Source organism: Heliconius melpomene, chromosome 6, assembly GCF_056956725.1.
Source record: "Heliconius melpomene rosina isolate 202511_hmr_F chromosome 6, ASM5695672v1, whole genome shotgun sequence".
Classification (NCBI taxonomy): Eukaryota; Metazoa; Arthropoda; class Insecta; order Lepidoptera; family Nymphalidae; genus Heliconius; species Heliconius melpomene.
This window is the reverse complement of record NC_140394.1, coordinates 9234399-9353351: the sequence shown is the minus strand read 5'-3', so window position 1 is coordinate 9353351 and position 118953 is coordinate 9234399. Positions and strand designations below refer to the sequence as shown.

Here is a 118953-nt window from a genome sequence, read left to right as displayed (position 1 = left end):
CACTCAACACGCAACGAAAGTGGGTAACAGAAGTATTTGAACACGAGGTTCCCTCTAGCTACCATGCCATGCGTGAAGGTAATAAATAAAAAATCTTGTAAAATTCGAACTCAGAGTCATCGCATTCATACACCAAATCTTAACTACTCTACTATATCATGTCGATATATATACCTTATACACCTTAATATAAGTAAATGTTAGTCTGATCCAAATAACGAATACGAATAAAAATTTATGTAAGGAAATAACATTATACTAGACGGTAAGCTATCACTGAAACTAATACCATACGATGGAAAAAAGGTTACTCCCAATAAATTTCATTCAAAACTGACAAGGGAAAATTTCAATAGAGAGATTTGTGGGTAGATAAGTAATAAGATTCCTTTTATATATGCTACATACATATTTAAAGATAATTAATTATTTAGTTTTAATTTATTTTTAGTTTTATTAATTTTATAATATTTCGGTTGGCGTAGTCCGGACAGTACAGTTGCAAGGATTACAAAATAGCTGTGAAGAATAGACGAGGTTGAAGATAAGGGCTCAGATTTTAACAAACCATATATGAGTAATTCTGCTTAGGATGAGGGAGGTGTCATACAGTTTGTTTACTGATAGACGTTGGTGTCGAATTATAGAATTTACGTATCCACAAGACTTCTAAGTATTTTTCAAGTATTTTTATTATTATAGTTATCCCAAGATTAATTTGTTATCAAAGATATTTTTTCAGACTGGTTATTTATATTTTTAGCGAATAATCACTAAAAAACAACAAATAAAGTATAAATAACAAGCAAAACACGTCTCACTATAATCTAAAGTTAGTACAAAGCGAATGTAATTACAGGTCTTGTCGTTCAAAGGGAACTTCTTACTGGAACTTAGAACTGGAGGTGACAAAAGTACTGCAAGCCCCAAGTTTTATCTACGCTGCTATAAACATTATGAACTTTTCAGTAAATTCATATACTTGGAGTTTTGTCTCGTCTGTCTGTTTTTATACTTTTTGCCACTTGACACCTTGGGAAAAATGAACGAATGGACCAGGCCTCACAGACCTAACAACGCTGACGACCGCGCCGGGTTAAAAAACCTTAGAATAGGTACGAAGTGAATGTCTTAATTATAAAGCCTAAAATACGAGAGCACAGTGCTGCTTTAATTTCCACTACTCAAAAACTACATGTAATTTTCGGAATAAATTGTATATGCGGAATAAATCAATAAATCATTAATTTGAAGAAACAAAGAAAATAGAGTACAGAGTGTCTTCGCATTGGATTTTCTCTATCAAACCTGAAAAGAAAAGTGAGTTAGTTAGAAAGTGTTAAGTTAAAGATTTTGTATCAATTCTGGGATAAAAAAAAAATACATTTTCACAAGAAAGTGTCAAGAAAACCGAAACTAATATCATTCTTTTATTAAATTAAATGGAACTAATTTGATAAGAGAGCGAAAAGCAAAGGTTGATGACACATTTCCCAAATGAAATTTTGTCCCACCGCGAAGAATTAGATTAATGTTAGATACAATATTAGTTTTTTGACTTTGTTCGCGTTATTATTTAATATAAGGTATGATAAAGCGTTGAGTTTCACTATTTAAAATACAATGCCTCAGAAATGAAGCAGAAAGTAGGAACGGAGAGTTGACACTAGGCTTCTTTTACCTTTACTGCTATATGTGGGATTCAGCGAGAAGCTAAAAACTTTTTAGATGTCATAAATTACATGAAAATACAATTAATACATTCATTATTCTTCAATTTAATATATTTTAATTGATACAATATATATGTATAATATGACGTCATCTTATCTAATCCACATCATAATTCATCCTTACAAAATTCAATATCAATTTATATTAACAGAAATATTATTCACTGACGTTAACTCAACAAACAAATATGAACAATCATTTATCAGAAGTAATTCACTTTCGCTGGTAATTTGTCCAAAATTTGTTCTAAGCGTACGCTAATGTATTAAGCTGTCTTAAGTTATTCAAAGTTTCATTCACATGATGACAAATTTCATCATATTAAAATTTGGTGAACAGGTTTAGGCTTTTTTGGGGGAATATAGTGCTAAAACACTCCGTTATTCACTTTCCACCCAAGTAATGTTCGAATACCAAAATTGAACTAAACGCCGCGCCCTGTCTACTAGAACGGAGAAATGAAAATAACTCATTCCCTAGAGTGGCTATTGACACATCTGTAACTATTGCATCTATACTCAGACAGAGGCAGAGTGTGTGAAACGAATTGCCTTAAACTTGGTTCACTCTACCCATCCCGCATAGAGGATTGTGCGGGATATAGCGTGAAGCTAAAGATACTATAAAAGTATCTATAAGTAAATATCCAAGGTTCACTCATTGGATTTATAGGCGTATGTATATTTATTTATTCCTGCGGATATCGAATTCAAACCACTGGGGCAGGGGTACGGATGTATAAATTGCCGCCAGGATGCCATAGATAACCACCTATCCGACATAAATTCCCGGCAAATAATCTTTGTTATTAGTAGTACTGAGATGTAAGACTGTGTTTTCAATTACAAGTGAAAGATTTTTGTTTTATTTCATAGTTGTTGAATAATTTTCAATATCAAATTTCTAATCTTCAGAGGCACAGGGGTGTGATTGTAAAGACAGAATTGAAGGAATTAAATATTTTATATTTTCATTTTCTTCCTTACTAGAGGGCTATCAACCAACCAAAGTAAGTGGACATTGTTGAAATCCGCCACTCCACACAGCGCCTCAAAAATTCGAAGGAGATAGGGGAACGGAGGGTCCAGTTGATACCAAGTTTTTTCTGCTTTTCCATCTACATATGGAATATCGTGTAAATTTTTAAAAAATCTAAGAATTGTAAATATTTCAGGACATGTATCATTCACTTATTTTTTAGAAACGTTTAAATGTAGACGTCGAAGTGAACCCACTAGGTTTAAATGAAATTTTGAAATTTCAATATATAAAATTTTAAATGTACTGATGATAGTTAGTAGCTAATATTTTTTAACTGGGATATTTTTAGAACTAAAAAAATCATAGCGCCTATATTTTTAAATAGTAATAGACAAGTACTATTTAAATATAAATCTAATCAAATGGCTTAAATTTGAAAAGTTATTTAGTAAATTAGTAAAAAAAAAATAATTTAAATATGTAAAAATCGAAGCTACAAATCTTTCCATATATAAACAGAGCCAATGGGTAAAACAAAGTTAATATTTTAGTATACTAAAAGGGAAACAAACCTATAAATACGAGCATTCAATCTCGTTTTATAACTGCCAGCAAATTAGCAACTCCAGTCCAATCAACAGCGAGTGTTCGGTCAGCGCCGGTAACAAGGAAAGTTGGGATGTTGCTATGACGGCATGTATTTTAGTATTTTACTATTACATAATATTTTTTATCAGCTTCACGCTGTATCCCGCACATAGCAGGGTAGGCAGAGGGAACCTAGTGTTAAAACACTCCGTTCGTGGCGAAGGGGCACAAAGTGTGACTGTAAAACCGATTGGTTGTGGTTTCGATCCCCATCCACTCGAGGAGATGAAATATTTATTTAAACTTATATTTCTATTTCTTCGCTCTGGTTACGAGCCAAAGCGCGGCGTTGAGTTCCGCCGCTCAATACGCAATACCTCCAGAATTCGGCGGAAAGTGGGAACGGAGTGTCTTAACACTAGTTTCCCTCTGCCTACCCTGCTGTCATCGGGCTGCAGCGTGAAACTGAATATTTAGTATATTTTTTCAGCTTATTCCTTTATTATTTAAAAAAATAAGTAATACTGCGAGAAAAACCTTGTTTTAAACAAATTACGTTTCATAAGCTCAAATTAAAGCTCTCTTAGACTTTTATTCATAAAGCAACGAATTATTATTCGGCAGTTTTAGCTTCATGGCAAAATTTGGACACTGCCAATGTCAATATATCGACGTATTTCACGAAACAAAGCCGTATGTATCCAGGTAAAGGAAGTATGCAAAACGGAGGCAGGTTAAATTTAAGTCAAAACTCTGTAACAATGGCCCCGGACTGTTATATCGGGGCTGTATTGATGGTGTAATATTAATGTTTATAGGATTCAACCTACGAATTTTTTTCACTTTAATTATTAAATATTATTTTCTTTCCTATAAATATAATTTATACAAGAAATAAATTACACAGACAGATAAAGTTTGTCATTAGATAATATAGTAGAAAGAGTATCACAAAATGATTTTTAATTATGAACTGAACTGATATTTTGTAGTTAGTAAAATTAAGTATGAAAACTAAAAGAATTCATTATATTAAAAATTATTTATATACAGCTTTTAGTATTGAATTCAGTTGCCTTAACCGTAGTGTAAACTTCAATTTTACAAGCACTAACGGAGACCTGAAGGCCAATTGAATAGGACTCGTGACATGACAAAAGAGACCTGACAGGAGTAGACGTAAGTGACGTAAAAACTTTTTATGTTTCCCATTTAGAAGACATTCAATAGTTTGTTTTAGCTTCACGTTCTATCTCGGACGTAGCAGGGTAGGCAGAGGGAACCTGGGAACCTAATGTTATGACCCCTGTTCCCCACTTTCCACTGAATTTTGGAGATACTGTGTTGAGTTGCGGAACTTAACGCAAACAAACTCTTTAACTTTATTTGATATAGTTTAAAATATCGAGATATAATATTTCTATTTAAGAGCAACTTTTTCATATAATCGTTATTACAGCAAAAATAATAAAAAAATCATGTCATAACAGAATAGAATGAATAAAAAATACTAAAATACATGCCATCATAGCAACATCCCAACTTTCCTTGTTACCGGCGCTGACCGAACACTCGCTGTTGATTGGACTGGAGTTGCTAATTTCGTGGCAGTTATAAAAAGAGGTTGAATGCCCCCATTTCTAGGCTTATTTCAATCTTTGTATACTAAAATATTGATTTTGTTTAAGGTTTTAATTCTGATTGCAGGAAGATTGTAGATCGATTTACTATATTACTTATTTAATTGATTAAATAAATTATATTTTAATAGCACTTATTACTGTTTAAAAAGAAAATCCTTATTTCTAAAAACTTTAGTTATAAATATTCGAAAAGCAAGTAAAGCCGGGCTAATATTACTATTAATATAAAGCATTGATTGATCAATTTAACGGAAATGTAATGTATTATAATATTAGGATTAATTACCAAAGGTATGCCATATCAATTTGCTCTTATTATAATCTTATTGAAACACCTTTGTCATTTAGGGTTCTAATAAGTATAGGCTATACTTAAGTAAAGTTATTAACAAAATAATATCTTAATTTGACGCAACGCAGTGTCTCTAGAATTCGGCGGAAAGGGAGTGTCTTACCACTACGTTCCCTTTACCTACTCTGCTGTACGGGATACAGCGTGAAGCTGATTTTATATATATTTTTTTGAAAAAAACCTTGGATTAACACCACATTCAACAGACAATTCACCATTTATTTAATACTAGTGGACCGGAACGCGGCTACGCCCGCTTGAACTATACGAATATTTATTAAATATATTTATGAAATTATTTTCAGTTTTCAATAGAGAGATGCGTTAAGCAAGCTCATTTTGGGTGACGTTTTCTAACAACAACATTCTTTGCAAATCGTTGCTTAGCAACGGTTGTTATTAACATGGCAGAATAAATTGCATGTGAAATTAATAATTATTTTAATATATTGGTATATATCGATAATATTTTAAATATGAGAAAAAAAAATTACCCTATGCTCATCCCGAGACCCTCAAGTATCTCTATATGAATATTTTATCACAATTAAATTAGCGGTTTGGCCCTGATTGCGTATAAGACAGACAGACAGACAGAGTTACTTTCGAATTTATAATATAGGTATGGATTGACTGTAATAACATAATTGTAATAAGCTGTATCAGATAACGCGATACCTAGATGAGGATTCAATTATTCAACCGTCGATATGGTACTAATTAATTTCTATTCGTGTGTATTCTATTGATACCATACATGCTAATGACATTTGAAGCCGTGTCAAAGTTCCTGTGCTGCAATTAAATTAATATTAAATCTGGGATGGCTTTGTCATAGCAGTATTGGATATTTGTAGATATAATAGCTAAATATCATTTTGTAGGGTAGTATGTAAAACTAAGTTTAGCTTGTGGCTTTGTGGCCGTGGCCAAATGAAAGAGTCTGAGGTAACTTTATTCCTTGGCACTGTGATGAAATATAACCTATAGGCTACATTAAAAAATGGGCTATTCAAAGAAACAGTCTTTATGTCGAATAAGTCGTTTCTGAGATATTAGTTTTTATTAAATGTTACCCGCTCGCGGTTTCGCCCGCTTGTACTATAAAATTATTAATTTTCCCATCTGAATTATATTTGTGTTCTAATGAAATTATTAATTAATCGTATATCATCTTCAAAGGAGAAAATTGGCTTTACCTTAACTTCAAGCATACAATTTTAAAGCAAAAATCATATCACAATTTAGACATAGTACTAGATGAAATTGACAATTTCGAGCACATCTCTCAAACACAAAATTTTGAAATCAAAAGTCAAAGGTATTCGAATTAGCTATTTATTTTACCTGAAATATGAAAGGTCCTCGTGGTACAGCGGTGCAGTATCTGCATGTAATTACTATGGTTGTGCGTTCAATCTCGTTTGAGTGAATAATTATATTTTCATTTACCCGCTTTTGCAAGACAGGTGATTCAGGAGAGAAGGGTAAATAGAATGTCTTAATAAATTGTAATATTTAGATATTCTCCATTTTCTGACCCAATTTTAGAGACAATTGTATACTGAAAATAACAAGCGGGGCTTTCGTCTTGCTATGAGAGCAAAAAAAATTCATTTTTTAGAGTGGGAATCGAACCCATAATCATCATGATACTTGTATATAAATAAGAATACATTTCATACTATAGGCCTATACGTCTAAATTATTCGTATCCCCAATGTATTGCAAAATGGCTCAATAAACAGTCGTCAGTCAAGCATGTCCTATAATCAATCAATCATTATGTCAGAACATCGTCGTCACGTAAAATATATATCCTGTTTAATATTTCAATAGATCTAACTTTTACATCTTATTTGATGAGAGTTTTTGGAAAACAGAAAAACTGTCAATTTTATAAGAGTATAGTATAAAGAACATCTTTCGAATCTCGTTTATATAATAAGTATGATTATATATTTTTATCAGAAATACAAATAAAAGTAATTAGATATCTATTTATATGTACAATTGTAGGTACACACCACTGTCTGTCAACTTTGTCATATATGTCTGTCTGTCATCTCTGCCTTCAGCGAAAATAAACAGAGTTCTCTCTCTCTCTCTTTGCCTCTCTTACCACTACGTACTAAACGTTATAAACATAAATAGGGTATTCTTTAATTATAATCAACTATTGAATATTCCAGATATGAACCCACGTCCCATGACATAGCGTCAATTACTTTCTTCAAGTAAATACGACGACGTCATAATAAAACAATTATGAAGCGTAATATAAATTCTTATAAAGTTTTTCATTGTAATAAATCAAGTTCACAAGTCAGCGAATAAAACAAATGTCAGCCAGCGAGATAATTAGACTTCTACTTGTTAAGTTCCGAGGGTAAATTATAAAACTCGAATCGTCATGAGTGTTAAGGTTCCGGTACTTCAATTTGAGTTATTAATTTTTATATAGGTGTATGTTACTCTTTTTCGTAAGGAAATAACGTAATTTATATATGTGATAATTATTTGATATATCGGCTCTGGCAAGACAATACGGCGTTAAGTTCCACCTTTCAATTACAATGTCACGAAATCAGATGGAAAGTAGAGAACGGAGTATCTTAGTATCTATTAGATTCTCTTTGCCTGCTATATGCGAGATACAGTGTATTGCTTAAAAAGGATCTGTTTAAAACCATCAAATATTATCAATGCGAACGCTAATATTTTATAGAAATATTAAAAAGCGAAGCTTGGCGGTTGTGGGTTTGATTTTTTGGTCTATTCACATTTATTATTCTTCTTTCTTGTCACTCAATACGTAAAGCCTCCAGAATTCGATGGAAAGTGGCTAACGGAAGTGTCTTAATGGGAATGGAATATTTTACCACTAGGATTCTAGGTTCCCTCTACCTCCCTGCTATGTGCGGGATACAGCGTGAAGCAAAACAATATTCTTTAGCTTTATGATATTAAGTATACGTAGATTTATACATATAATTCAGCTTAACACAAAAACTTGGAGTTTTTGTCCTCACAACACGGAATCCCAAACTTTTCCGGACTTCTTAGTTCACTTCTCAGTTATTTAGTTTTATTTCACCCTCAGAGGTGGTAGACCATTGTCTTTTTGTTGTTCCTCGAGAATTAAGATCTGATAAGTTAGTCGGTGTCTTCTATTTGTTCTTAACTTGGCTTAATGATATTGTTGAGCTAGATAGTGCTGGGATAATCTCTAAAGAGTATTTTATTTGAAAATCATTATTATTTATAACAAAGTTCAAATTTTCTTGACTGACTGTAAGCGCGACCATTATAGGTTCGATTCCCACTCGGGTAAATTAATTATTTTTATTTCTTCGCTCTGGTAACAAGACAAAGCGCGATGTTGAGTTACAGTGTTGAGTTCATCCTTTTTTGATGCTCGTGTCCCTATGTCATTACTGGCCTCTTTTAAACTCTTAAAAGTATTAATATAACATATAAGTATTGTTTCTTTTAAAACTTATTTAGTTTTTAGTTTATATTTGTTATATTTATTTAAGATTGTCTGTTAATAATAATTTCTAGAATTTTTAACTTCGTGTTTAACATTCTTAATATTACTTTTTCAATATAATAATATTATAAACATACTAAAACGTAATTTGTAAAGGGCACACTAATTGTTTCTTAAGTGTATTTATTTGGAAATAATAAAAAAAATGGACACGTGTAGCATGTATTTATTTCACTCACCAAACAAATATAAAGTGGCAATGGTATAAAGCTGGTGCTATAACTAACATAGCCTTAGATATCTTCAATATTTAGTTTTTTTTAAATAATATTCTGTATTTACTAACTATTTACATATTGGAGGTCGTCGACAAAGTGCGGCGTTGTGTTCCGCTACATAATCCACAACTTTCACGTAAGTAAGATGTCTCACTATGATTCTGCTGGCCACGACGCCAGCTTCTAATAAAAGTTACGTTTTATAACGAACGATGTTATTAATGTGCATATTTTTTCAATATTCATTAATTTAATATATCTTATGTATGTATGTATGACACAGGATATCTCCTAAAGTCTGGCTTGTAAATCCATAAACGACACCAACCTCAGCCTATGCGTGTGGCGGCCATGGTCGTTTGTCAAAGCAAGCTAATCCATCTTCTTCGCTCATTCGTCAATACGTCCGTTAGGAAAGCCTACACAAAACCCATAATGTACCCTAAACTACGCTTATTCATTGTAGATATTGCATTTTCTATTGGTGGTGCTATTTTTTTTTCATATTTGACAGTAGATTCTTTTTTCAAATTTTGGAAGCATTTTTTTTTATTGGAATTATATATTTAGGTATAAGCTATGTCGGAAAGTGGAGAGTGTCTTATCACTACGATAAGTAAGATACAGCGTAAAATTGAAAAAAAAGTTAATTTCAATTTTCCTTTTGGTAGGTCATTGTGGCATTGATTTATATCATGCAAAAAGGTAATATCTCGCACCTCTGAGTGTCTTGTTATTACTATCTCTCTGTCTATCCTGCTAAGCAACATATAGTATTGTTCGAAAACAAAATTCACTATATAAGATACTAGCGGCCCGCTCGCGGTTTCACCCGCGTGAGCTATATTATTATTAATTTCTGTCTCCATGGCTACGTCCTAGTGACGTCTATGCAAAAATTGAGACTCCTAGCATTTGTAGTAAGTAGTAACGAAGTTTCATACAAACTTTCGACTCCAAAAAGAACCCCTTAGAAGTCGAATATTGCAAATTCCCGTCTTAGCGAGCACCTACGTCCTATAAGTAACTCTTATGCAAAATTTGAGATTCCTAGCACATGTAGTTTCTGAGATTTCGTGATGAGTGAGTGACCTTTCGATTTTATATATATAATATAGATAAGGATTAATTTCCGCCGAGTGGGAATCGAACCCACCACCATCACGTTTACATTCAGGTGCTGTCCCAGTGCACCACGATGACCTCTCAGCAATATTATATAATATATACCCAGCTAGTTATATTTCAATTCAATCGTGTACTAGAAGTAAAGTTGCAGCTTAAGCCTTCCAATTCTCCGATAGTTGCGAACTCAATCCCAACACGAACATGACGCTTCACGCTCAATCTAATGGAGGAACTAATCTATCGTCCGAGTTATTAAGTTATATAAGATAATATTTATTTTTCTAAATAGAATTATATAAATTCAATCACGTTTCACGCTGTATCCCGCATACAGCAGGATAGGGAGAGAGAAATTAGTGTTAAGACAGTCCGTTCTCCATTTTCCGTCGATTTCTGGGGGCATTGTATGTTAGGTGATGGAATTCAACGCCGCTTTTTGCCTCGAGGAAATGAAAATCTAAATTTAAATAATTATTTTATTTCCTCGAGTGGAGAACGAACCCACAAACAGTCGCATATACGGTCATATCATAGAATATGACTTTGTTATAACAGATTATGCGTACTTGATGTACTAAATATAATTTGATTTCTATCAAATATGTATAAGCCGTCGTGACTCCAGGTTCCCTCTGTCTACCTTGCCATGTGCAGGATATAGCGGAATCTAAAAAAATCGAGTAGAGTCTTCAATTGTTTACCAAACATGACTCATATTGACTGAAAAATGCACCCAAAACCTCTCAGAATAGCCATTGCTACCTAATTTGAAAAATTGTAGATTCATGCACTCGATTTTTTCTCGCATAGCAGGGTTATTAGTGTTAAAAATGTTCTCTTTCCACTTGCCCCCTAACTTTTGAGACATTACGTGTAGACTGGTGAAACTCAACGCCGTGTAATCTCTACCATAATGTACCTGTACACATTAATATCTATCTTTTGTCTATCCACAAACACTGGCCAACTACAGTTAAAGCTACCTCTAATCATCTTGTACACACAAAAGGAGGCAATTCCCATTCAACAGAGTCATAGACAGTTGCGACGTCGGTTGTGGAATTCAAATTTTGTCAATGCAAAGCAACCGGACCGTAGATTCTCATTATATCCTCGAAACATTTCCAAAATTTGAATTTTGGAATGACGTTTCAAAGGTGTGTTTTTAGATTTGAATTCACTATGGCTTTTTTGTTATACTTTTAACTAATAACTATGATAAGAGGTTCAAAGCTAGGAAGAATTGAACAAAAATACATGAAATATTAAATATTTTCATTTCTTCGCTCTGGTAACTAGGCCAACGCCTCCAGAATTCGGCAGAAAGTCAGGAATGGAAGTTTTTTAATGGAAACGGAGTGTCTTAACACTGAAGCTGCTGAAGTAAAAAAAATCAAATCACAACTTCAATAACATTTAGTGTTCTGGTTCTATTAAATTTATTTTATTATTATTAAATAGTTAAATTTAATAGTAACTTAAATAAGTATTGTAGGCTTTGGCTAACACCCAATCACAATAAAAAATATAAATACTTTGTATACAAAAATCTACCTTATTGCTTAAATACCAATCTCTAGGCATAGCAAAATGAGATTGAGATAGAGTACAATAATACAAATTATTAAATGATATATACCACAACTATAGTAGGGGCACCATACTAGTATAGCTAGGCTATACTCGTATATGTAATGGAATTCGCAATCACAACGTTGATAGGCTTTACAGAACTAGAACTAGCTTTCAGATACAGTTTCAATGAACGATCCATAATTCATAAATGCATTATGCTGGCTGACCAAGGGACAAAGATATATTATATATGTATGTTTGTATGTACGCAGTTGCTAGTTTGATTGTATGTAACTATGTATGGACGAGTAAATAAGGGGAAGTTTGTAATATATTGAGATGATGTTGTTGAAATTAATTTAAAGAAAATTAAGATAATTTAAATATTTGCTCAATTCGATTGAAATTAATGTGTTCTATATATGTATATTATAATAGGGAAGAAGTGATTTAAATTTGGTATATTTAAAATGACTCTACAAATAAATTACTTTACAAATGCCTTTCAAGGTTTAATTAATGTGATTTAAAAGTACATTAAACGATCTAGTTATTACTTTTTATTTTGGCAAAAAAAGTTGGATATATCTACTACTAAATATTTTTATAAATAAAGTTTTTAATAATAAAAAAAAATAATAAACTCAATCATAAATTACCTCAAATTTTTTTCTAACGAAAATTGACAAACCCCTACAATTTCGAGAAAACAAAGCACATATTTACACATGTAAGAAATCTAAAAAGAAATATACAATATTTTATTTTCGATAAACATGAAAAGTACAGGAAGGAACAAAGAGTTGAACGGTCGTTTACGAGGCAGATTGAGTGCGCAATATTGTTAGTTGAGAAACGTTTGTTTGATCACCGTATGTTGGGTTTACGATGGCGGTGTAGATTAGCGGTTTTTAAAACGCTGGTTAATGTTAATGTAAATATAGGTAACTAGCGGCCCGCTCGCGGCTTCGCCTGCGTGAACTACGTTATTATTAATTTCTGTCTCCATGAGTGATGTCCATGCAAAATTTGAGACTCCTAGCATTTGCAGTAACGAAATTTCATACAAACTTTCAACCCCAAAAACAACCCCTTAGGAGTCGAATATTGCAAATTCCCGTCTTAGCAAGTACCTACGTCCTGTAAATAACTCCTATGCAAAATTTGAGATTCCTAGCACTTGTAGTTTCTGAGATTTCGTGATGAGTGAGTGACCTTTCGATTTTATATATATAGATAAATATTGGTCTGACCTAGCTCTACTTTCAGCGGAGAACTTTATCATATATAGTATATTTTTACAAAATTATTTATTTAGGACGAAGCTATCATAATTCAAATGGATTTTATGTGAGCATGCGACAGTTCTGGCTTCTTATTCCAACCAAATGGATGTTTAATATTTAGAGTTAAGACAAAATATCAGGCTGCTTTTTGTCTTTTAAATAGAGGAACAGAATGACTAAATTTTTAAGAGATACGGTAAGATAAATAACAAAAGAAAGTGGGGAACGAAGTGTTTTATCCTGCTGTGTGCGTGAAGCTGATTTATAACAATAAACGCTAGTCTACACCGCTCGAGTTGTGGGTTTATTTGCAACACTCCGACTAAAACAAATAGTGTACAAGATCGATGTTTATTCGGGACACTTGTACTAGACTGGTGTTACAGTACTGCTGGAGTCGGGAGTGAAGTCGGGACGGACCCAGGAGTTAGGTTGTACAAACATTAAATTGCCTCAGTGTTTGACGTGGGGGACGTTAAATAATCTTGACCTTATAGTTTGAGTAGAACTTTCATTTATTATGTCTTATATTTATGTTTTAGATTTGTTTTTAAATTTAAATTTAATGAACTGTAATGTTATTTTATATGTAAATATCATTAGGAAATATCGGTTAATCTTTTGATTGCGATGATTTAAAATTTGATTTTTTTCTGTGCTCCAAGGGATCTTAAATCTTAATACTTGATATTGATATAGAAATAGAAAATCTCTTTTTTCCCGTTTCAGTAGAAATTTCGGGAAATTCTCTCTCAGTGTTCCTCAACACTCCCTAAGTTACTAACTACCTAACTTCTAGGCACCTAACTTCTACTTCCAGTAGTTTAGGCTTTGAGTTGTGCTCTCACAAGAGATGAGATTTACACTCGTATACATTTAGATTGCACCGAGTTTTTAATAATTGACTTTTCTCTTGTCTTTTTTTGTACAAAGAAACTTTTTACGATAAAAGAATATTCTAGAAACCCTATACTAACAATTAAAATAAAATAACAATATAAAATATTTCTCCTAGCCAGTATTTTCAATATTTAAATAAAAAAAAAACCACATATAACCAATCACGAAATCTCTAATAATAAATCACGCATAATTAAGTTCAATTATAACATTAAAATAATAATTTTACATATCTACTCATTCGACCTCAAAATTTCCAAGTAAACAAACTGTAGTATAATATTATAGGAACGATAAAGAGTAATTTCGTGCTCCATAATTAAAAACAGAAGCTAATCTTTTAATCGCATCAAAGGGTGCCTACAAATCGTGCCTTACAAAATTTTCTAATAAAAAGCCTTTATTCGCCTTTTGTGAAGGTGGAACGAGGATAATATTGTTATAAGAATTTGTTTTTGTTTCACGCTGTATCCCGTATACAATAGTGAAGGCTGATGGTGAGTGTTAAGACACTACGTTTTCCTATTTAACGTCGAAACCATAACCATCATGTGCCGCTGTGAAGGAAGGCCTCTAGCATTTTTTTAATATATTTTTCAGCTTGACCCGCATAGCAGTGTAAGCAGAAAGAACTTATTGTTAGTTTTCCAGATATTGCGTGTACTGGTAGAAATCAATAACAAATATTCTAACATTATAACGGGTAAATGAGATTTATTCCTCCCAGCGGAAATCAAACTTGCTACTATCGGGTTTTCGCTGAGACATTTTCCACTGCGCCATAACGACCTAACTTTGTTTACTTATTAAACTTAGTATTATTAGATCATAAATAAAACGAGCACTTTGAACTGTCAGTGTAAAAGATTACGGGTGTTCTCAGAGATTTACAACTTGCTCAGTGGATTCCTTTCATTTGAGCGTTTTAATCGTCTAAAATATCAGATTTATCTCGTCTTAGCGTTATAACGGGGTTTAATGCGTTCAGTTAATAGCTTAACTAGATGTTGATTTGGAAATTTGATAAATTAGATGATAAATAGAGGGCAGTCGTGGAGCAGGGGCACGAAGTGTGACTGGTTCGACTGGTTCTAGGTTCGGTCCATATTTGGAGAAAAGAAATATTTATTTAAATTTATAATTTCATTTCTTAGCTCTGGTGTCGAGGCAAAGCGTAGCGTTTAGTTCCGCCACTCAACTCACAATGCCTTCAGCATTCGGTGGAAAGTGGGGAACGGTGTCTCTTAATACTAGATTTCCTCTGCCTACCTTGTTGTGTGCAGGATACATAATGAAATTGATTTTTTTTCACAATTATACAAAAAATATACATATACTCACACAAACAAATTTCAATATTTATAATATTAATAAGAATCAGTGGACAATAAAAATGGTAACAAAGGCAATAACATACATAAAAATTCAAAAAGAATTGCCTTATCAAATAGCTGTAGAAGTGCTTGGCTTCACAATACACAGTCGTATGTAGAACATATAAATAAATTTCAATACGTTTTATTGTGAAGATGCCTACAAAATTGTCAAGTGCGAATCGTGATTGTTAATGAGGGTTCTGTAGTAGTAAGCATAAATTAAGTATACATAAATATAATTAGGTATATATTATGTTATTGAACCAAAAAAATATTATACCACTATTTTATGGTACCTATGACCTATTGACAAATAGAGTTTTTGCTATTCAGCTACGGCACCCTAAAAATGAATGCTTAAATATATTTGACAGGTATTCGATAAGTCAATGTACTATATTTATTAGATGAAAGAAAATATTATAAAAGAAAATTAAACGGCTTCCAAATCGATCAGGCTATTGTTATATTTTTACAGTCCTGATACTCGATTTTTTTTTCGCTCTACGCTTTCTATAGCAAGATAGATAGAGAAAGCCTAGTGTTAGGACACTCCGCTCCCCATTTTCTGCAGAATTCTGGAGACACTAAATGGTGGAACTTAACGCGGTGCTTTGCATCAACACCAGAGCGAAGCAATGAAAATGATATATCATAATTATGAAATAACATTGATTAATATTTCAAAATTGTATATAAGAATTTTGGACACAGCAAAATAGTCCACGTCCTTTGAAGCGTTCCCAAACGTTCCCAACTAACTAAGTTATACGTTCAAACTGATCGATCAGCGTCATGACGACATTATACACTCGGTGCAATTTATAGCTCGATATGACTTATACTTTTATTAAGATGGCCTATATTCGTTTTAGCTTCGGTTAGTGTTTAGACTCTCTGTTCCCTACTTTCCGTTAAATTCTTTGAGACATTATGTTAACAGAACTCGATGGCGCATTTTATCTTACCAGAGGAAACAAATGAATATTCTCCCGAGTGAGAATAGAACCAGTAACTGTCGTATTTAAGCCCGACGCTGTGCTAATGCACTATGATTCGTGACTTTATGGGGAATGGAGTGTCTGAACACTAAGTTCTCTCTGCCTACCCTGCTACATGAGGAATACAGCATGAAACTAAAGAAAAATCGATATCAAAAATTGTTTTGAAAATGTAATTCACAACATCTGTCATCTACCATACTGTTTCAATATTTACTTCTCCATGCATGCTAAATACTAATAAAGCACAAAAGGGTGCGTAACTGCCTTTATTTATGAGTTTGCCGGAAGTCTCTTTAATAAGTTGGGACAATTTAACGTTACTCTCAGTATTTGTGTATACATTTTTAGTTGAATTCATATACATATATATATTTTAAGTAGACTTTTGAAAGACTGTATTGTCAATCCTAATATTATAAAATTGAATAGTTTGTTAGATTGAACGTGCTATATCCCCCACTTAGCAGAGTAGGCAGAGGGAACCTGGCAACTTAGTGTTAAGATACTCTTATGCTTATAGTAACTTAGCAAATAAAATATTAGACGGGTTTTCTTATTTTAACTGACTTCCAAAAAAAAGAGCAACAACGACAGCGTTTTAAGTATTATTCCAGATATCTTAGCCTGGAAATAAAAATATTTTAGAACACGTTAGTATTTTTTTTATTATAGTGGGACTCGAACTCTCTCCGTTCATTTTTATAGAACTACATAGAAATTCTTAAACGTCTGTTACAACCCATTTTTTTTATCAGAATCTCTCTTCTTTCTAAAACAAAGAAAAATAATGTTTTATATTTTTTACTATAATTTCTATCATCGTAACAGACAAGGCAACATAAGTTTGTAATAGTCGAGTCAAGGCTTCCCTTGTCTAAAAAAACCTATTCCATCTCTTAATTCACTGTAGATTGGATTAGAGTATAATGTGGCTCACCTTTGAACTAAAATCTATGGAAGAGTCTAAAAAAATTATTTTTTAATAATGTTCTTATTTAAGAGTTATTGTTCAGAAATTTGATATTATTTTCATACAATTATTCTTATAGTTAACAAATTCGATTACCGTTTGACGTAAAGGCTTGACAAATATATATTTTTTAACTTTACCCTGTTTCTCGTATATACCATGATACAATAAAGATAGAACGTAGAGTTAAGACATTACGTCTCCCACTTTCCGCTCAATTAACAAAACATTGCGTGACAACTGACGGAACTTAACGCCGCATTTACCACATTACTTAAAAATATAAAAATTAAATAAAGTTCCACAATATATCTCTCCGAACTATAAGAGTACAATACAGTCGCGTGCACCCGCTTATTGAGCACTCAAGAAACCCCGACAGAGTTGAAGTGAAAACAGAGCACGCAATAAAACTAGGGTAACACGCGATCACGCGAACACGTCACGTTATAATTATTTCACGTTAGTATTGTTAAAATGACGTATTAGCTGTGTGATGGCTTCGATGTATTGTATTGGAATTGAATTTTATATGTTGACCTTTTGAGTTGGAAAGCTTTATAGAATATAAGCTATTTTATTATAGCTATAGAGGTCAGTCGTAGTGTGAGGTACAAGCGGTATGCCACAGGTTCTGGGTTCCATTCCCATTTGAAGATATTTAAAATTTCTTTCTTTGCTTTTGAAATATCACACATTCTTCACCTAGAAGATTATTTACATTCTGCTTAAAATGCTATTTTAATGGTATTGATAACGCCACATTAATATCTAAAACAAGCCGTTTTAGCACAGCGGTACAACGTCCAATCGTAAACGCGATATATGTAGGTTTATATCCCATTTAGGGGAATGATGAAAATACCCTGGCGATGAGTAATGTCTTGAAACTTGAGGAGAAAGTTGGAACCGGAATGTCTCACCACTAGGTTCTCTTTGCCCTCATTACTAATTCACTGTGAATTTAAAAACAAAAAAAAAGCGTTTCGGAAAGCAAATTCTATTACAAATACATAGGCACTTTAAATTCGCAACGTCATAATCCTTTTTGCACCAGAAAAATATATTGCACAAATATATTTTTTACAGGAACTTCATTGGTATTCCACCTATTCGCTTATACGAGAGACACTCGTCTATTATTGAAACGTGTCAACACATGTCAATACGCCTGAAACCCGAAGCCTGGAGCCTGGAGCCTGTAACCGGAAGTACAATGCGTGGAAACGTCGGATATTACTCGGCTCAAACACTGACCACTTCCGTTTATCGACGGAACAAAAATTTCAGGTAGTTTTCGGCTTTTTGTAAAGTTATTTAGATTGACGTTTGTTGGTATAACTTTATATTTGTATTTGAAATGCAAAACAAAAAAGAGGAGTTTAGTAGAGAAATGTTTGGAAAATATCAAATTCCTTTCAATGTATGTATTGTTTTGTTTTTAGAGTGAGCGTAAAATAGTTTTTGTTTTTATTACTTTTTGATATAAATAAAAATAAAAATAAAAATATAACATACATATGTTTTAGGCTTTGGAGGATTGATTACATGTCTACCGTATTAATAGACAATTCTCGCCGTTTAGTTCCTCTACTTAAAACATAATATCTTATAAATTGGGCAGAAAATAGGAAACGGAATTCCTTAGGATCCCAGTGTAGGTTCCTTCTGCGTACGATGTTGTGAGGTGAAGTATAGTCTTTGATGCTCTTCGTGTCAATGGTACGCCAAATGGCATTATAACGAAATTAACAATTCTAATATGAAATTTAAAAGCCTAGTAACAAAAGAAAAAATATTTTATCCAAAGTAACTTAAAAAGTTTTGCATTAAAAAGTTAGAAACTATTAAAAAGAAAGCTTGTGCGTGCCTTCTGCCATTTTCAAAATGAATTTATTGAAACCATTATTTCTTAATATTCCCTTTTTTATTCGTATTAAAGAAAAAACATAAAATATTTATATAACTAATTGTGAAGGTAATAATGTAAGAATCATGCTGTTATTTAAGCAAAACCTAGTACTTTTTTTACGATCTTCAACATTTTGATTTAGTCCATTGGCTCTCATGTCTCTGCATCACCACATCCAGCCCTCGCTTTCTTGGATGTCCAGATGGCCTACCCCCGGTAAAAACAGTAACACAAAATTTTAATATTAAATTCCTAAATAACGGAAAGCAGATGGACAGAATAATCAACCACAGAATCTACATTATTTCCTAAAAATAGTGTCAAGAAAAAGAATACGAGCATACATTAACATTTCACCTTTCCATGAAGTTAGTTGAAATCGCGCGGTAATAAATGCTCGCAAAATATATGAATTTACTTTTTTTTAATGTATGTATGTGAAATTATTTACAGAATGACCCAGTTTGGGTGACAGTGAATGTTTCCGCAGTATCGTCGACAGTAGTGTCACAGAACAATCTAATTTTAGAGTCTTTGGGAATTTAATTTATGTGTCTATTTCAAATTATCATATATCTAAATATACGAGACGTCTTACTGTTCTATAAAGATGATTAAAGAGAAGATAAAACAATCATGACATCAGCTTCACGCTGCATTTCGTTGTCCATATTCTGCCGAAACCTGGAGGTGTTTCGTGTTGAGTGGCAGATACAAGAGTGTAGAAATGTAGTTATTAAATATTTCATTTCTTCGAGCCGGGAATCGAACCTACAACTTGTACCCCTGCGCCACGAATGGTCTCATAAAACAAAATAATTTTAACTATTATTTCAATTATCTATGGTTAAATAATTGGAAAATCGCTAGTCATTTTGTTAACTAGTTCAGCAATAACCAAACGAAATGTTAAAAAAAACATAGAGAAACAAAACTTATCTAATAATTATATCTTTGAAGTATTTAGGCTGAAAGCCAATTTAAGGCTTGTTACAAAGTAAAGTCATAATCGTTTATTGCTAGCAATTTTGTACTCCAGTAGTTACGATGTACATATGTAGTATAACTTTATCTAATATATTGTATTTTATAGCCCATAAAATATATTCAAATAGTTAGAGATATTATTTAGGAAAAATAAATAACCGATTAAGTACGAGTCGAAACCGCCTTTTCATTGGGTTAACTTAAAAACCTGATTTTTTCCTGTTTCAAGAGACAATGGACCTGAATATTATACTTCCTCGCTATGTCTAGATAAATGATTTTGACAGACGGACAGAGACCAAAGTGATCTTACAAGGATTCAATATTTACTTTTTGATGTACGGAACCCTGAAAATGAGGCTGCTGTGGCACAGCGACAGTGGCATACTGTAAATAGTTGTAGGTTTGATTCCCACTTAGTGAAATCTTAATGGGAGCGAAATATCTCAACACTACGTTCCTAGGTTTTCTCTGTCTACCATGCTCTGTACGGTATATAACGTGAAATTACAAAAACTCAAAAAAAGAAAAGAATACCAGACAATTAGTAAGTAGAAGTAATTCCTATTAAAACATGCTATTAACAGTGAAAGCCTTTTAAACATTTTTTTTTCGCTTTACCCTATATCTGATCTCATTAAGATGATATATTTCTGCCGGAATTACAACTTCTTTTAAATATTCTCAAACGTTACGCTTCATTAACCTTTGTATGGGTACAGTGTATTTCTTAATTCTTATAATAAAACCGGAGAGTAGAGAGATGAGTTACTGGGACAAAATGTGAATTTCTTAGTATATATTTTTACAATCGAATTAATTTGTGATAAGGCTAGGTTTAATATTCTTTGAAGAGTTTAAAAAAATATATTACCGAAAGTTAATTAATTATGTAAGTACTTTTAAATTTACTTTATCGTTCCTATTTATTTTCTTTACTCAAACGTTAATAAAAATAAACTTACTTAATTAACTTTGACTTAGATTAATTTGGACTAGAAAATTAGGAAACTACTAACAAAGTATAAGCCAAAAATTATCTTTCCACAAATACCTACAGATATATAATACAACTATGATTTTGCGTGCAACGCCGGGTGGCTCAACACTAGTCTACCTCTACCTACCCTGCTACATGGATACAGCGTGAAGCTGAAGAAAAAAAGAATCTGCCTATATATTTTAATGAAATATTACTTGAATCATACAATTCTGTGTACTTGTTACTTTCGTTATACGAGCTCCCATCATGAGATAACGTTACATAAATGATATCCGATTCGGGGGTGCTATTATCATATCAATTTGTCTTCTATACTTCTTATTTAGGAGACAGGTATTTTGTTTGGTAGTTACGTTTTATTTTATATTTTTAATGTTTCGTTAATTGATTTTTTATTGAAATTGTATTATACAATTACACATATATATAACTGTACAATAACGTAAAATATTGTAATCTTAAGTCAGAATAAGGTAGTATGGGAAAGATCAGATTAGAAAATGTCGAGAGTTGATGTTTGTTTTGTTATGACGAAGAAAAATATCTCATTCTTCGAATGTGTTTTGAACTCAAACCGAATCTGTCTCGAGCTGAAATGTAAATTATGTATACTATAAAATAATTCTTTAGCTTTACTAAAATTAAAATAAAATATTATATTTTTAAGCTTTACTAAAACCGCAGAAATGATAAGAAATTATTACCAACCAGAATTCTATTGTCTTATAAACACATTCAAATCTGATAAGCAATTTAAAATCAACCCAACATTAACATAATATGTCACAGTGTATTCGATATAGCAATAACTCTTATCGCATGACACAAGAATAGTATATCAGTAACGTAATATTCATAAAAAATAAATGTATACGAGTCAAGCAACTCTATAAAGCAACGAGACATTTTACGATCTGTTACAGGTAGAGTATTGGAATGTCATTTACTTTTTACATGTGGATATAATGAACAGAAAAATATATTTTGTTGACTATTATGTTGTTTTCTATAGTAAAAATTGTCATTATCTCTCTACATCTTATTTTCATTATCTAGTTAACTTTTTTTAGCTTTATGGGGGACCTGGTGTTAAAACACTCCGTTCCCATTAAGACACTTCCGTTTCCAACATTCGCCGAAATTAAGGGTGAGAAAATGAAAATATTAAATCTCCCAAGTGAGAATCGAACTCGCAATTGTCGCTCTTACAGTCGCATGCTTGTGAATCTGCTCCACGACTGCTTCACATATATTATACTTGTGTACACAATATTTGTTATTTTCATACGTCAAAATTTTAACATCTACATTTTTTTCAACAAGTCTTTATTTTTTCAGTTCCTAAAAGTTAAAATTTTCAGTTCAAAAATTAACTTCAATACACGCTTCAGATAAAAAGAGTCATTAACATATCAAAAAAGAAAACATAAACAAAAGCTAGAACGTACAAAGTCCGTAACTCATGGGTTTATGAGAGGCCACTTTGACACTACCGTCAGTCGTCGTTGGGTCGACTTACTTAACTGTAATAGAAAATGTATCGACGTTAACGTTGCGTTGTAAATTATCCTGGTAATTTAGTAATTTTGTTTTTCAATTAAAGGACAATTTGGAGCAGAGAAACAGTCGCTGATTGTAAACGCAACGGTTATGGGTTCAACTTCTACTGACAAGTGGAATGACTTCGTTAATTCTTCTGCTTTATGTACAATGACAATGACAAGTTCTCTCCAGAGATAAGTTGAATGGGTTTCAAGTACCCGATAAAAAAAGTATAAAACATGAATGACCATTTAGATAGAGTGGCCGAAGTCAACTTCACTTCACAACTTCATTGACTGGCTTCAATGATGATATTTCGCTTAATATTCTTTTCTAAATATTATTCATTTCTTATTCATTCTCATTTAGTAAAACGCCAACGATAGCGACAATCGAATGCCACATGTAGTAAATTCGCAACAGTAGGAAGTCAACAAATATCCATTTGTATGATAATGAAGTGAAAATATCTATGTACGTGACATACGTAATGTTTTTTGTGTATGTTGCTAAGGATAATGGCGGTAATACTGACTGATTTTAAGTAAAATATATTTAAGTTATTTGCAAAGAATGCGTACTCAGAGACGGTGATTGGTGCTTAACTAACATTAATTTATAGAAATGTGTAATTTAATAAGAAATATAATTAATATAAATTTTACATGGAAAGCTCAAAGTATAAAAAAAAAATTAAGAGTAATTATTCGTAATTTCATAAGACTGGATGACGTAGCAAACAGTATTATTTATTTTAATAATTTCGGTTTGCTTATAATTAAGTACATTCATTTCAAACTTAAATAAATCAGTATGTGTAAATAAAAAGTGTAAATAAAAATCTTTTATATAATATAAAGAAAAAGTATTTATAATATACTAATTTAGATTTCTAACAAAAACACATAAAGATATAATTTTTCAGTTCACAATCACATTTCTGGAAATAGTTTCTGAGAAACCTACACAGAAACCCAAGAAGCAAACCGAAATCAACTAAAATAAATAGAAACCATTAATCAACCACAAGGTGGCATTAAAGAGCACGCAATAAGGCCAGGGGCGTGAAATTAATAAATCCATTATAACACAATGTTCCCACACTGGCTTTTTCTGTCTGCGACAACCCTGGATTTATTGTAGGGTTGTGTGTGGCTGGAGGCGTATAGTATGTAACTGGTAGAATATTTGTTTTTTTTGTTGTTTTTTTTTTTGGGTAAATTTCTATTGAACCTAGTTTATATGCTGTGGAAACCAAGGGGGTTTCCGGAAAATTCACTAGCTAAGTCCTAGATTTATATATATATGTCCTATACGATGTTTTTACTCTCGTATGCAGAGGTGAAAGTTTTCAGACGATACGTTAAACATCAAATAACGTCAATTTATTTTTATCATTATCTTTAGATTTTAGGTTAATTTTTTACCAAATTAATTAAATATACTTTGTAGAGAGTCGTTATTATAAATCAATAAAGTGAATCATATTTTTTAATAAATTAATGACCATCTCAACTACTGCTCTAACATGTCTCAAAAACTAATATCTCAAGCCATGAAACCATAAATACAATATAAGTTTAACAAAAAGAACCAATCACTCATAGCCCCACAAGGGAATGTTTCACATATCTATTCATAAAAAAATGGCCTTCTCCCAAAAAAAATATGTATTATGAATACAAATACCCTTATGTTAAAACTGTTTAAGCAATGGCAAGTATTAGGGAAACGAGACACTTCTAAAGTGACTCCAACTTCGTATTCCTCTGGGTGATCCTCAGTTAAGATAAATTATTCTGACGTCTACATACACGTCAGCCGCCGCGAAAAGGGATAACGTATCTAAGTTGACGGGCGCGATATAGCTGTTAGGGAAGCCTTCCAGTTACAGCTAGGTAGAGTGGTTGAACTAATTTTAAATACTGGCAAATTGAAATAAAAAAATCAGTTTTAAGTTGTCTCTCGCACATAGTAGGAAGGCAGAGGGAACCTAGTGTTAAGATACTCCGTTCCTCATTAGCTATTTATCAAAATTTGTTTTTCTTTCGAATATTGTAAGAGAAAGCACAACACCTGTCGATATCCAAAATGTTTAAAGTAATCGGGTAACTAGACAGGAGCAACTTATTTGTACCCGTACATTAGACAGATCTTGTAAAAATAAAACAAAATAAAAAACGTTTTTCCAAGCTAACAAAAGTGAATTTTCCGTTAAAAAATAACTTTTGTAACATCCATTGGACAGCTAGCATTGGGGTTGAGTAGAAAATGGTTCATGTGGATGGCTTTATCAATATTAATGTTTCATTAGGGCATTATTCGTAAAGGTTTTACTTATATGAAGTTTATTTTTCAATTCAGCACTTTATCGTCACTGTGACTGCTAGAGATAAAGCTTTTATATAGTCCATAATATTTTATTTTTAACTATAATATGTTTTATTGAGCTTTTGTTAAGGGTTGTAAATATTGTCATTTTTCATAATATTCTTCCATTTTCTTTGTAATGCGAGGTAGATAGAGAGATATGTAGTGATGTATCACTTATTTTACTATTTTTGAAAACACAATCCCGCAGTGGCATTTAAATCTGACATATAAAAAATGCTTTTGTCTTTATCTCATACATAGCAGGGCATGCATCGGGAACCTAGGTTAAGGCTCCGTTGCCCACTTACCCGTTCAATTTTTGAGACATTGCATGTTGAGTGGTGTAATTCAACGCCGCACCTAGTCTTTAACATATTTTACTTAATACAAACAAAATAATTACATAAAGAAGATCAAATTATTTCAATCAATAAGAAATGTATAGATACATTCAAGCCAGGCTGGCTTCAGTTTCCAGCTTCTTCAGAAGACGTTCGTAGCTATTAAATCGACATTTAGATTAAATTTCCAATCCGATTCTACCGGCAATACAATATTAATATCAGAAATGTCTATTTGATAACGTGCTTAGTTGAAAGTTCTATTAGTTAATTTTCATTTGATAATTTAACCGTAACTTTGAAAGGTGATTTTATAGATAAAATGAAAATATGGTGAAAAAAAGTATATGGCGAAATATATTTTTAATAAATATCGAATTAGTGACCTCTGAACATTTTAAATATTATTACGCCGAAAGAATTGTAACCAAAATCAAAAAAGTAATTTCGAAACTCTCATTCAAATTAAAGCGAATCACCGATGTAAGAAAATTCGTACTGATATTAAAATTGCTCGCAAAATATGTATCGAAATGAAATGAAACTTTAGGTGCAGGTATATATATATGATATACATATATGCTTATGTACTACTAATATGTTTTTTAAGCTTAAGAAGCTTTAGGAGCAAGTGGAAATAAAAAATATTTTATTTCTTCGAGTGGGAATCGAACCTACAACCTGTCGTGTTTACAGGCGCACGTACATCATAAATTGTATGATTATAAGTTTAGTTCCTAAGTGCAGTTTTATACTTTTTTCCGCATGGCAGGGCACAAGGTTCAAGTTAAATTCAATTATATTTCCATATTGTCCAATAATGCTTCAAAAATTCAGCGGAAAGAAATGAGAAATGGAGTGCCTTAACACTAGGTTCGCTCTGCCTACCATTCTATAAGCGGAATACAGCGTGATGCTAAAAAAAAGTTTATAAACAAAATGAGTATAATTAATTATAGTATAGACAAAATTCGATTAGCTTTAGCCATGTCCGCGTGGGAATTAAACCCGTTTACAGAATAATGCTTTGATTTATACAACGATATTAAATCATCCGATGTACTGCTATTCAACGATCCGATGGGAATTACTAACGTTCAAAATCTAGATGTCTATTTACCTTTGTAATTTGAGTAAGCATATTTTGATTGCAATTCAAAATATTTGAGTCGAAATATTAAATCTACTGAACACGACTGGGCAATTATGCTTCGTAAATTACATAGGAAGGTATTATATGAAATTTGATTTTTTTAATTTAAATACGGCCTTTGCTTACTTGTTTTTATTTATTTCTTTTCTCTACTATTTATATATATTTTTTTTATTATTTCTATACAATAAAGTATAAACCAGCTAACTAAACTAAATAATTCTTATAAGTAATATAGTGAGGACACTATAGCAGGGTGGCGCAAGCTATAACTGTGCTCACCAACTTGTTTCTAAAATTGAGCAAAAAATGGAGAACGGAGTGTCCCATCTATAAGTAGACTTAAATAAAAAAAAAATATATTACCACTTATTTACTTACTTTATCCATATCACATACTATGTACCTTAATTTCACTAAATTTCATTTACTATTATCTTCTATTTCAACTACGACTCGATTAAATATAAGCATTATACATTTAAACTCGTCTACCCCTTTAAAGTTTCGTCATAGTGACCTTAGGTTTGGTTGTTATAGTTAACTATTACTATTTCTCTTATAGTTTTCATGCTCAATTGTCGAGCAATCGACTCATAATTACTTAAAATACTTGTATTACTTTTAGTTGCAAGATCTTCTTTAGAGGACTTTTGGTAGTTCTTGATATATATTACCTGAAATTTCTAGCACACTAAATTCTAAAAGAATTGAGTCATCTACATATTATATCAACTTTGACGACCTTATGTATTAAGCCGGAGGTTGTGTATTCGATTCCAACAACAGATTTCAGTAAATAGAAAGAGAATTTACTCTATGTCTACGCTATTACTTAATAATATATGTAAGCCACCATATTGTCTACCATAGTGTGTCTACCATATTTATATTTAGTAACTAGATCACGGGAACGAAGCCTTAGCTGGCTTCGCACCCGTTGTAAAATAATAATAAAAAAAAACAGATATGGTACATAAAATAAATTTCTTGTTTTTTTTTATGGTTGCCTGTAAGAAATTGCTTTTAGTCTTAAGGCGTCCATTGCACATCTATGTATTTAAATTAACTGTATTTTTTATTTATTTTATCTATCTGTGCAAAAAAGAATAAAAATAAATAAATAAGAATTTGATGTCGCACTCAGAATGAATTAATTGATATTATTTGAGATCAGATCAACCAAACAAATTCTTCAACTTTATGACATAAGGTAAATATATACAAAACTAGCGGCCCGCTCGCGGTTTCACCCGCGTGAACTATGTTATTATTAATTTCTGTCTCCATGACTACGTCCTAGTGACGTCTATGCAAAATTTGAGACTTCTAGCATTTGTAGTAACGAAGTTTCATATAAACTTTCGACTCCAAAAACAACCCCTTAGAAATTGAATATTGCAAATTCCCGTATTAGCGAGCACCTACGTCCTATAAATAACTCCTATGCAAAATTTCAGACTCCTAGCACATGTAGTTTCTGAGATTTCGTGATGAGTGAGTGACCTTTCGATTTTATATATATAGATAACACTACCAATATTAAATATAAATACTGCAACTGCACAAACAAATTGCATAATTATATAAATCCTCCTTTACACCATACAAGTATCAAACAACCACAATACTGTATAAGCCGTAAACGGTGAAGCATTTTCATTTAGCAACAAACGTTGCGGTCGAATGTTCCGCTCATTGGCCGTTATCTGCCTTTAATCAGGATCATTATTCAAAGTGTTCCAGCGGAGACCGAATATGGTACGATGTGGTGGATTTAAATATTTTATTTATTTTTTTGGTTATTTTTAGGGTTCCGCTAATTCATGGAGAAAATAATAATTTAAGTCAGATTCCCATCGAGGCTTTCGTACCAATTTTAGGGTTGCGCGAGAAGTACAATATATTAAGGTTAACGAAAACATATAAAGCCAGGTTGCCTCTACCTACTATACATGGAATACAGAGTAAAACTATAAAAGAAAAATTAAACCAAAAGATAAAAAATGATAATAAATTAATAAGCTATACATAAGTTACATATAAACAATATTTTATTTTTCTAATATATAATATTTTACAAAAAAAAGACTTTTTATATGATATTTGTTATAACAACGGTACTATAACAAGTAGACATTTCCGCCCTACAAGGCCGTCATGCGACACGGTCTAAGTGGCGAAGTTTTCTCATCTCGTCCCTTCGTATTATGGTTAAAACTTTTAACCGAATGGACGGACGGGACCATTATCTACCTGCATGAATACTTATATATTGCAATAAACATTTATATGAATAATACATGTGAGCTTTTTTGAAGCTTTTTGTTAATAATAAAGGAATGTTTTTAACCGACCGTAAAAGAAGGACGGTATCAATTCGACTGTTCTCTTTTGTTTGCTATTACCACATTTTTAAGCAATAGAAAATAGTAATTTATTTTAATATGAATATAATGGCATACATATACATATGTAGATATTTAATATGGACATTCACTGAAATACAATACTAATATTATAATATTAATCTGTAATTAATATTTCGATGACAACCTAAAACAATCTGTTACACTCGAAAATGACAGCGCTATGTTTAATTTATAGTTCCATAATTAAATGATATGCACAATTGTTAAATCGTCCGCGATTTGGGTCTGAGCTTTCAATAATATAACGTAAATGGATATAATACTAATGATGTTAAAATAGCTGGTTGACAGGTTGACATACGTCGTTTTGTTATAGTAAAACGCGGGAATAGCCAGTGTTTTCACTCGTGTTAGATTGTTTTTGATTAGAGCTAAAGTTAAATACAATTAATTATTTATTTTGACGTTGGTTACTAGGTTCCCTTTGCCTACCCTGCTGTGTGCGGGGTACAGCGTGATGATGGGTAAATTATTACACTTTAATTAACTTTGTAAGGAAACGCTGGCGTCAAGCTCCGCAACTACGCTGTGTGGAATTGTGCCACTCAACTTGCAATTCTTCGACAATAGGAGAAAAAGGAATATCTTAACTCTAGGTTTCCTCTGCCTACTCCACTACAGACGGAGTAAAGCGTAAAGTTTTTTTAATAGTGAACAGAATCCTACTAATAATTTATTAACCAAACCATACAAAAGCAAAAACAAAACAATGGCTGGAAATAATTTTAGAACTAAATAGTGCTAAGAGTGATCAAATTGTGGACAGGAAAAAACTTTTCTCATTTGGGATTCATTTCTCAACCAAGATGGAATAACTTCAGCGCTTTTGTTACATGTTATGCTATGATCCTTTATCAAAGGGATGTCGCGTGAAACTTTTAATATTCGCATCTAGATGAGTTTGCTGTAATGTGTGTTTTATACATTTGTGTATTTTTAAGACTTTACTAACATAAGTAACAGGTTGTGAGTTCGATTTCCACCCGAAGAAATAAAATATTTAATAAAATAAATAAATAAAATAAAAAGCCTTTTATTTCTTGCTAAAGTAAATTACAACTATTCTTAAATTACAACTTTTCTTAGGTTAGTTACATTTTTTTTTTTTTTTAATATATATGTATTTATTTTTAATATATATGTATATATTTTTTTTAAATTTATTTTATTTTAGGGTTAGTAACGTAATGTATATTTTATTATTTTAATATTATTATTTATTTTTCTTTTTATTTGTTTATTTAATTCAATATATTTCGCAAGAGCCCCTCAACAGGTGAAGGCCTCCTCCAAAGTTTGTTAATCTTCACATAATGTAATGTAGTTTATTCAGTTTGTAGTTCATTGGTATGTTCCGTATGTTTATATTTTTCTTTGGAGGGTTGTGGTCATATTCTCCCACGGTGACCAACCGGCTTGGGAGATTAGATTTATTAATATTTGTTGTTTGAATATTGTAAGTGTTTTTTCTGAAGGAGGGGGGTGGTAGTTTCTATTTGTACGTGGATTTATTTTGTTGATTATTGGCTGCGTCATTTGGCTTCTTGTTAGTTAAAAAGTTAAGCATGCTGGGCTTTAAAACACTCTCGGATAAGCTTGATGATCTTTGTATCGGTCTCTGCGTTTTATTCTTCTTACATGCTTGCAATTTTTGCTCAGCTCCATTATTCTTGATGTGCTCAGGGGAATTGGAAAGAGTTCTTTTTTTGTTTTCGTATACTGGTGTATGTATATTATTGTTTAGTATTACAATTTTATCATATTTAATTATTGCTTTGTTTCCTTTTTCTCTCTCCATCCTTACTTCCTGTTGTAGTAACTTTCTTTTTTCCAATATATTTTTCGGGTAATCCTCTTTAATATAATAATGAGTGCCTTTTAGTGCTCCTTTATTTTGAGATATATCTATTTTTATACCAAGTGTCGAGAACGTAATGATAGTAGGTCGTGGCTTTTCTCCTTTCTTACCTATTCTTTTTATTTCCTGTATGTCTCTTCGGTCCATGTGTATAGAGAAATATTGTGCAATAAAATTGACTATATTTGATTCTAAATTTGAATATGAGGTTTCAGTTTCTTCAAAACCGAATAATACAATATTTCTCTGTCTGACTTGTTTTTCGAGGAAAAAGAGACGTTTTTCTTGATTTTCTATGTTTTCGCTAATGTTTTTGAATTTTTCTTCCCAAGTTTTGAATTTTTCTTCCAATATGGTGTTAATATTCTGAGTTACTTGTTGTGTAACTATGTTCCCATTATCCAGAATCGCTGTTTTTTGCTCGTTTAGGTCATTTTGTATTTTGCGAAGCACACTCATAATTTCGTCCATGATTGAATATTATAAACGTTTCTACAAAAGTGTTTACAATCTTTTGGTATAATTAGTGCCCTCTCTAGGATTTCGCGGTATAATATTTGATTGGTTTTTGTACGGTCGATAATCAGGAAAGTGCTCGCGAACTCGCAATAGATGGCGCTTCCTTTGGGTCAAATTTTGCAAGTCACGTTTCGAACGTAGTTATTTATTTTATTTTTGAAAAATAGACTACTGAATGCGCACTGAGGGCTATCTTAGCCTTATAATTTTTGCATCACTCTAGTAAAACACAAATATACTTGTAAAATTTTTCACTAAAGCATTAATTTTGATGACGAATGAGAACAATGTCAGACACACTTTATTTTGTGATTTATTGTTTATTAAACTTGCTCACGGTCACTGTCCACAATATATGTCCTGAATCAGATGATTATTTAACCACTGAACTAGTTTTATTGATTATTTATGCACTGATTACTATTTTTTATGAATATTTCTACAGAGCGTATGTTACAAGAAGCACTGCAGCGCCCCCCCTTTAAAATATTTAATATTTTCTTTTAAATATTTAATTTCCTCGGGTATTCTACATGTGTCCGCTCTGGTGTCAAGGCAATGTTCGGCGTTGTTTCCGCCACTCAACAGGCAATCCTCCGGAGTTCGGCGGAAAGTTGAGAATGGAAGTTTATTAATGGGATTGAAGTGTTTTAAGACCTTCCTAGGTTCCCTCTGCCTATCCTGCGATGTATAGGAAACCATGTCAAGGTACAAAAACTAAAAAAAAAATGGAATTGAGATACTGTGATTCTCAATTTCCACTTAAATTTCAAGATATTGCTTATTGACAAAACTTTCAGTATCCCAGTTCCCTCTTCCTATCCTACTGAACCAAAAATATTATTTACCCTTTTAACAAGCTGCAAGATCTGCGAAAATGTACGATACAAAGAAAATATCCACAAAAGACATATGTAGCAGGAAATACATACAAACATACCAACGATTACTATACTATCCATGTCTCAGATATAACTAACAAAGCTATTCCATATCATAGCCCCTAAATATGTAATATTTATTAGCTGGGGCCATCCGTGACTGACCGCGCCGTCTATTTGTATTCACCTCGCGCTAACACGCGGCTACCTTAACTAAATCGTTTAATCTTCCAACGTGACAGTTATGAGAACTAATCTATTGTTTTTCCACATTAGTTGTAGTTGAGGGGAAGTAAAATTACGATTTACGTATGGTTTACCTTCTATTTTTAAGTATTTTTCACATAATCTATATATATAAAAGGACTTGTCCTCACTGACTGAGGTAAGACGCACGCACAGCCGTAACCGCTGTGCGTAGAAACGTGAAATTTGTACAAATGTTTACTTTCGTAATCTGGACATCCACTAAGAAGGGATTTTGAAAAATTTTAACCCTAAAGGGGTGAGATAGGGGTTGAAAGTTTGTATGGAAAAAAAATTAAATCAGCACCGATTTTTATAAAATTTGAAATTTAGATTTTTAAAAGTATTTAATTGAACACGTGTTTCATTGTTTTCTAGAATTCTCCCCCTAAGAGTGCAAATAAGGGGTTGAAAGTTTGTATGGAAAAATCTTTAAAACGCCACGGATTGTTGTAAAATTTTAAATTTAGACTCTTAAAAATATTTAATTGAACATGTGTTTCATGGTTTTCTAGAATTCACCCCCTAAGGGTGCAAATAAAGGGTTGAAAGTTTGTATGGAAAAATCTTTAAATCGCCACCGATTTTTATAAAATTTGAAATTTAGACTCTTAAAAATATTTCATTGAACACATGTTTCGTGGTTTTTTAGAATTCACCCCTAAATACTACGCAAGCGAAGCTGCGCGCGTCCGCTAGTCTAGAATAAACTTATAATTTTTTAGTTTCTCCCTGTATGTACGGTAGCAACCTGGGAACCTAATACCTCTATTTGTTGACCCCGCTTTGTGCGAGAGTAGGTAGGTTCAATTTCCATTTATAGGAACTACCTATGGAATGGAAATGGGATCGCGGTACCACTGCGCTACTGGTATCTCAATAATTATAACATGAACATAAAATATAATAACATATTTAAATTATAATTTAAAATGACTAGAAGCCCACCTCACACTGTAATAAATATATCACAATTATGCATAATGCAACATTTAATTATGAAACAATAAATTAGAGCTATCACTTACACGTCGTATATCATTGCAACTTGACGTTTAGAATAAACACGACAATTATATATGGTTAGTTACTAGTATAATTTATATGAAATTTTATTTATTTAGCTTCACTGTATATTCTGCATGTAGTGGTAGGCAGAGGGAACCTGGGAACCTTGTGTTAAGACACTCCATTTTCACTATGCAACTGCTGTTCCCCACTTTCCGCTGAAATCTGGAAGCATTGCACGTTGAATGATGTACCAGACCCAAGAATACTTGAGGGTAGCCACATGTAAAAGCTATAAAATATAAAGAAAAATTTAAATCATCTAGATACAACTTAAACAACATATAAATATAGTAAAAACGCTCGTTTAAAATAACCTTTTGCGGTAACCTTCGTCCCCTTGAAGTTTCAACTAAAATAGACGGTCACAATAGGATCGAGATGAGAAAAGTTCACCGGTCAGCCATCAAGATAATAGCCGGGTTTTTAATTGTTGTCAGTTAACTTAATACCTATAAGAGATTATGGAATATTAAAGTTTGCTAAGTGTCATTTGGGGGAGGAGGAGATTTAGAGATGGCAAATAATATTTTGATGAAGTGTTTGTGTGTTTGTGTGTTTACACTGAAAACTTAAGAACACTTGTTAAATTTAAAGGAAGCTTGTATTTAATATCGACTGGACCAATTATTTTTGGTGCAGTCGAGTTACAATTACTGTGAATGGGAGGTGCAGATAGTGATGAATAAAATCTAGAATCTAGAATAGGTATATCTAAATAATATTAAATTTAAATAGATTTAAAATAAAATATAATAAAATTCATAGTAAAATTCCAAGTAAAAGTGTACTTTAATAAAAATACTATAATAATATAACGCTGTAATCATTAAAAATTAAGTTAATTAAAATTTATTTCTGCGACGTTAAGTTCTGCCACTGAACACGCAATCCAGAATGCGGTGGAAAGTAGGTAGCAGAGGTAGAGTGTCTTAATGGAACGGACGGACTCTGCCTGCCCAGTTATGTGCAGAAGCTAAAAAAAATACTTAATCTGTATCAAAGACAGCCCTGATATTTCAAACCACACTCATCACAAAGCCCACAAAGAGAACGATAGTTCCATGTGTTATGACAAGTATGGAGTAATTTAAAGTAATCATTCATCCGATTTGCAACTTTTCTCATTTTGCTGCCATCTACTATATTATGCTGTTTGCAAAACTTGTGCAATCATGTTCTATTTGTACTTGTTGATGGAGACTTAAGTTTGATAACCTTATGACAGCCGATGTGCTGTCTTAGGAAACTTTAAGGTATGGATGGACTTGTATTTAATGAGAAAACTCGAAATGACAATGGTTAGATGTTGCTTAAAATTAGGTCAATAATAGCAGGAGGATTTTTATTATGATCGAATTTAAGGTACCTGGTGATTTATGTAGACAGAAACCGACCTTAGGGATCTTTGCGACCTTACATAGCATTTTAGCAAGTTGATATAAAATAATATTGTAATGTAGTGATTCACAATTAAAAGGTTTTACATTACTAATAAATATTTACAAAGGCACCCTAACTGACTTTAATAGTCGCTTGTATTATGAGTCAATTTAATTATAAAATAATAAGAAAATATTTATAATGAAATTATAACCTATATAAAACTTAAACCATTCTAGGGCTTATAACTTATGTCAAACGGTACAAAACTGATAGGCATTCATATTTCATAAGACAAAGCAAATACGATCGATATACGGTAAATGGGCTAATAGACGTGTGTGACCACAGATTCAAATATTAAAGAAGAAAGACCATCGAGAACAGGGTTGATTTTAAGCGTTAAGATTAGAAAAAAACTGGGAATGCGAAGATCATGAAAGCGAGGAAGGAAGCTGCCGCGGGAAGTTAAACTACAGTGTCTCCAGAATTTGGCGAAGAGTAGGAAATGGAAGTGTATCAATGGGATACGAAGTGTCTTAGCACTAGGTTATATTCCCTCATTCTAAAATACATACGGGATAAATCGTGAAAATAAAAAAAAATGTAGCTAAGCCCTAGTTGTATTTACTTTGCATATAAAAATATATATATAAATCAGTTATCTAGTACTTAGATATAGTATTGAATTATGTAATATTTATACACTTGCATAATTAAACTTACACCGCTATGACATCCATTACGAAACAAAACAAAAGCTCTAATTCAATTAGCTCATACATTTTAGCGCATACGAAAACATACTCGAGCTTTTCCAGCATTTGATTTAATTAAATAGCTGTTTTGCTGGCCGTACCTCGTCTGATTGCTGACATTTACCAAGTCCCAGCCAGACTCATCCTGATTCGAATATTAATAATCTTCGCCTCAGACAAACGTAGGATCAAGTTCGGTTTTCAATGAATTCTATAGGAAGTACTCGTGCTTTCTCATAATTAACTGTTAGTTGTTTGGAAATTTTAAATAAAGTCTGTACTGTAATATATTTTGGCTATAAAAGTAATGATATTTAGTATATAAGGAAAACTTGATGTTTATTTTTATTTTGTAGGAAATCTTATATACGAGTATATTATATTTTGTAGGAAAAGCAGAAAGACTGATTTATGACTTTGTTCTCAAATCCAATAAAGAGATAACGTGTACTCAACGGTAAAACTAGGTAACCACTTTCCGGCAGGATATGATACATAGCATGTTGAGTGCCAATAGCCAGAGCCGGGCAGTAAAAATAGTTCTTTTCTAGGTGCTGATGTAACCTACAGCACCAAGATGTCTTCGCCAAATTGATAATCTACGAAAATAACTCAAAAAACTTTTACTTATTTCCATTTAAAATTATCGAGACCTGTAAATTGATTCATCTCATTCACAAACAGACAAGATAAACGTAAATGCTATTTAAAAAACCTTTTTGTATTTACATTTTAAAAGCCCATCAAAAAATTTTACACAAAAAAAAAGATTTTAAATGAACCAAAACGTAATCAATTTCGTTAGGTATTAAAATCTCAAAGCGACTGATTTAATGCGATTATGAGGGGTTGGCACGATCTATGTTTAAGGGATGTTATACGTTAAAATTATATAATATTCATTTAGTAATCCTGTAATAGAAATATTAAATTTGTAATATTCATTCAAGGATTTAGTAAATTAATTTTTTGGTGGTCCAGTCTGTCTGTGTGACTGTCCAGTCATGGCGCCAACCCAGGCACACGCGTGTGAATGCAACGCACGAGGTTGTGAGGTCGATTCCAACTCAAATCCATGATTTTTTCTCATTCTAGATGTTTCTCGGCGCAAAGATACATGAAAATAATTTATCTCATGAATAAACCTTTCTGTAATTATAAGCTTTGCTGGTAAGCATATTATCGAACTCAAAAAGATAGATAATATTTTTTTTTATTTTCAGCATCACGCTATATCCCGCAAGTAGCAGGGCAGGCAGGTAGCCTAGTGTTAAGAATCTCCGTTAATCACTTTTTGCTAAATCCTTGTTGAGTGGTGGAACTCAACGCTGTGCTTCATACCTCGATAAGAGCGAAGAAATATGTAGATACTAGCGACCCACTCGCGGTTTCACCCGCGTGAACTATGTTATTATTAATTTCTGTCTCCATGACTACGTCCTAGTGATGTCTATGCAAAATTTGAGACTCCTAGCATTTGTAGTAACGAAGTTTCATACAAACTTTCGACCCCAAAAACAACCCCTTAGAAATCGAATATTGCAAATTCCCGTCTTAGCGAGCACCTACGTCCTATAAGTAACTCCTATGCAAAATTTGAGATTCCTAGCTCTTGTAGTTTCTGAGATTTCGTGATGAGTGAGTGACCTTTCGATTTTATATATATATAGATAATATAACAATCAATTTCATATAAAACTTATACCAAATACATAGCGTGTGCGGCGACCGAGTAGGAATGATGGTGGCATTTTGCTATTTCAGCCATTTTTTTCATTCGCTCGCTCTAAACGCCTGAATGGCAGTCGTTCATATAGCGGACTGGTAAACTAGTTTTAATTTGGAGAAGGTTTTTTAAATATTTTAAAAAATATTTATATATGTTCAAAAATAAAAATATTTAGATGATGTCAAATTAGAAAAGTTTTTGTAGATATTACGGAACTTAACACTTAAAAATAAAGTGCGGCGTTAAGTTCCGTTACTCTACGTTATCATTGCCTACCCTGTTTTGTGATTTTTGGGATTGTTTTGGTGAAAGTAAAATAAAAGTTATGGATACGGCCATAAAACAACATTTTGCATTTTAACATTTTTTAATTAATTCCACCATGAGGGAATCGAATCTACAACCATCGCACGATTCTGCCACTGTGCCATAATTGTCTTAATAATTATTATTATTTTGAATTATATAGTCTAACGAAATATATGCTTAGCATAATTCCATACGTGAGTTAATCTAAGTTGCAGGAGAGACGTTCAGTAAGCTCTAAGCCCTTAAGAGCATAATATGCATTTATTATTAGACAGTACACCCGCAAGGAATTAATGCTCTCCTTACTCATATAAATTTGTTTCTATCGTAGTTTGTCTTAGTATAAATAATGATTTGGTATGAATAATGTGATAGCCAATTCTTCGTTCTCCAATGGAAGAAAATGTAAATAATTCATTGTCTCGATTTGAGAATCCCATTCTTCCTATTACAGATTATACTATAAGTGTATTAATTTAAGTCAAAGAAGCCTTTTAGGTTTTTGTAGTTGACATATATTTGAGTAAATGCTATAGTTGTTAGTTCAAGAAGATTAAATTCTCGCTATATCCAACTCATAAAAGTAATAGGTAGTCTAGAGCAAACCTGAGAACCTCTCAAATTCTGATTTAAAAATTAAATATGTCAAAAATATCTTCATTAGATGAGATGTCTCTTACGACCAACGCCTTTGCATAAGATCAACGCCTTTGAATCTTCAACTCGACCTGTCCTTGCCTCGTTTGTAAAGACTTGAGTCCACTTAAGTAACAACTTAAGTTCAAAAACATGTCTAAATGAATGTTAGCAATTTAAGTCCAGAAACTAAACACGTTGAAGCTAATGACTAAGTGACGACGAAAAGTAAAATAAAATAATAATGAAAAAAAAGCAAAAGGTAGGCAGAAGGAACCTAGAGTTAAGACACTCTGTTCCTCACTTTCCTTTTTGTTACGAAACTCAACGCCGCGCTCTGTCTACCAGAGCGGGCAAATTAAAATAATTTAAATACAATCATTACTCAGGGAGGGGTTTAAGCCTATAAATATCGCGTTTACACACTATCGCCACAAACTTAAATACCACCCACACCACCTGGATACGTGGCTTTCCACTACCATGCGGTTTCATAGGAACTTCCTTCTACGCGCCACACAACTGTGGAATGGTCTACTTGCAGCACTGCTTCCAGGTCGATACAACACTGATACCTTTAAAATGGGCATATATCTCCATCTTAAAGACCGGCAACGTACTTATAGCTCCTCTGGTATTACATGGGGTCGTGGGCGGCGGTGAACTTTTATCATATCTGACCCTGGCCTTTGCATAAAAAAGCTCAATTACATATACCTACTTATGTTAAAAAAAAATACATTTTTATTTTTCAAAATATAAATATAAAAGTAAATATTTTTCGCAACTTCACATTTAATCGAACGAAGCATAACATGAACGAACGACTCTGGACTTTCATATAAAACGTAAAACAAATCGCTAATACATAGTCACGAGTGAATTTTAATGGAGCGTAATGTTAGTGTGATAAAATTCAAATTTCTATAACAATTCTAGTTAAAAAATAGGAAAAATTTAAACTGAAAATTTTGTTATAAAAGTTTGTATTCATTCATGCGTGAAAATTAATGTTTTTTTAGATTTACGCTATATTCCGCATATTACAGGGTATATTGAGGAATCCTAGTGTTAAAACACTCCGTTCTTTACTTTTCGGTTAATTTTCAAGACGTTGCGTGATGAGATGAGGATATCAATGCTGTGCTATGTCTTGTTATCAGACGAGAAGATTAGTTATAAACTGCCACCACGGACTTCAAGCTATTACTCTAAAAGTTACTTTCATTTTATATCTGTATACTTTGCCAGTACATTTGTAGGGTGGGCAAATAAAATGTAGTGATAAGACTTTCTTAGTGATGCAAACGCCAAAAATAGTTTTGTATATTATTTTGTAAGGTTGAATTTGAACCTACTATCATAGTACTGGATCACGCATTTTTTACCTGGGCCACAATACAAGTAATAAAAAAAAATATAGCGTAATATTTTATTAAAGTTTAAATAAGTAATGTTAGAGTCATAGTTATAAATAAAACAAAAGGAAAACTTTTTCTATAACGTCATGCACGTGACAAATGTTTCCCTGGGTAACTTAATAATATAAAATACTAAAAGTGTATCAAATGGAGTTTATTTTACTAGTTTTACTGTATATTTGTTTATGACAAGGCTATCTTTTATGTAAAAAATACTTTTTTTCAACTACCCTCTGTATCGCCCATATATGTATCTAGCAGGGTAGGCAGAAGAATCCTAATATTAAGGCACTCCGCTTCTGCCCAATTTCGAGATATTTCGCGTTGAGTCGCAGTACATAACGCCGCGTTTAATCTTGTTTTCAAATCGAGAAAATGCAACGGATTCATAGGCAAGTGGGAATCGAATCCACGGTGCAAACTGTGCCAGTAGTGGTCTCAGTACATATATACATATATATATATATATATATATATATATATATATATATATGTATATATTACTATATTATAAGGTAATATATTATTATGCTAAACCAATTCTATTTATAATAAAATAAGCGATGAATATAATGAATGTCGACGAGTCATAATGACCCTCAAATTAGATTTCAGGATGATGGATAACGAGGCAAATGCGGTGTGTAGCCGTAATATATGTATTTTCTTTTTCATACTATGTTTTTTTTTATAAATATTTATAATCAGCTTCACGCTGTATCCCGCACACAGCAGGGAAAAGAGAGAGGGATGATATTATAGTAAACACTACATTTCATTTTCCGCCGTTTTTTTATACATAAGTATTAGATATTAGGCGATAGATGTATAAAAAGATTATAGTGCTTGGCCCTCCGTTCTATCTGGTCATCTGGTGAAAAAGTATAATAAAATAATAATTTAAAATTATTATATTTATTACCAAAATATATATATATATGGATGCTTAATCTATATAAATAAGCTAAATCTATATAATCGATGTATAATCTATATATATAAAATCGAAAGGTCACTCACTCATCACGAAATCTCAGAAACTACAAGTGCTAGGAATCTCAAATTTTGCATAGGAGTTACTTATAGGACGTAGGTGCTCGCTAAGACGGGAATTTGTAATATTCGACTTCTAAAGGACTGTTTTTGGGGTCAAAAGTTTGTATGAAACTTCGTTACTACAAATGCTAGGAGTGTCAAATTTTGCATAGACGTCACTAGGACGTAGTCAAGGAGAAACCGCGAGCGGGCCGCTAGTTATATTATAAAGTTTAAAAGCTTATTTGGTTGATCGCGCTTTTCTCAGGAAAGTAAACTATTTATGTAACCCACTGTAGATGCGGTAAAAGCGCCATTTTTGATTTTCAACAATTTCTGATTTTCATTCCACTATGCAGGCAAAGCTGCAGTCTATAGCTAGTATACTATGTGGGAGTCATGAAGAAAACTTCTGGAAAGTAGCACATACGTATGACAAATTTAATGAATAAAGTCAAACAATTAAGACAATCTTTTGTATAATTAATTTAAATAATTACTTTTGTTAAGTAAGTAAATATATTTTGAGAGTAGTGTACCTAATAAATTATATTACTACAACAAAAACATAACTTTAAACGGTTATTGTATTTTTCAGCCTCATGTTTTATTCCACCCTGCGTTGTAGATAAAGAGAAAATAGAGTTGGGTTACTTCGTTCTTCACTTTTCACTATAATTTAAGATATTTTGTGTATGGGCGGAGCTTGACGCCGTTCTTTGTCTCACTAATTACCTCGACTGGGCATCAAATTCATAACCACAAGAGTTCTTTATAGTCAGTAAGACAGAGAAATCTGTCATAGTTAACAATATTTAACTTCTATTTATGTTAGTACCCCTATTAGTTATTTAATTTTTTTTTACCGTTAATTATTAGGCATCAATTATTATTACCTTATGACAAGAACAGAAAAGAACTATGCCAAAAATGTACTTTTACAGCATAACATTGGAAAAAAATTGAAAATTTAATGAAATTTTCAGTAAATCTGAGGCACTTATTTCAATAATATGGTCCAGTAATTCTTCAGATTGCACAATTTCTTAGACGTGCTTTCTTTGTTTGTTACTTCACATAATTGGATTACTCTTGGAACTGAGGTGGTGTTATTTTCCAGTACAAATTGTATTTTGTCTCAATGAGACGTTGAAAAATTTTAATTCTGTCGCAGCACTTGAATCTGTTTCTTTTGTGTTTCTAGCGCTCCTTGTGTTTGTATTAGCGAGATATATTTTTAAGCGAATCACAAGTTCTTTATGAGTTTCATATAATATATTTGTATTTGTTGCTTTTGTGTGGTTTAAGTGGTGTTTGGATTATTTTATTGTGACTTCAAGATCATGGGGTAATAAAGATTGAAGGGGATTTATTTGTTATATTAAAATTTAGCTTATAATTACGGGGTCTTTACAAATTAGTTCTTTAGATTCGCGTTGTATCAAGTACGCACCATAGAGTTAAGACACTCCACTTTCCCCCATTTTAGATACTGATTATTGATTATTTAGTGGTGAATCTCAAAGTTGTGCTTCGTCGTTTTAGACTTCAGTAAAAAATATGTTATTTTCTCAAATGGAAATCGAGTCCACGACCATCACGTTTATAGTCAAAGTATGCCTCATAGTCATAACGGCTATTACATTACAACAATATATAAAGAACGAACAAGTATATCTTATTTTATATAGAAACAATTAAAAATCCACACAACCAGATCGATCTTTCCGATTCATCTAGACATAGTCGCGGCCCAAAACAATACTATTTAATAAACTGCGCAATTGAGCTGTAAAAGAGTTTACGGTGGCAGCAACTCGGCGAAGCCAATTAGGTGAAGAAATTTATGACGCCCACCCCACCCCATAAATTGTAACATTTTAATTTAATTCCACGAAAGTCCAGTGTTCGAAGTGTTACTTGGAAAGTTCTCGTTGATTTCGTGAGGGCAAAATGTTGAAGACAAATGGCCCCTCATTTTTGGAAAAGTGTAAAAGTGTGTGTTTACACGGAAATTAGGACTTATTTTAGAACGGAAGTTTTAACGATTTGTGTTTTAATTGTAAGTATGTGGATTTGTACGAGTTAATTGGTTTTTTTTTTTTCAATATTGAACGAGCTTTATAGTGAATAGATGTAACCGAAAAATTATTTAAAAATGACTACAGCAAATATTTTTTTCTACAATTGGTATAAACTAATTGGTATAGTAATTTTGGGTTGATATTCGTGGGAACCTAATGTTAAGACTCCGTTCCCATTAAGACACTTCCGTCCCCCACTTTACGTCATATAATGGAGGAATTGCGTGTTAAGTGTTAAACTCAACGCCATGCTTTGCCTCGTTATCGGAGCTAAGAAATGAGAATATTAAAATATTTCATTTTCCCGAATGGGAATCAAATTCATAACCGTGGCGTTTACAGTCGCACTCCCAAGAGTCCAAACCCAGCGTCACGTCACGTTTCCTAATTTTCAATAGAAAAAAAATGTTACATTCATTTTAAATTTTAATTTATTTATATATATATTCTAACACGAGTAAGTTACTTTTCAACTAAGCGACTACAGCACGAGCTAATAACGTTTAAATTTCCAAAGACATTTTATTCCCTTCCTAGGCGAGTCGGTAAAGTCTAACCCGTACAATATACGGCTATAAACTATTGAATGGGTACTTCGCGTGGACATTATTAAACACTGTTTTATAAGCCACAAACTATCGTTATCATCTTCATTTCTCTCTTTATACGATGTAATAAAGTCAGAGCGAAACCTCGTGAAATCGTTAACTGACGGTTAAAGCTCAGAACGTTTGTTAGAAGTTTTCATTATTTTTATGCCACATGTTTTATTGGTGGTAATTAAAGTGTTTATTGCGTATACGACAAGCGATTTTCTGGTTCTAATCGAATTTGTGGGGTGTTTTGGACCTAGTTCTGTAATTTGTTTGGTAAAAAAGGAATAAGATGGTGATTTTTTTTCTGTTTTCTTGAAGTATATATTTTATTTAGTTCAGTTTATTTTTAAATTATTATTCCATACTTAACAAAAAAAAACTTTAAAAAAACATTCAAAAAATTAACGGAGCATAATTTGAATCCACACCTCTTTAAATCCGTCCAAACTTTGTTCCACTAAGTAGGCACATGAATTTTAAGGTATAATAAGGTCAGCTTTTTTTTTTTATTAGTTTCATGCTTTTCAACCTAATAACTTAAGTGTTCAAAATCTTTTTTGACGCGAAAGGCTGCGTGTCAAGTGGCATAATAGAAAAACAACTCTTAGAAAAACAAGAAAATGAAAATAATCTCAAAATTATCATTTCCCCGAGTTATAATCGACCATATCCCATCGCGGTAACAAGAACCCTGTACCACTACACCACTAGGACTTCATAAAATATATTATTTATATATTTCAGATTGTACGCATGTAAATAAACCATAAAACTATAATATAATTCGCTATCAAATATTAAAATTCAGTTTCTCTTAAAAATACAAATTCATGTCAAAATGTGATATATATTTTTAAAGATATTCAGGAAACGAAGCCAATATGTTTCACCAGAATGAAGGTGATGAATACAATCACTAGGAGGAAATAGGTTTGTGCGGAATGAAAATTTGCTTGCCTCGTTTTTGTATGTAGTGAATCGCGAATCGACAAATAAAATTTTGAAGCATTTTCATTGATTTTTTTCTATTAGTTTTTTTTTCTAAATGGTTTGATTTAATTTAATTTTAATTTCTGTAATGTTTCATAGTAATTAATGTTTACTTATCTAATAAAGGGAAGCTGTCAAGTTAGTTAACGCTACGCTTTTTCTAATCAATCAACTAAGCTACAGAAAATTTTATAAAGTAGTTTAATTTTTACATTAGGCAAACGAAGCATAGATTCAGTGTTGAAATTTTGCATAATTTCCACATTTTTACACATTTTTTGCACAATTTCCAGATGTTGCGTGTTATATGGCGGAACTTAACCCCGTGATTTTTGTACTATGTTATACTTAAAACATTTTCCGAATAGGAATACATCTTAAAATTAAATAAATATGTTTAAAGGTTATACGCATAATAAACTGTATACGTTTACTTACGTTTATTTTTACGTACATTTCTCTAAATATGACATAAAAAATTGTACTAGCCTCGTATTACCAAAATTTGAAAGGATTTTTATTTACTAGGCCGCGTTAAAATTCCGCTTCGTTCGGCATTTTTATAGAGAATTTCAATATATTTACTATCTCGCGTAGGCCTTTTGGCACAATGGATCGAAAATATCTAACAAATAATGCTCGTTTTTGTACCCTTTTGCTTGTATAGAACTAATTAACAAGGAAAAACAATTGAAACTATTGTTTCTCTACAGATCTATCTATTCTAAAACTTGAAAAATAGCACAAAAAATCTATTGAAAAGGTAGTCATGAGTATGTTATGATTATTTCACCACTCTACTAGGTACATTTTAAGGAGTTAAAAATGGAATAACAAACTTTTTCAGCTTCACTTTGAATTCCGCTAATGGCAGTGTAGTTAGAGGGAACCTGGGAACATAGGGTTAAAACATTCTGTTTCCTTTAAAACACTTTCGATCTCCACTTTTCTCTAATTACCAGAGACATTGCTGTTGAGTGGCGATAATCAAAGCCGCGCTGCTACTTGCCTCATTACCAGAGCGAGGAAATGAAAATATTTAATATTTCATTTCTTCGAATGGGAATCGAATCCACTTTCTGTCGCCATAATGAAAAACTGTATGTAATTTTTTTTCCTGTTTTCAAACTTATATGTAATAACGTCGAACTGTAAACACGAAGATAGTGGGTTTCATTGCTGAAAATGTGAAACGAAATATCTTAAAACAAGGTTCCTTTTGCCCACCTTGCTATAATCGAAAAATCGTGAAACTAAGTGACTATCATAAAAAACAAGCATTCATTAGATATTTTTACATTTACAACCACTCATTTAAACTCATCAATCACCTCCATTACGATTCCCCATAAATTCTTACATCACACCCATAAAACTACGTTAAAGTTAACGAGAATAAGAATTACATCGGGTAACTGCTTAATTTTGCACGTTATAGGCCCCTTTAGATATTTGATGTTTATTCTCAATAATATGAGAAGGTCAACAAATTAAGGATACCTTCAGTTTTCGTAAGAATTGTGTGGATTTTATTCGTGATAATAATATATTTTTTATATTTGTTTGCAGTTTTATGCTTCTGGACCCATAGCATGTAGACAGAAAAAAGTAGTATAGAGACACTCTCTTCCTAATTTTCTGACGAATTTTTCCGTGAAGTTTTTTTTTACGTTGTTGTTTTTTGTAATTTTTAATAGTTTTTTTACGCAGTTGTTTTCGTCACGTAGTTGTATATGCGTAGTAGTTCTTTAATTTTTTTTATACTTTAGAATTGCTTTAGCTGTTTTACGCATAAAGAAACGTAGACAGCGGGAACATAGTGTTAAAACATTCTGTTCCTTTTCCGCCCAATTTTAGATGATGATATTGCATTGAATGGCGAAACTCAGCGCCACAACGCCAACAACGTTTTGTTTTGTTATCAGAACAAAGAAATGAACATAGTAATAATTAATTCCCCCCAGCACAATTCGAACCCGCAACCATCGAGCTTACAGTCACATATAAATAGCACAAACACCCATATAAAAAATATCCATACAAATCATACACCAATTTCATACACTATAACGTTTGAGATTAATTTATACGACAGATATTAATACAGGGTTGTCTTTATTTCCCCTTATTTATATCTCGGGCTAATAGAGATGGCAATCGTGGGAGATTGTTTCTCTGATTGCTTATTAAGATCGTTTAGAAGTGTCGCCACCAGACGTCGACTATCGTTGTTTGTGTTGTTATTGTGTTGGTACACTTGGGTTTGTATTTAGTGGATGATTATTCTGTTGGTATTGAACTTGGGTGTTGTGAGAGAAATAGCCTTGTTATTTTATGGTATTTTAAGAAGATATTTTAACATTTAAGACTAAAATATAGAGGCCAGTTTCAAGAGTTCAAATGTGTGTTTGTAAACGCGACTGGTAGTGGGTTCGATCTACGCTCTAGGAAATAAAATATTTATTTAAATTCATAAAACATAAAGAAAAAGAAAGTAATTCCAATTTTTATGAAGTTATCAACTTATTTATCATGAAATTGTCATTTGTTCGCTCTGATGTCGAGGTATAAGCGCGGCGTTGAGTTCCTCTCAACACCCAAACATTCCAAAATTCGACGGCAAATGGGGAACGGAGTGTCCTAGCACTAGGTTCCCGCTGCCTTCCCTGCTGTGTACGATACAGCGTGACACTAAAAAAATTGGAAAAAAATTATAAAATATATATATCTATTGTTTACGAAAATTAAGAAGTGATTGTTCATTTTCTATAACCAAAAATGAATAAACCTCTTTGTAATACATAATAGAACAATTGTAAATACCTCGTTTGAACTTTATTGTTCCAAAGAACTCCTTCAATTATCGAAAGATTTGAAAGGCTTTATTGTCTAATTTAATTAGAAGCTTTTAAAAAATACTTTCGCTGCTATATTTTTTTTATCTTCCTCATCTTCCAAAATATTTATTTATTATTTTTTTAAGCAAATTTGACTTACGCAGGAGCTCAAGGCTGTGTCTGTTGTGGATTCGATCACTCGAGGGAATGAATTATTATTTATTAATATTTTTATTTTTTCGCTTTATCAAGACGGAAAACCCGGCGTTGAGTTTCGCCACTCCACACACAATGCCCCAAAAAATTCAGTGGAAAGTGGGGAACGGAGTGTTTTAACACTAAATCCCTCTGAATAACCTGCTGTGTGTGAGATACAACGTGAAGCCAAAGTCACTGCAAAAGCAACAGTGCATTTATATGTAAAAATATTATAATAACAAGATTTTCTTCTCAGAACCATGGAAGAGAGGAAGAGAGCTCAATGTTTTAGTTCTCACCTTAATCCCAGACGATGTGTGTTGCGTGGCATTACCTGTCAGAACAGGATAATGAAATTGAATCTCTTCCCCGAGTGTAATCGAACCCACTAACATCAAGATTACAGCCACACGATGATAAATATATATAAACTAGCGGACGCGCGCAGCTTCGCATGCGTATTTCAGGGTGAATTCTAATAACCCATGAAACATGTGTTCAATGAAATATTTTTAAGAGTCTAAATTTCAAATTTCATAAAAATCGGTGGCGATTTAAAGATTTTTCCATACAAACTTTCAACCCCTTATTCGCACCCTTAGGGGGTGAGTTCTAGAAAACCATGAAACATATGTTCAATTAAATATTTTTAAGAGTCTAAATATCAAATTTTATAAAAATCGGTGGCGATTTAAGAATTTTCCCATACAAATTTTCAACCCCTTATTTGCACCCTTAGGGGGTGAATTCTAGAAAACCATGAAACATGTGTTTAATTATATAAGTTTAAGAGTTTGAATTTCAAATTTTATAAAATTGGTGACGATTTAAAAAAAACCTATACAAACTTTCAACCCCTTATTTGCACCCTTAAGGGGAGAATTCTAGAAAACGATGAAACACGTATTCAATTAAATACTTTTAAAAATCTAAATTTCAAATTTTATAAAAATCGGTGCCGATTTAATTTTTTTTCCATACAAACTTTCAAACCCTATTTCACCCCTTTAAGGTTAAAATTTTTCAAAATCCCTTCTTAGTGGATGTCCAAATTACAAAAGTAAACTTTTGTCCAAATTTAACGTTTCTACGCACAGCGGTTACGGCTGTGCGTGCGTCTTACCTCAGTCAGTGAGGACAAGTCCTTTTATATATATAGATAATGCATATTTACGGTAAGAATTTGAACCCACAACTTTTGAATATAAATGAACATACCCACCACCGAGACAACGTTATTATAACATTCCCTTTTTACACTTCAATATAAAAACGCCATAACAAATTTTATTTTTACGTTTATTTTACAAGCTTCAATGTTTACATTTCGCTCCTTAAGTATAAAAGGAAAAAATAAACTCATTATCGCTGGTATTAATGACTTTGGTATATTTTTGCCAAAATCCATTTGCTTAAAACATTTGCTTTCCATTATTGTGATTCATTCAATTATTCAGCGTGGAATAAGTCACCTTTTTCCATATAGAAAAGTATAGAAGTTGACACGAAAACGGGTGTCGTGCCGGCGTTGTTTAATTTTGACAAAGCCGACACGTTATGTCGAATCCGAATGAAATGAAATGAAATGAAATGAATTTGTAATTTTCACGGGATGAAATGAATAATGATTATTTTTTTATTAGATTTTTTTTTCATTTCAACTTAGTAGACAATTGAAATATAGTAATAATTCACTCCGCTTTTACCGTTATTAAAAATTGAGAACATTGAGATGCTCTGGCTAAATGCGCGAGGGATTTGGCAAAACGCGGCGTTGAGTTTCACCAATCATTACGCAATTCAGGCGGAAAGCGGACAACAGAGTGTCTTGACACTAGGCTCTCTATTCATTACGCTATGCATCATAAAACGGGAAAGTGAAAAAAAAGCAGTTATTCACATCTATTACAAATACAATAAGTTCCCAAGTTCATAATTATGGGTGAAAAACGCACTAAGCACACAATGCCGGTTCCGCCAAATGCGTGTACCCGTCAACGGCACATCCTGTATAATAACACTCACACGATTCTTATATTTAAGTAAATATAATTTTAATGTTTCTCTAATGACATTTGAATAATCTCAATTATATAAATATTTAATTTTGTTAAATATTTGCAATATAACAAAAAGAAATAGTAACATGAGGCTGGAAGGGTGTGAATGTATCGCAATGGTTGTGGGTTCAATCCCCAATCGAGGAAACGAAATATTTATTTACTTTTATATTTTCATTTCTTCGCTCTGGTGTCTTGGCAAAGCACGGCGTTGAGTTCTGCCACTCAACACGCAATGCTTCCAGAATTCAGCAAAAAGTGGAGAACGGAGTGTCTTAACACTAGGTTCTCTCTGCCTAACCACCTTGCTGTGCGCGAAAAACAGCGTGAAGCTGATTTTTTTTAAATAGTAACATAGTATAAAAACTATAAGTACATACAATACTTAGATCTATATAAACAAAAATTCTTAGAGAAAATCCAAAAAAAAACAACAACACAGCCACTCCCGGAGATGTACGAAAATAAAATATTCATCTGCACCTGAGTGTTCCTAGCTAATTATGTAAAACTTTTAACTATATCACTCGCGTCGGCTTCATTAAAATTCGGAAGCTTAGCTGTTTTGTATGAACACAAACTTGCCCCGGCCGGGAGGTGTGAGGCCCCTTTGTAAAAAACGGCGTTCCTATCGTCAAAAGTATGGTAATAAAGTGTTTTTTTATTTTATTTTAGAACAGCCCAGTGAATTGAGTGGATTATGTGTGTTTAGTTTAGTTTAGTATGTGCAAGTACTAGAAGGGGACGTAGGGTAAAATGGGCAAGGTATTGTTGTTTATTTATATTATTTATTTATTAGTTAAGTTATAAGGTATTTTTTATTTTATTTTAATATCTTAATGTATTAATTACAAATATAGAGGCCATCGTGGCGCATTACCATAGCCTGTAATTGTAAACGCGACAGTTATGGGTTCGATTCATGCTCGGAAAAATTAATTATTTAATATTTTGATTTCCTCGCTCTAGTAACAAGACGAAGCTCAGTTCATAAGTTCCGCCACTCAACATCCAATGTCTCGAAAATTAGGGGGAAATAGTAGTGTCTTAACACGAGGTTTCTTTTGCCTACCCTACTACATACTTATTGTTACGTACATACTTATTGTATAGCTGTACAGAGTGTCTCATATTATAAACAACAAGTTAACCATTCAACAAACTATAACCGCAACTGTCTTAATTAAGTAAATTTTAATGATTAATATTATAAAGTCGTCTATAACGCTTTTAATTAAACTAACGAGCGGCTGCAATACACTCACCTATGTATGTTAAATTAATTTTGTTTTGTATGACTTGACTTGCGAACAAACAGTCCGTTTGGGTGGTAAGTAACACTGAGTAATTATTTGCAATTATTTTTGCGACTTTTTTGTATTAATATGTTTAATTAGGTACAGGGGCACGAGCGTGTGACTTTAAATGCGATAGGTTGTGGGTTCGATTTCCATTCGTGCGATTTAATATTTTCATTTCTTCGCTTTGGTAATAAGGAAAAGCGCGAGCCTTGAGTGCCTCCACTCAACACGCAATGCCTCCAGAATTCGATAGAAAGTGGGGACCGAAGAGTTTCACACTAGATAGAGGGGGGTACACAAGGTTCCCTTTGCCTACCTGTTTGATTTTTATATGAAAGCAGACAGTATCTATCTTTGGAAACTGAATTTCATATTTAATCTATTCTTAATTACTTTCCAGGATATATTTCTTAATAAATGGCAATGCAATCATCTTTCAGACCGATAAAACATCTTTAACATAAATATAAATATTTCACGAGTACTGGCCATACCTATATCTATTGAGCTTCCAGCCAATCTCTTGTCAACCAAGTCACCTTGGGGTTGGCCATTTTTAATCAACAAATGAGTTTTTACATTTGAAGAAGTTTCTTTTAAGCTTTTAAGGATATGTCGTTAAATATTTAATACGACAGCATTTAGCGTCAGGACAGATTGACGTGTGAGACCTCATGAAAGTTAAATGGCCGGGCGTGATTGGCGGGTTTTCCATTACTTAATTAATATTAACTGAACTCGAAGCACTAACCTTTTACAAAGGGAAACCACATAGTAATTATTTATTATAGGCAATTTTCTATATTGTTTTTTATCGATTTTTTATAGAAATAGAAATGTTGAAATAGAAATTCGTGGCCATCATGGCGCAAGAGTGCAAACGTGCGACTGTACACACAATGGTTGAGGATTCGTTTCCCAATCTGGGGACTGAATTATTTAATATTTTCTTTTCTTCGTTCTGGTAAGCAGGTAAAGACCGATTTTTTAAAGCAACCTACATTATTAATTAAACCGAAGTCTACATTAATAATTGAGGCATTATTCTGAAACACTGTGTAACATAAATATATTTTAAACAGGTCCTCCTACATTATAATAACGAATGCCTTATTCGGTGTTTCTTAATCTGCAATGAATCCGCTTATAGATTGAGTCAGTCTTTGAAAAATGAATGAATATCCCTTTCATGTGCGATACTCCTTCACTTTGTGTGAGATAAGGTTTTTGAAAATAAACCCCTTTTGATATAAGATATTATGTTTTTTCGCTTTTGTTACAATATTATTTATATTTATCGTAACATTATGTATTTTATTTAAGTGTATCGATATTGTTAGAACTACTTATTGCACTTGAAGTTACTGTGTAAGAAAATATGTGAATATTTTGAATATTAATCCTGAATATAAGAAAAATCTATAAACTCAAAATATCTTTATTCATACTTAATAAAAAATAAAAGCAACTTCCTTTTCTTCCTTAAAGTAAGGTAGGCATACGGAACCCAGTGCTAAGATCCTTCCTCCCCCACTGTCCTTCCAATTTTCGAGATATTGTTAGAGCGGCGAAATTCAACACCATGCTTAGCCTATTAGAGAGGGAAAAATGAAAATAACAATTAAATAACTATTTCCCTAAACGAGAATCGAACTTACAACTGCAGAGTTTTCAATACGTATATATCTCGTATAAAAAAATATTTTTTTAATACTGAATTAATATTTTTAAAAAATAATAATAATTCTACACTTAAATCTCTTTAAAAATGGATACAACAAAAGATAATTATTTCAATTTACAAATGAAAATCAGTGGAAGCAGACATGAAATATTTTATCCACAAAAAACTAATATTCACGTTAGGCGACTTGGAAAAATTCAATTACAAAATGTCCCGCATGCATTCTAATAGACAACGGTTCGTGCTCTAATCAAAGTTTCCTATCCTATGGAAATATGTTCACATGTTTTACATGTATAATAGAAATTATACGTAAAAATATACTTAATAATAAAAAAAAACAGCTTTGCTCTTCTATTTCAGATGTAGCATAGCACGCAGAGAAAATTTAGTGTTAGGACACTCCGGTCTCCGCTTTCCAGACACTCGAGACATACATGACAGAATTTAAAACTTATTGGGGAGAATGAATTATTTTTTCATCCTCTTTGTATTGAAATGAAATAACTCATTCATCCTAATGGATATGCTGTACGTCTATGCTAAGATTGCCTTTTAGCCTTATGAAATCTGAAAGATATATATTTACAGTGACCTCCAAAACCTTCCTACAATATCAGGTACCTATATTTTAGTGGGTTATTAAAGTTACGAAATTTCGTTTGCGCCCAGGGGATCGAGATAAAATTGTAATGCTTCACGGACGAATTTGTTCCGAAGTTTGTAATAGGAAAGTGTTGATAGTTTCATCATAGTTGAATGGATATAGTTTATCTTTTGGGTATAGGATGGTTAAAGAATTGAATTTCAAGTTATTTTTTTTTAAGTTTCTCACAGTATCCCGTACGCAGAAGGAACCTTGGAAACTAGTGTTAAGACACTCCACTCTTAGGGAGTAGGGAACTTCCTTTCCCCCAAATCCCCTATTCCGTCATTTCATATTCAGGTACGAAATAAGAGAGAACTTGGTCATAAATCACTATCCAAACTTTTTTCGCTATTTCTTTATAGATTATGTAAAGCGGATCACGATTTGAATTGGATATATTGCCTGATCAACGGTCTTGTCAGAGCCAAGACTATTGTCTTTAAAATTAAGTATAAGAAAAGGGTAGGCAGAGAGTTCTCTCAGTTTCTCTATTTCCCACCTCCCCCACAATTTTAAGACCGAAGAAATTAAAATAATCTTTTACCCCGAATGAGAATCGAACCGCTGCGACAAGACTATTTCTAAAATCATAAACAACACGTATTTTTACATAAAACAACTATAATATACAAAAATATTCTATTACAAAATAAATTTATGGGGAAAATCAATGAACATTGTTACTATTAAACTGTCACATTTATGTTCTATGGAAAAATAATAAGGCATTTTTGTATTCCAGCTAGTGTATACGGACGAGTGAAATTTATTGTATTACCCTAGTGTAAGTCTATTGTTTACATAAATATTTATATTATAGAAGCCATTGTAGCTCAGTGGACGATATCTGACTATAAACATAATGGTTATCGATTCGATAAAAATTAACCCCCCTTAAAAAAATGATTACATATTTTCATTTTGACGTTCTGGTAGAATTAAGGACAGATTCATTTTTGCCGTCAACTTACAATAATTACGAATTCGGAGAAGGGAGTGTCGTGATACTGGGTTCTCCTCATTCTCCTCATTCTCCTCCTGTCTACGCTACTGTAAAGAAATGGGGTAGGGAATAGGTTCCTTCTGCCTAAACTGTTTTATAATTTTTCCTTAAAACATCACAGTCTAACGTAGCAAGTAAAATAATATCTAAAATTCCGCATTCCGTAAGAACGACATTCACTTCTCCCAGCATGTCATAAAGACAAACATACTAACTTAAGAGAATCCTTGCCAAAATCTTCAAAATCTCCAAAATTTCGAGCAATGGACTAGAAAATTCAATTACGCCGGTCGCGATTCACGCATTCTAATGTACGCCGTGGCCGTGTTACAAAATCTAATCAAAGTTTATGGGTAGCTTTAAGGTTTTTGTCGGTTTACCTTTGGGGAAAGGTGCGGTTTTAGTAATGGTTGAGCTGCAAGTTTTTTATTTTTAACCTACAGTGTTAAAATTAGGTATATATTTTGCAATAAAGCTGATAAAAGATAATTATAAGAGTAATTATACGAAATATTACTTTGTGAAAATGCTTCATTAAAAAATACTTTGATATTTATTATTATATTATATTAATAATTATATTATTAATATTAGTATATATCAATTTAGTTATACTTAAAAGTAATTTCTTGTTGAACCCTCGTTTAGACAAATATTTTTCGACTTTTATTCCACATTCGCTTCGCCTATCACTATAATCTATACCATAGACTTTATGCTAAATCACCAAGTCCAATATACCTCTGAATTACATTCTATTGTCCGACTTAAAATGTACAGGTTGTTTCATTCCGCCCAATACAGTAGTAGAAATGTTGCGGACTAATTTGCCCTAATATTTTAATAGGCACGCGATTTTATTGTTTTATTAGTTAATTTAGGTGATATTAGTATACAATACTTTTATATATTTTTTTTATTATAAATATTTTTTGAGGCCTTCGTGGGGCAAGGTCGGTCTATGTTTGTCGGTTCGATTCCCGCTCTGGTAAATGAAACGGAAGTTCTGTAACTGTAACCGTAAGTGAGGCCAGTCGATATAATCTATTCTAAAATCACTAGCAGGAAATATCTTACGAAAATAGTAAGTTTTAAATTATTTTTTAAGCTTTTAAAATGTTATTTATAGAAATTTTCTACTACACTGATTAAATTCTTAGAAAAGACACTTTAATAAGGAGTAATATAGTAATTGAATAGATATTTCTAGATAGAAAAAGAAGCAGGAAAAGAAGAAACAAAGTGATTTTTACAAGTTATCAACTGGAAGTTTTTGCGTCGAAATTTTCACATTCACATTATGAATCTTAGGTATTTGCTGGAACCCAGGACTATAGCCACATTAATAAATAATAAATTAATAAATATATTTTTTAAAATATTTTGTCAATACGGACAATAACTATTATAAATTATAAATCTAATTCATTATAACAATAAAATCAACGTATTAAGTAAATGGAAGCGCGACCTTCCTTTTAATCCTATTATACGAAACCATATTGAAATTTTGACTGTGACAAATGAATTGACCTACAATAAATAATAAAATTGATAATGATATTATATAGACATAATAGCAAAGGAAATTATATTCAAAACGTAAATTATTGAGGCCGTCCTGGCGCAGTGGGAAAAAGAGAGATAGAGGGAGAGTGCCTTGAATGGGAAAAGATTGTCTTAAAATTAGGTGGTCCGGTTAACTCTGCCTACCTTGTGTTACGCAGAATACAGCGTAGAGCTAAAAAAATCTGATAAAAGAATAACAGCGTTAAACCTAGTTAAGTTTAAGATACTTTGTTCCCATTAAGACACTTCAGTTCCTCACTTTCTGCTGAATTCTTGAGGCAGTGCGTATTGAGCGGTGGAACTTAACGCCTCGTATTACCTCGTTACCAAAGCAACATACAAATAAGTAAATAAAATGATAAGACATATTTTTTAAAATTATACTATAATTTTAAAACAATTTATAACCGAAATTAATAATTTGTTTTAAACATAATAGATTTAGTATATTGTTAAATAAAAAATTCTCTTACAATTTTTGTTCAGGTAAAGTTCTTTCAAGTATTTTTAAAGACTCAAAGCAAAGTATATTTTTTAAGCTTCCTAAGGCTTACTAGAAAGTATTATCGATCACGTTGACTTATTGTTATATTATGTAGGTACTTATCGGCTTCATTAAACTTTCTTTTGTAAAATAATATCTTCCAATTATTTTTTGTATATATATACGAGTACGTGATACAAATATTGTGGAGCGGTCATCTATAAACGTAACGGTTGTAGGTTCGATTCCCGCTCGCTAACAGATCCTGCAGTAGCCTGCACCTGCTGCAGTGTTTCCAGGTCGATATCTAGAAAAGCGCGACTATCTCCAACTTAAAAACCGGTTCCTCCAGCTCCTCTAGTGTTACACGGGGTCGTAGATCATTTACCATCAGGTAATTCGTACGCGCCTTGTCTTTTCCGTTTAAATAATAAAAAGATATACACATATTTTATTTAGTACAAGTTTTAAACGAACCTTAAAGTAAATATTAATTAATTAAAGTTTATTTGTTCTAAAGCGTCTACATACGAAAGTAAAGTACGTAATATATACGTATATTTAAGGTTTCAAAGTAAACTAACAACATCAGTATCGTAAAACTTATCAAACTTTTCATATAAAAGTCGTGCTAAAATTTAACGCCAAATAAATATAACTGAAGGGCAGGTCTTATACGAGTTCGTTTTATTTCATAATTCTACAGAAAAAGATATTAAGATGGTTTCGTATCTTAGAGCTAATATAATAGAGATTTTATTTTGTACTTATGATTTGAATTTGAACTATTATAGATATTTTTTTGTATACGATATATAAAATTTATATGGAAACAACTAGCGAAATTTTATTGTGAAAATGAGAGAATGTCATTGGAGAATGAGAGAAGTGGTTTAGCAAGAATGCAGAGGAGAGCGTCGGAGGACATTAATGTGTGGGTTGATGTTAGTGGATGAGGAGAAAGAGGTTTTCAGGGACGTTTGGCTCTCTATTCTTTCTAGTTACCACGTTAGAAATAGAAGAGGAGGATGAAATAGGAGATTAGAAATCTTGAAACGACCTAGTAGTAATTTACGTAGTACGTAGTTAAGTTACGTAAATAAGTTTTATATTTATAAAACATAAATGTCAATAGATAAAATAAAATCAATAGAAATTTTAGTGTATATTTTTATAAAGGTTATTACAAACATAAGTTGGAATCATATGGGATTAGAGTGGGCGATACAAAAGTAATTTAGGTACAGTCACATCAATTCAGTAAGGTTAATTCTGCTTATAAATAAACTGTGTATATCCAAAATAAAATTATAAAAGTTTAAATGTCAGATAAACTTTATAAAAACTTTACTGCTATAATATTATTATATGTACATTTGCTTTAGTGGAATATTAAATTTTATTCGAATTTTTCCAAAGTTGATTGGAGGACATTTATATATAGAAAAACTGATAAAGGTGAATCTTTTACTTAAACAATTATTTATTAATGAATACCTTTTTCATCCTCACCTTCCCTTCCTTCCTTCTTTCCCTTTTTTTTGCAAAATAAATAAATATCAGCTTCACGCTGTATCCCGCAGAATAGCGTGGTAGGCAGAACGAACCCAGTGTTAAGACACTCCGTTCTCCACTTCCTGCTGAATTCTGGAGGCATTGCGAGTCGAGTGGCAGAACTCAACGCCGCGCTTTGCCTCGACACCAGAGCGAAGAAATGGAAATATAAACGTAAATAAATATTTCACTACCTCGAGTGGGGATCGAACCCACAACCGTCGCGTTACAGTCACACCCTAGTGCCGCTGCGCCACGACAGCCTCAGACACGACTACATTTTTTTACGGTTTTTTTAATAATTTAAGATTACAATATAATAAATTCGTTTTATTTTTAAACATTTAAACTTGAAGGCAGACCGTCGTTGAGCTAGATTCAGCATCTGAAGGTAAGCTTGACGATTATAGGTTTGATTCCCATTCGAACCCACAACCTGTTACACCATTATACCCTTACTGCACCACGAAGGCCTCAATATATGGAATAATCCATACCTATATTATAAATTCGAAAGTAACTCTGTCTGTCTGTCTGTCTGTCTGTCTTTTACGCAATCAGGGCCAAACCGCTAATTTAATTGTGATAAAATACTCATATAGAGATACTTGAGGGTCTCGGGATGAACATAGGATACTTTTTTTTCCCATATTTGTAATATTTTCGATATATACCAATATATTAAAATATTTATTAATTTGACATACAATTTATTCCGCCATGTTAATAACAACCGACCGTTGCTAAGCAACGATTTGCAAAGTTTGTTGTTGAAAACGTCACCCAAAATAAGCTTAACGCATCTCTCTATTGAAAACTGTAAATAATTTCATAAATATATTTAATAAATATTCTTATAGTCCAAGCGGGCGTAGCCGCGTTCGGGTCCACTAGTATAAAATATGTTATAATACAATAATGAATTAATATATTATAATATGCTTTGTCAAATCAGATTGCGAAGGATTACCGGTCCACGTAGCAATATGCTTGGTAACGGTACGAATGGCTTCATGCTATTCCTTTATAAGTGAATTAGTTATTTAGTACAAGTTAAATATGACTCTTATAATAATATTATAGGAGATTTCGATAAGTTGATACCGTTATGAAAATTTTTCTTGGATGTAATAGGTTCAATTTTTGTCTGGAGAAATTTCTAATATAAAAAATATATAATTAATTTTGATAAATGTCCTCCAATCCATTTCACAATCATGAAGTGCAAGTTTTAATTGTAATAGCGATGGTTGTGGAATTTGATCGATATTTGGGAAAATATTTCAAATGTTAGGCGATGCGTGGAATGTCTTAACTCTACGTTCCTTGATCTATGAGGGTAGGCAGAGAGAGCTTAGTGTTAAGCAGCAGCATTTACACCATGAACATAAAAGAAAACTTCTTTACAATCAGTTAATTCCCAAGTACACACACACTATGTAAGGTTATTTAAAATAAAATCAACTTAAACCAGACATAATTTATCACCACTAAAAATCAGGTGCAGGTTTCAATAAATCATTTATTTGAATACTTGACAAGTTTTCCGTCTGAGACCAGAAACATATGTCCAATAAAAGGCGACAGCGTCAACACGGCATGCCTTGTTACACTAACCCATTTAAGTTATTAAAGTTATTTTAACTCTGTAATTGAAGGAAGTTCTATAGTTCAAAGTCGATATTTGTTGTACGACGCCAAGTCTACAGTTGCTTGTTACATAATATGAATATTTTGTATATATATAGAAATTTACAAGATTTTTCAAAGTTTCTTTCACAATTTTTAATACATCTAAAGCTTTTTTAGCTTTAGAAAACCTAGTGTTAAATTATGAAACTGAACGCCGAGCTTCGTCTTGTTATTAGAGCGGAGAAATATAAATTATGAACGAAGATAGAGAAAAAAACGTTGTAAAAAAACATTTTTATACCCTTTGTATGCAACAGCAAATATAAACAAGTATAATTTTAAATATTTCAAGTAGCGGAGATCGAATTCATAGCTATTGCCTGTCATGTACTAAGATGACAGTCATGTCATTTTAGAAGACACTTTGAAAATGTTTTTAATTAAAACATTTACTTTTCCTGGTTTTATTATACGAAATATGGAAGAAAATTTTCACTCAGCAGCAATGTATTTACATTTATTCTACTGGAAGGTGACTGTAGTTAACCTTAAGTTCTTTTTATTAATATATTTTTATTTATTCTTGCCTTCGAATTGCATCTCACGTATAGCACAATAAGCAAAGAAAATCTATTGTTAAAACAACTCTATTTCTCACAACCCGCTTAATTTTACAGACATTGCGTATCAATTGGCGGAACTTAACGCCACGTTTTGCCCCAACACCAGAAATGAAAATGTAAGATATTTCACTTCCTCTATTGGAAATCGAATCCACGACCTGTGTCCTTACAGTGGTCTCAAACGGAACAGGTTGCTCACATTCTTTTCATATAATCCTTGAATGTCTTAAAGATTCCATATAATCACTAAGATTTAGTCTGTCAGGGTGCAATGACGCCAGGAGTAATCCGGTCGATCTGACACATTAAACCTGAGATTAATTCGTGTAATTGATTGCAGCTACGCACTAATGATATACGAGTATATATGAACGCACAGTGCCTTGTGTTGTTTGTTATAGGAATTATTTATTAACTTATATTGTTAATATTTTTTTTAGATCGACACTGTACATAGCATGGTAGGTAGAGGGAACCCTAGTGTTACCCTTTCCGCCGAATAATTAAGGCTGCGTATGAGTAGCAGTCGTTACAAACCAAGGAAATGGAAATATTAAATATTTAATCGCATCGAGTGGGAATCGAACTCACAACATGTCGCGAAGCAATTAGTTTATGTTTATATAAAATATATTGAAATTATTCTTTAGGTAAGTGAAATTTGTACAGAAAATCGCGTCCACTACAATATCAGTCAGCATATACGAGTATATGTAAAATTTGAATAAGATTTCTTCCTTATAGAAAAAAGCTCTACTTTATAAAATTATTTTAAATGTACATTTAAATACAAACACATGCCTTTATGATATTTAAATTCCAATACACACGAATTGGCAAAAACAGACTACAAGCCAGTCAATCAGTAAATGCCAAAATATAAAATAAACCTAAGAACAGTCGAAAACCATTCTATAGCAAAATGTAATTAAAAACTGCATCGGCAATATAACTGTAGACGCAATCCACCAACACGAGCGACGGTCAGCGTCCGCAAACGTGGACGATTAATCCTTAGGATACCACAGTAATCAACTTGTGCTCTACTTTTGTGCAATCTCTAAGTAATACTTGTGGTGCAGGCATTAGGTATGATTGTGGATTCGATTGCCATTCGAGGTTTGCTTTACTCTGGTGTCGAGGCTGGCTCTGGCCTCCACAATTCTGTGGAAAGTGGGCAACGGAAGTAAAGTGTTTAACACTAGATTCTCAAATTCCTTCTGTCTACCCTACTATGTGCGTAAAATTATGTATAAAATTATGCTCTCAAAATGAAATAAAAATCTAAATTACGTTTTCTTTTCTTATAAAATACTCGTATATGAAATTGATCACCAAATGCCCGATGGTGCAATTATGTCAGTCTTAATCTCTGCAATCAACTAAATTGAACTTTTGTACAATACGTCTAGCGATTTTATCCACGAAGGTATAAAAATGTGGTACAATTATAAAATATTACTAAAAGTAAAGTAGGCATTATTGATCAATTTATATAAAGATTAGTGCAAATTTTTTTATATTATATCAACTTATTAAGAAGTACATAAAGTTCGCTCACTTTATTGGAGAGAGAGAGAAAGAGAGAGAGAAAATTAAAGTAAAGACATAAACTTCATATTTGTCTGTACATTATTATATTTTACAATAAATAAATCTTAAGATATTGTTGGCAATTTTCCGGTGTTTGGTTGTTCGACTTTTCAAAATATAAATTGTCATTGATTTTTAAAGACAAGGGAAGTGATTTAAATAAGAAATTAATATTGGTGGTTGTAAAATAGAGCTAATTAGAACAGAACGCATCCATAAATCTTTGAAATCAACCCATTTTGTGATTAAATAAGAAAAAGAAAAATATAATTCCTCATTTTAATTTTCCAAATTTATGAAAAAATACTAATAATAATATTATTTTCCACTAAACAAAACACAAAAATATAAACTTAAATAACCAATTAACAGTACAATAAAGATTTTGCTTTCTGATACTACGAGTATATATAGAAAGTGCATAAACACGTTTCAATAGAAAATTCAACAATATTTTAAACGTATATATCAAATATGATTTATTTTCAAACCGACTCTATGCAAATGTATAACGTCTCTATCTGTGTATTCGATCAGCGATAAAGCGATACCATGTGCGGTGGTATTGTATTTGAATTATGGAGAAAATAGAACCCTGTTATATTGGCAGCCATTATATAAGATTACATATTATCAGTGTGCATGGCAGCGCTATTGCTACTTTCGTACTATGTTAAAAATTAAAAAATAATATGATTGGTTAGGAAAATGGATTTTTTACTCATTTTTTATTTTTTGATATAAGTATGGAATATCTAGTAAAATATAATTATTTGAAATTTTAAAAGATTATTTAAATTAAAATAAATTGTATAAAATGTGTAATATCAAACTTCTCTATTTATTAAAATGAAAGCCTAAAACATTATCTCTACAATTTTGTTTTACAAACATTATAAACTATAAACATTTTTAATAATAAAATCTAAGCGTAATACGTACTAAAGTAGTAAAACATAAAATGCCTATAACATTATGAAGGAGTGACACCATAAGTACGTTACTGGGAACTATACTGGTACTGTACCTGCCATTCGTCGCCCGGTCGTAGACGCGAACGGTCGTTCGCGAGTCGCGTGTGCTATTATACGTGTGTTTTCGTGCTTTATGTGCTGACTTGGTGGACTCACCCTGTAATAAACGTGAGATTTCTTTATTATTAATAATATTTTAAAATGTCTTTTTTTGTTAAGGTTAGCGGAAGTTTAAATTAATGTAGAGTCAAAGTTTAGATTGTAAACTTTGTAGGAATGGTAATTTTAGTATATTAAGAGTATTTATTTATATAAGGTATAGGATTATGTAGATTTTATCCTAAATATAAATAATTAGTGTCATTAAGATATTCTTTTTCATTTATGTATGTTTAAAAGTATATAAGGAATTTAAAAAGATATGTATTTGCTTATAAATATATTTTAGCACAATTTTGAAATCTACCATTTATTTATAAACGTAAATAATTAAATTGAAATAAGAATTTTTATTAATCTGATTGACTTTTCCATTACCATTCAAGATCAAGTCACTCTTGGTATTAACGAAACCCATAATATAATTTACCAAAATCAGTCAATTAGTATCTAACTGTTCGATTTTGTTGCAAATACGTGAAAATATTGTAGACTGGTAGCAAAAGCTACGGCGTAGAGGGTCTACGTATCTACTTTCTACGATTTATGGTTGATTAAATAAAAAATAACTTCGAGTAAATGTAGCTTAAAAATATCTAAATGGCGATAATTTTTCAACAGTTAATGATACTGTATTAAATTATAGAGTTTATACTCTACGTGATAACGTTGATTTCTGAGAATCTAAATCTGAACTACACTAAATTTACCTGAAAGGTGAATTTGGTTACCTTGTTAGTAATTTGCGCTTTGTCTTAAAGGATTAGTGGTTTTAGCACCTAGTTTGAATTCTCGGTTTTGTAAACCACATTATATTAGCGGGTTTATGCATCAAAAGCTAGTTTTAGTAATCTCCCGTATATGCAATATGCTGTTTTATAATTGTTAAAACGCATTCATTTATTTTTTAATTACTATAAAATTGCTTTCTATACAGTTTATTTTAATAAAATTTGCAATAATTATTATTGTTTGAAAAAGAAACAAATATTTTAACAAGAAACGTAGGTAAAGGCCACAAAATAGACTACAAGGGTTTATTTAGTGTAACGATTACATTTTTTCTTTCTCTTGTTTAGTTTGTACAAGATAGGATTTCTTAAGTCATTTTGATATTTTATTTTTCTTTTTAGGGACATTTTTATTTTTTGCTACATTCTATAATTTTATTGGTTTTTTTTACTTATCATAGATTTTATTTTATACAAAAAAATAAAAAAGAAACATATATTACTCTTAATTCTAAAATATTATATTTGAGTTTTTAACTCATATTTAGACGATTACGAAATCATACAAATTTATAATGTAATGTTTTTCAATAATTCTTAAATCTCCATAATATTTTTTGGTGTACTTTTTTACTTTACTTGTATATTTATGATATACAAGACGAATGGACTCGAGTAACTTTGTTTACGTAAACTATAACAAATTAAATTCCTGCATTTCCTGTTTGAGGAATTTCGAGGAATACTCAGTGAATGTTCACCCACACTGTTGAAGTAAACTACATGCTCAATTAGAGCGTTCTAATCTTCGTAGATCGGGCTATGCTATGAAGAGGATAGAACAGTGTCTTAACACTACGTTCCCAGGTTCCCTCTACCGTCATCGTCTGCGTCATCATCATACAGCATGAAACTGAATAAAATAAGAGGATGCCATCTATAAGGCATATATTATTACTGCATTATCTTTATTATTACTGCAGGGATGCTCTGCAGTAATATATATAAAATCGAAAGGTCACTCACTCATCACGAAATCTCAGAAACTACAAGTGCTGGGAATCTGAAATTTTGCATAGGAGTTACTTATAGGACGTAGGTGCTCGCTAAGACTTCGAATTGCAATATTCGACTTCTAAGGGGTTGTTTTTGGGGTTGAAAGTTTGTATGAAACTCTCAAATTTTGCATGGACGTCACTTGTAGGACGTAGGTACTCATGGAGACAGAAATTAATAATAACGTAGTTCACGCGGGCGAAGCTGCGGGCGGGCCGCTTGTAATATTATATAGATTTCTTCCACTTAAGCATATATTTAAACTTGTACTCTACTCGTTTGTTTGAAACCAAAGCTCCGTTTTACAAATACAGGTTTTCTAATTGATCACATTCAAGCCCGTGTAAAGGTCGCGGCCGCATTGCGAATACGCTAACGCATAGCGTTGAAAAATGAAGTCAAGGTAATCTTTTCATTATTCATCCTTTTGTTTACCATTTCAACTCGTTGATTTTACTCTCTTTTGAAATTGAAATATTTTAGTAAAATCTTTCTTTCTATTATTTACTAGGTCGTGTTATTTATATTGTTCGTTTCTCGTCTAGTTTTTATTTAATGTCGATTTAGTTGGAAAATGTTCTAAAATTTTACACACGTTTTAACTTTTCATAGTTGAAAGTAGAAACACAAATGGGTTTTTCATTTTGTCTATTCGTTGGTAAAAAACTTTCATAATACTTGTCAGTGATTGTGGAAAATGACGTTTATAATAAAAGAGGGAATGTTTTTACTTTTATTTCATTTTATACTATTATACTTTATGATATAATTTTGGAGCAGTGGGTCAGCGTCTACCTGTACGCACGATGGTCGTAGGTTTGATCTCATTTCGGGAAATAATTATGTGTAAATTCTTTTTATATTGAGGCCCCCTCCTGGTGCATAAAGGGGAACGGAATTGCCTCAATGGGAACGGACTATCTTACTGCTAAGTTCCCAGATTCCCTCAGCCTACGCTGCTATATGCGGAATTAAATAATATTTATTTTATTAGTCCATTTTGAAGTTTATATGTGTATGTATCCGTATTTCGAATAACTGAAATTTTACTTTGTGAAGTTGGTGCAAAATGTGAATTTATCGATTAATTTAAAAACATAAACTCATAACATATAACACAAATACACATACACACACACACACACACACGCACACACATCTTATATACTCACCAAAATATTTATAATATTAAAGAAATAATTAGGTTATAATATAATATGTACATTAAGACTTGTAACTCGTATAAAGGAACATTTCATTTAGTACCCCCCGTGGGACACGGCACTGTTACTCTTTACTACGGGTTACTTTGTAACCTATCTAAGAGGACAGTACCTTAACCAAATTGTAACTAATAAGTGTTTAAATAAAGATATTATTATTAAAAAAAAAAAAAAAAAAAAAAACTGACTTCTTATCAACGTTGAAAAGAAAAGACACAAATATATAATTTAGACTATTACCTAAGTTGCAGAGTACTCGATTAGTTTCCGAGATATTTGTAGAGAAATATAATGTATATTTTCCATGTATAACATACATATATGTGCAAACTTATACTTATGAAACTTACCTCATGTGCCCGAAAGCCTTAATATATCATTATTTTCAAACTTTATCCAATTCTAGCAATATCACATACACACTGTAGTCAAACTAATAACCCATTTTTTGTGAAATTGGTTAAAGACAGTTTTACTGAAAAAAGAAGAATGACTCAAAAGGTATATCAAATTAAAAATAGGAAAATGAATGTAACAAATATAATTTTATAATTAAATAAAACAAATATAAACACAATAAAAGCTATTGTATGTTGTAAGCTCAGAAATTCAATATAAAGTTTGTCGAACGAAATTATATTGAGTTTGTGAAACACGAGTTTTACATTACCGCCGATTATACCAGTCTCTTCTTCTTAGTATTCAATTATAAAAGATTTTTCGAAATTCGAGACGTTGTTTGTTGAGTGACGGAACTTAACGCCGCACGTTATCTACCAGAGCAAGATTTTTATTTTGTTTTCGCATATCGCAGGATGTACAGATGGAACCTTGGAACTTACCTGGGAACTTAGTGTTAAGACAATTCTGTTTCCCACTTTCCACTCTGTAGTTATTGCGAGTTGAGTGGTGGGTCTCAAAGAGAAGAAATAAAAATATTCAATATATCAATTGGGAATCGAACCCACAATCTGTCACGTATACGGTCGCACACCTCTGGCCCTGCACCACGATTAGCCTTAGCTGGATAATGAATTTAAACAAAATCATTCCCTCGACTGGGGATCGTACCAACAAGCATCGCGCTTATTCGACCGCTATCCCTCTACACCACGACGGTTTCAAATATAATATTAATTTAATGAAATTATAATTTCAGTAAAAGATGTGACCTCATTAGATTAAGCTAATTAGAAGAAAGGCACTGGAATTTTTATAATTGATAAAGCTGTTAATGTTTTTGAAATTATACGACCATTTGTGTTATTAACTAAGAAGCTGAAATATTTAAGGAAGTCTTAGTGTAGGGACGCAAGTGTTTGGCTGTAAAGATGGTTGTTAGTTCAGTTCCCATTCAGGAGAATTTATTACTTTTATTTCTTCGCTCTGGAAACAAGAGAAACAAGAGAGACGGGAAACGGGGTTCGGAGTGACTTAACTCTAGGTTCCCTTTTCCTGCTACATACATGTACATGTGTATTACTGTTAATTTAAATTAATTCTCATATAAACGTTTTTTATTATAGGGTAAAAGTTATACTTTATAAATATACAGTATGTATATATATATATACAGTATGTATATATATATATATATCTTTATATATTTGTACAAGCCTAAGTATCGTATGCTTAATGCAGATTTGATTACTACACTAATGAGTGTGTTCGTGTTGTATGGTGGCATATTAGTATATTATGGGAAAATGGACTGTAAATGTATCCTATTATGTTTAAGATTTCGTCTGTTTTTCTTATTTCTTTCTATTTTAAAACGATTTTATTAGGACGAGCTGTAAAAAACTAAGAATATAATAAAATCTACGAATCTAAATTTGAACCACTTTTACTTTTATAATTGCATCTTCATGAAATTCGACAATTGAACGTAGATTCGTCAAACATACAATATTATGGTAAAGTCAAATGGGGAACGAACTTTCTTAATACTAGGTTCCCTCCGTTGTAGATTAGAAATATTTAATTAATTTGATACTTGAATCTACGACCATCGTAATTATTTGACCACTACCAATTAAGTCTGACCACTAATTTCAAATTATCCAATAAATGCTTAATATGGTTTCATATAAACAACTCGTATTTCCAAATAATTAAGCTATAATGTGGATATTTTTGGTACTTCGCCTAACAATGTTTTAAACTATCGTTAGGGCCGCTCCTAAGGTAGTTACAAATTTAACGCGTTGTCGTTTCACGTTAATGTTGGGTCAGATTTCGGTAATCTTTTCATTTCTTTCAATGTAAAATATACACTTAGTAAACATTTTTATTGAAGTTTGTATATAATGTAGATGTATAATATTTTTTTTTAAAACTTCACGCTGTAACCCGCACGTATAGAGTAAAGGGAAGCTGGGAACCTATTGTTAAAATCCGCCATTCGACACTCCCATACCCCACTAATACTATAATATTATTATAATATTATCACAAAAATTAGGATATAATTAGGAGATAATAAAGATAAGAAATCTACTAAAAAAAAGATAAATAACTAGACCACTATAGCCCCGATTTAGCTTCTCAACCCCACAATCCACAGTATAGACTATAAAGGGTTAAACGTTCATTTCTTTAAACCATTGCAGTTTTCAGTTAACCTACTTCCACAACATGCACAATCACGTGTTTAATAACACTGTTAGAATGCAATATTGTGCATATTGCGCTTTAAGAATATTGTGCTTGGAGAATTTTGTGCTTGGAGAATTTTGTACTTCATAGTAAATGTTTGAGTAATAATAAAGTGAGGTCGTCGAGGCCATCGTGGTCTGGTGTTTGACTATAAATGTGAGGGTTGTGAGTTCGATTCCCATTTGGCATAATTAATTGATTTAAATTTCTGGCTATGGTAAAAAAAAGCGTGGTGTTGAGTTTTACCATACAATGGGGGGCAGAGTGTCTTTACACTAGGTTCCCTCTGCCCACCCCACTGTACAGCTTGAAGCTTAAAAAAAAAACTATATTTATATAACATTTTCGAGTTAACACTATCCTAGCGTTGCGGCTAAGCGACACCATTTTGCACACTTACTCTCTGTACTAAATGGGCAACTTTTTATACGTTTTTATTTCTAAAACTTGTATCCCGCGGGATAACTAAGTTTCGACACGTTCATGTAGATTTTATAGCCACTAGCTAAGTGTATTGAACGTTGAAATTTTTATAGGAATATTAGATGTTATTTGATTAGAATGAAATTTAACTTTGTAGGTACGTGCCTTATGTTAGTGTTATTATCATTTATTGATATATTTTCAAAATGTGAAAAAAATATATTTTTAGCTTCACGACTTAGTTTGCTGGGGGCAAATAGAGAATCTAGTGTCAAGACACTCTGTCCTCGACTGTCAGAATTAGAAGAATGTTTTAGCTTATCAAAACGGAGAGAAATGAAAACAGTTTATTAACCCGACTGAAAATCGATTCCACAACCTTCGCGCTAAAGTTCATATGCTGTCGCACTGCGCCAGTATGTCCTCAATTTAATAAACGAATACACAAAAAACAATATTTAAATATGCTATACACATATATGGATTTACAGCTAAAGTAAACGATAAAATATTGACAGAAAAACATATTTTATTATTCTCTTAGCATTTCTATGAATTCGTACAAGCCTTTGTTGGCGTAAGCTTGTAAACGTGTGAAAATATGTGAAAATTATTGTTGAACAAATTCCTTTAATAATGAAATATTTATTATTAATATACATATTGCCGTTGGAAAAACATATTTATGTGCAATGATGTATATAATAAATATATTTATTTGTATTGATGTGTAGGTATATAATTTTTTATATTCTTATTTCTTTTAACTTTTCGCTGTATGAACTCGCAAATAACTGGGTAGGTTGAAGAAACCTAATGTCAAGACACTCTGCTCCCCACTTTCCACAGATTTCTCGTTTCTTCGTCGTCTTCGTTTTTCTCTCAACGTCGAGGCTTGTCTTAAATGAACATATTTTAATCCATCCATCAAAAATATTTTATTTAGAAATTCCCACCTTAAAATTTCACTTTAAAATTTTTTAACTTTTTCTAAAAAAAAAGCGATATACCAGACATACAATAATTGTACCAACATCACAGTGACTATAGAACTTAAATTCTTTGAAACTTTCCACGTAACGTTGCAAAACGCTTTTTCCAATAGATCGATGCACACAGAATGTAAACTTAATGGTTTGCCCCAAGTTAAAAATGAGAAGCGATTTATCCTCAGAATACCAACACGTTAAGAATTTCGTTCCATCAATGTTTCGAGATTGTTTTGTTATAAAGCTATTTTAAAGTTTCAAATATAAAATAGCATTGTTTAAAGTGTAATTTTATCTAAAATTGGATATTTTGTATTGTTGGTATTATTGGATAATAATATGAAAAACAAAGGTAATATTTAAAGCTGTAAACGTGGCCATTAACTTTGATTCTTACTTATGGGAATGAATTATTTTCGTTTTCTCGCTTTGTTAACAACCCTAATAGCGGCGTTGAGTTTCGCCATTTAATATGGAGGAACGGAATATCTTGACACTAGGTTTCCTTTGCCTTCTCTATAAGATATAGGGCATGAAACTAAAAAATATATTATATGAATATAGTAATATGCTTGACGACTAATATTAATTTAAAATTTTGTCATTAACAATTAAGTATATTAAATACTATAATAAAAAAGGCTATACTAAGCTATAGGTACAGCAAGGTAGGTAGCTGGAACCTGCTCCGTTCTCCACTTTTGAGCCCAATTTCCCTATTTAAAAATACAAATATCTGTACAGAAAAATAAAGTAAGATAAAAATAATTCAAGAAAAATATTTAACTTGAGCCAATATACAAAATAACTTTTCATTTTCTTGATTTAAAACCAAGGAACTCTTTGTACGGGAATGTCGTTGCATTGTGGACCTCACGTCGTTACATAAAGACAAGTCTTATAATGTAACAACTTTACTTCGGTGGAATTCGTTAAGTTAGTTGTATTAACATTTCAATATTAAATTTAAAAAAAACATTTATATTTTGGAGATCAGTCATGGCGCAGGGGCACAATCGTGCGACTGTAAGTGTGAAAGGTTATGGTTTCGATTCCTAATCGAGGAAACTAAATATTTACTTCCCAGGTTCCTTCTGACTATCCTGCTATGGGCGGGATACAGCGCGAAATATTTTTAAATATTTTAATGAATATGGCAACATTACAAAATAATATTTTTGATTTAGCAATTTGAATCAAAAGTGGTTCATGTTTATTGAGTGGGAAGGGTTCTTTGAATAGCAGTATGAAGTAAATAATAGACTATTGTATTTAATTTATGCGTTAAATGTATATTGCTTACATTTGAATAAGTAAAAAATGCAAAAAAATATATGTAAAGTACACATTTAATAGTTATTGGGAAAGGTAAATGAAATTTTAAAAAATGCTTGCCTGTGTCCAAAATTTAGTTTTTCAAATTTAGTAATGGCTGTTAGTTTTACCGAGTGGAGAGAGGGAAGAAGGTACTCTGCCTCTAAGAAATGGTAACCTATAGGTGGCTTCTTGAGAAGAGTTGTACGTGTCTTCTTGAGAAGAGTCGTCAGCAGCAAGAGCGTCTGCTACGGGAATTGAGAGTAAGCAAGCCATGGTTCTCTATTCTGAGAAAAGCAATCGAGAACAAAGCAATGCCTTTTATTAAGCATACATACAAAAAAAGAGAACAAAGAGACGTATTAGTAGATTTTTCTCCTTACTTTATACAATGGATGAAAATGATGAATGCACATTTCTATAACATGTTTAAAACAACAAAGTAAATAATTCTATCATATGAATTTATATCACTTAAACTAAATTATACGTAGATTATATTTTCCAGCTAAACGTTTACTTTGTCAACGAACACATAAATTCTGCATTCATAAAACACGATAGCAGGCGTTTTACGAATTAAGAATTCATTTTATAACATCACAGATTTAAATTTAAAACGTACGTTATAATTTAATATGAAAAACATGCAGCAATAATGAAAATTCTAAAACAAAGTGTATACGTAAATAGAAATGCCTAGGATGCATGTTTAATTATATTACAAAGGAAATACTTAAGCCCAGTCGTGGTGCAAGGGCACAAGCGTACGACTGATAACGCGACTGGTCGTGAGTTCGATTCTCATTCGAGGAAATTAAATATTTTTTTCGCCATGGTAGGAAGGCAAAGCGCGGCTTTGCAATTTGCCATTTAAAATACAATGTCTACAGAATTCGATATAAAATAGGGTTCGGAAGATACTTAATTAGAACAGAGTGTTTTAGCACTAAGTTACCAGGCAGTTAGCCTGTTATGTGCGGGATACAACGTGAAACGAAATAAAAAGAAAAAAAATATACGAAAACAGAAGACATGCCTTGAATGCATGTTTAATTATATCACAAAAGAGATACTTGAGTGCGTCTGACCTACAAACGGGTTCCGTACAAAAATACTACTGTTTGCAAAAGGCAAGGGTTACGGTGAAAGCCTTCATAAACATTACCTCCGCCTTAGAAAGCTCTAGAGACTCAAATGGCAGGTCACATTCTTGTTGAGTCACGTTTTAGAAAAATAATGGTATTAAAGTTATTGTGGGATCATTTTCATAATGGGGTTTTGGGATATATGTATTATATACAAAAATAGTTGTTACCTGCGACTTCGCCCGCTTGAATTTAAATATGTCAAATGAAAATCCTGTTTTTCTCGTTCCCCCTAGTGCTCCCTTACGCTCCCTTACACTCCCTATGGAATCTGTTCCAAATTTCTACGTTTATTACGTACGTTGCGAAGTTTCGGCTGTACCTTGTCTACCAGACACCCAGCAAAGTATTCAGATTTGAATATCTATCAGCGAACTTTGAATCCGATTTGTTTGCAAAATTTGAATGAAAATATCTATAAGACATGATAAAACCAGAGGCATAACGCGGCGTTGAGTTCCGCGATTGTACGCACAGTACTTCAAGAATTCAGCGAAAAGTGGACAACGAATCTATGTACCCAGGTTCAATGTATCTACCCTGCGATAATGCGGGATACAGTACGAATGTAAATAAAAAATAAACCCGATTGGGTTACTACGAAGCTGAAATCTATTTGGTTGAAAAATTACTTGGAAAAACTCTTATTTATTTTATTTAATCACGGGGCGAACCTGCAGTAAAAAGCTAGTCAAATATAAATAAAACTTTTACACGTCTGTTTCACCGAGAGTGGGTTCCACCATTAGAAATGTCGCCAAAGTAACTTCACAACTTAGATATCATTAATTCTTCTTATCATTATTCCATGTCGGGAATTTCAACATGAATATTTTAATAAAGGAAGAACTCTATAACGCAATATGAATAATGGAATTCTAAAATGATGCTTAAAATTATTTTATTTCATTTCATACAGTAAAAGGAAATGTGAGTTTTGTGGAAAGTCACTTTGTTTTTCTTATTATAATTTAAACACGGGTGTTTTATTTTAGCTTCACGCTATATTTCGCACATGGCAGGGAAGCAGAGGGTCCCCTGGGAAACTAGTGTTAAAACAATCCATTTCCCAGTAAGACACTGCCCAAATTTTCCCAATTTTTTACTTTTAACCGTTGAATTTTTGCATTTTTCTCAACAGTAGCGGAACTCAACGCCGCAAGAATGAAAATACAAAACATACAACTTTTAAAACACGACTATTAAGACTCATGTAAGACACTAAAATTTGTATAACAAAATCACAATAGCGAATTTGCTTCGTGGAGCTTTATTTTTGCGCCATAAAAAAGGTTTATTGTGTTGCTTATTTTTATGAAGGGAACTAATGTTGGGACGGAGAGAAGGGGAGAATTAAGTTGTCAACTTTGAAATGTCGAGAGAAAATTATTGTATGGACAATATAAAATGTTCATTACACGCATACAACAGAATGGGGAGAGCTTGTATTATGCTCTGGGGGGTCCGTTTAGTCGTTTTTTTTTTCTCTTTTTTTCAGCTTCACGCTGTATCCCTGTAGTGTTAAGACACTCCACTCCACACTTTCCGCCGAATACTGGAGGCATACACAATGCCTTGAGAGGAGGAACTCGGCAATTGGTTCTCGATACCAGAGGAAAGAAATGAAAATATGAAATATTTAATTTCCTCGAGTGGAAATCGATCTCATTGCCACATTTGTGCCCCTGCATCACTACTGCCTGTCTGTCAGTATATAGTATGCATTTATGTATGTTATATGTATGTTTGTAAATTGCTGAATAAGTAACTGCGCCTCGGGAATACGACGATTCAGTTTTAAAAGCTATTTTAAGGGATTATTATATAAAATTGAATTGTGATTTTTTTCTTGTATACCTCATATAACAGGGTGGGTAGAGGGCACATAATGTTAGGTTAACATTAGGTTCCCTCCTCCCTGCCCCCCTATATGCGGGACACAGCGTGGAACTGATTTTATTTTTGAATAAACACAACAATGATGAAAATGTCTGAAAAAGTCATTCTGTAAAACGGTTTAATATAAACGAGTGTGAGCAAATAACAACGTCGGTACCCGATGGTTTAATAGAGCATATGCTTTTAATATAAGTGCTCTTGAAGCTGCGTGAACTCTTGGAATAATAACCTATCCTGCACATAGTATAGGAGACGAGACGGGATGGGGACAATGAGTCCTTTTGTTTTGTACATACATATATTTTTAAGGGTTAAAAGGGCTGTTTATAATTTTTGTTATGTTAACGTTTTTATTTTGGATTTACAATGTAACCCCTATATAGCAAGGAAAACAGAAGGAATTATTGATAATGCAGGTTGAGCGGTAGTGGTGGTGTCTTGTTATGAAAGTGAGGATGTTGCAGAAATGAAAGTAGTTCATTTCTCTGAGTAGGAGCCGAACCTGCAACTATCGCGCCACGGTGTAGATTAATAAAAGTAATATGGAGTTGATAGAGTGTAGAATGGAGAGACATAACGTTAGGATTTCTTTATATACTTACCCTGCTACCCTGCACGAGATAATTAAAATGAAAAAAATAAATTGAAATAGCATTTTAACTCCTAAACTATATAATTATTACATTTCTAAACATTTACTTTGTATCACTTATTATTTTATCCCAATCACATTAAAACCGTGAAAAACATTTTCATTACAAATGTTCTGTATCAGAATTGAACCCATAACCATGAGTTTTAAACATAATTCTCATTTTTACTCATTTCTACTACCGCAAAAACATATAAAACAAAAAAACACTTGCAAAAAACAGAATAATAAAACACAACCTTTCACATCACTACATCGTACCAGGTAGTAATTTCGTATAAAAAGCAAAACTAAATACACTAACGGTACAAATTAAAAAGGCTTCCTTGTTGTCTTCTGTAATCAGAGTTACCCATTAATTGACCTCATTTCCCCCTAACTCCCACTCGGTATCCTCGTATTTCAACTATTTACGCAAAATTGAGCTTCTCAGGTCAGTAATTAAAGAACCTTCTCTAATGGTTGAGAATGGAAGTGTATTGGATATTTGAAGGCATATAGTTTATTTATCTATAGGTTTTATTATAATGTTATTATTTAAAGTTTATTTGAATCAAAGTTTCTTTTATAATCATGGGGCCTTTGACAGTGCTCAAACACTCCGTTATATGGTGAAATGAGTATTTAAAAACACAATTAACACTAGGTTCCCAAGTTCCCTATACCCTACCTACCTACCCAGTTTAGTTAAACTACACAGCGCAGTTAAATTCTAATCTAGTTACTGTTAGCTCCAATCAAGTGACATGGTTGAGTCTGTGTGTACCTATATAATTAAAAAGAATGCAATTAATATTTTTGTTTCATATATTTAGTATAGATCCTTGTGGTCGGTAAAACAATTGGCTGTGAGCGACGGTTCTGGGTTCGATTCTCATTTGGGGTAATGATTTTCTTTAAATTTTGTTTCCAATGGTAATAAAACAAAGGGGTGGCGTTGAGTTCAGTGATTTAATACGCAATATCTTAAAATAATTACGTTATATATCTGACTCTATTACATTGATAAAATTTTGCCGTCTAATTATTATTATTATTTTGAAGAAAAAAAAAATACTAGCTTTTACTACAGACTTCGGTTTGTGATCAAATGGAAGTAATTAAGAGTTTTTCAATTCCAACCAGTATTTTCTGAGATTAGCGCGCTTAACCAAACAAATTCTTTATTCTAATATCTATACCAATATTGTAATACAGATTATTCTAGTCACTTTATATATTATATCGAGTTAGCGTATATCTGTTACTATGGTGACAACAGTACACACTGGTGTGTCCGCCATACATCCTGTTAATTTATTCGATGGCTCAGTAATAAATTACTTAAACCCTGTCCTACTTCTAGCTTTGTATGTCATTGTTATAATATTGCTATAATTATTGTATTTAAGAATTAGGCTTTTATTATAATTTCACGCATTATACTGAATTTTGAACCTAGCGTTAAGACACTCCGTTCTCCATTTTCTATTCAATTTTCAATATATTGCATGTTGAGTTGAATAACTAATATTTCGATTTTTCTTGTAAATAAAACGCAATAATTAAAAGTCGAACCCACACCCTTCGTGACTACAGTCACAATTTGAGCCGTTGCGCTCAAAATATTACAATATTTTATAATAATGAACCTTAACTGTCTATAATAAAAAAACCCCTCTAATTCGCTAATAGGATTCTTTAAATCCCTTAGGCCCTCTCCTGATTGTATTAAATCACGTCCAGTCCAGTAATGCGTTGGTTCCGCCCCGATTTTAACACTTTCGATGTTATTTTTTGTATAAATCATATTAAAAATATACATATATCGAGGTCGTCATGGCGCAGTGGCGGAGCGACTGTACCGACATTTGTGGGTTTATTTTCATTTTCTCACACTTTATCAGATCAAGCATTTATTGGGACTCATTGTGTCTTAACACTAAGTTCTCTGTGCCTACTCTGCTGTACGCGGGATACTAGCTCAAAAAAGTGTTGATTAAAAGCTATAAATAATTGAAACCATCAAGGCATAGTAAGACAGTGTTTGACTGTAAGCTCGACGGTTGTGAGTTCAATGCTCACTCGAAAAAATGATTCGCTTAGTTAGTCTGCCTTTTCGCTGTGCTCTGTCTCAAAGCGCGTTGTTGAGTTCAGCTACTCAGCTCGTAAATTGAGTGGAAAGGGGGGATTATATTAACAATAGGTTTCTTTTAACCTATCGGGCTATGCGGAAAAATCCATAAAGCTTTTTATTAGTATTTTTTCACTCAAATCTTGATAAAATCAATAGTAATTTGACATTTTTCTTGTAATGCAAGGTTTTTCTTTTTCGTGATTTATTAAATCATATGCTCGTCCATTCCAACCCCTATAATGCATTTGTTCCGCCCTGGCTTTGTCACTTGCTACATTATTATAAAAGGTCATATTTATTCACTAGACTGGGGTGGGTTGGTAACATACGACGTAAGTATAATAATAATAAAAATATTACTTTTACTATTTTTGGTTGAAATAGTCCTTTATATGATGTCTGAATTAATGTTTGATTTTTATTATATCTTATATATTATTATAGAAGGCTGTTTTTTTTGTTATATTAAATGTTTTATACATATAAGTATGGTTTACCATACAATTAATGGTAAACTAGAGATTAGAGAGTAAGAGTGAAAGGGAAAGGAGGCAGGAGGAGATCTCTGTTAATCTTCAAGAACACAATATCAATGATACTGGAAGAAGGTAACGAAAAGCAAGAAGACTCCCTGAGGGCATATGTGAAGAGATTGATATCATTAGACGTGGTAAATACATAAAGTCTGTCTTTCCTCCATTTTTATGTAATAAAGGAGAAATCTCTAATAATACACGTTGGTTAAAAAAAGGATGTGTTAAATCTTCATGTAATCACAGTAATGTGATAAAAAAATAAAATAAAACAGAGTGATAAATCACTTTTACAAATTACCCTTATGTTCAGTACAGTTAATATTTAAAAGAAACTATATCCATCACAATTATAACAGAAGCGTGGTTGAAGCCGCAACAACGCTATCGTCTTTAACCTGGCATAATTCTTTAACCTGACCTACTTAGAGCTAGCATTATATTCTCACCCTAAACAAAATAAAATATAATTTTCTTCCAACATTTAAGTGAACGTGACGTACGCGTATACGAGTACATTTCCTTGTCTCACTCACGTGTCATCGTTGACAGCGTAAAGTACATTTAACCCACCTCTACCCACACAACTCAATCGATAATCGCTAGCGAGCGCGTAAAATTATATAACAAGCTTATCTTATCAACTATACTGAATCATAATGAACGCTAGCATTATATCATCACTTCGCTAGTGATAAAAGTAAAGTCACGTAACTTTACGACAGCGGTAGAGTCAGTGTACCCATTATGGCGTTATGTAAATACTTTTAGTGCTATACTGTACTGTGTATAGAGTAAACCTTTTCGAGTTAGCTTTTTTGGTGGAGCTTTGTTATGTTCATATGCGGGTTCAAAATGGTAATGACAGGGACTCTTATAAAAAATTTCGTTGTAGTTTTTCATGAAAATTTGGGGACAGAAATGAGATATGTGTATTTGAGAAATAAAATAGATTTTCTGTGAACATATTTATATATATAAAAGTTTTAAATTGAAATTTTAATTATTTCCTTCTTAGATGCTAATACGTATGGCATAGCGGTCTGAGCGCTTGAACGATTTCCAAGAGACGCGGATTCAAATCTCACTACGCCAAAATGTAATAATAAAGAAAAAAGAAGTATTTTTCTTTTAAAAATAAGAAAAACCTAATAAATCATAATCTAAATACCCTACTATATATAAAACGGGTGTATTACTACAAAAAATTGGCAAATAAATAAACTTTGCTAACCTTTAAAAGGTAGGATTTCGGGCAACCCTTTGTATTTTTATACGTAATGTTATCATATTACCTTCTCTGATCTATCCATTATTCGCAAATATATATATGGAAAATTGAATTATCTGGTTTTTATGGTGGAATATAATGACATGAGGAAAGATCTAAGCTCCTGTTAAAGTAATGATATGGCTTATATATTTAATATTATTCTGTTATAATATTATGTAATTCATTATTATTAGATTGGGGCAGTCGTAGTGTGGGGGCAGATGCGTGTAAATGCGATAGGTTGTGAGTTCTATATTCACTGAAGGTAAATAAATATGTTTAATGTTCCAAATGACTCTTCTTTTTATTTATTTTTTGCTTTTATTAAATTATTTAATTTGAGGTCAGCCTGTTTAATTGTTTCTTTTTAAGACTTACTTAAAGATATTTATTCTTATTCAATCACCATTACAATTCAAAATGGCATTAAAAAACAATATGGTACATATTCAACGTTATTTTAATTCTTGATTTTAATTAAAATTCTTAATCCGTCCGCGTTATTTTCTAAAACGACAACTTTTCTTTCCAACAGTCTCGCACTCCCACTTCCAACTTGTTGCCGTGATATGACTCGTAAAATATTTAAGCTTTAGCATTTTATTATTTTTATTACTTTATTCTTTTCTCAGGAAGCTATTTGTATTCTAGGTTCCCTTTGTAACTTTATATTTGTCTATTCTTGTTTAGTTAGCTGTGTTACAGAAAATTGTCCTGGTGGACATTTTATTTTAATGTAAGTTTTAAATGTCATTTTGATATTTTTTTTGTATCCTTTAGCTCACTCACTTTCTGATTTTTTTTCGAGACATTGCACTTTCGTCGACCCGAAATGTCTGCAGAATTCGGCGGGAAGTGGGGAACGCAATGTCTTAATACTAGGGTCCCATGTTCCCTCTGCTTACCTGCTTACTAAGTCTAGGATACAGCGGACAGCTAAAAGAAACTCTAGTGAATAGAATGAATCAAATAAAATTGTCTTGCTACTTAAATACTGTATTTGGTATTATCGTTTCAAATAAGCCAAAATCACAGTTTGCCATTTTTATTATTTTGTCCTATATGTATAAAGAAGCTAGCAGCTCTATAATTCTCATAAAAAAGACTTATACGAAAATTAAAAACACATCTCGAACAAAAAATTAAATACACTTTAATTTCCATAGAAATATTTAACTTCATTCATGATTATTATAAAATTTCACCTCCGTCATGGGTACGTAAAGTCAAACTTACTAATTAGTCAATAAGGCATGTTTAAAAGTAGGTCGTAATTAGAACATGGCGTCCATATTCAGAGCAGTACGAGTGTAGTTGCGAAGTATTTTAAAGCTTTCATTATAAATGGAGACTTTTACGGGAAAGAAACAAAAAAGGTAGTGTTAAACCACTTTGTTGAGGCCAGTCGTGGCGCAGAGGCACAAAGTGTATCTGTAAGAAGAATTCGGCAGTAATTTAGTTAACTAACATATTATATTTTTACTTCTAAATTGAAAATATAAACGCAAAAGAAATTAAATTTAAAATACTTGCTAGGATTCTTAATAATTTCAGGTACAAAATACAAGTGGACCGTTCGTTTCAAGGAAAATATTTACTATTACATTCCCGAGCAATTTGCAGTACGTTCTTGTTACTTTAAAAATGTTATGTTGCTTCACTCAAAATACTTACATTATTACTTCTTGAGTAATATGTTTCATTTAATTATGTAACACCTCTTTTATTTATTACTTTAAATGTAAATGTTAGCTTATATATTGTCCTACTATTTTATTATTTAAAAGGTACCAAATTTTCGAGATATTCGATGGATTTTAACGTCGTGCTTTGTCTTGTTACCAAAGCGAACAAATGAAAATAATTCATTTCACCGAGTGGAGAATCCACAACCTTTCCCGCTTATGTTTGTGCACCTACGCCACGACTGGCCCCAATGGCCTGGCGATATTAATTATACTATATTCAGAATTAAGCCAAATAAATTTGTTCAAGTTACACAAAAGCCAGAGCTTCGATGTCTTATTCCAAATTACGTAAACTGAAGTCGATCTAAATTGACTTTATTCAAATATCTTTGCTACGAATAAAAATTTTAGTGAAAGATTTTACTGTAGATCAAACAAGTTTTCCCGACCTAGATAGGACTGTTTTAATTAAAATATTATTAAATAACGACGCTGGAACCGATGTGCGAAGCAGAATAGCGACTTACTGCAAATGCGACGGTGGTGGGTTCTCATTCAGGGGAATGAAATGTTTACTCGCTCTGGTACCAAGACAAAACACGGCGTTAAGTTCCGCCTTCTGTTATACCGAAAATAAAACACGGCTAGTGTTCATAGATACCTATGCTAGTAGGGGCAGCGTTATGCCCCCTCTTCTCCTACTAAACTGTAGATTTAAATCCAGGACTTTTTCACGATCTTCTCTCTTATTAAACCAGCGCGATAAATATATAAATATTACAAAGTTATCATGTTCCACAGATATGGACTTGGATTTAATTAAGCGAATAATCAATGAATGGAAACGAAGGAAGGGATTCAATTGGTTGGAAAACGAGGCAAGAACTCCTGATAAATCTACAAAGACTAATTCAAATATCTATAGAAATAAAACCTTCTTTTGAATGTATAATATATTAAAAGGGTAGTATATTAATTATTAAATTTTCGAAAAGCATTTGAATGTAAATACGCTCCATCTCCACTCCACTCAGTTGTAAGTTCCATCTCCATTCGGGCCAATAAAATGTTTCATTTCTCCTCTCTGACTAGACAAAGCAGAGAGTTCTACCACTCAATCTTATAGTAAAAGTATTGCTATATGCGGGATAGCAGGAATGAAATATAATCAAAAAATTAAAAAACTTCTTATGCAAGGCGTAACGGTTTCATATAAACTTTTCCGCTGTAAGCCTTCATTCTATTAACTTTTTTTAAGAACGTAGAAATCATTAATATTCAATTTAGACGAAGCTGAAGTTAGTTCGTAGAAACATTGCTTACGGAATGTACTTTCTAATTCAAAGAGCTAAGAACTGAGTTGAGTCAATAGTTTTTTGCTTGGTGATTTTCCTGTATTTCAATTTACTTAAAGACTGTAAATACTAGAATGTAAAATAGTTCGAAGAAATGAAATGCTGGTTTTTAATGATCAATACAATTATAAATTACTTGTTACAAAAAAAAAATTATAAACTTTAAATTTATTATTCATCTAAAAATTTAAATAATTGAATATATTGCGTCGTGGCTAAAGGACATAAATGTGTGAATGTAACCGCTACGGTCACAGGTTCGATTACCAATTGGGGGACTAAAGTATTTTTTGTTACCTCGCTCAAATAACCAGTTATTTTCTGCCTTAAGAAGCACGCAATTTGTTTTATATAGACGGAATGTGCGTAGCAATCGAAATAATATCGAAATATGTGAGTATAACTAACCACCTATAGAACTAAACTGAACGATTGCCAAGGACGTTTTCAAAATTACTGCCATTTACCTCACAAATTTCCAAAAAAAAGTAATATGAAAAAAGATAAGAAAACTGCATTATTCCCCATTTCCTTATTGGAAGCACTTAATTCCAATTAAAAGAGCAAAGTGTTAATAACTCGAGTGTAATCGCTTACCGTCTTCCACAGAAAGTTAAAGGAAATGCAACTTCAGTTTTTACTTGGCAATTTCCGAGTCAGTTCTAGACTCCGGTTAACTTTCCAGATGTGCTGCCAAATGAAATACCTAGTCGCAGTTTTTATATGAATATTGAATTATGTTGCCTATATAACTGTATCCTAATACTAGGTTCCCTCTGCCTACCCTGCTGAGGATACAGTGTGAAGCTCATTTATGACATAACTGTAATTATTTCTAATTGTTTTTATTTTAAATAAACACACGAAAAAAAACAAAAATTAAACCTAAAAACTTTTATGTAGGACACAGATAAAAAACTAATTATATTTTTAAAAAATGCAATCCACATCAAAAGTACCTTAATCCATTAAATTAAATATTTTAGTAGCCATGCCTTTATTAATATAAAATTTCAAACAATATAATTGATATCTATATATATAAAAGGACTTGTCCTCACTGACTGAGGTAAGACGCACGCACCGCCGTAACCGCTGTGCGTAGAAACGTGAAATTTGGACAGATATTTACTTTCGTAATCTGGACATCCACTAAGAAGGGATTTTGAAAAATTTTAACCCTAAAGGATTGAAATAGGGGTTCAAAGTTTGTATGGAAAAAAATTAAAATCGGCACCGATTTTCATAAAATTTGAAATTTAGATTTTTAAAAGTATTTAATTGAATACGTGTTTCATCGTTTTCTAGAATTCTCCCCCTAAGGGTGCTAATAAGGGGTTGAAAGTTTGTATAGATTTTTTTTAAATCGTCACCAATTTTTATAAAATTTGAAATTTAGACTCCTAAAAATATTTAATTGAACACATGTTTCATGGTTTATTAGAATTCACCCTTAAATACGCAAGCGAAGCTGCGCGCGTCCGCTAGTCTTCATATAAAATGAGCAGTCAGTGTAATTATAATGGATGGTACAAAAACTTTAACTCGACCGGTCACAGGTGTTGCCGTGATTAATAATTTAGCTGCCACCTGCAACTAGTTAAGGACTTTAAAGCAACGTGGACTATGAAAAAGATAGATTGTATTATATTAAATTCTGCTAAAATTAAGTAAAATATAATTATGTAACTAAATATTGGAAAATTTTAATTAAATATTTATTTTGTTGTACATACCTACAGTTAGATAGGTAAAAATGATAAAAGTATGGTATTATTATAAATTTCTGTTTCTATATACATGTACCTGCCCTCTTTTTATCTACTTAATCAAATCTAAATGATCTTACTAATGCACCTTTCAAATATATTCTAGAAAAAAAAACTAAAAATATATGAAGATAGACTGAAATCTTTCAAAAACTGAACACCAAGCATGACAAGTTAAAAAAATTTTGGTGCACTTTCTATATGGTCCAATAAATATGGACGAATTTGAATTTTGGTGTCAATTTCTCCATGTTTTTTTAGTGTTCGCTACTGAATAATTATCAATTTTGTAAGTTCATTTCTACTTTCTGAATTCTCTATAGTAAGTACCACTCTCAAAATATACAAAGAGAATTTTAGTATAAGCATTACCTTTTATATATGAAATTGTCAGTTTATATCTTAAACTAAGATTTTTCCTACAGCTACTAAAATGGTAAAAGCATTTTATTTCGAGTTGATGGGAGGGGGAGGGATACACTCAGAGTTTTTAAGAAAGTCAGATATTTTAAACGAGTGTGCTCATTTGTAGGCATATCTACAGAACGTGTATAGCATTTATGTATTTTTATCGAAGATATTTTACATATTTTTCTGGAATATATTTGTATTTTTCTCAAAAGATAGCTTTATGTGAACTTGCGAAAACTACAGAGTCGTAGATATTTTTTTCAGCTTCACGCTGTAGCCCGCATAGCAGGGTAGACAGAGAGAGCCTAGTGTTAAGACACTCCGCTCCCCATTTTCTTGAATTTTGGAGGTATTGCGTGTTGAATGGCGGAACTCAACACCACGCTTTGCCTCGACACCAGAGTGAAGGAAAAAATATGAAGTAAAATATATAATATGAATTTACACACAAACATTTGCTATTACAAATAACAAATTACTTTTACATTCGTGTTATTATATCACGATGAAGCCGTAATAGAATTTTTATTGGCTTCTCACAAATGTGTCGAGAGTTGCGTCGCCCGTTTGATTTATTTACTTTGCGGTATAATTATTGATTGCGAGGTGTGAATATAGGGTCTTAGTGGCGCAGTGGGGCAGAAGGTTCTAGGTTCAACTTTCAGTCGGTGTGTTTTAATACTGTCTTAATACTAGGCTCCCTCTGCCTAACTTGCGACGTGCGGGTTAGAGCGAGAAGTTGAAAACAAACTAAAATCTTAAAGACCAGTGTTTAAATATTTGTAAAAAAAATTGCAAGAAAATACTCTACCGTGCAATCCAAACTATCAACAAAACGTTGTTTCTCGTTAAACAAAAGTAGCCAAAATATAGCAAAGATAAAATCGGCATCCTAAATCTCCTTCCGTCGGCAAGTATCCCAGTACTTAGCGGAATGGCGACATTAAAATGTAAAATACTAGAATCTATGCAAAATTACAGCTTTCCAGGTCAACGAGATCCCGAGGATTTGGTGTGACACCAGAAGTACAGGCGTGAAATATAAATAGCGTGTTAAGCAAACAAATATAAAAATATATTCTTTAACTAAAGTTTATTTGTTAGTCAAATTACGATCCTGAGTATATACAAATAAGGACTGGTTTGATGTAACATTTATGGAACATTATGTATAAGTTTCTTTTATCGCTTTTTGTTGTATTCCGCATAGGTAGGTAGGTTCCCAAGATAGGTAAAGGGAACCTAGTGTTAAGATACTCCATTCTATACTTTCCGCCTAAATTTTCGAGACATTAATAGAGTGGAGGAACTCGATTTCGCACTTTATCTTGATACCAGAGTAACTGAAAAAAAAATCCTCGAGTGGAAATCGAACCCATTACCACAGCTATCAAATTCAGACGTCGTACTGCGTCACGATGTCTTAATGGGTGGTATATTTAAAAAAAGTTCCTGCAATATATTTTAAAATATTTTTCTCAAAGTCTCTACGAGCTAAAAAAAAAAAGTTTCTGTTAGAATTTTCTCCTAGTTTGTTCGTAATCAGCTAATTATTTTAAAATATAAAGGAACACTTTAGAATTTAATTAATCTATGCACGAGTTATTTTGACCCTATAAAAGAAAGCTGGAAAGCGAAAGCTAAAACATTCTGTTCCGAGCTAATTCGATACACTATTTAGTGGAGGTTACAACTTCTCTGCACTTCCTAAAGACCCTATGAGGACCTATATGAGAAATATCAGCTTATTCGTAGCCTTTTCGATGTGGCTTATCTGTCAGTCACTGAGGCTACCCACCCTTAGCTTTGCTCGTTTGATTAACACGAAAATTATTATTTTATAAAATAAATTGCATTCGTGTCTTATATATGTTTGTACTATTTTGTTTCTGATTAACACACAATTATGTATTTTAGATGACGGTACTATATTTTTTTTAGCTTCACGCTATATGTCGCACACAACAGGGTAGACAGAGGGAACCTGTTAATATACGCCGCCCCCATTTTCCGCCTTGGAACCTTTCGCCTGGAGGCATGTCTTCTTGAGTAGCGGAACTCAACTCATTTTGCCCCGACACCAAAGCGTAAGCTGTCGCGCTTACAGTCTCTTTACCCCTGCGCCATGACTGGTCTCTGTATTTAAACCTATGATTATTTATCAATTTCGGATATTTATAGTACAACTTCTAGATCATCATACTGAATCTCTTGTATTTGCTTTTAAATCTGACTTTAAATAGGAAGATTATCATATTTTAAAAAGCTTAAACATTTTTTGCCGTAGTTTCAAAGTTCACAGCATCAGCAACGTAATCTGAATTTGATACGAACTAACTTTAACTTCCATTGGAACTATTTAAAAATTTTTTACATATTTCTTTTAAAAAAATATAATGTTATTTAAATTTCTTTGTTAGTTAAGTTTAATTTAGAAATAACCTTATATTATATTGAAATATGTATATGTACATATGTTTAACAGTGCTTTTGGTATCAAGAGGAGCCGTAGCTGTACTACGGGTACTTTTCATATCGACGTCAATCGCAATTTTAGGCGAATAAATGTAACTAGAATATGGATATATAGAAATTAAACTATAATGTACACCAAAGCCTGTATTTAAACCTCTATTGGATCAATACTAAATCAGTGCCAATATTTACATAGCCTATGTATGAGCTAACAATTAAAAACTTTTTTCGAGAACCTTCATTTTACGTCAAGTTTTTTGCTTTTCACTATACACAGCTTTGGTTAATAATATCAAAAATTTGAGCAACAAAGACGTAATTAAACTTTTATTAACATAAATACTTTATTTTTACAATTTATAAATTTTACAATCAGCAATGTGATGCATTGACTAGAAATAAAATTTTAAAAATACTTTATAAATAAATAATGGACTACGACCATTTTTTACTCACTCAAAGAAAAGATGAACTGCTGAGTTACTGTTTAAAAACATTAACTTTTAACAAGATACAAAAGAATTTACCACCTGGGCTAAAAACTTTAGACTCGAGTTTTAAAAAAAACCTTAAAGTAAGTACCTTTTACTATATTAATGGAAAGCATCATTTTCATATATAAAAGGGATCTCCTGCGATCCAATTAAAACTTTAGTGCTAAGCAGTTGCCTTTTTAAAAACTATCTTTGTGAATTAAAATATAAAGACCGACATAGCGTAGAAGCATAAAGATGTAACTGAAACGCGACGGTTGTAAATTTGATTCCCGCTCGAGGGAATTAATTATTATTTATTATTTCTTCGCTCTGTCATCAAGGCAAAAGCCAGGCGTTGAGTTACAACACTGAAGAAAGTGGGGAATGGAGTGTCTTAACACTAGGTTCTCTTTGCCTACCCTGCTATATGCGGGCTATAGTGTGAAGCTGACAACTTGTATTCTTAGTATTTAAGGTGTTAATTACTCGCTAAGTAATTGCGTTGTCTTTATGTATTTTGTGATTGATTTCGTAATCCAAATACAAATAAAAGTTATTGTAAAATAAATAAACGAAATAATGCGTGAGCAGATTATAAGTAATTTTAAACTTAATTGTTAATAGGTTTACTATTTTTTATAAATCTTTTATTTTACTTTATTATTGACCAATATTTGTAACTAAGCCATGATGTAGTCCTCTATGTCTTTAATTTTCTCCATCATCTTCTCATTTTCTGATTTGCCTTCCTCTCTGTCTTTCCTCACTTCTTATTCCACTTATTTGCCTTGCTTCTCATCATATGACCAATCAATTTCAATTTTTTATTATTATATCAAATTAGCATTAAATACAATAAATACCCATAATAAATGGTAAAGCTAAACCAAGCTACCATCAAACATGGCGGCATTGATCTAATTAAAATCTTACACTCAAAGTACCGTCGTCGGGACAAAAGATTTGGTAACAATGGCTTATGCTAGTGTAACCCTCTTCACTTGAAGTTATTCCTTCATCGAAATGCTATTGAAAACTTTTTGAAAGCCAGCTCCTTTGATGTTTGTTTTAATAATAAAGGAGATAACGTCCACAGCCTTTTGAATGTACAGCTCGTTCATATTTTTTGAGTATTTTAATTATTAAATTAGGTTGTTATTTAATTAGGAAAATTAAATTTCGTGTTAATAGAGTAAAAGCGATGGTTATGGGTTCGATTCCTACTAGAGGAAATGAATTATTTTGACTTCGTCGCTCGAGTAACAAAACATTGGCGTTGAAGTCCACCACTCATCACGTAACGTATCGAAAATTGGGCATAAAGTGAGGAAGGGAATGTTTTAACACTAGGTTCCTTCTGCTTTTACCTATCTGTTATATAAAGGATCCGGTGGGAAGACGAAAAAAAATAAAAAAAGAAAAAACAATAACAAAGCCGATCCAAGTATATACCAAATCTTAATTGATTTACGATATAATATAAACACGCGAAATTTTGAGTCGTTCAGAAATTTTGAAGCAATCAACGTTTAATGAAGTTAAAAGTTAAGTAACAACACTGATTTCCCGTTGACTTCGCCTTAGATGTTATAATAAAATAAATTACTTTTACTTTCAGAGATTGTAACATTTTAACAGAATGTAGTACTTTTCGTACTTACTTTTAATTTGTATCATATAAAGCTATATAAACGCTTATTAGATCCTTATAATTTTCTATACATGATATTAGATGCCAATCATGAAGCAAGGGCACACTTGAGGAAATAAAATATTTAATATTTTCATTTTCCTCGTTCTGGTAACAAGGCGAACCGCGGCGTTAAATTCTGCCATTCAAGACGCAATATCTCCAGAATTGGGCGGTAAATGGGAAATGGAAGAATCTTAATGGGAACGGAGTATCTTAACACTGGGTGTCCAGGTTCCCTCTGCCAATCTTGCTAAGTAAAGAGCGTGAAGCTGAAAAAATATGTAAAATCAATGGAATTCTGACACTAAAGCAAGTATGACCGAGCAGGCATAGATGCTGCCTACAAATATAGTAAATCTATGTATTATAAATGTTATTTAATTTTTTTACATATTCATAACCTAAATACTTTTTAATTACGATTTTCCAGATATTTTATCATTTTAATGTGAAAACACACACAAAAAATTCAGTTTTTCCAAAATATCTGAATATCATCACAATATCACCGAATCCAATACACAATGCATCCATTTATCATCCTCATACGATTATACGAATGAAATGATAATTGTGTAATTATTTTCCAAAAATTTACATTTTCATTAAGAATGTTACTTGCAGAAACTTGAAAAATGGCCGGTGGTCATTATTACTTTAACTTGTCACGGTGACACGCTGTATAATTTGACAGTACTGTGAAACAAATGAGTTTTGTTCCGAGTAGGTGTAATAATGTACATATTATAAGAGTTACGGTATTTTTAAACGGTTTTATTTAGCTCACCCCGTTTGTTTGTTTGGGTCAAATTTAGTAACCCTCTTCCCGTTAACCGATTGATCTGAAATTTGGTATACGCCTTTGATTCTGGTGACAATACAATTATCCATATTCAATATTATTGTGAATCCAAGATGGCCGCCGCTACAAGATGGCGGACAACTTAGTTTTTTTCAATCCCATCAATATGGATATCAAATGAAAGGGCTTGTCAAGTAGAATTCAGTGGACTATACAAAATCAAAATCCAAGATGGCCGCCACTACAAGATGGCGGACAAGTTAGTTTTTTTCAATCCTATCAATACGGGTATCAAATGAAAGGGCTTGTCAAGCAGAATTCAGTGGACTATACAAAATCAAAATCCAAGATGGCCGCCGCTACAAGATGGCGGACAAGTTAGTTTTTTCGATCCCATCAATATGGGTATCAAATGAAAGGGCTTGTCAAGTAGAATTCAGTGCACTATACAAAATCAAAATTAAAGATGGCCACTGCTACAAAATGGCGGATAATGTAGTTTTCAATCCCATCAATATGGGTATCAAAATAAAGGGCTTGGTAAGTATAATATAGTATACTATACAAAATTACAATATGAATCTCCCACCCAAGTCAAGATCTGGTATCCTGTCGAGGACTGTATGGCGTTAGGGTGGCTAAAAATGATACGTCGCTAGGGGTACACCACCCAAGTTAAGGTAAAAGGTAAAAGCGCGCCGAGAACTGTATGGCATTAGCGTGGATAAAAATGATATGTCGTTAGCGTTTTCCCCTCAAGATTCAGGCACATCTTGTTGTACATAGCCTTGCCCCTCTATTGGACCTCTGGGGGGGTCGTTCGTAACATTCTCCATTAACCTTGCAATAATGAGACATCGAGCCTCATTTCAACGAATTGAATAGCATGAGAAATAAAAACTAAAAACTTAAAAATAAAAAAGTAAAAAAAAAATTTTAAGTTAAACGGTTTTATATTGCAGATAAATGTACTAAAAGCTAAAAAATAATTTCATAGAAATTATGATTACTAAAATAAAATCGTGGGGACACTTGCTACTTACCACTAGGTGGGTGAAGTCTCACGCTATGTCTTTCAATTGTAGATATTGGACGTGCCCCACGATTAAATTTTAGTAATCATAATTTCTATGAAATTATTTTTTAGCTTTTAGTACATTTATCTGCAATATAAAACCGTTTAACTTAAAATTTTTTTTTTACTTTTTTTTTTTTACTTCATTTTTATAATAATTATAACATTTTTTAGATTGCGTACTTATTTGTTATACATGAGTGAGTTAGAGGCTATTTTGGTACAGTATCATACATCTAATTTAAAATACGACGGTTATGGGTTCGATTTCGAGTTGGGGATATGAATTATTTTCATTTATTTTCACGGGCACATAGCAGTGACTGAAAAGATTTTGATAATACTTTATCCCGTTTCCCATTTTCCGACGAAGCGATAAAATGAAAATATATGGAATATTTCATTTCTTCGAATAGAGATGGAAAAAATTACCTATCGCGCTTACAGCCACATGCTTGTGCCTCACCGCGACGACTGACCTCATTCTTACATTCATATGTCTAAGCTAATTCAGATTAAATTGTAGCTTATTTACTTAGTCAAAAAAGAAACACACAAATTAATAAAAAAACACATTACAAAAACTTAACAACCCAAAACACAGCACTAAACTTCACCAAAAACTTACACAAACTTAAACATTGAAGTATGGAAATGGGAGGAAGTTCGAGAGTTGCGGTACATTTCACTCACGTACAAAGCACTGTACTGTACCAGTGAACAAAAAAGCTCATTTGCACTCAGCCGTTGTCGCTGTCGATCCTGCAACAACGATCGCTGTTTGAGTGTTACCAGGCGTGTTTGGTCTAATTTAGAGATGGTAGCGATTTTATTTTTGTCTTGTTATGTTTTGAAATTAAAGTAAACTGTATTAAAATAATTTTTAACAAAAAATAAATGGACTTCTTCCGAACCGCATAATCAGAACCTAAACAAACTGTTATTTTTGAAGAGTCTCTTTGAAGAGTATCCTTTCCAATAAAAAAGAATCATCGAGTATAATATTGAGTTATTCGTACATTTTCTCACACATACTTGCAAATTTAAAAGTTATGTTTTTCTCACTGATGATATTGTCAGAAAAGGAACAAATTAAAATGTGTCCACGCAAAAAGCACCAGCTTCAAATAAAAACACCAAAATCGGTTCACCCAGTGAAAAGTTCTGAGATAACAAACTTCAAAAAATATAGTCAAATTGCTAACTTCCTCCTTTTGAAGGAGTCGGTTAGAAAAAGACATGTATAGGACACAAGACACAATTACATCGGTAAATAGAGTATTAAATGCAAGGTAACTTTTTAATTCAGTTTCAGTTAATTCATTCAATTTTCATAAATCAGTTCTTTAGTTCAGCCAAAAATAACTTTATCTCTATAAATAAATACTCAGAAATGTTTACTCAGAAAATAGACAGAACAAATAAAATGTCTTCTCATATAAATAAAGTAAATAAATATAATAAATGTTCGTCTATAAAATCATCGTCAAATAATATATATTTATTTTATTTGAATTACATTTATAAGATTATATTTATATAATAAATTCAATAACAAAGCAAACATATTAACTTCATGCAATTTATTTTAGGCCATCATTGCACAGTGTGAAAACTCTTGTAAATTCGTTTATAGGTTCGATTTCTTTTCAATGCATTTACAATATATTGATATATTTTAACCTTTTAAGTATAATCAAAAGATTAGAAGGGATAACCAACCCAATCACAAAAATCATATATTTTTTTTAATTTAAAAGATTTTTTTTAAGTTAATCGAGATGTAGATAAGTGTCTGTCTATATTTTCTACATGCTCTAATTGATAATTTCAGAAATTAATTTCTTAATAAAAAAAACACTAATAATCTTAACATAAACATTTACTTCAAACAATAATCGAACCTACACAAGAATATGTACACAGCATATTTCAATAATATACCAACATTCAGAATCTCTATAGTACATCCAGTGAGTCGTGTCAAGTGGCCATTTATCCGTCACAGAGACCGCTTGGAGTGGCTCGATCGCGATTACTACTTTTATTTATGTTAACGCTCATTTAAATATGTTGTTTGCTCATAATTATTGTTTTTGTGTTTGGTTTAATATTAATGTTTTGTGTATATCATAATAATAAATGATTGTGACAGTTTGTTTGTTCCGCTTTCAAGCTAATAGTGCTCAACTGGTTATCATGAAACTTTGTAAACATATTCTAAGAGATTTTAGAAAGGACATAGTCAAGAAACGGTGTTTTTTTATATTTATAATTTCGAATATAAGCAATTTTTTATTTTTTTGTTGTAGGTTCGAAATTTTACTATTTTACTTTAAATTCCACCACTCAACTCAACGAATGTCTCGTAAATTCGACGGAAAATGGAGATCTATTATAAATATCTCTTAACACTAAGTTGCTATATCCGTGATATAGCGTGATACAAAAATCGCTACATCCGTCACTTAGACCGCTCTCCTTCTGTAGTGGTTCCACTGATTCGTGTCAAGTGGCCATTTGTCCGTCACCGACCGTTGCGAGTGTCTCGAGCGTGACCACTGTTTATATTTGCGTTCCGATCTCTTCACACATACGTGTTTGTATATACTGGTACTAGTACTGTAGTATATGCACAGTAATGTATACTATATCGAATGTTTATATTTAATAGTTATGTCGATTTTTTATATGTTTTTTATAGCTTAACCATCTTTCCAGTATAGTAGGTTAATAAAATATAGTGTTAATACGGGGTGTTTTCCATTTTCCGCCCAGCTTTAAAGACTGCTTGGTGAGTGGTGTGGAACAAGTTCTTGTTCATGCTTAGCTGAGTTAAGAAGGTTATTAATTAATTTAAATTATTATTCCACATTTAAGAAAGAAATATACTTATTTAGGAAAGATTATTCTCCTATGATATAAATATAATAGGACTTTTCAGTATAGTTAGACGCAATGCAGTGATTAGGTTTCAGCCCGTAATGTATTGCATATTTCGCTAATTTGGTGCATCAATGACGTTTTGTTCTTTTTTAAATATCGCAGGAGACAGGAGGGTTATGTAATTTTTTGGACCAAATGAGTTATATTAGAAAGTGGCAAAGGAAAAAATATCATAGGTACTAACAACAAATACGAAATGAAAAGAAAACCGAAGCCAACATAGTACAGTGGATATATGCAGTGGTCGTAGGTTCAATCCCGTTAGGGATGATTTTTATATTAATTTTCTTTTCTCGACCTATTAAGAAAAAAACATTACATTTTCACAATATAACAATAAGCCGTAGAAGCGCAGATAATTGAATAAAAAAATACTAGCACTGTACCGAGAAAAACACAAATGTTATTTCATTTAGATGTACGAAATTTGGCACTAAATTGCAAGGAAAGGCAACACTTCCTTTGTTAACCTCCACCCGCGTGCCAAGTTTCTACACTATAACGTGAAAACTGTAGCTACACTCGTTTTCCTCTTACATATTATATCAACGTTATTGATTTACGAGTATTTTCATATTGAACTAAACAACTGACAGTTTAGTATATTGCTTCAGTGTATTAACTTTTAAGTATTATTTTGTTATTCATCTGCTTATATTATTTTTACTATTTTACTTCTTTATATTTTTCTATTTGAATTATCGTGCAGTTAGTGATTAAGATAATTAATTCAATTATTTTTATTTTCCCGCTAGAGTAGACAAAGTGCTATTTTGAGTTCTGCAATGATTCAAATTCGGACGGAAAGCAGAGAACGGAGTGGTTTTAAACTATTTTCTATCTTTTTACTTGTACTGTACTGTAAAAACTTGACCGCATAAACTAAATTAATAGCAATGGCACCATCAAGATAAGCCTAATAGTTATAAGGTAACCAATGAATAGTCATACATACATACATACATACGCGCTAAAAACATAACCCTTCTTTTGGGCTTCACCTCAGTCATATAATAAATTACTAACATTTAAACTTCCTAACTGACATAAATAAAAATAATTTATTTTACGAGAGTAACATTACGTGTACATATATTCGATGCATCTTTATAATCAAAATAACATGACATTTGACAAACTCTACAATGAGACGGCTTTAACTTTTATTTCACAACGAAATTCGTGAAAAATGTGCATATTCTTAATTAATGTTCGTTGAAAAGTTATAAAAAAACATAAAAGTACTTTTAAAATAAAGGATTAAAACGTATGCATTTCTGTGAATCCAAATACAGAAAAAAGTGATATCGTCGTTTATTATAAAAATGTTTTTGTTTATACAATGTGATTTTTTTTAATTCTCGAATTTCATACCTTTTTTGGTGAATTCTTATCAATATTATCATTATATTGTTTTTCTCTATACTTTTACCCTTTATAATTTACAGAGAAGACTAAATACTTAGTCAAAAATAGTAAATAGGCAAATGGGCCAAATATTAAAGATAATATTTCTTTATTTATTCACAAGAGTGATTGTAATTATATTTTTTTAGCTTCACGCTGTTTCCCATACGTCAAGGTACGCAAAGAGAACCTTATATTAAAACACTATGCTCTCCATTTTTTGCCGAATTTTGGAGAGAGTAAAGAAATGAAAATATCAAATATTTAATTTCATCGAGTGGGAATCGAACCCATAACCTGTTGCGTTCATAGTCAGACGCTGACCCTGCGTCACGACTGGCCTCGTGACGTGATTGTAATATTTTTATAATATTACCTGAAAAAAGCACCGAACCCCTTCAATACTGTAATAATTGTATTCATTGTATTTACTACTAACAAAATAATCTAATTTAGCAATTTCCATAATATATTAAATTGCCAATAGTAATCAGTATTATGCAACGAGAAAATGACTCAGGGGAAATTGCGACTGTAACGAATTTTGTACGTATTGTATATTTATTTAATTTTACAATTTGAATTATATAAAACTCTTTTATTAATGAAAACAGAAATAAGAAGATTATTAAAACTTATTTACACGATATTGACGATTTACGAAAAAAATACAGTCGAATTGATAACCTCCTTTTCTTACAGAAGTCGGTTAATAAAATGAAAAGAGTAACGTGTAGGATATAAAATGGAACGAATAACATATACGACATAAATAGATAAAAAAAATCTTATCTTTTATTTTGTTTTATTATATTTCGTACATGCACACGACTTGGAACGACAATTCTAATAATATTGAGGCCAGTGGTGGCACAGTGTTACAAGCGAGTGACTGTAAACACGATAGGTTGCAGGTTCGATTCTCACTCGAGAAAATTCAATGTATAATATTTTCATTTCTTCTCTTTGATGTCGAGATGAAGCGCAGCGTTGAGTTCTGCTACACAACAGGCAATGTCTCTATAATTTGGTGAAAAGTAGGAAGCGAATGTCTTAATAGTAGGCTCCCTCTACTTACCCTACCTACCGAATAGAAGCTGAAATAAAAACAATATTACATATAATATACATTATATATATCAGGTTTCTCTCCCTCTTTTGTTTTGGTTTTTGTCGTTTTTTTTTACAATATTGTGAATTCTCACTCAGAACTACCCTCTAGATACTATTATAGAAACTACTGTGCCATAGCGTTATTCAATTAGTAATGTTAATACTAAACGAAATTATAAAATAATCAATCTCGCAAGCTAATTTTCATTTACTAAAACTATTAATAACTTATTTTATGTTGAGTTTTACTCAGCAAAGTACTTTGCAAACTAATTGAAAAGCTCTAATAGTTTCTTTTGTTCAAACGGTTATACTCGTAAGTTCCATTTACTTAGGTATTTTACAGTAAGCTTATAAGAGTTTTAGATTAAGGCAATATAATTTATTTTGTAAATTGATTATTTTCTTATAACTATATTTCCATTTCTTCGCTCTGGTGTCGGGCAAAGGTGCAGCGTTGAGTTCCGCAATGCCTCCACAGTTCGGCAGAAAATGGAGAACGGAGTGTCTTAACTCAGACTTTACTCTTAACTTAAATAAACTTATATATTTATATTTTGTTAACAGGTAACTAGAAGATGAAAGCTCTGGGGTGCGTCCACGATGTAACCTCGTAACATGAGTCCGAACAGCCTAGCACTTTACATCACCTGCCTACTCTGGCTCGACTTGACACATGCTAAAATTGGTATGTAATTAAATACTTACAATATATACTTTTATTATCTAAAAAAAATATATTTTACATTTTTTAAATTTTATATTTAATGTAAAAATTAATTAATATAAAAAATATTTTAAAAATTCTATAAAAAATACTTTGACTATACAATTGTTTTAAAAACCTCATAAAAATTTGGATATAGCGGGTTTTGAAATATCTCGCGAGTTCATACTTAAACGGTTTCCAAAAGGCACAGGTTCAAATTGCGTTACGTCCTTTCTAAGGCCCTAAGGATTTTATTAAATCGCTCTCATCTATTCTAAATTTAACCATTTCTCTTTTGTTAGCTCATGTTTGGGAAAAAAATAATACATAATTTTAAAATCATTATTAAGCAAAAAATGTATTTATCAACCATAATTAAAATAAGATATTAATGCTTTCTTATTAATATAAAGAAGGGTTCTATTCACCAACAAAGAAATCCTCGCTGTATAACAAGACAAAATGTGGCGTTAAGTTACGCCATTCAACACACAATATCTCGAAAATGGGAAGAAAGTGCAAGTAAATTATTTTCTTAGAACGAAATTTATAACCTAAAAACTTCCTGGGTTTATTAAAGTGGCTTCTATATTACTTGTACACATAGCTACGACTGAGAACATAAATCACGGCATTTGAAATCTCTTTAGATTTTTCTAAGATGAATACGAAAAGTTTGTTGAAGTGTGAATTTTTACGTTTTGCATTTTAGAACGAACTTAGAATTTTGTAACTTTCAGTTGCAAATAAAATAAATATTCTACACGTAAGAACTCAACAACGTCAACGTGTATGAAATGAAAATATTTGTACTAAGCATACATTTAGAGGCCAATCGTGGAACGGAGGCACAAGTGCGTAAATGTAAACGAGACGTTTGTGGGTTCGATCCCCATTCGAGAAAATTAAATATTCAATTCGGTAACGGTAATCATAATGGGAACGGAGTATTCTAACACAAGGTTCCTAGGTTTCTTCTATCTACCCACCCTGCTATATGTGGAATACAGCGTAAAGCTGAAAAAAGAAGATAATATTGCAGATTTATAATATTATGTGAGTAGTAATCGACCTCAACTACTTAATATCTATAATTAAATAGTCCATGCAGGCGAAGCTGCGAGCTGAACACTACTTATAAATTGACTAGACTTTTTGCTATGGTGGGTGCGCCAATAGCCCTTTGAAAAATTCACATTGTAAAAGATTGTAAAATAAACATTTAAATAGCTTTTAAATAAATATTTAAAATACAAATATACATACACATGTTTAAGAAAAATCATTCGAAACAAAATAATTCTCTTTTGAATTGTATTTCTACGTTAAGTACGATCACACGAGCTTACTCATGCGGCAAGACGGCAGATAGGGTATTTTTGTATGAAAAAATATTTTTATATTTTTATTCTTTTTAAAATACGAGGTTGTAGTTGAGGTTGAAAATAAGTACGGTTAATATTTTAATATGAGTAAAGTTAACGTTTTAATAGAGGCCACGGTACCGCTGAGGAATAATGTTTATCTCGATCTCCTAGCTTCCTTTGATGCCAAAAACGTTCACGCGATCCTAGTTTCCGAAACTTTCCTAAAGCCTTCCTTACCATCCACATCCTATGCTTTACCCGGCTTCCATCTTATTCGTAATGACCGTACAGGGAAAGGCGGTGGTGGAGTTGCTATCTACTTACGCAGCCACATCCCCTTTTCTATTCTCGACAAATCTCCTACACTATACTCAAATACTTCTGAGCATATTTTTATTGAAGTGTTATTTGGCACATTAAAACTATTACTTGGTGTCCTATACAGCCCTTTACTTCATATAAATTATTTTGACACATTTGAAACTTTGCTAGACAGGTATGTTCCAGGTGTTGATCATACCATCATAATGGGAGATTTTAATACTTGTCTAATTAAAAATGACTGGCGTGCTAGTCGATTACAAAATATTATTAAAAGTGCTAATCTTAATCTTCTACCCACTAACGCTACCCACTTCTTTCCTAATACCACTCCGTCACAATTAGACTTAATGATCGTTTCGTCGAATGAGCAAGTCGCTACTTATGGTCAGTTGTGTGCAGAAGCGTTCTCATATCACGACCTTATATATATGAGTTATAAAATTCGTACACCCAAAATTAAACCTACTATAATCATGCGTAGAAGCTTTAAAAACTTTAACAATGAAGCTTTCTTACAAGATCTAAATAATATAGATTGGGAGAGTGTATTAAATGCTCCAACTGTTAATGAAAAAATTATTATATTTAACTCCCTTTTAATTGAGCTTTTTGACTTGCACGCTCCACTTCGACCAATAAAACTCAAGCACCTTCCTGCCCCCTGGCTAACGGAAGATATTAAAGAACTTATGGTAAAACGTAACTCGGCTAAATCGAAGTACAAAAGAAATCCTACTGAGGAAAACCTTAACAGGTTCAAAATACTACGGAACCGATGTAACAAAACTTGCAGGGATGCACAACGCACTTTTATTTATAACTCTATCGAAAATTGCAATTCTGCTAGTGTTTGGAAATTCCTCGACTCAATGGGTATAGGACGCTCACGAAAAACTGCTGCGTTAGGCGATAGAACGGATATCAACGAAATGAATCAGCACTTCGCGAATGTCAACTTATTAAGTCAAGATATTAAAATCAATACTATTAAGTCTATCCCTTCAATTTCTGGTCCTTATCCCTTTCATTTCACTTCTATTTCTCCCGACGAAGTGAAGAAGCATGTTCTTGCCATTAAGTCCGATGCTATTGGCAGTGACCGAATCAGTCGGAAAATGATTCTTTTAACCATGAAGACTGTACTTCCGATCCTGTGCCATATTTTCAACTATTCCCTTTTCTCAAACACTTTCCCTGATATCTGGTGCAAGGCGATAGTTGTTCCTATACCTAAAGTGTCTAGCCCCACTTCCTTTACAGACTATCGCCCGATCTCTATCCTTCCGTTCCTGTCCAAAATACTAGAACGTATAGTCCATGAACAACTCTCCTCCTTTCTTACCAAAAATCATATCTTATCTCCCTTCCAGTCTGGTTTCCGCCCTGGTCACAGCACTGTCACTGCGCTCAATAAGGTCAATGATGATATAAGATATGGAATCGACAATCGACAAGTAACTATTCTCGCTCTCTTAGACTTTTCTAACGCTTTTAATACAGTAGATTTCGAAATCCTCTTAGCTGTTCTAAAGTCTATTAATATTTCATCAGAGGCTACTGAATGGTTTTATTCCTATCTACATGATCGAGAGCAGTACATTCGTTTAAATGAAAAACTGTCATCTGTTTGCCGCCTTAATGCTGGTGTTCCCCAGGGTGGAGTACTTTCTCCTTTACTTTTCTCCATCTTCATAAATTCCGTCACCAAACTTTTATCCTTGCCTTTTCACTTATACGCTGATGACTTACAGATTTATACAACCACGGACGTACAAGACATTGCGAGGGCTATTAGTCTAATTAATTCCAACCTGCTAACAATTAGTACCTGGAGCAAGTCTTACGGTTTATCTATAAATCCTAAAAAGTCTCAAGTGTGTATTCTCGGCAATCCTAGACAACTATCCAAGATCAATTTTCCCACCCTTCCTCCTACAGTCTTCGACACCTGTAATTTGGAATACTGTTGCACTGTCAAAAATTTAGGTATCATGGTGGACAGCAGTCTCTCCTGGGCTCCTCAAGTTTCTAAGTTGAGCCGCAAATTGTACTGCGCTATAGGTAGGTTAAAAAGATGGAAAAATATTCTGCCAATCAAAACTAAAATAACCCTAGCCCACACACTTTTGCTACCTATCCTAGATTATGCTGACACCTGTTACCTGGATTTATCGCAGCAACTGCTTAACAAGTTGGAACGCCTCCAAAACCTGGTTATTAGATTCATTTTCGGACTGAAGAAGTTCGATCATGTCAGTGAGTATCGTACTCGACTTGGCTGGCTTCCTATTAAAGACCGTCGAAATCTGCACACTCTTTCTCTTCTCTACTCTATCCTGTTCCACCCTGAAACTCCAACCTACCTTAAGCAGCGTTTTTCCTTTCTCGGTTCCAACTCCCGTCTTCCACTAAGTCTCCGCTCCCAAAAAGATAATGTGCTGGAGATACCTTTGTGCCATACTCGTTGTTACAGTGAATCGTTCACGGTACAAGCAGCGAAACTATGGAATGCCCTTCCACGTACTATAAGGCAGTCTAAGTCTATAAGAGCGTTTAAATATAAAGTAAAAAACTATTATCTACAACTGTAGTGTATCATTATTGTATATTTATGAATATTTATGTATATGATTTATTATATTTATGCATTATATGTATTATACTCTATTTTTATATATTTCTAGTATATATATTTATATATATATATAGTTTTTATTTTCGTGTACTGTCATAATTATTTTTCCCACGCACTATGCCCGCACCCCTCTATCTATTCCTACAATTCGGTTGCCTGGAAGAGATCACTTTTAGTGATAAGGCCGCCTTTTTCACATTTTATTATTTTATAAGCTATTGTTAATTTTAAGTTATGCTATGTATTATGGTGTGAAATAAAGAGTTTTATTATTATTATTATTATTTATTATGAATTTGAGGGTTATGAATTCGATTCTTACGCGTGGTAATATATTTTTTTGCTGAAATAAGGTAAACCGTGACTCTCGCAATGCCTTGAATATTCTACGGAAAGTGGGGAACGGTGCGTGTTAACATTAGGTTCCCTCTTCCTACCCTGCTATATGCGAGATGACGTGAAGCTGAAATGTCATATACTCTCAAAAAATTCCATTTGTATATTCAAGTTGAAATAATTTTTGTTTGTACCGACACTAATTTATGAAACAAGGCAGGCATCTGGTGTTCTTGAAGGTCTAAACTCTAATAAATATATTGCTTTAACGGCTGTCGCGTCTGCCTGAAAAGTTTTTCTGTAAAACAGTACGTAATAACTTTTAAATGATATTAAAATTTGTTGGAAAAAATGTGTAATTTGTATAAAGATTTTGTTAAAAGAACCTTTTCTAAAGTTTCCTTTGAAAAATAATATTATTATCGTCTTTTAGTGACATAATTTGTTGAGAAAATTACGTCCAATTGTTGAATATAGAAGTGCTATAGAATAGATTATCCGTTTTGTTTCTATATAAACTGTTGCTTTCTTCATTAAATCATTCAGTAGATCTCTTTACGAGAAAACGTAAATTAAACTGATTGAAGTAAATTAAAAAAAAACTGTATATGATGTGATGTTAGTGGGTTCAGTTCCCATTCAAAATTATGAATTATTTTTATTTCCTTGACAAAACACGGCGTTGAGTTACGTTTAACACACAATGTTTTAAAGGTACAACGGGGCTTCAGGTAAAAAGACATCGTGTGGTTTAAAAAAAACACATTGGCTATAAACATTATCTAGTTATAATATAAAACATTAGTAATAATATCCCTACGGCTATTAAATTTCAATTAAAAAACAGACGCATAAATTAAGTTGTTTGCACTGAATGCCAATTTAAATTATAATAACTATATCTAAATAGTCGCTAATATCGTCGTTTTGGTAGTGAAGATAATTAAGCAACATCTAAAATATATATAACTTAATTCGACTAAAAGTTTTGTTTGAACCTGTTCATAACCAAACCAACGAAATTTAAATTTAAAAGGATTTTCAGTCCCATCGTCGTTGGAGAACGAATGTGTTTTAACACTAGTGCCCCAGGTTCCCTCTGCCTAATTTGCTATATGTGGGATATACCGTAAAGCTGAAAAAAAAAATATCTCAGTATAACCAGATAACCAAACGCAGCAGAAATAACAAAACCCGAATATAGAAACATCCCAAAACGACTATAATTCCAATTAAGCATTTAATTAACATTACTGACCCCATAAATTAACCTTGTAAGTATTAAATTCAAAATTTTCTTTCCAGGATACTTCTGGCACATCACCGATCTTCATTATGACCCCTTTCACAACTCCCCCGAGTTACATAGAGGTGAGCATTGAATACGAAAATTTTGTTTTTAATTTTTAACCGTACTTTATTGTGGCATAATCGTGTTTTTGCTTGCGGCAACTTCCCCGGAATGGGTAACAGAGTGTAATTAGAACTAATACATGCTAACAGGAAAATATGGTTGTTCGTGTTATTTAACTAAAGTATTATGATCTTGTTGAATTTGTTAACAAAATATAGTGGACTTTGTGTATTTTGTATTTAAATGTGTTATATTATTATAATATTTTTGGGGCGTAAAATGAAATATATTTATTTATGTATATGCTAAATTTTAAATTCACGACCGTGGCTCTTATGGTAAGAAAATTTAATACGTATATAACTCTCGAGGAAGCGTATTGTCCATTTATATCTCTAGTAACAAGACAAAACGCGGTGTTGAGTTCTGCCATTCATCACGGCTCTTGAAAATCTGGTGCAAAATATTGAGCAGAGTGTCTTAATAACATACAAGGTTTTTTCTGCTTTTTCCCTTAAATATATTATGTCGCGAGTGATAATTTACTTATGGATGCATAAATATAAATTTTACATAATTTCTGTGATTTTTATTAGATTTAGACTTGGTAGCAGGGTAGGCAGAGCGATCTTTGGAACCTAGGGTTAATCCACTCGGAACACTCCGTCCTCATTAAGACCAGACCAGACCATTACCTTTCTTTACTTTACGACATATTTTTGAGGCATTGAGTTTTTAGTAGCGGAACTAAAGGCTACGCTTTCCTTCGTTTCCAGATCGTTCCCACAATCTGTCGTGCTTACATAAAAACAATAATAGTTTACCTACAAACTAAAACCACCAAAAAATATTTAAAAAATTAAAAAATAATCTATAAAACAAACTCGTAGCAATCGTAGCAAATCACGTAGCGGGTCGAGTTAGTTCTAATTTATACCACGTAGCTCCAGGCTTAAGGATCGATGTTACTGGGCGTTATGAAACGGAAACTAAAGTAAACATCTTGTTCTACATGTTTATGTACAATTGTTTGGAGAAGTTTTTTTGAGTATAATTTTTGTAATTTATAATTTTTAAAGTTGGTTATAATTTTTTAAAGGGAGAGAAGAAGAAGAAGAAGAAGGAGAATTTTTATTCTGTTCCGAGGGCCGTAAAGCGTTATTTATAAAAAAACAAAGACCACCAAAATCGCTTAATAATATTGATGAAATAATCGCGTTATGTACGACTTATGCGTATTATATTTTTTTTTGAGAAAATCATGTATTTTAATTAAAATATTGTCAATGTAAATGTGTTGTAATATTAGTTTGATAATATAGGTAATATAGTATTTAAATTTCGATTTATAGAAATATATGCTTAATGAGGAAGAAAAAAATTAAATACGTAATAGTAACGCAGTGGTAAGCATCTTACTTTAACATCAATGCTTGTGATTGAGATTCGATCACCAGTCAGAGAAATTAATTATTTTAATTTTACTTAAATATTTAAAATACCTTAAAACTATCACTCAGCCTACCCTACTTTGCGGGAAAAAGCGTGAAGCTGTATATGAATAAGTATAAATAAAAGAAAACCCTATAAATTATATACATAAATAACACCCAAGAGTTGTGTAAGCACACCCCTGATACTAGCGTCACAAAACGGTAGTTAACATTCGTTACACGTACGCTACGGCGCAACTCGAATTGCAACATCGAGATTTGCTCCAAGTTGAGATACGAACAGTACTAATAATGCATTCTAATATGGCATTCGATTTCTTTTTTTTTCTTCAAAAACAATAAGTAAAATTTAAAGTTAAAGTTTGCGCGCGTTCTGACCGCCTAGATAGATAAGAAATAAATAAACATTATTCTATTAATTATAAACATTTTTAAGAGCTAAAAAGTGGAAAATTATGATTTATTAAGTGTAAGCACACATGTACATTTAATAATATTAAATAAATATTCGTATAGTTCAAGCGGGCGAAGCCGCGTGAGGGTAGCTAATTAAGAAATGTAATTACGATTTTACTCATTTTTGATGATCTAAACAATTCTTAACAACTATAATAATGCAACAAAAATGGAAGTGGAACTCGTTAAAAGTTCATCAGTAATGGAGAAACTAAAGAATTATCTTCTGTTCTTGAAATTATTAATAAATCAAAAAGTCCTATATAAGATAATCATACTTTTGAGAAAACGTATAAAAAATTGGACGCACTGGAATTAAAACTTACGCCTCTAGAAAACCACGCCTAAGTGTATTATAATATTTTCTCAGTATGCAATAACACTTTAAAAATATACAAAATAAAATAGTCTTTTATCTTCCATAGGTTGCAAACACAACAGAGGCAGCAGTGAGCACAACCACCGCAACGGCCGCCACCGCGACCACACCTGTGACAGCTCGTGGCCGCTCATACAGAGTGCTGCTTCCTTCATGGCGGAGAGACACCCAGACACACTCGAGTTTGTGCTTTGGACTGGGTTAGTATTCGTTGTTAGGAGTTAGGATACGTGTTTTCACCTATTATTTGTTTTGTTTCATGCTATAAATATATTTAATTTACAGATGTTAGTATATTATTGGTATTCTATATTATTTTGTATAAATAATTACAGTTTTAGAGGCCTGTCGTAGCACAGAGCCGTAAGCGCGTCACTGTAAGCGCAACAGGTTGTGGGTTCGATTCCCACTAGAGGAGATGAAATATATTTTTTTTAATTTATATTTCCGTTTCTTCGCTCTGGAGGAGAATTCGGCGTAAAGTGGAGAACGGAGTGTCTTAACACTAGGATTCCTTGTCTATTCTGCTGTGTGCGGGATACAGCGTGATTGATTTAGATAAGAATAAAGTGAAAGCAATAAAAATATTAAGTACAAAAAACAAAGTAAGAAGATTCTGAAGCCTGTGTATTTGGCAAAATTGCTTAAGGTTACGAAAAGGATTAAAGGATAGACGTACTCGTACGTATGTGTACTTTAATTATAAAAGCAATTTCCATCACGTGTGATTACAAATTTTCGCCTCATACTATCTAAATTTGAATTTTCATATTAAACGGTGAAATTAATTTGGAAGACCTTCTATGAACAATGTAATGTCTCAATGATCCCATTTGAAGATATAAGACTACTCTACCTTAATTAATAGCTTTATATGTAAAATATAACTTAATTATCATGTCATGGTGGTAAATAGATGGAATAAATATACTTAAAAGGGAATTTTGTTTTATATATTATCAACAGTTATCGCCTGCAACTTTGTCTACGGGAATTTTAAGACGGAAAATGGAAAATTCGTTGAAATCTTCCTTTCACTTCTAAATTGTTGCTCTTGTCTTACTTTCTAACATTCTTACAATTTCTTCTTACACATATTAAATAAACTACTTTCCTCTGATAAAAAAAAATCCAGATCTAGCCCTATCATTTTAAATGAGCACATCAAATAAAATGAATAAATCTACTAATAAAACAATAAACCCCACCAATAAGATCAAACCAATAAACGCAACGACTCTATCACCAAACGACCACATTGAACCATCGACAATATTGCATCATAATAAATGGGTGCATTTCGGTCGATAATGTTTGGGAACACAAATACGAACATTACTCTGAAATATGGACCTGCAACAGCTGGCATGGTGACCGCCATAGGATAGCTTGCGGCAGCTAATATACTGTTTACAAAACAACAATTTTCAATTTTTATGTAACTAATGGTATATATCCGAAATTTAATATTTTAAGTTATGGTATTTTTAGTTTTTGGGAGCTAGCTGTTATTAAGTTTGTCATAGTTAATTATTTTAAGGATATAGATATAAATAGATTATGGAATTGTAAATAAGATCAACAAGAATAATGATATCGAGTTTAGTATATACGCATCTATAAGCTCATAAAGGTATGCATATGATATGCAAAATGTATGTTAACTTTTGCCTGACAAGACGTCTAAGCCTTTTTTCTTTTAAGCTTGACACTGTATTTTGCACACAGCTGGGTAGACAGAGGGAACCTCGAAACCTAGTGTTGTGACACTTCGTTCCCATTAAGACACTTCCACACCTCATTTTCCGGCAATTTCTGGAGGCATTGAGTGAAGGAGTGGCTCATTATTGCAGAAAGATGAGAATGATATATTATTTCTCCATGAGAGAATATATTATTTCTCCAAGTAGGGAACAAATCCACAATAACATACAATGGACTTCATCGGATAATGTGGCAAATCATATCTTATAGCCTTGGCCTGTGAATGGATTATTATTCAATACAAAAAAAAACAATTCGAACCAGTTGTTATAATATTAGTACAAAAGTATACATTTATTACTGTAAACAATATACAAAAATTCTATTCAATTCCAAAATAGATCGTCCAACTCATTAAAATTAATATTAAGAATCACGACTGTCTAAATTACCAAGTTATTTACTTGAAAAGTTTTAAAACACAAAACGAAAACTATTTATGAAAGCTACTAAAGAAAATTCGTGGACTGAAATTTAACTCGTGGACTGAAATTTGGAACCTGAAATCTCGACTAGACTATGTAAATTAGAGTGTGTAGGAGTTTGTCAACATTCCGTAAACTTTGCTGGTGGTATAAAGTTTTTATAGTTAACGAAATTTATTAGTGAAACATTTAAAGGTAACTTTGGTGATAAGTAAAAACGGAATTTCGACTTAGGGTGGGTTGTAAAATTGGGTGGATGTGTAATTGATAGTGTATTTTTCAGGTTTCCTTTGTCCTATGTACTATGAAGACAATTTTTTTAGCTTCACGCTGTATCCCGCACGTGGTAAAATAGGGTGAAGGATCTCAGTGTTAATTCATTAGGTTTCCAATTTCCGCCCAATTTTCGAGTAATTGTGTGTTGAGTTATGGATCTCAACGCTGCTTTTTATCTTGTTACCCGAGCAGGATCAAACCTTGATGCTAATTTAAATTTTCTTATAAATCTGCTACTATTATCTTTTATTTTATGTCCAATGGTTTTGCCCGAGATATTTATGATTAGGTGGTCACCCTAACTCCAATTTAAAGTTTAGGTTCATTCTCTAAAAGTAGGATTTAAGCTTACAACCATTGAATCAGATGCGTTAAAAATTAGTGACGCTATCATAAATCAAATTTAAAATTATTTTTTTCTTACAGGGACATATTATCATCATCAATGGAACACTTAAGTGAAGAAATCAAACTCGAAGCAGTAAGAAATGTAACTGATATCCTCAGTAGAACATTTAGCAGTCAGTTCGTTTTCCCAGCATTAGGGCATAACGATCCACCACCTTCGAGGAAACTGGTCGACATGTGGATGCAGTGGCTACCCACTGAGGCCTTACAAACTTTTGTTACTGGTAATATATTAATATTTTTTAATCATCTTTATAGCAAGAGTAGCTAGTTTATACATGTCTATATAAAAATCTTACACTATTCTACAAATAACTCAAATACACACATCCCATACATTTAACTATACATATTGTATTATTTTTGTTTGTCTGTCTATTGTACTACAACACATCTTTAAGCATTTTCGGGACCAAATATTGTTTTAAAAAAATATATATTTGGATTTTTTGGTGAATCAGGTAAATGCTTGGGTACAATAAATTAAACAACAAATGCTAAACTTACATTGGATTCTAGTTTTGTATAAAATATTCCTAAATGTAATAAAAATAGATTATATAAGTCCATGAGTCGTGAGTTGAGGTTGTTTTAGATTCTATTACATATTATTCTACTCCTTAGGTGGATATTACACAATCGAACAGTCTCACAGCAGGTTGCGGATAGTGGTACTAAATAGTGTTCTGTGGGCCGGAGGTGCGGCAAAAACTGATGGCCCCCACCGCGGCAGGGCGCAGTGGGAGTGGTTAGAACACGTTCTCAGTAAAGCTAGGAGAAAAAACGAAATGGTAAGGAATTTTAATGTATTTGTATTTACTTGGATTATTAATTTCTATTTTTTTGTCATAGCTATTTATGCTGTATCCTGGATTTAATAGTGTTATTCTCTACGTACGTTTCTAAACATTAAGAATTCAACTTATTGTCTTGATATTAGACGAGAAATGAGAGTAGAACTCACAACCGTTGCGCTTACAGCTAGACGGCGTGCTACTACGCCATTATTTAATGTCTGTTTACTTAATAAAATTAAATCTACGTCCTATTTTAAAAATGATTAAGAACGTGAAAACTAAGTTTATTTTTCCTTTATCCTTTTCTGTTTAAGACTAAATAAATAACGCCTACATTCATTTTACTTTTATTCTTGCTAAACATTAATTAAGTAGTAGCTTGTTTTAATTATTTATATTTGATATACTTTTTAATGCTTTTCAAACTATTACAAAAAATTTCTAATTGATAAAACTGTATTATTCTAGAAAACTCATATAAAATCCATTTTAAGGTATACCTAGTAGCCCACGCGGGACCAGGTGTAGAGGAGCGGCATAATGCCGGAAGCTCTTCAGCATCAGGTGGTGGAGAGCTCACACCTAACGCCAACGGCAGGCTTTTGCACGTCATCAGAGCCTTCAGTGACGTTATTGCTGGCCAATTCTATGGGCACCGACATACGGATACATTTAGACTTATTTATAGTGAAGGTATTTATACATCTTATCTGTGATATTATATAAAAAAATATTTTTTTTAAGCCAAGGATGTTAATTGATGCAATGAAAATAACTCAGACCTTACCTTAATCCTAATGGATTAAAATAAAGTTTTCTATTTTTGTTACGTTCAACTGTAAACTTGTTATTTATTTTACCTTATTTATAATATTGGTTTTCTTCACATTTAAATATTCTAATAGTTAAATATTTCTAATAGAGAAGAGAATCCATGAAGAACCCAAAATGTTTTAGTTCTTAGTATGAAAATGGATTTCAAATTTACACATTTATTTTCATTTATCTATTTCTTATCGTTATGGCGCAACAGAACTGCGTGTGATTGTAAATAAAGGGGAAAATAATTATTTCATTTATTATTTATTTCCTTGTTCTGGTGGATGAAACGCGGCGTTGAATTCTGCCTCTCAACTAGCGTTATTTTGAAATTTTGTCGGAAAGTGGGTAATGGAGTATCTTATTTTAATACTAGATTCCAACAGGAACAAAAAAGATCCCATAGAATTGGTACACAGGTTGGAGAGGGCAGGTACATGTTAAGCCGATAAAGATATGAATAATCTTTAAGTAATATATAAAACTAGCGGACGCGCGCAGCTTCGCTTGCGTATTTAAGGGTGAATTCTAATAACCCATGAAACATGTGTTCAATGAAATATTTTTAAGAGTGTAAATTTCAAATTTTCTAAAAATCGGTGGCGATATAAAGATTTTTCCATACAAACTTTCAACCCCTTATTTGCACCCTTAGGGGGTGAATTCTAGAAAACCATGAAACATATGTTCAATTAAATATTTTTAAGAGTCTAAATATCAAATTTTATAAAAATCGGTGGCGATTTAAGAATTTTTCCATACAAACTTTCAACCCCTTATTTGCACCCTTAGGGGGAGAATTATAGAAAACGATGAAACACGTGTTCAATTAAATACTGTTAAAAATCTAAATTTCAAGTTTTATAAGAATCAGTGCCGATTTAAATTTTTTTCCATACAAACTTTCAACCCCGATCTCACCCCTTTAGGGTAAAAATTTTACAAAATCCCTTCTTAGTGGATGTCCAGATTACGAAAGTAAACATCTATCCAAGTTTCACGTTCTTACCATCAGCGGTTACGGCTGTGCGTGCGTCTTACCTCAGTCAGTGAGGACAAGTCCTTTTATATATATAGATAACTATAATAATAATTATTAATGTCACAATTTCTTATTAATTGAAAGTAAATTTCATTAATACACGTCAAGTTAGCACTGTGAAATGTTAAGCTTTTGACACGTTTCCGTAAAGTTGATCCATATTAATTAATTCCCATGAGATTCTCGAGCGTATTGCATGTATGTTAGTTACATTGTTGCTTACATATTCTGTTAGTGTACGCAAATGATTGGTGTTAAAGTTCTACACTATCGTATCTAGGCTAAGGTTTGTTTTTTCACGCTGTATCCTGCACACTGCAGGATAGACAGAAGAAACCCAGTGTTAAGATACTCCGTTATCGAACCCACATCCTGTCGTTTTTACAGTCACATTTTATGTACTTATCAATACACTAATATGATGATATCAAGCTGGTCTGATGATAGATCGAAAACTTCATATTGGAACTCTTCAGAGGTGACAAGTAAACTAAACGAGTTTAGGCTCATATATTTTTTTCTTGTTTCTTTTTGTTCACTTTAAAATTAATAAAAGCTTAAATAAAACATAGTATACAAGTATATAATACAAAAGAAAAATTTATTTTATACATATATTTACTTCATTTTAATATATATTTACAAAATACCTTTAGGGTCGTGTTTATAATGGCGCTCTCTAAGGATATCTGGGTTAGATAAATAATTTAAGGTAGACTAAATTACAGGACGCCCGGTGAGGAAGCTAATGAAAAATAAACTTTAAACTTCTTTCTTAAATGTATGGAGAAAATTTACTCTCGAAACATCATATACTTTTAAGTTTTCGGGCTGTTGATAATTTTGGGTACCCAATTATTTTAATGGAATTCAAAGTTTTATCTATTCTCTAGGTTTTAGTAGTTTCAGGTTTTTACAGGCATAGCAGGATAGACAAAGGAAATCGTAGTGTTAAAACACTCCGTTCCCCACTTTCCGCCAAATTATCAAGATACTGTGTGTTGCAGTAGCAGCGACTTAGTGAAAATAGTTCATCAGTAGCCTATAGTTCATTTGGGAACAATTTTTAAGAAATTCAGAGATTTCTATTATTGTTTAAGCTACTTTAAATTGGTACAATAATATTATTTGATTTATGCTGAGCTGTCTTTTATATTAATTTTGGTTTACAGGTCGACCAGTATCTTGGGCTCTTCTCGCTCCATCATTAACACCGCGTGGTGCTGGAAGCATATCCAATCCAGGCTTAAGGCTTTATAAATTTGAATCTAATACCGGAAAGGTAAGTTTATATATTTTCGGAAGAATTAATTTAATTAAGATATTAATTTACTTAATTAATCAAATAAATGTATTGAGATAGTTTGTAATATATCTCCAAACTTTGTTCGACCATATATATAGAAAACTTCCCAATTTTGACACAATATCGTACCACCCTTTTCTTCTTTTTTCTTTCATAATAGAAATACAAAAAAACCCATAATATATCAGATTTTATTAATCATCTATGGGTTGTACAAATGAAGGAACACGACACAGCCTAATTTGAGCTGGTGCGGACTCCGCCTAAATCGTGTTCAAGGTGTTCGCTTCCGAACGATAACGAACTTCTAATGAATGTGATGTTTTTCTTCTGATACATGGGAAATAATTAGTTTGATCAGGATTTTGTTTGTATATACAAACAAAATATACATATACAAACAAAATCCTGAATATATATGAGTGTATACTCGTTTGAGCATATATTTATCTTTTTTTTATCAGCTTCACGTTTTATCCCGCACACAGCAGGGTAGGCAGAGGGAACTAGTGTCAAGACACTCCGTTTTCCACTTTCTGCCGAATTCTGGAGGCCAAAGAAATGCCTGCAAAATCTATAAATCATAGTAAACGTGACGTTTATAGTTAAATTATGTAATTTAAATTAATTCAGTGATATTATTACATAAATTTTTAACTTTACAAGATATTTTAAATTAATTTCTATTCTAGGTACTAGACTACACACAGTATTATCTAGATGTAACAAATACGAGGGGTGAAGCGCACTGGTCGGTGGAGTACAATGTGACCCAGTACTACGGTCTGAGGGAGGTTAGTGCAGCTTCACTGGACACCCTCGCTGAGAAGATAAGGAATCATCATGACCGGACATTACTTACTAAGTATTTGCTGAATACATAATTCCAATAGAAGTAGATATACCTACGTATTTTTAAATGAAGTTCTTTAATCGGATCATATATATTTCACGTATATTTAATATTAAATTTAGGCGTGCCTCCAGAATTTGGCGAAAATGGGGGACTCCAACTTTAATACTAGGGTTTAACTTCATTTGAAGTGTACGAAGATTACGTTATTGAATATATTTTAAAAGCCATACATATATTTAATGTTTTTTATCACATTTCTCACCCCAAAAACTATATTTGAACCAGGTACTTAACAGCGCTTCGAGTACGGCACACAACAGACGTCTCCGACTGCGACACTGCGTGCGTCCACGTCCACTACTGTGCTATAACGAGAGCTGATTTCCACGAGTTTAGATCTTGTGTTAGCAATCCTGCTTCAGCTCTTGCTTCTCAAGCTCCTCATAATTCTGCTGCTATTTTACTATATGCTATTTTAATTTTGATTTCTTCGTAAATTGCCTACTATTAATTTTTTTTTCGGAGAGGACTATTAAATAATTTTGTTTCCATTTTCTATTTCTTTTGAAGATAAGGCTTGATGAGTAACGGAATCCTTCTGAAATTTAAAGTAGGGTTCGAGCCTATAACCACTATATTGTTAGATATATTAGAACTGAGCCATAACACTGTCCAATATTTTCCTTACAACGTTTTTTGTAAAAGCTAACTTTGAATCTGCGTATAACGACATAGACCATTAACCCAGATAACAAAAGGGGAGTTAATGTTGTTTTTTCATTATATTTTTTTCATACTAAAATTAATGTGCGCAACAACTTAATCTAAGCAATTTCCTTTGTCAATATTTGCGTCGCGAGACTGGTTGTTTTTTTAAATGACTAGGATAGTATTACTTTTTTTGTGTAATTTAAAAACAATGGCATTGAATTTTTTTATAATAACATAAAATAAGAGCCGCTAGTAAGTGCATTTACGTGAACATAAAAAACTATTGTTTCCCGTTTACCTTGGAATTTCAAGAAAATCTTTTAACATACATACATTCCCAATGGTACCTACATGCTAAGGAAAAATTCACACTATAGTGACAGTCACGGTTCGTTCTCGATCTGATCTCAGTCTGTTAAAATGTATAAGTATATTCTCATATTATAATATGAGAATGAACTGTTATTGACTCCCTAAATATCGGCGTTCTACCGTGCGCAGTTACGCAGTATTTTTTTTAGTTAATGTATAGATTTATTAAATATATTATTTTTGTCCTTTATACATACATATGTGCTATTTACACATTAGTGTACATTTTAGTTTTATAATTTTTTTATATTTTATTTTTCTTAAATCAAAAAAGTTTATGAAAAAAAAATCATGCATCTAAAAGGGAGTATAAATTTATATCCTACGTATAAGTAAATATTGTATAGTCATTACATAGTAAGTAAATCACTCTTAAATTTTTATAGTATTTAGTTTTATTTTTTATTTAAGAGCGCACATAGCGGGAAGGCAAAGGAATCGCCATGCATAACCTAGTTAACAGAGGGTAGAAATGAAAATATTGAAACTGGGACTGGGGCTCTAAAATGACAAACCAAAAATTTTTTTTTCCTGTTCCGGTAGTTTTACTTGAAGAGTTTGATTATATACATATAGATAGAGATGTGTCTATGAATGTAAAAAAATGTATTATGCTTTAGATATTGTATTATATTTTTAAGGACTTATTTCGAATAGAAACCAAAAGAAAACTCCTGCACGTTTTTAGAAACTTCTATAAGTGTAGATACAATTTAATTGTTACATCTCCCCCTTCCGTAAGACAAATAAAAATTATGCCCAGTTTTTATTAATGTTAGAAATATAAGAAAAATAACTGTAAATTAATGTACTATATTCATATTAATATTCTTTCAAATTGCCTTTTAAAAATCGATGTTTAAATTTGTTTATAATAGAAATAAGAAAACAACAAAATTGATAAGTAGAAGTCTGATTATAAACGCGTCAACCCACAACTGTGGATTCGATTTCTATAGGGGGGGAACAGTTTTTTCTCGCCCTGGTAAGAAAACGCAGGCTGAACTCCCCCATTCATCATGCATCACCTCGAAAATGGGGCAGAAAGTTAGGAAATAAATCAAATTATTATTTTTGTTTTTAATTTTTAAATTAATAATTTAAATACTCACCGAAGAAGCTACTAATGTAATATATGAAAATGTTATTACTAATAATCTACATACAATCACTATGTATTTTTGGTGTATATAAGCTAAATATATTAAAAATTTACTTTAAAATTGATAAAAATAAAAATAGATACCATAACTGTTTCTTGTTCTTCATTTTCTTGATAGATGAATAGGTTCAAAACATTTTTTAATAAACGCATTCCTAGTCAACTGTAAATAGCATGCAATGTTGAAATATTTTAATAATAAAAATTCTGTGCAATATTTTTATGCTAGACACAGATAAGAAATACAACAAAATATAAAATGCAGATAAAAAATGCAAATGGATGTAAATAATTATATACTACTGAGATTGATATACACAATTTGTATAGTATATTAACTCTTAGGAATTGCTGCGAAAAAATTTTTGAGACTGTTTGGTGAATGAAAAATAAAGTATTTTTTAAATTACTATTGTATCTAAAAGAATATTGACACTAAAATAAATAAAAAGCGGTTAGGTTACGCGGTGGTTGCCAGTTCACATTCTCATGTTTAAACACAATCGTAAAACGTAAAATACGTTTATTATTTGTAAATAAAAAATATGCTACAGTCGCTTTAGCTAAAAATTTAAAATAGTAAATAGTTCATGTATTTTAATTATCTTACATAAATATTTTTATGGTAGAATATCATTCTTAGAATTTAGTTTCAGAATCGAACCCACACTTCACGTTTCACTACAGTAACTTAGGTCCTAGATCAACTATAAAATATATTAATATTTTTAATTTAGTTAATATTTTATATTCAATTATGATATAAATTGTTTATGACAGTTTACTGAGATTTAAGCGAGCTCATTTTTTCATTTGTTAAAAAAAAGATAGACATTCGCAAAAAAAGAAATAAAAATAAATTTTATCGTGTTATGGAAAAAGGTCGTCGATTTTTAGGGCTGCCCATTACGATCCGTCACTGTCAACTAGGCTCTTGTAACAATTATACCGCGTTTTACTATGGTTCCGTGAATTTTAAGATATTTTATATTTTCTAGTGAATTTTCTAAAAGTTCTAAAATATTCAAAAGCAATGGGTACATATGGAAGGTAGAGGAAACCTTGGGTTAAGGTACTGTTTCCATTGAGACACTTCCGTTCTCGACTTTTTTGCCGGATCTGCATTGCGTGTTGAGTAGCGGAACTCAACACAGCGCTGTGCCTACCAGAGCGAAGAAATGAAAATATTGAATATTTCCATTTCCTCGAGTGAGAATCGAACCTGTGGCGTTTACAGTTATTCTTTCTTTTTATTTTACTGACTTCATAAGGAGTTAAGCTCCAAACTATGCATGTAGTAAATCACCACTTCTCAGCATTTTCTCCAAAAAATGCAAAAAATAATAAATAAAAAATAAAGCAGCAAAAAAAGTAAAAGCTGAATCCCAAAGCGAGGTTTGATCGTCAAAATTTGTACACCCCTCGTTACGACGAAGGTTAATCTCATTACGCCAGTGAAAAAAAGCCCAACGTTTTCCGTGAACATAAAAAGGAGGGATAGTAAAAAGCGAAATTCCAATACTATCGAGGCAGATGTCGAATGAATGAATAGATCATTTGCTATTAATAGTTTTTTTTATAATATTCATTTATTATTGGCTATAGTGGGTTCAATTTTCAAGCTTTGGCAATATAGTTTGCAATGTTGAGGAAAACGGAGAACGAAGTGTTTTGACACTAGATTTTTTCTGCTACCCTGATATATGAGGGATAGAGCGTAAAATTGGAGCAAATTTATTAAACCTATTTTAGCTTTATTGATATGATGTTTCTAAGTCGACGTTTACAAGTTATTTATATTTTTTTTTGTTTATCTGTAAATTTTAATTAAATTGTTATTTAACAAATGTTTTTGGTTGGTTTCTTTTGTATGTCGGTAGGTGGTCTTTTTTTGTTCTTTCAGTTTAATTTGAAAACGACGATATATAGAACAGAATCTATAATTTATGAAAATAAAAAAATTAAGGAATCTCTTTTGTTTTCAAATATTATTTTAATTATTTTACTGTCACCAAACAGTCTCAAGAACTATTACAATCAAATAATACTTACTCATCACTAGACTATGTATTGCTAATTTAATTGTGATATTTGAGGTTTTGTATATATTTACTTATAAGAACTGATGTAATGAAAATAAATATGCAAATAAGAACTTTTTAGAGTTTTTTATTATCCCTAATTATTCCTTATATTTCTTTAGCTTTACACTGAATTCCGCACATGGCAGAGTAGCTAGAGGGAACCTGAGAACCTAGTGTACTCCGTTCCCACTAAGGCATTTCGTTACCTACTTTCATTGGGAGTTGAGTGGTAATGCTAAAAGCGGCGATTGCCTCGTTAACAAAGCGAGGATATTTCATTCTCCGAGTGGGAATCGAACTCAAAACTGGCACGAAAAATATCTATAATCATAATATTTTAAAGTGATTAAAAATAAATACAATTACACTGAAACTAGCTCAAATTTATTTAATTTTACATAGTAGTATTTAAATTATTTGCAAGTATATTTTCCTGGGATATAATTTATTCCATATTATAAAATATAATATTATAAATATTTGAATTTACACTTTATTCCACATACTCTTAGGTTTGAAAGAGCCTAATGTTAAGTAGTATTCGGTACCTACAAGATCAACTGATGTAAACTTACAAAAAGGAAAGTATATTTAAATTTAAACATTTCCTCAAATAAGAATCGAACCCTACAACTATCCAAACATACACTCATAGTCCAACTGAGCCATGATGGAGTCATTTCCATTTTTATGACAATATATTTTAAGGATGTCTATTGCTAATCTTTCGGGTTCCCCTAAAACGCTTAGGAAGAGGGTCGTCCCAACCTTTTTCCCCTGAAATTGTTATCCAGATTACATAGACCGTTCCCAATTCAACATGTGGTAGGAATTTGTATGAAGAAACATCTCAACGTGTTTCTTCTTTATCTGGTTAACAAACATGTACTTTATGCCATATGAATACGATTCGGTATGGAAAGGTAAAAGTAAAAAAGTGAGGTAAGTGCGAGTGAGGGAGGCACTCAAGTTAAATAAAGGGTTCTGTTAAAGTTGTTTATGTTCTTACTGGTTTTAACAGCAATTATAATTGCAAATATAATTTATTGTTATAACAAATTATTCAGAAACGGTTCATAATTTTAATTTCATAAATCTATTTTTTTAGCTCCACTCAATATCCTGCTTATAGCAGGGTAGACATGTTACCAGAAAGAGGAAATTAGAATAATTAACTTCCATTAGTAGGAATGAAACCAACAACGGATGTGCTTACATTTGTACATTATGTCGTTCAAGATGGCTTCTTCATCTAAATGTTCAACAGGTTCAATAAATTAAAACTTGTTTCACTCTAAGAATTTTATGAATATCCTTTCAAACGGAACCCCAAAAACGATAAAAAGCTAGTAAGCATTTATGAGTTGAGAAAGGTATAAAAATGGGAACGTACCCTTTTGTCGCTTTGTTAGTGCAAATGAGAATAAAAAATATTCTTCGAAAATATTATTTGGAAATGAGTTTATATTTATTATAAATTGTACTTATACTAATCTACATCACGTACTTAATGTAAAAATTATAGGCTGATGTTTCTTATGTGGTAGAAACGGTTATGAGTTGAAATTCTATCCCGGGATGAGGATATTTACCCGAAGAACACTGAACATAGGGTGGTAATAAATGCTTCCTAAATAAAAACTCATTTGTTATTTTATTTAAACCTGTAAGTAGATTATAACTTTAACACAATCAGTCAAGAACCTAAAACAAAACATGGAAAATTACAAAAAAAAATTTGAAATATCTATTTCCTGTTTCAAAACTACCCTCATTCATCATCTATTTTTTTAATCTATTCCAATAAC

At 32.1% G+C, this 118953-nt stretch overlaps 2 protein-coding genes across 2 annotated transcripts; one reads left to right on the top strand and one right to left on the bottom strand.

Annotated features, from left to right (window-relative positions):
* Positions 1-30058: 30058 nt before the first annotated feature.
* On the bottom strand, positions 30059-31901 carry LOC146538397 (uncharacterized). The gene has a single exon (XM_085187169.1). The coding sequence runs from the start codon at positions 31378-31380 to the stop codon at positions 30544-30546; it is 837 nt and encodes a 278-aa protein (XP_085043295.1). The 5' UTR covers positions 31381-31901; the 3' UTR covers positions 30059-30543.
* Positions 31902-62780: 30879 nt separating this feature from the next.
* On the top strand, positions 62781-117220 carry LOC146538396 (cyclic GMP-AMP phosphodiesterase SMPDL3A-like). Its single transcript, XM_085186432.1, has 10 exons — positions 62781-62893; positions 96677-96797; positions 102786-102851; positions 105170-105323; positions 108015-108220; positions 108621-108787; positions 109288-109486; positions 111827-111936; positions 112653-112825; positions 113102-117220. Exons 2-10 carry the CDS (start codon positions 96728-96730, stop codon positions 113310-113312), a joined length of 1356 nt encoding a protein of 451 aa, XP_085042558.1. The 5' UTR covers positions 62781-62893; positions 96677-96727; the 3' UTR covers positions 113313-117220.
* Positions 117221-118953: the final 1733 nt, after the last annotated feature.

Bases quoted from the DNA above. Each gene is read 5' to 3' on its own strand.
- LOC146538397 (XM_085187169.1), bottom strand. From the start codon at position 31,380: ATGGACGAAATTATGAGTGTGCTTCGCAAAATACAAAATGACCTAAAC.
- LOC146538396 (XM_085186432.1), top strand. From the start codon at position 96,728: ATGAGTCCGAACAGCCTAGCACTTTACATCACCTGCCTACTCTGGCTC. The intron at 111,937-112,652 runs GTAAGTTTATAT...TTTCTATTCTAG, and splicing joins TTGAATCTAATACCGGAAAG to GTACTAGACTACACACAGTA. The intron at 112,826-113,101 runs GTATTTGCTGAA...TATTTGAACCAG, and splicing joins GACCGGACATTACTTACTAA to GTACTTAACAGCGCTTCGAG.